The following is a 121,896-nucleotide window of genomic DNA, read 5'->3' as shown; positions in this document are numbered from 1 at the left end:
TGCCTGAATAAAAGTGTGTGTGGTAGAGCAACAGTGGCCCCCTCGCTGCTCCACCCTGCCTCCCCCACAAAAAAGGAAAGATTCTAAACACAGCATATTAACTTACAAAATGTTCCAATACAATGATTAGCTGTATCATATGTAAGCCTTTTTTCCTTTAACTTATTCTCCAAATTTGGCCAAACTAAATATTTAATACATAAATCCTGCCCCATAGCAGTGATCCCCACAGGATTGTTTCTTGTAATCCCTTTGACATTCTCTTGCCTTATCATATCACTCAAAACAATGATGGTCTAGAAAGAGGTTCTGAATATCAACTCAAGGGTTAGAGTTTAAGTAAAAGCAGTTAGAGCAAAAGGAAACAGACACACACATCCTCAAATGCACTCAATCAGGGCAACTCTCCTGACAATGGCTGAATTTCATTCCAAACAGATTAATTTAATGATAGCTTTGCTATTAAAACAATTTTCAAGTAAAATGTTCAAGCATATTTCAATATAAGGAAAAAAGGATATTTCACTAAAAGGGAAAAAGCAGCTACAATTTAAAAATTTACTCCACAATGAAATGAACATGAACTCTGAAACAAAGACATGGAGAGAGTGTTGGCCTGTGGAGACAAAGGCCTGCCACGTGGCAGGGGGAGTGACTCAGCTCTGGGACAACCTAATGGCACTTTCCTTCCTCCCACACCTGTATCTGCTTGAGAACCACAAACTTGAGTCATGGCTTAAGAATATTTGATTTCAACAATAAACTTAAGGTAGTATTATTTTCACTTTTCCTCTGAAAGATTAGTTGAGAGAGAACACAAATGACTCACACTAGAGATTTATGCTCTAGGTGTGTATATGGCCATATATATTTGTTTTAAAAAATTTGATTATGACAAGCTTCAGGTAAAAATCATTTTCAAAGGTTCAATTTTTCATTTACATATAACCAATACATCTTATTTACACATGTATGACTCCATTTTTACTCAACTTCCTTCATATAAAGTGTATATTTTAACTGGTGTGTAACTGTTATATACCGTGTTTACAGAAACACTGAACATCCTCTTATTCACTAGCAGTTTTGATGATAGTTTTGTCTCCACATTGAGAAATGAATATAGTTAAAAGCTCAATGTATAACATAAAGATGAAAACCCAGTGTTAACATCCTGTCTAGGGCCACATCAGGTATTCAAGGAGTCAACTGCCCCAATTGCATATATTATAGTTGCAACAAAACACAAAGCAAATATGATTCTGAAGGCCCTGAAAAAGAGATCTGACTTATTAGACATTAACCACTGCTTGATGGTATTGATGTTCATTCTAACCTGGGTTCATTTTTTTTTTCCCAAAAGAACACTGATTTTTTTAGTAATATTTAACCTTAAAAAGGTATCTTAGGTCTTTAACCCTCAGAGAACTGGTATATTTTGGCAGCTAATCAAAAAAATAATCAGGAACATGTATCTTTGCGCAGTCTCCAAAGGGTTAAAGTGCAGAAATTGTCACTTGTTATATAAGGCACCCTATTCCACTTTTTTCTTAAAAGAAACTTTTTCTTTGGTTTCCTGTAATTTTTCAGTGAGTCTATCCTTTGTTTCTTCCATTTTCTCTGTGAGAAGCTCCTTGGTCTCTTCCATCCTGTCCTGCAGATACTCCTTAACAGGAGGTGGTGTTGACATGTAGCCCCGACTACGCAAATACTTCACAGTAAAGGAGGTTCCTCCCAAAGTCACGGTATATCGGGCAGGTGTTGCGATCTGAGGAGAAAACACAGGCAGATCAACAGCCAATCATGATTATCGTCTTAAGCAAAAACAATTTGAAATTAAAATTATTAGTAATAGCCAAACAGCATAAATTACTTTATTGCTTAATCAGGCCAACATAGTTACAGCCCACATGGTTTACCCTCCTAACAAGGGATGCTTCTTCTGTAAATGCATTTCACAAATATCTGTCACTTAGGCACTGACCCAAAGATTACAGAATATTTTTTTTAATGTTTATTTTTTTAATTTTTGATAGACAGAGTATGAGCAGGTAAGGGGCAGAGAGAGAGAGGGAAACACAGAATCTGAAGCAGGCTCCAGGCTCTGAGCTGTCAGCACAGAGCCTGACACAAGGCTCAAGCCCACGAACCACAAGATCATGACCTGAGCCAAAGTCAGACACTTAACCAACTGAGCCACCCAGGCGCCCCAAGGATTACAGAGTATTTGCAATAGAAGCACTGGGGCCTATAACCATGTGGTAGTGAACGTGGGGACATGCTCATTGGGAAATGAGAAAGATGGCTCAGGACCACTACGAACAACAAACATGCAAATGCTTCTGTTCCTTAAAAACCCTGCCAATCTATAGACTGTGCATCTAGAACTAAACCAGAACCAAACTACTTCAAATGGGCGAGAGGCAAACATGAGCCAAATGTTTATTCTTTACTGAATTTAGTTTAGTTTCACTTCCAAATCCCTTTGACTTTTCCAGGCCTTATGCTACTTTCTCATTACAACCCACCCTGGGTCTGGAATCCCAACTGGGAACTTCCAGGAAGCCAAAAAAAAGTAGTTGGTACATATGTTGCAGACACACACAGGTTTAACTCTGACCAGAGATTTAAGGACTAAAGCTAAAAAGCAGACAAACTGGTCAAAGAGCAACACAAAAGTGGAGAGTCTATATCACATTCTGAGGCTTCCGTGTCAAAATTCAGTACCAAAACTCTTTGAAGGAGCCACCTCTGTTCTCTACCTCCAACTTCCCTCTTCATTCTCTCTTGAACTTACTCTAACCGAGCGTTCACCCTCCACCTCTCATCATAGTCACTGTAGAGGTCTGTGAACCATTAGAGCCAATGGAGATAGCCCCCTGTCCCCATCTACTCCTTGGAGCATGCCCTCAACTGGCTACCACGCCCTCACTTCCCTGGTTTCCTTCACCTTCAGAGGCTGCCACTTTCCAGTCCTACCTGTCCATTCCTCTTCCTGTTGCCTACCTCTGAGCACTATGGGGCAGCATTCAGTCCCTGCACTCCTTTTCTCTGCCTCGCTCACTCCCTTGGCAGTCTTTTCCAGTTTCATGTCTGTAGTGCCATCTATACATTAATGATTCTTAGATTTCCAGACTGAGCCTTTTCCCTAAATTCCAGTATATACAACCTCCTACTCATTTCTGCCTGCACGTCTAATAGGATGTCAAAATATCATTTATTCAAAACTGATCTCATGATGTTCAATGGTCCCACCCCAAACCTGCTCCTCTTAAAGCTGTCTGCATCTCAGGAAATGGCAACTCTATTCTTAAGTTGCTCAGGCCAAACATCTATAAGACAGCTTCGACTCCTTTCTCTTGCATAATTTACATTCAACCATTAAAAAATTCCATCAGCTCCACCTTCAAAACATATCTAGAATCCACCTACTACTTAGTGCCTTTTCTGCTACCACCTGGGTCCTAGCCTCTATCAGCTCTTACACATACCACTGCAATAAACCCTCCTTTGCTAGGTCTCTGGGCTTCTGCACTTGCCCTGCTATATATACAGAAAATACAGCAGCCAAAATGATTTTGTTAAAACACAAGTCAGATGCTCAAAATTGCCCAGTGACTTCCCATCTCCTCTGAGTAAAAGCCAGAGTGGCCTGTAAGGCCTCTGTTGCCTCTCTACTGTTCACTCATCCCAGCCACACTGGCTTCCTCCCTGTTCCCTCAAATACGCCAGGTATCCTGCAGCCTCAGGACTTTGCACTTGGCTTTCTCCTCCTTGAATGCTCTTCTCCCATACAGCTGCCTGATTAACTCCCTCATCTTCTGGCAACCATCCCTCTGAAAAAAACAAAAACAAAACCAAAAACCAGAAACAAACCCCGAACACAAACACATCCTCTCTTGCTGGTTTGTTCTCTCTTCTGAGCATTTACCATTATCTAAACACCGTGTGTGTGTGTGTGTGTGTGTGTGTGTGTGTGTGTGTGAACTTTACTTTCTTTGCTTAACTGCCTCCCACTATTAGAATGTAAGTTCCATGAGGGCATGTACTTTGTGCCATTTTATCGAATTAGTTATTCCCAGTACCTAGAATGGCACTTGGCACACAGTACAGGCTCAACAAATTTTTGTCAATTCAAACAAAGGTGCACTTTCAGGACAGTGCTAGAGGGCTGAGGAGTGTGTCACAGTCAGTACCAGAAGGTCACACACAGGTTGTTTTTCTCCTCTTTGCCACACCTCTTTTTGAAAGGGGCTTTGCCTTATTGAAGCAATAAATCTCAGTCTTTGTTACTCCACCTGAGAAACTGTGGGTTACAGAAAATACCCAGGAGAATCCCCTGCACGTTTCCCACCTCAGAGGGACAGTGAGAGGGAAGAAACACTGCTGATACTAACCTAACTACATGTACAAGTTCATGTTTCAAATCCCAACCTACAAACACGTACTGAGCACTAATGTGCCGACAAAGCACGATACCGGGCATAGCAAAAACAAAGAGAAAGAAGAAATGACTCTGAATTCCCATTTTAGGCTCTTAAAATCAAATAGAGAAACCAAACATTAAAAAAACAAAAACAAAAAAACCCTAGCACCAGACCAGGATATGAACACGCATAATATGGGAGCACAGGATAAGGAGCTATTATAATTAAGGAAATGATAATCATACCCATTATAACTAGAAACTTGATAATTTATGAATTTAATAAGTTTCAATGTTGAAAAACTCAGCAATTAAATGTTAGACCTCTGGTCAAAATTACAATAAAAAAGGAAATCTCCCAAGATTTCAGAGGATTTTAATGAAGATGACAGAACAAAACAATGATACTTATACTACTATAAAACCATAATTCTAAGCATTTTTATACAACAGAATTAAAGTAACATCTAGTTTCCAAATGTTTTCTACTTGTTTTCTTTCTTAGAATGAAGACATATAGAACTTCTTAACTGTCAACTGAGAAAAATTAGATTAATATGGCTAATTTCCACAATTCACAATGAATCTCCTTTTCTAAAATAAAGACCAATAGATATAGAAACTCTATTTATAAAGATGTCATTGTCTCAAATCCAGAGAACAGGTATTAAAAACTATAAACTTCTAAAATGAAATATATGTAATGCTACTAAGTCTAGCCCATAAGTTTTATCCCATAAAACAATTTGAACTAAACTTTATTATTTTACTTATTAAGAAGAACTATTATAAACTGTAAAAATAAATGCTAAATATCACTAAAAGTCAGGTGGCATGTGGATCTCTGAATAAGGAAAATTAATATACTGTAAGTGGGAGAAATGTCAAAAAGATGACTTCTGGAAATTTGTTTCACATTTGTGTGATCACAACAGGTTAGGAATGATCTACCTATTTTCAAGGCACTTCTTCCTAAACCATCATTTTATTTATACTTAAAATTGTTATTTTTAATTAAAAAAATGTTTTTTAATCTTTATTTATTTTTGAGAGAGACAGACAGCATGTGAGCCGGAGAAGAGCAGAGAGAGAGGTAGACACAGAATCTGAAGCAGGCTCCAGACTCTGAGCTGTCAGCACAGAGCCTGACGCAGGGCTTGAACTCACGAACTGTGAGATCATGACCTGAGCTGGTCAGACACTCAACTGACTGAGCCACCCAGGCGCCCCATACTTAAAATTTTGAAACTTAAAAAACATTTTAAACTGTAGCCATTAGACATACATGAAATTTGGTATTTTAAGTTACAAAAGAACTAATATGGAGTTTTATGAGGAACTGAGCAGGTCATTGGTTAAGTGTGAAGAGCAACTGATTTACAACTGTACTTACCTTAAACAAGGCATATGCTGTTAGGGCATTTCCACTCTGGGAATTTTTCAGAATGTTTACTACACTGTCAGGTAACCCAATGAGTTCTAGAAAAGGAACGACATTCACTCCTCTAAGAAAGAAACAAAGTAATTTAGATATATGTACACACAAACTTAAAGGGATAAATATTTTCAAAAAATTTTCTGAAAACACCAAAACCAAATTTTGTTTAAAAGTCACTTCTGCATTATCAAGCACTGTGATTTCACTCTATAAGAACATGTACAGAACATCCGTGTTGTACTGTATCTGTTTGCGGCTTCTGCTTTGCTTCTGCACATGGTCATCCCTAATTACCACATTAAAAAAAAAATAGAAGGATCTAGCTGAGTTAAATTAATTGCTTTATGTGATCTAAAAGGAAATAAAGGACCAGAATTATTTACCTGGTCTTAGTTTCCTCAATCAAATACCACTTTCTCAGAAAGCTCCAATTCGAACTTCAAGACCTAAGCTTTTCACCTCTAAAATTTTATGTCAGGTTATACTATTATTGTAAAAGCAATACTACAGTATCACTTGTGTTATTATGCAAAGAAGAAATAATTCTATGAGTATTCTAAAAGGATGCCTCTATTCTATTAGCAGGCTTAAAAGGCAGGTGAAGAAGCAATTACCATAAATTGCAACACATTTTTGGAGGGAGGGACAGAAGGCAAAGTCTCTAATATGAACTGTTAAGCTCTAATTTATTTTTAGTTTGCCTGATTATCAACATTTCGCATACTGGTGTGTGCTCTTTCACTCTCTTGCTCTATCACGGTGTGTTGTTTTACAGACATTGTGACCCTTGACTCCTAAATCAGAACAAGGTTCTTGTTCTGTGCTTTCCTACATGCACATAATTATCACATTCAGGAAATGTAACATATAACATGAGTATATAATGATACACAATATATTATTTAATATTAAAATTTCCTGAATTGTCCCAGCATGTCCTTTAAATCACTATCTTGTCATTTCTCTCTGGTCTCCTTTTCTCTAGAAGTACTCCCCAGAACTTTTTGTTGAAGACGGCAGGATAGTTTTTGACACTGAGATTTTTGAAGCATCCAGGCCTGTTGCATGGGAGAATATCCCTCAATTTGGATTTGTCTGATTTTTTCCTCTTGATCAGGTTCAGGTTAAACATTTTTCAACAGGAAAACTGCACAGTTAATTCTGTCTGTCTCAGTGCATCATAACAGAAGCCACATGATGTCACTTTGTCCCATCGCTGGTATTGTGACTCTTGGTTAAGGTAGGCTCCACAGTGTGTTCCACTGTATAGATATTCTTTCTTTTTGTAATTAAGAAAGGGAATTGCCTAGATCCATTATTATCATGGATAGCTGTATCCTGTATAATATATAATAGCTAGCAAAATCCTAATTTATTCTTAATATTAAAAAAATAATTTGGGGGCACCTGGATGGCTCAGTCGGTTAAGTGTCCAACTTCAGCTCAGGTCATGATCTCATGGTTTGTGGGTTTGAGTCCCGCATTGGGCTCTGTGCTGACAGCTCAGAGCCTGGAGCCTGCTTTGGATTCTGTGTCTTCCTCTCTCTCTCTCTGCTCCTACCCTGCTCGCATTCTGTCTCTCTGGCTCTCAAAAACGAATAAACGTTAAAAAAAATTTTTTTTAAATAATAATAATTTGGGGCATCTGGGTGGTTCAGTTGGTTAAGCATCCAACTTTGGCTCAGGTCATGATCTCGAAGTTCATGAGTTTGAGGCCCACATCAGGCTGTCTGCTGTCCGCACAGAGCCTGCTTCAGATCTTCTGTCTCCCACTTTCTCTGCCCCTTTGTTTGCACTCTCTCTCAAAAATAAATATTTAAAAAGATTAATTAATTGGGGGAAAGTTGTTATCCCTCTATGACTTCACTATAATACTACAAAATCAGGGACTACTCTCAAGAACATATGGCTGACCATCAAGGAAAATTACCTATCATCTATAAGAGGAAAGCAGATAACTGAAGGAATCTTTAAGAAGTTTTATGAAGTCGACTCTAAGTCCAATCTGGTTTCTTCTTTCTCCACCATCAGTTCCTTTTCAAATCTCTTTCTTAGATAATGACAGAATCCCATTTAAAGCAAGACTTAGTACTACAAGGACTTAGCTATTCTGTGGATCGAATCAAGTCACAATGCACCAGAATATGCTAATTATATATTCTAGAACCAATACAATTATAAAATTATTTAATTAATCATTTCCTAGCCGAGTATGTAAAATCTCCCTATTTAATAGCAACCATGAAGGGGGAAAAAAGACAAAGATTTGGCCAAAAATCAGACAAAATTGAGTGATGAAAAAAAAAAAAACCAACCTCTCATAAAGATCAAACAATAATTACCTCAGACACCTTGCACAAGTATCTTTTATAAAATTAAGAAGTAAATACTTGGTTCTATTTAATTCTAAAACATTGATTTGATGGTTTCATTATTTTAAGAATAAAAATAACTCTCATTTTCTTTGGAACTGCTGTATACGAAATACTAATGAGGGGCTGATTTAAACAGTAATATCTACTTGTCACTTTTTACTTGGAAGTTTCCATGGTCTGACAGAAATCTGTGCTTCACAAACTGCCAGCTTTATGGATGTTTCAATTGATGAAGAAATACGCAAGGGCATAAACACACTCACAGTACAGATAAAATGCAGTAAAAATTAGGCAGGATTTTGCCTCAGAATGGATCTGTAACTTTAGAGACTTAAGGCCTAAAACACGAGGCATCTCACTATGATGCCCTGTGGACAAAACCATCCTCACAAAGCTACATTTGATCAGAGAGCATTTCTGGTTGGAAGATGTAAGATCTCTGCAAGGTTTGCCAGATAGAACAGACAACAAAGCTTAAAGTAAAATCTATTAACATATACAATTTAGATCTCCCTGAAATAAAATGTTTCAAAAGTCTAAGATCTTTATCACTGAGTTAACTAAATACAGAATGGCATTTCGTTCTCTGATGTCTAGAAAAGCGGTAATAATTCTAGTTGTCAGAGTGACTAAAACAAACACTGGTCAGTAACACAGTGTGATGTCAAATGCCCATCTTCCAAGTTACAAACTATTTTTTCCCTTTCTTTTACTAGTTAAGTAGGTAATAAGCAAATAACAGAGAATTTGCCCAGCTACAACAAAAAAAATAAAGCCAATCTCGTCAGTTGAATTGAAAACCTATATTTAATACAATCAACTTCAATCTAGTAATAAAACCACATTGCAGTGAAAGATACACTGCCATTAGAACATATCCTCAATCCTTATTTTGTAAGTATTACCTGTGATAAGATCGTTACTTAGAAGAAATCAACTTTCTGAAGGCATAGGATTTAATAAAAACATTAGGAACTGTTCTGGGAAGCAACACATCCTACAAAATTGAAATTAACTGTGTGATGGTAGAACAGAACTGGACCAGTGCAGTGGTGGTGGGTCTGGCAACCACAGTCCCATGCTGACAAACAGCCAAAAGGCAAATTGTGATGGATAAAGGGACATGACTTTAAAGTGGATATTCTTACCACCATGTTTATATACAAACCATTCTGCAGAAAAAGAGGGAGAAGGATAATGCACACACAGGGAACAACAGAATGTCACCACAACCACCTGAGTGCCAGACAACATTGAAAAAGTCTTAAGCATAATTATTCACATCACTAGGTTACTTGGGGTCTGCTTTTTCAGTTATAGAACTCTTTTACTTAAGAAGGTAAGGAAAAGGAAAAGGAACAAAAGTGCTCCTTTTAACAGTCCAAATGAGACCTCATATTCAATTAATTAAAAACATAAATTGCTCCCTCCAAGGCCTCCTGGCCAAATGCTTATAAAGGGCAACCTAAGGTGGACAGAACTATCACTCATATCATTTTCCAGAGCACTGCATCAGGAAACCCTCAATAGTTCAAAAAAGAACATTTGATATGTACACATTAATTAAATACAGCTAAATCCTATAATAATTTTTATTCAAAATGGTACATGATTTAAACCAAGGGCAGTTTTGAAGACTTCCATAAATATTACACACGTTCATAAAAATGTCATTAATGAGAAAGATAATTCCATTAAGTATACATATAAGTATCTTCTATAAAGGATAATAATACATGATGAAGAAGGATATAATTGAATATTAGGAAGATAATGGAGAGAAAGATGTAAAGAGAATCAGAACAGCATCAACTACACAAGGTAAAAAACCCTTTTAGAACTTTTGTAAAGAAACACCACTAATCCTGTGTTTTCCAAAAGTAGTCTTCATTATCTTTTAGTTTGTAAAAAATAACTTTGTCCCCAAAATGACATATTTTATTAATACCTTAATATCAACCCATTAAATAAAACCAAATATTGAATATCAGTGGACTTTTAGAAAGAATAAAATAATTCTAGAGCCACAGGAGATTTTACTAAAATGTCAAAGTAGTGTACAACATCGGGCCATTTCATTGCCCTCAGCATGATGAGCTCCTTCAGCTCTTATAGCCCAGGCCACTACAAGAAAAGCCCACACAGTACGTTCAAAGAACAGGCACACACGCATCAAAATGCTTTGGTTACTAGTGGCAAAAACAAACTGGAAATCATTGAGATCTGTTTCAATGTGTGCTCCTGCTCCTAAAACACCATAAATAACTTACCTTAAAAGAAAGGAAGAATATTTATATTTAACAAGAAAAGCACATTTAGAAATTTTGTGTTTTACAATACCTACAGGCTAGGCCCACTAAATTAACTATTTTTAAAAGTTTATTTTAGTGGTGGTAAGAACACCTAACACAAGATCTACACTCTTAGTTTTAAGTATACAACAAATTAACTTCTGATTAAAACAAAAGACTTACCTTGACATTTATCAGATGGGTAACACTAAAACATAAGTCTGCAATTTGTTAATCTTTGTATCTGCAACAGGTATTAGCCATGTTTTGGCAAAAATATCATATTAACTTCCCACCAAAATCATACATAAGGCAAAATAATAGGTAATTTTTTATATTCATGAAAACTTCAAGAAATACAGAAGTATAGAACTCATGGTGCTGCCAAATTTCTGAACTCTCTTACATTGACAGATGAGCATAAGAGCATGGGCTCTGAAATAAGCCACCAAAATATTTTGGGAAAAGCTAAGTTATTTTGACTTACTATTGCTTAATTTCATTAATAAAATGGGAATAATTACACTACCTGCTTCATATAGTTATGAGAATTAAATGAGATGATACCGTTTAAAATGTTAGTATAATGCCTGTTACACACACAAAGCAAATTTAGCTAAGAAAATATCAAAAACAGCTATGACAAACAGTCATCAGTTAAAGACATTAAAGCATTAAAACTATTTAAGGCTTTCATTAGTACAATTAAGAAGATTAACATTCTGATAAAACAGGGAAAGGTGCTCAACCAAGCAAAAACTTACTTTATGGCTGCATAATAAAATGTTCCAAACCAAACACCAGAAGTTATTAGATGTACTGGAATCAAAACTTTTCCATATTGTCTAAATGTTTTCTTAAATCGCTGATAAAGACTAATAGATTTGTCTTGTAAAGGATCAGGCTCTTCCTTTCTTTCCGAAGGAGTTCCTGGGGATGTGGCATTGGATGATATTACCCTCTTGGATAAAATATCTTGCTCCCACTGTTGATGGTGAAGGACCCCCGGTTGGGGTGGATGAGCAGTAAATGGCTTCTTTTCCTTTGCAACACATTGGACAGCTGATAAGTGCAGCCATTGTTTTTGAGGGCCCTGTACCAAAACTACTCTGGATTCAGCTTTATACAAAAGTAATTGTCCCTTTATGTTTTGACAGTGTGGTTCCATGCATGTCCTATGTGCCAGTCGGAATATAGACCTTGATACATTCCATTGCATTTTGAAGAACGGTGATTAGTGGATTTCGGCTTCTACAGAGACCAGATAAAAAAAATTAAGACTATACATAGATTTCCATTTTAAACCAATCCACTTAAAAATAAATTAACTATTAGGAAATAAAGGACAGACACTGCTACCAAATCCACAGAAATTAATGTTAAGGTATGTAGTTCTAACATATCACAATTTTAAAACATTACTAAAATACATCATTTAAATAGGATATAGTAAACTAGTCCAGCAGACATCACAGAGGATGTTTTGAGGTTATCTTATTGCTACAAAAGGGATGTTTGTAGGACTTCTGTTTTTCTACAAAGAAGCTGTGAAGTATAATGGAAAAATCATAAGATCTAGAAACAAAAATCTGGGCCCTCATGTTGTGGGGACATAATTCTATACAATCGCCTTTGACATTTTAAGTCTAAATTCACTAGTAAAATGAGGATTACTTCACAGGGTTGTTATAGAAATTACATGAAATTTCTGATGTAAAAGTGCTTTTGTAAGTGAACAAGCATCATGTAAGTTATTACAACTGTTAAGGTCTGATAAATAGTTGATACAAGTACCATTTATTCTATAATCCCTTTGGACTAAATTAATTGCTTTCACCGGTGAGGAGATAGTTTCCAGATATCTAAAACTTTTTGTCAGAAAGACAGTATAATGTAATTTTAAAAGAATATAGACTTTGGAATACGATAGACACAATTGAGTTAACAGTGTTATTATTTTGAGCAAATTACTTAGCTTCTCTAGACATAGGTTCTCCCACTGGTTAAACAGAATTACAATATGCATTACTATATAGCAAATTAGTTCCCTTCCCTTAATATCAGGGAGTGTCACCTGACCACTAATCTCCACCCTGACCCCACACCAGCAATCTTACTACTTCTACTACATTGTGAAAAACTGATCTTATTTTTTAAACTGTACACTAAATAAGTCAACAGTATTTGAGTTAGCACTCCAATAAATACAGATACTCCATTTCACATGAATATCTGTTATCTGGGGTACAAAGCTGTCTATCATTATATAAAAATATCCACTAATGAATTGTCCCCATATAATCTCCTGACTCATCCCTAATTAAAAATTAACATCAGCTTCTATTAGGCTCTCGCTGATAATCCAACAACATAATGTAAATAAATTATGAAATGAAACTGCATATCTGAAAATAGGCTCCCAGGAAACCTTTAAAGGGGATACTGAAGATTACTGCAATGAAAAGCAAAGTCAATGACAAGTAACAATCTGAAGAATCAGACCAGTTAACAACAAAAAACTACAGGGATGATAAGAGGTGCTTCAAATAATGACTTAAATATTAAATGACTAAGAAAGACCACAGAGAAAAATGATTAAGTCCTTAATTACTTTTATGAAATTGACTTATTTGTTGTGAAAGTCAAGCATTAAGGATGTCTTATTGTGCTTTCTTACAGTCCATGTCCTAAGTTGTTTTGTTTTCTATAAATCTATGCTATGCCTATTCCAAAGGTGAAAAGCATCAACTGATCATTTAGTCTAAGAATTAGCTCAGGTGGAATTATAACCTAAAATTTGTCAAATATATGTATGGCTTCATTTTTCACACACAAAAAAATTCCTTTTGAATATTTTACTATGTTTTTTTGGTCTTTATTTTTGTTGGATTTGAGGATTTTCTCCAGCACCATTATCTTTGAATCATTCCTGTCTGTGGCTTTAGTGGTGTTTTCTGAACTCAAAGACTTTGTTTTGCTTTTAAATCTACTTCCTTTACAAGGCTTTTTTCCAGGAGTTCAAGTTCCCAGACTAACTTTCAGATAATCAGATTATTGTGTGTTTGTGAATAAAAGAAAAAAAAGATTAAAAAAATTTTTTTATAAAGTAGTTTTATTTTTTAAGTTTTATTTTATTTTATTTGAGAGAGACAGAGACAGTGGAGGAAGGGCAGAGAATCTCAAGCAGGCTCCATGCTACCAGCACAGAGTCCAGTGCAGGGCTCAAACTCACGAAACCGTGAGATCATGACCTGAGCCGAAACCAAGAGCCAGATGCTTAACCGACTGAGCCACCCAGGCACCCCTAAATTTTTTTTAGTGTTTATTTATTTTTGAAAGAGAGAGAGAGAGAGAGAAGCACAAGTGGGGGAGGAGCAGAGAGAGAGGGAGACACAGAATCCGACAGGCTCCAGGCTCTGGGCTGATGGCATGGGCTGTCAGCACAGAGCCCAACCCAGGACTGGACCTACAAACTGCAAGATCATGACCTGAGACAAACTCAAAGCTTAACCGACTGAGCCACCCAGGAGCCCCAAAGAAAAAAAGATTTTTAAAAAGCCTCTTTCCAAGCTTCCAGTTTGTACCCTTTTCCCTGGTTTCCCCAACTACTCCCTCCTAAAGAATATTTTTTTCCTATCCCACCTCTTATTGCCCATTAAAAAAAAACACACATCTTTATTGAGATACAATTCTCATGCTCATTTAAGGTGTAGAATTCAAGAAATTTTAGTATATTCACAATTGTGAAACCATCCTCACAATCTCAGTTTAGAACATTTTCATCACCCCAAAAAGAAACCCCATACCCACGAACAGTCACTCACCATTTCCTCCCCATCCCAGCCCCTGCAACTATTAATCTATTTTCTGTCTCTCTATATTTGTGTATTCTGGAAATTTCATATAAATGGAATTATATTATGTGGTCTCTTGTGACTGGCTTCTTTCACTTAGCATCACATTTTTAAGAGTCACCCCTGTATTGTTCCCTTAGAAGCCAACCTTTGGGCTAGTGTTTTCTAAAACTGGCTACATATTAGAATCATGGCAGGGTGGGGATACTGAAGGAAAGGAGAGGTAATCTGAAAAACCAGATTCCTGGTCTCCATCTAGACCTAACAAATCAGAATCTCCTACTGCCAGGTCACACCTGACAGTATGAATTTGGGGATCATTTCTCTAGGCCCAGCAAATGGCTTCAGTGACAGAGGCAACATGGTGGCAAAGGTATCATCCATTATTGTTGCCGTCATCATCATCATCATCATCATCAAGATATTTTTGAGCCCCTAATAGGTGGTAGGAGTTTTATAAACACTTTACATGTATTAACTCAGATTATCTTCATAACAATCCTATGAAGGAGGGACTATTGTCATCTTTTCATATTTGAGGACACTAAAGCAGAGAGGAAATATCATTCAACTGGTGGGGGAGGAGCTGGGATTCAAACTTAGTCACTAAGCTATATGGCCACTTCCAGAAGAAAGAAACAGTGCCAATTTTCAGTAAACTAAGACATGTAAGACACATGATAAAAGTGCCCTAAGGAAATATAGGGCCCAAGAAATTAACCTTTTTTAAAAAGTGTATTTATTTTTGAGAGAGAGCAGGGGAGGGGCAGAGAGACAAGGGAAGAGGGAGAGAATCCCAAGTAGGGTCCGCACAGTCAGTGCAGAGCCCAAAGTGGGGCTCAAAACCACAAACTGCAAGACTAGGATCTGAACCTAAATCAAGAGTCAGACACCTAACTGACTGAGCCACCCAGGTGCCCCCCAAGAAGTTAACTTTTACCTTAAAATTAACTTTTAAATTAAAAACAAAAATTAAAATTAATTTAAATTAAATGGCAACATATGGGTAATAGCTACCATATTTGACAGTACAGCTCTAGACTTCCAAAGTGATCACAATACTGACGACATACACAGTAAGACTCATTAGATTTCAAGGAACAAACCTACTTCAGATGAATGCAAGTAAAAGTAGAGGGCAAGTACAGACTGAGTAGTATCATACATATCCTGGAATGAACAGGCTTCAGGAACAATAAAACCAAAGCAAGGTGCTTGTCTCACAGCAAGCACCTGTGTATAAATGGCCTCAGCCCACTGGCAGTTTCCATTTCTGGATTTTATTAGTCTGTTCATCTTTTCAATTAAAGATAAAAGTTTTCGGTTATCGGTCAATGATGGAAGTGCTACTCCTCATAAACACTACTCAGATCAAATCAGTTATATCTGAACAAGTGGATGAGTGGCCTGAAGAAGCTGTGAACTAACAGGACTCTATTTCAGATACAAATGCAGAACCTGGAGTGATGAACAACTTAAATTTGAATTTCTTCCAATGAAATACAGTAATTTCAGTAATACATTTTTTAAATCATGAGACTTAGCATATAACAAAAGCTGCCTGTTATTTCCTACCCCTAGATATGAAATTCTCATATCTATAGATGAGGAAGTGTTCTAAACTGCTTATGCTTCAGTTATAGAAATAAATGATGAGGGGCGCCTGGGTGGCTCGGTCAGTTAAGCGTCTGACTTTGGCTCAGGTCATGATCTCACGGTCTGTGGGTTCGAGCCCCGCGTTGGGCTCTGTGCTGACAGCTCAGAGCCTGGAGCCTGTTTCAGATTCTGTGTCTCCCTCTCTCTCTGCCCCTCCCCTGTTCATGCTCTGTCTCTCTCTGTCTCAAAAATAAATAAACGTTAAAAAAAAAAAAATTAAAAAAAAAAAAGAAAGAAATGATGAAATGCATTACAGGACCCAAGAAAAGTGACACGATTACACTGCTTGTTATGACTATCCTTTTCCACCTTAGAATTATGTCATAAAAGCTGTTAACACTACAAGTGAATGGCATATGATTACTGGTGCCTAATTCTCAGTATACAATCCTACCCTGTATGGTAGCGATACTGATTCTGTCATGACTTAATTTTCGAGAGCAGGCAGTAGAGTTTAACAACTGAGAGTATCCAAGAGGTCAGACTGCCCAAGTTCACATCCTGAAAACACTATAACTATAAACTATCTACTAATAAACAAGTTAATTAGCCCCCTTGTGCCCTGGTTTCCAATTTGTAACATGGGGTTAATAACAGCACCTTCTTCATAAGGTTATGAGATGAAAATAAATGTAAAAATGTTCAGAAAATGACTAGCATGTAGCAAGTGCTCATAAAATGTTACAAGTTATTATTATAAGTAAACAAGATAGTCTGTTGCCCTTATTCACAGTAAAAAAACAGCCTAAGGATCAGTGCCTGAGCTGAACAGGGATTATACAGGATAAACGAAAACAGTTGCCTAGGATGGCTCTGGCACAAAACTTGAAAAACTATATGAAACTGTACTAATCAAACCAATAATATCCAGTCTCTTAGGGATAGGCCCAACACCAGGCATGAAGCAGCAGTAATATACATGTCTGAAAGTCCAGTCTCTCATGTAGCAATTCTGAGGCAAAGAGAAGATGAAGACATAGTGGTAAAGAGTAAAGCTTCCAGTTTCAGGATGAATAAATCATGGGAATAAAAGACACAGCATAAGGAATACAGTCAATGATACACTAATAGTGTTGTACGGTGACAGATGGTAGCTACACTTACGGGAGCCCAGCATAATGTATAGAATTGTCAAATCACTACCTTGTACACCTGAAACTAATGTAACATTGTATGTCAACCACGCTCAAGAAAGAAAGAAAGAAAGAACAAAAGAAAGAAAAAGAGAGAGAAAGAAAGAAAGAAAGAAAGAAAGAAAGAAAGAAAGAAAGAAAAAAAGAAAAAGAAAAAGGAGTAAAAGTATAAGGAAGCAGTGGGAACCAAAAAAAGAGAAGCCAAGTTAAAGGAAGGACAGAGAAGAAAGAATGGATTGGAACAAATGCCATTGAGAAAGCACAAATGTTAGAATGCTGTTGAAATTCTAGAGAAGCTATATCCTCAAATTCCAGTTCCATGAGGCAAATGAATTAGTTCATGAGATTCCTTTACTCCCTCTGTATCCTAACCAAACCCACACTGCTTAAGATTATATGAACATGTTTCTGTTCCTCACAACCTGGAACACTAAAACATTCAAACAGCACTAGAAATACAACTGAGTGCAAAAGAAATTAAGTGATTTATATTCCATTTTTATATACCAAATAACACGCTAACTAAAAAGACAGTTGAAAAAAATTCCAATAGCAAGATTTAGTTTTCTATTGTGTGAATTCAAAAAACTCTTGTCAAACAAAATCTTACTTGGAAGTTCAATAAAAATAAATAAGTCAAAGCAAAGTTGCTCAGGTTAAAGCAGGAGTGGGAGGAATAGTCTTCTGGCTTGTTTCAAGTCCTCCAGCCCACAGGGCACTGTCACAGATGCCTTATGAAAACAAAATCACAAAGTAGACAAATCCTCTATAAAGAATGGTTCTACTTTGGGGCACGTGGGTGGCTCAGTCAGTTAGGCATCCAACTTCAGCTCAGGTCATGATCTCATGGTTCACTGGTTCGAGCCCCGTATCGGGCTCTGTGCTGACAGCTGAGCCTGGATCCTGCTTTGGATTCTGTTTCTCTCTCTGCCCCTCCCCTGCTCACACTCTGTCTCTCTCTCAAAAATAAATAAACGTTAAAAAAAATGGTTTACTTCTTCTAACTACCATTTTCCTGCAAGTCACAACACAGCACTAATTCCTTCTGAAGTCCCTGAACCCCACAAACTACACAGAAAATTGCACTGAAAATGTAGATATTGGAATCTTCTTTTTCTCTGTGGACTTTAAGTTCCTGGAGAGTGAGGAGTTTGTCTTGATTCCCAGTAGTGAGAGGGACTAGTGCAAAACCTGGCATCCAGTGGGTGTTCAACTAATTCAATTCCATGAATGTCAACAATCTGTCAGTTTTTAAAAGACTCAATTTATCTCGAATAAATGACTTCTAAAATCAATGTAGCATCTTCAATTTGGACAGTTTTGAGCAGTTAATAACTATAATATGTTAAGAGCTTGAATGGGAAAAGTAAACAACATACAATGTAAGCAAAGTGGAAATTCAAAGCATCAAAAGGAAATGTTACAAAACAAATACACTGTAACAGAAATGAAGAATGCCTTTAATGAATTCCTGGTGGATTTATAATCCACATACCCAAGGAAAGAATCAGTGAACCTGAAGGGATGTCAATAGAAACTTGCTAAACTGAAATGCAAAGAGGGAAAAAAAAAAAAAAATGCACCCTTTTCCCCATACCAAGACACATACAAAAATACCAGAACAAAACATCCAAGCATATGGGACAACTTCAGAAGTTGTAACATACACATGGTAGGAATGCCAGAAGAACAAAGAAAGAAGTAAAAGAAATATCTGAAGTAATAATACATGAGAATTGTCCAAAATTACTAACAAACACCAAACCACAGAAGCTCTGAGAATCAAGTAGGATAAATATCTAAAATCTCTATCTGGGCAGATCATATTCCAGTTGCAGAAAATCAAAGACAAAGAGAAAACCTTGAAAGAACTGGGGGTGGGGGGTGGACCTTACCTAGAGGGGAGCAGGAATAAAGTTAGAGCCAACCTCTCATCAGAAACCAGGCACAAAAGAGAGTAAAGTGAATATTTAAAGTGCATTCAGAAAAATTATCAAAGTAGAATTCTGTATGCAGCAAAATTATCCATCAAAATGGAAAAGAAATAAATTATTTTATCAAATAAAAAAAAACGGAGGGAATTCATCGCCAATACACTTGACCTTCAAGAAGGAAACAACATGGAAATTTGGATCTACATAAAAAAAAGATTGAGAAGGAATCAACAAAGGCAAAATCTTTTTTATTATTAATTGATGTAGAAGATAACTGTTTAAAGTCATACTAGTAATATGTTAGGTGATTAATAGCACATAAGTGAAATGAAAGATAGCGTTGTCACAAGGAATTGAGAATACCCTATGATAACACTCCACAGTAAGGCACATGTAACTACACATGAAGTATTATAGTATCATTTGAATATGGACTTAGATGAGATAAAAATGTATTATGAACTCTAGAGGAAGAAAAATACTATGTGATCTCACTTATGTGTAGAATCTTAAAAGAAAAAAGAAGAAGAAATCTGAACTCATATAGAGAACAAATTAGTGGTTGCCAGAGCCTGGGAAGGAAGACATATATGGCAATGGATGTTAAACAGACTTACTGTGGTGTTCATTTTGCAATATATACAAATACTGGGTCATTATGTTGCACAACTAAAATTAATATCTTATATGCCAATTGTATGCCAATTAAAAAATAGATGTTCAACATCATTTGTCACTAGGAAGTTGCAAATTAAAACAGTAATGAGATACCACTACACACCTATTAGAATAACTAGTATTCAAAATACTAACAAACACCAAATGTTTGTGAGAATGTGGAGGGAATGTGCTGGTGGGAATGCAAAATGGCATAGGCATTTTGGAAAACAGTTTGGCAGCTTCAAAGAAAGCTAAACATAGGCTTACCGTATGATCCAGCAATAGCACTCCTAGGTACTTACCCAAATAAGTTGAGAAGTTATGTCTACAGAAAAACCTCCCACACAAACATTAATAGCAGCTTTATCAATAATTGCCCCAAACTGGAAACAACCAAGAAGTCTTTGATTAGGTGAATGGATAAGCATGCTGAGTACCTCCAAACAACAGACTATTATTTACTGATAAAAAGAAATGAGCTATGAAGCTGTGAAGCCATTAAACAACACGGAGGAATCATGTTGCCTAGTGAAAGAAGTCAGTATGAAAGGCTATATACCATATGATTCCAACTCTAACACATTCTGGAAAAGACAAAACTACAGAGACAGTAAGAACAGCAGTGGTTTCAGGGGCACCTGGGTGGCTCAGTTGGTTAAGAGTCCGATTCCTGGTTTCGGCTCAGGTTGAAACCCGTGTTTCGTTGCTGACAGCACAGAGCTTGCTTGGGATTCTCTCTCTCCCTCTCTCTGCCCCTCCCCCAATCACTCTGTCTCTCTCTCAAAAATAAATAAATAAAACTTAAAAAAAAATTAAACAAAAAAAGAACAGCAGTGGTTTCAGAGGCTGCACAGTGAGAGAGGGAAAAGATAATTAGGTGGAGCACAGGGCCCTTTTAGGCAGCAAAATATTCTATATGACCCCATAGTGGTGGATAAATGTCATTATACATTTGTCAAAACTTACATAAATAATTGTACAAGACAAAGAGTGAACCCTAATGCAAACTGTGGACTTCAGTTAGTACTTCAATTCTAACAAATGTGCCACACTACTACAAGATATAGGGGAAACTGTGGGGGTAGGGTTAGATAATATGGGAATTCTCTGTTATTATCTGTGTTCCATGTTTCTATAAACCTAAACTTCTCTAAAAAATAAAACCCATTAATTTTTTTTTTTAAAGTATACTATGTGGCCTTGCCAGATACAACTCATATTTAGTACAGCTTTAACCTGAAGAATAGGTATGAGGAAGGGATCAATTGTAGAACTCATCAAGCTGAAACATAACAAAAGGGATAGGAAAAGAATTGCCTCTAGTTATACAAACCCTCTCAATTACTATCAAACCGGAGGACACTCAAATTTGCTTCTTTCAATAGATTAATATTCTAATTTGTTCATTTCAATTCTTGTCTTAATCACACCTTAACTGATGCTTAGAAAAAGTAAAAGCATGCAAGTTTATTTGTAGTATTTTCTGGGCTATTACTCTCCTCCTCCTTAATGCATTTGATGCCTTCAATTTAATTTATATTATAAAATCCACCTCCTTCAACCTATTCTGCTTTTGAGCTTTCTAATACAAGAACTGAGCGACATATACAAGCTGTGGTAATGATGGAGCCATTGTTAAATTCTTAACCTTCAAGAAAAGTTAAATCATGCCGCCTAGTGAATTCCTAAAGAATTTCATTAATAATTGATTTCCAGAGCAGTCTTAAATGTGAAATGTATCATTTGTATAGAAAATCAGTGATTTTTTCCAAAATTACCATGTAAATATATTCATTTACATAAAATGTTTATATCTTTATGTCTTTACAGAGGATCTAAATTTCACAAGGCAAACCATGGTGATCTGTAATCCTAACACTGGTCCAGAATCCACATGGTTCCACTTCTACTCCCTTCTTTTATGGGCTGGCAGGTGTTATCCCATTGCAATGGGAAAAAAGTAGGCTTTGCAATCAGAAAGATCTGAGTTCCAACTTTTCTGGCATTACTTTACTTAGTTTTTTTCCTTATCCCTAAAATGGGGTTAATTACATTTTTATCATATGGTATTTATGACAATGAAATGAGATACAGTATGTTAAGCATCTAGCATTTAGCATGTTGTAACAATAATTAGTTCTAGTTTTCCTTCTTTACCTTCTCATCTGTCAATCCAGCCAAATCAAGTTTGTATTCTTCCTTCATCTAAACTTTTACCATTACTCCATTTGGACGACCCATGCAAAATCCCAGCTTCTTTAGCAATGCATTCCACCTTGAAATTATCTGATATTGCCCCACAACTGAAATCCTGAAACTACACTATCCCACTCTCTGCAGCCTCTACTTTGAGCCTTCACTCCCTTACCTTCTGGATTCTAGTTCCAAGGCCTTACCCCACCCTACCTCCTTTTTTTCTTTCAAATGTAAACAGCTCCTCCAGGTTTCACTCAGAAGTCTTTATCCAGCTTCAATTCTATAGTGCATTACTTGAATTACTACTCTGTCAATCTGTAATACCAGCCCACAAAATCTAATCTGGAACTAGTCCAACTATCTGTTCTTCCTACAACTACATCTCAATAGCTGAGCACTAACATAAATCACGCAACTGAGTAGATTAGGACCAGCATACACTGAGGGTAAATTACCTGATCTCAGAGAAAGGCTCTGAATGTTGTGTGACAATCCACAATGGTTCCTGATCCAATCAGCTTCCCTTTCCCTTTCCTCTCAGTGACCATTCCACACCTTTCCCAATCTCTTCAAGCCTCTTATACTTTATTTTCAGCCTCATAACATAGAAAAGATACAATCATCTCTCCTATTAAATTAAAATTCTACAATTTCTCTTACAATAAGGGCATAAGTACTTTTGCCTCACATAATCTCCTTCCTTTCCCTCTCTGAATGCATCACCCACTCTGTCTTCTCACTCTGCTCCAGCCACGGTGGCCACCCTTACAGCTCTTCCAACACGTTAAAAAGAGTATTGTAGGAATTTTGCATTGGTATTGTAGAATACCAAGAGTATTCTGCTTGGAATAGTCTTTCTCCAGATGTCTGCATGGCTAATTCCTTCACTTCTACAAGTCATTCTTTCTTTTTTTAATGTTTACTTATTTTTGAGAGACAAAACCTGCTTGCACACAAGCAGGGAGGGGCAAAAGGAGAGGGCGAGAGAGAGAGAGAGAGAGAGAGAGAGAGAGAGAGAGAATGAATCCCAAGCAGGATCCACACTGTCAGTGCAGAGCCAGGTGCTTAAATTCACAAACTGTGAGATGATGACCTGAGTCAGATGCTTAACCAACTGGGCCACCCAGGCGCACCAGTACAAGACTCTTTTCAAATGGTATCCACTTAATGAAGTCTAACCATCCTATTTAAAATTGCAACACCACTTCCAATCTTCCCCTCCTTCACAACGTCCCAATCTTCCTTATCTTGCTCTATTTGTTTCTTTTCTCACAGCACTTACCTTCTAACATCCTATATAATTTACTTATTTATTGTGTTTACTACCTAATGGTCCCACAAGAAAGACAAAACTATCCCACCTTCCCTTTAAAAACAAGCCAAAGTTATTAGGAATGAATTTTCTCAACTTCAGCCTTCCCCCTTTTAAAGTTAACTACATCAACACCCAACTCAGAATCCATTAACTTCCTCAGAAAAGGAACTATCTCAGCTCTCCACCATGTTCCAAATCTAACCTCTTCCTGTCTTTTCCAGGACTCCACTCAACCACATTTTCTTTATATTTTTTTTACTGCTATTCTCCTTCCTATGTACTTCAACCGCCATCTCCTCTGGCTTCTTTCCTTCAACATATAGATATGCCATTAAGAAAATAGGTCTCTCAGGGCACCTGGGTGGCTCAGTCAGTTGAGCGTCCGACTTCAGCTCAGGTCATGATCTCACGGTGAGTTCGAGCCCCACATCAGGCTCTGTGCTGACAGCTCGGAGCCTGGAGCCTGCTTTGGATTCTGGTCTCCCTCTCTCTCTGCCCCTCCCCTGTTCGTGCGTGTGCTCTCTCTCTCAAAAATAAACATTAAAAAAAAATTTTTTAAAAGAAAGAAAATAGGTCTCTCTGTAATATCTGCCCAATTTCCAATTATCCTCACTGTATTTAAGGATCCCTAGTTCATTGGCAGCAGTTTCTGCTAGAATTCTTGACCCACAGAGAGGAGCAATCCCACAGTTCTTCATAGATGCTGGGGTTCTCCTCACCAATTTATTTCTCACTTTCATGGTGAAAGGTATCTCCTCTAGACCCTCCCAGAGCGGGTGAGTTGTTCTTACATGATTAAGACACCTTACCATTCCAATCTCCCTAGGTCTCTGGATCCATTTCTCTGTAATATAGCAAGGCAGGTCTGGTATTTTAACTTCATTGGGGGGGGGGGGGTCACCTTTTGTCCATGCTTCAGCCAACCAACCAAACCCCTAAGGCTACAACAGTGAATCCAGAATCTTTGCTTAGTGGTCCCTATTATCAATAAATTTGGCCTTGTCCAACTTTATGTTCCTTCCACCATTATCCCCCACCTTTAATATCCATTCCCACAAAAATCCCCCAGATTTCTACATGTATACGTCAAAATAAATCATGTGGTTTTTAGAGTGCAGCACACCTCGTTCTGGGACACACTTTGTAGCTTCCCCTTGAGGGCCTGCAGGGACTTGGGAGTCTACTTATAGGTCTAGAAACAAAGAAGGGTGGTAGGGGTAGTTCCTGAGGAGAATCAGTTGTCTTGCAAGGCAATTACTTCAGGGAAGGTACCATTATAGGGACTTCCCACAAAGCAAGGTTAAATTCTTCAAAGAGGAGTGGAAGGACTGCTTCTACGGCAAAGACAATGGATTAAAATTAGGTGTTCAGTACCCCATTCCAAATTTAAGGATTACATTCCTTCTCAATCAATGCCCTCATTTTAATAGCAGATACTCTGCTATACATTGTAATTCAGCCACTTTGCAAGATGAGACTTTGGGTTTGGTTTTCAGCAATCTCAGCTCTGCAATTACAGGAGATAAGTTTCTTTAAGGCAGATATAAAAAATTTCAGGTTATTTATGTAGAGTTTGAGCTGGGAATCTGAAGACCTGAGTTCATCCTTTTCTTTTCCCTTTCCCCAGCACAGTTAGTAGCCAGCAGTCAGCAACCAGTCTCATTGTACTTGTTAATTTGACAAAAATGTTTTAAGTCATCAAATATGTGATCATCCCATCCTTATCTTGTATAAATACTTGCAAAGGATGGTGATGTTCTGGGTTTTGCATATTTCTGTTGTCACATCACACTATGGGCTATCAGTGCCCTTTTCACTTATTAGTGCCTTTAAATCTAATTAGATTAGAAATGTCATTCCAGGAACATCATAACCAATTCAGAAAACTCATCTTCAAGAATCTGCTTCTCTAGAACCACTCTCAGCACCAAAATTTGAATCAGGCAAGTTTCTCCAGAGATACAGAACCAAGAGAAAAAATTTATACATACATCTCTAGCTATCTATCTTTAGATTTATCTGTATTTAGATAGACATTTCTATTAGAATTCTATTATTATTTATCTAAATACATAAATATTTATTTTAAGATTGGTTCACAAAATTGTGGGGGCTAGCAACTCTAAAATGTGTTGGGTAGATTGGCAGGTTGGAAATTGGCAGAAATCAATGCTGTAGTCTTGAGGAAGAATTTTTTCTCCTTGAGACACTTCAGTTTAAAATTCAGGTCTTCGGGGTGCCTCGGTGGCTCAGTCGGTTAAGTGTCCGACTTCAGCTCAGGTCATGATCTCATGGTTTGTGGGTTCAGGCACCGTGTCAGGCTCTGTGCTGATAGCTTAGAGCCTGCAGCCTGCTTCAGATTCTGTGTCTCCCTCTCTCTCTACCCCTCCCCCACTCATTTTCCCTCTCTCTCTCTCTCTCTCTTTCTTCTCTCAAAAATAAATAAACGTTAAAAAAAAAGTCAGGTCTTCAATTGATTGGATGAGGCCCATCCACATTATTGAGGGTAATCTCCTTTACTTAAAGTAAATTGATTGCAGATGTTAACCAGATCTTTAAAATACCATCATAATAACACACAGATTAGTGCTCGATTAAATAACTAGGTGGTATAGCCTAGTCAAGTTGACATATAAAATTAACATCACACATAATAAACTTACATTTTTCAACCAAATCTTACTTTCAACTATACCAAAAATCTTTTGAACAAGAGTATCTTATGTGCTCCAAAAATGCAGTAAAATTTCAGCAGGAACGCTTTGGCAAGTGTACTGGAGGAACAGTCCTTCCTCCAAGACTGGAGAAACAAAACTTCCATAAACCAATTCTCTCCCACCTCAAAGAATACCATCATCTTTAGGAAGCTATAAGATTGTATCAACATTTAAAATTTTTTTATGTTTCAAAAATGTGATCTTCAACTACACAACAGAAATCACACTTTAAAATTATACTTCTGGGGCGCCTGGGTGGCGCAGTCGGTTGGGCGTCCGACTTCAGCCAGGTCACGATCTCGCGGTCCGTGAGTTCGAGCCCCGCGTCAGGCTCTGGGCTGATGGCTCAGAGCCTGGAGCCTGTTTCCGATTCTGTGTCTCCCTCTCTCTCTGCCCCTCCCCCGTTCATGATCTGTCTCTCTCTGTCCCAAAAATAAATAAACGTTGAAAAAAAAAATTTAAAATTATACTTCTGAGAGCTGTCATTTTGGAAACTAATAACTTAAAAAGAGGGATGGTATCTACTGAATCTGTTGCTTACCTTTACTTTGACCAGAAAACTTGCAAGTTACTAGTCCATTTCCTTTCACTGACAAAAGTATAATCCAAACCAGGAGAAATCCAAAGCAGGCTGGATGACTAATGAGCCAAATAATCAAAACAGTGCATAAAGAAATCTTATAAATGAATTGAAATAAATCTTGTATGTCCTTTAAAAAAAAAAAAGGATTTTTACAAAACTTTTCTTGGTAATTCACTCATTCAATCATCACCCAAGTATGCCAGGCACTGTTCAAGGCACTTAGGTTAAATCACTGAACAAAATGATGATCCTTGCCTTGTTGGGAGCTCACATTTTAGCAAGTAATGTCTTTATCGAGTTATTTTCTCTCTGAATATAATAACCCAAGCATTGGGAAGAATCAAGAAATTTTCTGAAAATCCATTATGTGCCAGCCAAGTTCTAGTTCTGAGCCTGGCCTTCTAGCAGGCAGGGTTTCATTGTTAGCACAGCTTCTGGTCTCTGGAACCAGCTTGCCTGGGTCCAAATCCTAGTTTATTACTTCCTAGCTTCATGACCTTGGCCAAGTTACTTAACCCTCATCTATAAAAAAAATAAAAAAATAATATAAATCATAGCAACTACCCCACTGGATTATGTAAGAATTAAATGAGTTCAAATATGTAAAGCACTTACTCTGGCACACAGAAAATACCAAAATATTTGCTATTATTAATTCAAATTTCAGAAAATCAGACATTACTCAGGCAATAATGGGGGAAAATAACAACAATAGTAACTTTTAAGACATTTTTGTCTGGGCCATTCACTCCTTCCACAACTACATTCAAGCGTTCTTCCTCTATTCTCAATTTACTGACTTTCAGTTAAGTTTTATAAAATTTACAAAATGTGATCTCTATATATCTCATGCATGACATCAATTCATGGTGGAGTTTGCATGCACACATATTTAAGAGGTTTTTAATCTAATGAAAAAATTTCTTAAAAAGTCAAAATTAGATTCATTTTCCCTAAAATTACAACAGCAATTATCTCAAGAAATTTTAGCATCAGAACCAGTAAATATGGCCATATGATCGCCTAGTTTTAAATTTTTTTTTTTAATGTTTTATTTATTTTTGAGACAGAGAGAGACAGAGCATGAACGGGGGAGGGGCAGAGAGAGAGGGAGACACAGAATCGGAAACAGGCTCCAGGCTCTGAGCCATCAGCCCAGAGCCGGACGCGGGGCTCAAACTCACGGACCGCGAGATCGTGACCTGGCTGAAGTCAGACGCTTAACCGACTGCGCCACCCAGGCGCCCCGATCGCCTAGTTTTAATGCATGGATATGTACATAGTACATTCAATCCCTCGGACCTATACCTTTGCAGTTCTCAACATTCAGGAACTGAAGTTAATTCTCAGAACAGCTCACTCCATACAATTAAAAATACAAGCACAGTCATCTGAAATTGAAGGCTCATTCTCATTTGTTAAAAATAGGCCTCATTCTTGGTCCAAAGTTTATAGAGGGTCAACAACCTCAAAAAAGGTTAATGCCCACAATTTACAAGTGACTGGATTGGAAAGTACATGCTGCAAATGTTGCCACCCCCAATGCAAAGTCTCAGTGTAACTACCTACTGAAAAGGCAGGCCAGTAAAATACGTTTTCAAAGTTGCTTTTAAAGGGATCAATTTTAGTAAAGAATTCAAGATGAACTGTAAATCTAATCACGTTTTTATACCCCTAAGATGGGAGTGCTGAGGCACAACGTTAAAATGTGCACGCCATCAGTAACTTTAGTTCACAGATACAGTTTTGACCCTAAGTCCCTGGTTGAAAGACCTGAACTATGGAAATCCCAAGTTTCAGTACAGTGGGTGCCTTGGGCTCTCCAGTGGAAGCGTGAGGGGATGGCCAAAGTGAGTTTTCTCCCCCAACTATCCCATACCAAAGTCCAACCAACACAGAATAATACCACAATGTTTCTCAAGAATAGGGATGGGCTGCCCCCGCTCCAGAATCTGACAGATGAGAATGGCCTCCTCAGCGGGAGGTATGGCAGGTCTTCCCAAATACAGCGGTAGGGAATGACCTGCCAGTCCCTAAGACGTTGCTCATTTTTAAAGTAACTCCAAGAGCGGCGGCTCCCAGGCCCCTCCCTCAGCCGTCTTCTGACGAAGGGAAGAACAGAGGGCAAAGGGTTAACAAAAGCACAAAGCTGAAAAACTATCCCCAAACCGGATTTGCCGAGCCAGGGGCCTAACAGAGAAGGGCGGGGGTGATCTCTTTCGGCCGCCAGGGCTTGTGGGCAGGAGAATGTGCAGGACCCCGGCCCTGCAGACGGTTTCCCGGCACGGCCCGAGGAGCGGTGGGCGCCGGGCTGGTGTTGGAGTCACGTCCCAGGTCTTTTCCCTAACATGCACCGAGTTGAAGGTGCCCTCTCGACCCCTCCCGCAGTTCCTTTCAGGTCTTGGGCCCGGGCTACCTCTTAGGACGTTGAGGCCACCGCGTTTCCCGCCGCACAGGCCGAAAGACAGCTCCTCTGACGCCACGGCGGTGTCACTCAGGAAAGTGACCTGACCAAACGTGGGTCAAGATGCCGGAACCCACCCGGGTCAGGCAGACTCTCGCCGCTCCCGCCCCGCCGCGCCCCCTCGGGGCCCGCCAGCCGCGCCCACTAACAACGTGCTCGCCACTGCCCGAGCAGCTCCGCGCGTCCCACAGCTGACCCCCACGCGCTGCACGACGGGACTCGTAGTTCCGGCGCAAAGGTCGTACGACGCTCCACTCTCCGCGGAGAGCGACGTCACGTGATCCGTCCACTCCCCGGAAATGGCGTAACAACAACGCGTGGCGCCGACGGTCGCTTCCGCAAACAGAATCGTGGATGGATGTGTAGGTGAGTGTGGCGGCTGGGACGCTGGCTCTTCTTTGAGTTTAGGCCCTCTCTGCTGCCTTCGCTCTTGAAGGAGGACTCCAACTCTTGACACGCGCTCGCTTCGCGTTAGCCCTGTTCCTTCAGTACTAGTAGCGAGGGATTTATTGTGCACTTAGCCAGGAGCTAAGTGGGCAGTACTTGTAGGAGTTGGCGGGCTCTGTTGCTTCTCCAGACCGAGCGAGCCGGGATCTGGAGAAGCCAGAATTGGAGCCTCAGGCCGCACCTCAGTGGTGCCGAGAAGGCGGGTTGGGGAGGGATTGTCAGATCCTAAGAAGCGTCTGTAATGAGCGGCGGTTTGGAAATACGGACCCGAGGTTTAGTAAGAGCTAGGCCGCGCCAATGACGGAAGAGGGTGAACTTATCTGAAGATTTCCCTTCTCGCCTCTGTTGCGTCCTCCTAGGCCCCCGAGTTGACCCCCATCTAGCTGGCGGGTCGGGGCGGAACACTTACCTGCTTGAGGTTAAGCCTGGTGGCCCTCGCGCCCTACTCGGTCGTTCTTTGGGAAACTGAAATGACGAAGACATGGCCTGCCTCAGAGGTGTGACTGGAAAGCCAGGTCGAAATGCCTATTTGGATATTTAATAAACTTCCATCTCTATGTCAGTTTACTCAGTACCCTAAGCTCCTTCCTTGAGTATTCTGAGGGGCAGCTTTCTTTAGTTTGGAGTTTATTCATGATTGCACTTTGATGCTCAGTTTCTACTCTTACCTTACCCACCTCTGCGGTTCTTTGAAATTTTATCTTGTGTATTCTGACCTATTCGATTTTTTTTTTTTTACATCCCTTTCGTAGATATAGAGTTGCCTATAAAATACAATCCACTCTTACTCCTAATACTAATTTTAGGCGCTGATTGCAGCCAGCGATGTTAAATCACATTGGTTTATTGGAATTTAAACCAATTTTTGTTTCCTTTAAAGTGGCAGGGTGGAAAAGATAGGCGTTTGATAATTTTGTGGCCAGTATTGCTACATAATGATTTTAAGTGGTTATTCTGAAAATTACATTTCTGGGTGATTTTTTTTTTTTTTCTTTGATTCAGTTCTTCCTAGTTTGGCACGTCTTGGTATTTTGTTACCTACCCCTTGGTTATTGAAAGCTAATATCCCTTGAAACTTTTCCTGGTTTATAGTGACTTGTTTTTACCTATTCCCTTAAGCAACCTCATTTCTTACTCTATTTCTTTACTCAAAAGACCTTTTCCCCCTTCTTCATAATTTTCAGGTTCTGAATTTGCTGAATTTCATGGATTTTTTGACTGTTGCTCTCCCTTATCCATTTGGTTTGAATAATACAGCCTGACATTTTAAAAGTGGTATTTAGGCTGTAAGCTTCTTGAAGACTAACCAAATAGTGCCTTATTGAGATCCTTGTAGTAGGAGTATAGTGAAATTGTCAAATGACTCAATAAATTTCTGTCCCAGGGGCGCCTGGGTGGCTCAGTCGGTTAAGTGTCTGACTTTGGCTCAGGTCATGATCTCACTGCTCATGGGTTTCAGCCCCGAGTGTGGCTCTGTGCTAACAACTCAGAGCCTGGAGCCTGCTTTAGATTCTGTGTCTCTGTCTCTGCCCCTCCCCTGCTCACACTCTGTCTCTCTTTCTCTCTCTCTCAAAAATAAATAAACATTAAAAAAACCCTCAAAAAAAAATAAATTTCTGTCCTATAGTTCACTTATTTCTGTCCCCTTTCCATTTTACACATCGGTCTGTGAACATTTGAAACGGACTTAATAGTCATTAAGTTGCAGGCTGGGTCATGAAACTTCTTGTCCAAAGCTATTTATACTGTCTTTCCTTTCCAATTCTGACACCCATTGTGAAATAAGGATTTCAGAAGTTAACTGTAGGTTCCCAGACTTCTCCTGTTCTTGGTGCCCTTAATATCTCTGATTATTTTTCTTAGTTAACCATGAAGGATTACTAATGGGATGTATACACCTGTTAGGTACTCTCAAGCTTTGAAGTCAGATTTGACATTGCCAACTTCATTTCCTGATTCACATTGATTTCCTGTGGTACCACCACAACCTCAGCTTCACAAAGTTCTGATGTCATTGAAAGGAATGTAGTGCAGTCTATTCATTTGAAACGTCTATTTGAAGCTGTATTTGTGATATCTTCCAGATGTCAGATATCATGGTTTCCCTTAAAATTTTAAAATACCCTGCTGTACCTGTACAAGTTTGCTATAGTGTCCAGCTCACAATTTGGGAACCAAGGCTATAAAGTAAAGATCAGAGTAGAAATGAAATTAGTGCTTGTATAATACCCCCACTTCATTTGTCAGTTTCAATGGCAGTAATGACTTTTATGGATAAGATTGTATAAAGTGTTTGGGGATTATAGTTAGTACTTGCATATTAGCATATTCAGAGATTCATTTGTAATATAGACTAGTTAATATTTTCAATATTCTCTCTATAATGAGATTTTTTTAACTCGTAGTTGATAACTGAGATTAAATGGCTAGCTTCTGGTTAAAATTGTTTTAAAGTTTCAGCCTTGATGTTTACGAGTAATATCAAACTTTTGCCATTCCAGTGTTAGTTCATGAAGTTTTACCATCTAAGTAATCAAAAATGGAAAATTCTGTAAAAGCAGAGTGTGAAAAGATCTCCCTTGAAGAGGCAAAAGCATCAACAGATTCGGAAACAGAGTCTTCATTCAGTATTAATGAAAACACAACCTCTCCTGGGACTGGGCCCTCTGAAAAGGCTCCGATCTGTGGACACGTAGACACACCAAAAAAGAGAAAAATGGAATTTGAAGATGATATTGTAAAGGAAAGTTCTAGTTGTGGGGAAGACACTCCAACCAAGAAAAGAAAACTTGATGCTGAAATTGTTCCAGAGGAAAAAAGTTCTGGTGATGATGAAGGCATTTCAAGGAAAAGAAGAATGGAAACTGATGATTTTCCAAAAGATGAACCTTCTACTGGAGATGGCACACAGAAAAAGAGAAAAATAGAACTTGAGGATATTCCTGAAAAGCAAAAAGTATGTTGAATGTGTTTTCTTTTACTCATAATGGAATATGTCACATTGGAAAGTGGAACAGCTGTGAGATAATACTGTTTTTTACATAATCTTAAACCTTAAGAATATAAGTTTGTAATTATTTTTTATCTATTTGTAATAGATAATGTCTTAAAAGATAGAGTAGGTTTTTAACTCTGTAATTTAGTTGATTTTATTTAGATGAAACTTCTAATTGAGGTAATTTTTGTTATTTAAGAACTCTTATTTGACTAGAAACTTGAAAACCAGTTTTTATAGTTTGCTTCTTCTCAGTGTTTTAAAAAACCAGTTGATACATTTTTTTTCCTTTTTTGTTAGGTATTCATCACTTTCTTGTGTTCTAAACAGTAGAGGTTATGACTTAAGATGATAAATTTCAGTATTACACCCAGCTTTACATTCCTTTCTTTAAAAACATTTCTTTTTAATGTGTTTATTTATTTTTGAGATAGAGAGAGACAAAGCATGAGCAGGGGAGGGGGCAGAGAGAGAGGGAGACACAGAATCTGAAGCAGGCTCCAGGCTCTGAGCTGTCAGCACAGAGCCCAACGCGGGGCTTGAACCCACGGATTGTGAGATCATGACCTGAGCTGAAGTCGGACGCTCAACCGACTGAGCCACCCAGGCACCCCTACATTCCTTTCTTAATGCGATTCTTTAAATGATATTGTTTCTAACTTCTCATTGGTGTAGTACATGCAATTTTAAGGCTGATATTTAGCATGGATATTCTAGAACAAGGAACAGCAAGTTATTTTCATCTGGGAATACCATATTATGAAGGAATCTGAGGCAGAATCTGGATTTGAATAGAAAGAGTACTTCAGTGAATGAGTAAAAATTCTGCCATCAGTCTTGAAAAGTAAGGTGTCAGATAGGCCAGGCATTTGTCGTTGGTGGAGTGTGAATTCTTATTAACAGAGGGGAGCTTGTATTATAACCACAGTTTTCAAACTTTATTAGCAGCAGAACCTTTTTTTCAAGTGGAAATCTTAAACCTGATATGTAAGATAGGTAAAAGATGAAGCACTTTGTTTGAACGGGGAAATGTGGGAATTTGAAGCCCTTTACCTACCATAGCATTTTTGCAAAATGCTTAGTATCAGGTAAGGAGCACAAACTGAAACTTTGGAGTTAGATGAAGAGAAAAAAAAAAAAAAACCACAAAAACAAAACCATTGACATGAATACAGCTTATTGAGTTCTAATTCCTTTGTATTATTTAATGCTTATGTGAGTTTTAGGATAATATAACTTATTCCTATTTTATTCTCTTATAGGAACCCCATCCACTGATGGACATTTATTGAATTGAATAAATCAGAACTCTGGAAGAGTACTGGTTTTATTAAGACATTGACATTGACACCAAAATTATACAGATGAAAGATCAAGATGAAAATTTTAAACCAAGAGATGTTTTTAAATACAGGAAACAGGGGAGAACAAATCTTACATATGATTATAATTAGTAGGATTATGTGGTCAATGTCATTGCTTTTTGAAGTTTACCAATTTTATTAGTATTTTATCCTTATATAGGTCAGATGCTCTTTTAAGGCTTATTTTTGCCATGTTCTGATCCTTAATTTTATTCCATTCTCTTATTTTCAGAACTTAGAAGAGGGACACAGTTCAGCAGTGGCTGCCCACTACAATGAACTTCAGGAAGTTGGTTTGGAGAAGCGTAGCCAAAGTCGTATTTTTTACCTCAGAAACTTTAATAATTGGATGAAAAGCGTCCTCATTGGTATATATGATTGATTTTTTATTTATAGTTTGGAATTTTTTATTTTAGCTTATGTCTCGGTTTTTGTTTTTTTTTTTCCTTTCCAAATGGTTATACATTAAACTACTTGGTCTTTCATTCCTATTCATTTAATTATCCAACCTTGGTAAAATTAGAGCAAAAATGAAAACTAGGCCTTTAAGATACATTTTTTTCATACTTACTTTTGGAGTAAATAAGATATTGCTGAGTGTTTAATTGATACTAAGTTCATAAGTTAACCAGGCTTTCAAAAGGCAGTATGCTCCTTTTATACTAAGAATTAAGGTTACCTAGTGCTATTAAGTAATTATTCTATGTTACTCTAATAGTTTTGGGGCAGTGACTCATTGTTGGATTAAGCATTCTATTAAGTCAAGAAAATGGGCATTGTCATGATTTTTCATCTCTAGGCCTTTAATGAGTTGGTAAAGATGGTGGTATCACCACATATGTGGTAATTTTTTATTGAACTTATACAGTGTCTGGGGAAAAGTAAAGTTTACTTTGAGGCTTGATAAAGACATCCAACTTTTTGGAGCCAGCCAGCATTTTGTTTATGGAAACTCATCTTTAAAATTAAAATGTGGGGTGCCTGGGTGGCTCAGTCGGTTAAGTGTCCGACTCTTGATTTTGGCTGCAGTCGTAATCTCGAAGTTCATGGGATCCAGCTCTACACCTGCTTGGGATTCTCTCTCTCTGTCTTTCTGCCCCTCCCCTGCTCACGTGCATGCTCTCTCAAAATAAAAAAAAACATTAAAAAAAATTAAAATGCAAATCATTGGAGAAATATGATTCAGAACATATTTATTGCTCTATATATTTAACATATTAAGTAGATTCTTAGGTGAGTTTAGAGAATTTTTAAAAGCCAGTGTGTTTTGAAGTTTTTCACAGTAAGATTTTGGTGTTTTTTTTTATTTATTTAAAAGCCAGCCTCAGGAAAAGTGAGAATGCTTTTGTGATGACACTGGAAAGAATGAAGTAATTATGGAGACTTTTTAGTAGTTTTGATGATAATTTACTAATTTTTATTTTACTTATTTTAAAGATTTTATTGTTTTAGTAATCTCTAAATCCAATGTGGGGCTTGAACTCACAACCCTTAGGTCAAAAGTCACATGCTTTACTGACCGAGTCAGCAACGCATCCTAGTAATTTACTAATTTTTAAAGATACCTTATTCATTCTGAATAGTTATTAGGAGTGGGAACTAGGCTCATTATTTTGAACACATATTAATATTTTCTATCTCACTTTTGTTTTTCATACTCATTTTATTACAGAAATATGACTTATTTGTCTCTGCTAGTTTTCAGCTAGGGTAATTAAATGTTGCCTCCCAATTCCTCCCCACCCCACCCCCCTTTTTAAGGTTAGTATTATGGCATTTTTAGTCTATACTTTTAAGGTAATCTTTGAACCCTAATTCTCATTTCTTTTCAGTTTTTCTTTTCCATTCCTCATCATCATCAGTAACATAGATAGCTTCTTGGGTATTTTTTCTGATGTGTCATTTGTTCTTGTATTTATTCATTGAATAAATATTTTTAAGTTCATCTGTATTTTTTACATCGTTGTATTATTTTTATAATCAGGGAAACAGGTCATTTTCAAAAAGTCATAAGTCAGATTTAACAAATTTTTTCTCCCTGCATATTCATGCTATTCTTTCTTCCTTCAGCAACTCTCACATTGGGTGCTTTGCTATCTGCACCTGTCTTTCTGATTCTTTTGCAACAGTGTGGTCTGTGCCAAGTTCTGTCTCTGGCTTTTTCCTTTCTCTTTTCAAACACCCATTCTTTGTCATTTATTTATTATGCTATTTAAGTTTTCTAGGAGAAAATTAAATATAGAACACTGTGCTTCTGTCAAAGTTACTTTAACATCCTATGGACAGTGAAAGGCAGAAATATTTACACAGAGTATTTTAGCAGTCACAGTAGTACACACATGAAATAGGAACTGTTAAATTCAGAATAATAAGGACAAGAAGAGTAGATCTAGGATTCAGCATTGTATCAGGTTTTTGAATTGCTGAATACTTCAGTTTTTTAAGAATATTAATAGGCCTTTAACTGATATTTGAACCATTTGGCTATTGATACATTGGACCATACTGATACTATTTGTTGGTTATTAATGTGATTTGGTAGATTGGGATGAAAGATTTTTTAGAGTGGTTTAAGAATTCTGATGATACTGGGGCACTGGGGTGGCTCAATTGGTTAAGTGTCCGACTTCAGCTCAGGTCATCACCTCACAGTTCGTGAGTTCGAGCCCTGTGTTGGGCTCTGTGCTGACAGCTTGAAGCCTGGAACCTGCTTCAGATTCTGTGTCTCCCTCTGTCTCTCCTCCGCTTGCACCCTGTCTCTCTCTCTTTCTCTCTCAAAAGTAAATTAAAACGTTTAAAAAAAATTTTAAAAAAAGAACTCATAGTAAAATTAAGAGGTATGTATAATTTTTGGACTTATATTTGTTATATTTGTTTTGGTGGTAAGCCTGACACCTTTTTTGAAAATCAAGCACTCTATGACCCCATAATTACTTTGATTTACGTAGGTGTATTATAAGCTAAACATTTAGCTTTCGGAAAGAGAAAACTATAAAAATTACGAGTAGGTTTTTTCCTTATCATGAGCAAGTGTTGGATTTTCTTGTATTAATTAGAATTTAAAATGTCTGCTATTCAGTGTTGAATCAAATTCTAACAGTAACCTTCTTAATTTTCTAAAATACCAGACACATACTCTTTTATCTTTAATGCTAGAGGATGAACTTAACTAACTCTTAGTCATATTTTGAAATGTTTACCAAAAGTTATGAATTATATAAATGAATGTTTAATAGTTTATAGTAAATGTCAGGCAGAAGTTAGTAGGTTTTTAGGGGTTGCAGTTGATGCTGTAGTAAAAATGGAGGAAAGATCATTTTTTATGACTTATTTCTTTTAGGGGAATTTTTAGAAAAGGTACGACAGAAAAAAAAACGTGATATCACTGTTTTGGACCTGGGATGTGGCAAAGGTGGAGATTTGCTCAAGTGGAAAAAGGGAAGAATTAATAAGCTAGTTTGTACAGGTAAGGTAAATAATGGTGTGGGGAAGAATAATTCGTGATCAGTCAGGTAAATGGAAAATAAGCAGGATCTCATTATCACATAATACATCTTATGTGATATGATATCTTATAAGAAGATATCTGAGGCTGTGTGTGAGATGGGTGTTTTTTAAAAATGAATTATGAGACTTTATTGATGGTATTATGCAGTATAGTTAATGAGCCTGGTATAACTTGTCCTCCCTAAAAGGAAGGAAGTAATCAAAGAGTCATGTCTAAAACACAAACATGAAAAGACTTCCACTGGCCAAAGATAGGACAATTTCATCATCAAAAAGAATAGTGATTACAGTAGATTGAAACATCAAATAAAGAGGAAACCCCCCCCCCCAAACCCTCAGTATTCACCCTTCGAGGTTGCTATAGGAAACTTACTCATCATTCTGAAATTCATAAATTAAGGGGTGGGGGCTGAGTATGTATCTTCCTTACCTTATGTGAACTGTATTTCAAAGTAACCAAATGGTTGACAAAGAAAATTCCTCTTAACTAAAAACTCCTAATGAATAAATGCAGGAGGAATGATGAAAATCACTATTTTCCACCCTCAATGAAATAATAGATCTAAGCAACAATCATAGAAGTTGCTAAATCTATTAGGTGAAAAGTTGATAGGAATTTAATAACTGAATGAATCAAGCTCCTGAACCCACTGGTCAGTCTTAACACTGAAGTAGGACAAGCAGATGTTATGTTCTTCCAGTGCAATGAAATGTACAGCACCATCTATATAAAGTTACCTATTTTGACACTTCCCAAATTTTTGGTTTTATGAGTGCCATACACCTTTATTTTTAAGATTGAGGATGAGAAGACTTTTGTGTATGTGCCGATATCTATTGATTATAGAAATTAAAACAGAATTTAAAGAATATTTTTCATCAATAAAAAATAAAGTTTAGTGACAAGACTAAAAATATTTTAGTCTTTAAAAATATTTTTCCAAATCCCTTTAGAGTATAGAAAAATAGGAGACAACTAGATTTTCATACCTGTTTCTGCATTGTGTTTTGATGTGTTATTTTATTTGATGAATAGTTGTAGTGAAGGAGTATTTTAACACTTTTCAGATAATTGAGCATATTCATCTTTGATATTATATCAAAACTCAACAGATAGGGGCACCTGGGTGGCTCAGCCGGTTAAGCATCTGACTTCAGCTCAGGTCACGATCTCGCAGTCCGTGAGTTCGAGCCCTGCGTCGGGCTCTGTGCTGCCAGCTCAGAGCCTGGAGCCTGTTTCAGATTCTGTGTCTCCCTCTCTCTGACCCTCCCCTGTTGATGCTCCGTCTCTCTCTGTCTCAAAAATAAATAAAAACGTTAAAAAAAAAAAATTAAAAAAAAAAACTCAAGAGATAGTAGTTCCTTACAGATAGTTATAATGTGGCATCTGAATCTGTATCAATGAACTTTTTATATTGTTACATTTAAATCCATTGGTCTGTCTTGCGCTTTGAATGGATCTTTTCCCTGTAAGATTTTGTAATATTTGGAAAATAATGTTCACTAAAGTTATGCAGATCTTCTAAATGTTGACATCAAGAAATCACATTTTTTTTAATGTTACCATCAATCAGAAAAGTTTAAGTATTGGGAAGATACCCAGCCTGTGGTGGTAGATAGAAGTGTTTCAGATTGTAATTTTCACTTGAAATCTCAAGTTTTATCATGGGTAACAAATACTGTCCTTTGTTTTCCTTGCAGTGGAGGTTCACTTTGTTCATTTTCAAAAAATGTCTGCCAGATCACCAAGTCTAAATAACCGGTTTATCTGTCACTGGTTCTTTCAAGTGAAAACAATTTTCTATGAAAAAAGTGTCCAGTACAGCTCACAACACAGTCACACTGGTCCTGTTCAAACTTTGTTAGGTAGCACAGATATTCTGTTACTTTCCATTTCATCACACAGAATATTGAAAAAGAGCTGAGCTTTATCAAGAGCATTCTTAAATGAAATTAGGTTTTGGGGTTTTTTTGTCCATGCTAGTTTGTAGTGGTGAAGAAGATACTAAGTATTACGTGTACCATTTGGTGCTGCTACCTTGTATTCATGATAAGGTGCCAGCATTTTACTTTTCATTGCTTTTGCACCATCAGTGCAAATCTCAGCATGGAAAAAGCAAATAACATTCTATTAAAAAAAGCAAACTTGATATTTTCTGAGCTGGGCACGTAGTTTAGGTTTTATAATTCAAATTGGAGTCTAAATTTTCTACTTTTAACTTGGAATAAGCATTTAAAAATAATGACGGGATGTTTCTGTTGTCAGTATCTATTGAGAAAGCTTTTAATCCTTTTAAAAAGTAATAGGATATTTGCATTTGAACAGAGACTTTCTTTTGTTTTGAAGAAAATAGAGCCTCCTTGCTTTTACTAAGGTTCAGTTTGGATTAATGTGTAGATTTGTTCCATCTTTGCATTTACATTTTATTTCTGTAGGTCTTTGCCAGTTACTAATGTCTGTCCCTTTCTGCCTTGCAGATATCGCTGATGTTTCTGTCAAACAGTGTCAGCAGCGGTATGAGGACATGAAAAATCGTTGTCGTGACAATGAATATATTTTCAACGCAGAATTTATAACTGCTGATTGTTCAAAGGTACAGAATTTTTTTAATTTGTCTATTTATTTTATGTATTTATTTTTAGAGGTGGGGGTAGTGGCAGAGGTGGAGAGAGAGAGAAAGAAAGGGAAAGGAAGGAAAGAAAGAGAGAAAGAAAAAAAGAAAGAAAGAAAGTCAGTCCCAGGCAGGCTGCATGCTGTCAGCACAAGGCCCAGTGCAGGGCTCCATCCCGCGACCTTGTGATTATGACCTGAGCCAAAATAAAGAGTCAGATGCTCAACTAGGTACCCTTGTCAATTTATGTTTTATATTTTTCCTTTGGATAAATGATGTGTTTTAAAAATCAGTTCATTCTTTTAAAATGTGCTTTGAAACATTAAAAATCTCAAGACATGCATTTTCAGTTTCAACTGGAAATTCTATTAATGGTAAATTTTCTTAAATGACCCACTGAGTATTTCTAGGAACTTTTTGCTTTTAATAATTTGAACTCTTGAAATCACTTGTTGCTTTTCCATTCAGACAAGATTTATTTTCCGGTATTTTGAAAAACAACTGAACTTATGTTTTGTTTACAGTATAATTTATTAGGGTAGTTTCCCAGCATATCAGAGTTTGGTGCTTTCCACCTTCCACATGTTTCTGAATTTCCTAACAGCTATGAAGTTTAAGAACTACAGTGGCACTTGAATAGTGAAAGTCTCACCTTGACCTTTAATGCTTTGTCTGACTCATTTGCTCCTTAAACTATTATAGCTATCTTTAATCCTATACGTTTTGTTTGCAGTTGTGAAAGTGAAGTGGAATAGTGGTAGTATACTGCTAGAATGTCAGAAACCTTTAAAAACACTGCTGCATGTTTATAAAGTATCCCAAAGTCCAGCTTTATGTTTTTTAAACATACTGTTAAAGTTACTGTTCAACATCATTTTACTTTAGCTTTTAAGTAAACCAGATAAAAGCATCAACTCTTTTAAATGTCATACTTGGTTGATAAGTTTTTAAACATGATTTCAGAATCCCTAGTTTTTAATTACTTTATTGAAGGAAAAGATCGTTTTATTGTGGGCCTTATTATACATAATGAGAGAAAAGATAGGTGGTTGGGAGGGGCATGTCTACTTTTGTTTTAAGGACCCTAATTCTGGGATGCCTGGGTGGCTCAGTCGTTAAGCGACCAACTTCACCTTGGGTCATGATCTCACGGTTGGTGAGTTCGAGCCCCCCATTGGGCTCTGGGCTGGCAGCTCAGAGCCTGGAGCCTGTTTCGGATTCTGTGTCTCCCTTCTCTCTCTGCCCCTCCCCTGCTCATGCTCTGTTTCTGTCTCAAAAATAAAAAATAAACATTAAAAAAATTTAAAAAAAAAAGGACCCCAATTCTACAAATTATGTTACTAAAAATTTTTTATGTTGCAGTTAACTTCAAAATCTTGACCCATTGTATTTTATTTATTTTTTAATATATATTTTTTTAATGTTTATTCACTTTTTGAGAGACAGAAACAGAGTGTGAGCAGGGTAAGGGCAGGGAGAGAGAGGGAGACATAGAATCCGAAGCAGGCTCTAGGCTCTGAGCTGTCAGCACAGAGCCCAACACGGGGCTTGAACTCACGAACCGTAAGACTAAGTCAGATGCTTAGCCAATTGAGCCACCCAGGTGCCCTGTTGACCTGTTTTAATTTTTAATTTGTTTCAGGAACTTCTAATTGACAAATTTCGTGACCCAGAAATGTGTTTTGATATCTGCAGTTGTCAGTTTGTCTGTCACTACTCATTTGAGTCCTATGAGCAGGCTGACATGATGCTCAGAAATGCTTGTGAGAGACTGAACCCTGGAGGCTATTTTATTGGTACCACTCCCAATAGCTTTGAACTGATGTAAGTACTTTTGATACATGGCTTATAAGCTACTCAGAGTTAAGTTTTTTTTTCCCTTAAGTTTATTTATTTTGAGAGGGGGAGAGAGAGAGAGAGAATGTGTGCACAAACAGGGAGGGGCAGAGAGAGAGAAGGAGAGCCCTACCAGGGGTCAATCTCATGATCTGTGATAAGGGCTGAGCACTTTGGTAATGTATTTGAGTAGATACTCAACATCTAAGGTCAAAAGATAGATATACAGATGGATCTTTAAAACATTTTTATGTATAAATTGGAGACTGATGCTATATCCAGCCAGAGGTTATAGTGCTAGACAAACTCCGGATCAGATAAACAAAGACTTACCCAGGAGTCATGAGTGGTGAAACCAATTTCTAGCCTAATTTTATGAGTCAAATTGTTCATTATCTTTTACTTTATTGCTTCTTAAGAGTAGCTGAAATCCAATTAAAAATCCGGTAGTTTTTTTCATATGCATAATCTGATCAAAATAAGTCTAAGCTAATAACAACTTTAATCTTTTTATTTTGTTTTGGGGATAACCTTTAACAGAAGACGCCTTGAAGTTTCAGAAACAGAATCATTTGGAAATGAGATATATACTGTGAAATTTCAGAAGAAAGGAGATTATCCTTTATTTGGCTGCAAATATGACTTCAACTTGGAAGGTGTTGTGGATGTCCCTGAATTCTTGGTCTATTTTCCATTGCTAAATGAGTAAGAATGTCATTAATCTGTTATTCTTCTCTTTTTGCCTTAAGAGTGAAAAAAAGGGGGAAAAAATCAGTCTTTCCATTCATTCCTTATTTTACATAGAACCCAAAGAAGAAGTATAGCCTTGTAAAGAAAAAGAAAAAAAAAAATAACGTCATATCCAGTTTTGTGCCATAGGTCTCTAATAGCCTTGCTTATTTAGTTTTCTTTCATCCTTAGAATTACTTTATCCTGTAGGTAAGAAAGGAACCTGTTGCCTTCAACTTGTGGCAGAAAATACCTTACGTTGCAAATAGAGAAAGATTTTAAAAAAAAAAACTATTAGTAACTTTGGTAATATAAAATGATCCTCTTTTGACAAGGATAGGTATTAAAAGTTGTTTTACATTTCACTATAGCTTTGAAATTGCCTGTGTCTCACAGGCAGTGTTGATAATAATATCCTGATTCAGGAATGTATTCACTCGTGCACCTGGACCTAAGAGTCTTGGCAAACTACAGACATAGGGAAACTTGGGCTATCCAGGCTTCAAGGCCTTATGAGACCCCTGGGTCTTGGAGGTTTCCCTGAGACGGAAAGTGGAAAAGTCAACTTAAATCTAAGGCCGTGTCACAGTTGACCAAACCTAAGTTGGATTTCGTACTTTTAAAGACAAAAGTCTTTTATTGATGAAAAGCTTTATTTGCTACTTATTTTGAGTTGGTGATTACTTGAGTTGTGCCTCAGTCAGCTTATAAAATTATAGATACAAGATTTTTAGGATTCTACAATATATAAAAATTTTATACAATAGTATGAGAAAATCAAATAGCATGGGACTGAACATGAGAAAAATGTTATGTACAATTTATATAAGCTGTAAAATTTAAAACTTTAAATCACTTTTCCCCCCCTTAACATTAGTAAACTCTTGTGAAATGTTTCTGCTCTTTCTAAAAGAAGAAATTAAATTTTTTTAGTATGTCATTTCATATATTTAGTATGTTAGCTTGGTGTTTTTAGTTAACAAAGTTGGTGATTTGAGTAGAACCAAAAAGATAAAGGCTATAATGAAACTTTTTTTTAAATGCTAAGGAAGCACTAGCAGTCTTTTGTACTTAAATTGCTTAATGGTGATACATGTGTAAAGTGTCAAGTCATCTCTATAATATCTAAAGTTTTAAAAAATTAATTACTAAAACAGCTATACATTCAGTGGGACAATCTGAAAATGCACAGGATTTTGAGATGCCCTTCTGCCATTTTGTTAAGAAACTGATCAAAAATATAATTAGCTTTTTATATGGCAAACCCATTCAGATTGGTCAAACTGAGTCTCAGTTCTTTGTAATTATGGTATTTCTCAGGCATTAAGCTTGGTTTTATTTCTAAAGCCTTATTTTGTAGATTTATGAGTTTCATGAACTGCCAAAAATAGAAGAGACTCTTTTCTTTGCTCATGTTGTCTTTCCAAGGAAGGCTAATTCAAATTATGGGGAGGCCTTACAGATGCCTCTTACATACAAATCCAGTGGCTCTCAAATGTTTCCATTCTCACTGTTCCCTCAACTGTCATCTCGCAAATCTTCTCATGGACTCTTTCAGAATTATTTTCCCTTCATCTCCTCCTTTACCTGCTGCCTGAGATCATATATGAATTTTGATATATATATAAATTATATGTATGTATATATGTGTGTGTGTGTGTGTGTATATACATATATATATATATATATATATATATATATATATATATATACATAAATAAATTTTAACAAATGCAGTGAGGAAAAAAATGAGTATAACAGGGAGACCTAATGTAATTGAGGATTTTGGAGTCCACCTAGGAAGAAGTGATGTTTAAGTCAACATCTAAAGGATGAATAGAAGTTGGCCAGTCAAAGACTGGAAGGGAGAATGTTCCAGGTATAAGTGACAATATGTATGAAGGCCCGGAAATGGGAAAGGGCTTGGCTCTTTCAAGGAGCTAAAGGAAGGCCATTGTGTGGTCATAAGGAATGAGGGCCCAAGTGGCTCAAGATAAGGAGCATTTTCCTTTTTTTTTTTTTTTTTTTTTTTAAAGTAAGCTCTACACTCAGTATGGGGCTCGAGCTCACAACCCCAAGATCAAGAGTTGTATGCTGTACCAACTGGGCCAACCAGATGCCCTAAAGCAGCATTCCTTTATAGATGAGTGCCTTAAAGGCCATGCCGAAGCCTTTTGAATTGTGTGGTGGAGATCCAGTGAAGGGCGTAAAGGGGGAAAGTGACATGTATGTATTTTTGAAAACTCAATCTGGTTGCAGTTGAAATATTCATTGAGGGAGAGTAAGAATAGAAGCATGGAACCTAGCGAAGTAGTACAGCTGAGTGGTGGTGGTGGTGGTTAAAGCAAGAGGGTAGCCAATGAAGGGGTAAGAAGACCTATTTGAAGTATATTTTATAGGTAAACAGGATGTAGTGGTGTGTTGAACACAGCAGGCATTGTAGAGAAGAGGCATGGAGAACTCTGAAGTTTCTGGCACGAATCATTAGATGGATTTACTGAAATAAAGATTGGCAGAATGGTCTAGTGGGATTCAGCCTTGGATTTGGAAAGTTAGAGAATTACTGTGACACATCCTGGTGGAGATTTCTAGGAAGCAGTGGAATAAATGAGTGACGAGAGAGCTGAACTACAGATAGCTGTTGGCATGCTGTGTAAAGTCAGGAAGAAGAAAATGAGTAAGGCTGTGGGCCAAACTCTTCAGAACATTAAAATTTACAAGTTGGGTAAAAGGCATTTGTAAAACAAACTGTGAAGAAGCAGCTACAGGTGTATTATAAAAATTAATAGTGTCTTTTGCTAGAGAATCCAAGAGATGAAAGAATATTTTAAAAAGGAATGGCAGCTGTTTTCAATGCCACTGTAAGGGAGTAAGTTAAATAAATGAAATTGATAGAAAAATGTTCCTTACAGCTTTCATCCCTGTCTCACAGCCTTTCCTTTTACTTTCATGACCCATTTATTACAGTAATAGAGTTACCTGTGGCCTATTGAGATTGAGAATGCATGTTTTCTTATAGATGTAATTATTGGTATGTTGCTCTTCACTCATTTTGTATCATCCTATTGTGAATTTATAATGATAGTTTTTTTAGTGATGCCCAGAAGTTGTCACTGTTGTGTGAAAGTAGACTATTGAGGAATTATAAATAATGTGGAAGTGTTTTAATTAAGTAATCTATTTTGGACAGAATGGCAAAGAAGTACAATATGAAACTAGTCTACAAAAAAACATTTCTGGAATTCTATGAAGAAAAGGTTAAGAACAGTGAAAATAAAATGCTGTTAAAACGAATGCAGGCCCTGGAGGTAAGTATTTAGAAATTCTAGGTCATGATAAACTTGTTTGACTGTTTCTGAGATTCCTTTCAAGACCATATAGATGCTCAATATTTATATAAATCACACAGATTATTCTTAACTGCTCTAGACCCTTCAGCACCCAGGACAGAGCTCATTACAGGAACTTTCCTTCATGGCTGCTCAGGAAATACTGGAATGAATAAATGAATGTCACTGTCATCAAATTCTGTTTTCTAGATAGACTGTTTTAAGATAGGATTTCTTAACCTCAGGATTGTTGGCATTTTGGACTGGGTAATTTCTTTGTTGTGAAGGGCTGTTCTAGTCACAGGATATTGAACATCATCTCTGGCATCTATGCACTAGATGTCAGTAGTACCCCTGCCCCCAGTTGTGAGCCAAAAATGACTCCAGATGTTACCAAATATCCCCTGGGGTGCAAAATTACATTACTTCTTCACGATAATTCCCTTTGGTTACATTAGTAATTTAAAATCTTCCTGGCCAGGATCTAAGATGAGCTCATACCATGCCTAGTTTTGTTCTTTGGTGACTATCTAGCAAGATTCTGGTCTTTTAGACTATATTGCTGCTGAGACCTGTTTTAACTCCTGGATTCATCTCTGCTTTCCCAAATTGCAGCAATGGCAGCTTCTATACAAGCATTTCAGTATTTAATGAGATCTGAAATAGTGAACATTTTTGTTATTATCAACAGGATCATATTAATCAAATGGTTATTAAACTTCTTTAGAGAGTTCATTCAATTTAGAATATTTTTTAAAGTACTGCAAGCATACTCCCTTATTTTGCTAATTACCCGCATGAAGTAGGCAAAACAGTCCCCTTCCACAGTTTAAAATGGGCCATCTTAGGTTCAGAGAGGATACATGAGTTTTTCAAGGCCACAAAGTTGTAAACCTAAGATATTCTTTAGTTTTTATAGGTGGTTTTCAAACAAATCTCCTGCTGCAATTGCATCCATACAGCTTTCCCAATTTTGAGTGGAAAGATCCTCTTTAAATCCTAAGTTATCTTTTGAAACTACTAACCACTAAAATGTTACATTCTTCATTGGTTATATTTTCTGTATTTTAGAATTAAGAATATTTGTATTTGCTTTATGTTAGCAGGAGAGGTTTGTTTTTGTTTTGAGAGAGAAAAGAAAACTAGAAAAAGTGTGTGTACACAAATCACCACACACACATGCCTGTAGTTTGTCATCCTTAACTTGGTGGTGCTTTGCATGTACGATGATAAGTTATTTATATTTTTCTCTTAGCATGTATGTAATGACTTGATATGTGTAATTTTTTCAAAATTGTATGTGGAGAGTGGGATATGGGATAGCAGGGTCCCCTTTCTTCAAGGATCTTATGGTATGTTGAGGAGATAAACATTCAAGCCAGTTATTCAGTACAATATGAGAATTGCAGTAATGAAATACTCAAAGTGCAGTGCTTATCCGAAAGGGTCTTTTGTGAAAATAGTAAACTAAGAGTGAAGGCAGAGAAGCATGAAAGAGTAGGGGATGTTTGAAGAAGTATGAAAAACTTTCTTTAGCAAAGTGGTTCTCTAGTCTTCCTTTTCCCCCAGTGTTGCCTTTGAGGATATGACTTATCCCTCTGGGAACATGCATGAATGTAATAGCATGTAATTTGAAAAAGTCCTTTGGTTTTTCCTACTTCTTCACCAAGTTACTTCTGCAAGTCTATAAAGGACTTTGAGCAGGAGACAACATGTCCCACGAGTGGGAACATGACTCAGATGGTAGTATAGAGGATGGTTTGGAGGGGTGTGAAGACCAGAGACACAGTCAGAATGCTAATTGTTTTAGTCTGTGTTAGAGTTTTAAATGGGTCTGTTTTCTGATGTTTGCTATTAAAAAAAAATCTTTTCCTAAAGCCATCAGCCTTGAGCTGGCCCAGAGGTTCAGCAATAGAACCAATAACTTTGCTCTCCTAGAACACTGTAGCAGAGGGAAGGAAGAATGAAAAGACTCAAGGCGCTATGGTTATAAAATCCTGACACCTGTTTTCTTTTCTTTCACCTGTTTTCAAAAGAATAATCAGTTTTGCAGCTTTATAGTCATATGTTGTTTGGTCTTTTAACGTGATTGAGAGGGGAGAGAGATAGATGTCTAGTGAGAGGCAGATAATCACATGGAGGAATCTTATACTTACTGATACTTTGAAGAGCATATTTACAACAGAATAGTTTGCAGTCATTCACATTGAAGTTTTGAAGCTTTATAATAGGATGAAACCACAAGATGTGGGATTAAAGTTTCAAAAACACTTAAAAGTGGTGTTTCTTATATCCCTTGTATTAAGATACCATAAAAGGTAAAGTTGCTGATTATAGCAATATGGGACTCCAAAAAGCTAAGTACTTTTTATTAAAAAAAAAAAAAAATTTTTTTTTTTTAATGTTTATTTATTTTTGAGACAGAGAGAGACAGAGCATGAATGGGGGAGGGTCAGAGAGAGGGAGACACAGAATCTGAAACGGGCTCTAGGCTCTGAGCTGTCAGCACAGAGCCCGACGCGGGGCTCGAACTCACGGACCGCGAGATTATGACCTGAGCCGAAGTCGGCCGCTTAACCGACTGAGCCACCCAGGCGCCCCAAGTACTTTTTAAATAGTAAACAACCAAATTTCTAATGTCTGAGCTTACTGTGGGATACATTTAAAGAAGGGAAAAAGGAAGATAGCAAAGTAGACATTCCTAGATCATTTTCCTTCTTTCTTTTTCTTTCTTTCTTTCTTTCTTTCTTTCTTTCTTTCTTTCTTTCTTTCTCTCTCTCTCTCTCTCTCTCTCTCTCTTTCCTTCCTTCCTTCCTTCCTTCCTTCCTTCCTTCTTCCTTCCTTCCTTCCTTCCTTTCTTTCTTTCCTTCTTCCTTCCTTCCTTCCTTCCTTCCTTCCTTCCTGTCTTTTTTCTTTTTCTTTTTCTTTTTCTTTTCTTTTCTTTTCTTTTTTCTTTTCTTTTTTCTTTTCTTTTCTCTTCTCTTCTCTTTTCTTTTCTTTTCTTTTCTTTTCTTTTCTTTTCTTTTCTTTTCTTTTCTTTATGTTTATTTAGTTTTGAGAGGGAGAGAGAGCTCATGCGTGCCAGAACTGGGGAGGGGCAGAGAGAGAGAGACAGAGGATCTGAAGCAGGCTCTGTGCTGATGGCAGAGAGCCAGATGTGGCATTCGAATTCATGAACCTTGAGATCATGACCTGAGCCGAAGTCAGATGCTTAACTGACTGAGCCATCCAGGTGCCCCTGAAACATTTTCTTAAAAATTTACTAGGAAGATCTAGGTCTGAAGTGATTCTTTGCTGGCTGGTTTGTTGTAAAAACACAAAGGAATTAGAATATATAACCTTTGTAGAGTAGATGGTTGTTAAATATTAAGTATTCTATGTAGTTCATTATGGTTTCATTTACATATATTACAAAGCAATACACTTCATAGTATAAAGGGATGTTACTTGAGATGGATTAAAAATAGCACTTGAAGTAATTTGAATAAACATTTGGCCAGCATAGCCTTAAAACAGCATTTTTGTATATGTGTAGCCCTTCTTCAAATTCTTAAATATGGAGACTGCCTGTATTTTGGAAGCTGGATTATTTTCCTTACCTTCTTGAACTCACAGGGTTCTCTGTTGATTCATTTTTCATACGTATTTTTAATTTTTTATTTTAATTACCTGGTGCTCATCAGGACAAGTGGACTCCTTAATCCCCATACCCTATTTCACCCATCTCACCCCCCCTCCCCCACCACCAACTGCCCTCTGGTAACCATCAGTTTGTTCCCTGTATTCAGTCTTTTTCTTGTTTTACTTCTTCCTTACCAATTTGGATGCCTTTTATTTCTTTCTGTTGTCTGATTGCTGTGGGTAGGACTTCTAGTACTATGCTGAATAAAAATGATGAGAGTGGACATCCTATCTTGTTCCTTGGTTTTTAGGGGAAAGGCTTTCAGTTTTCCCCATTAAGAATGATGTTAACTGGGTTTTTCATATATGGCCTTTACTCTGTTGAGGTATGTTCCCTCTAAACCCACTTTGTTGAGGGTTTTTATCATGCATGGATGTTATACTTTGTCAAATACTTTTCTGTGTCTGTTGAAATGATCATATGGTTTTTATCCTTTCTCTTATTGATGTGGTATATCACAATTGATTCATGAATATTGAACCACCCTTGCAACCCATTAATAAATCCTACTTGATTCTGGTGAATGATTTTTTTATATGTACTGTTGGACTTGGTTTACTAGTTATTTTGTTGAGGATTTTTGCATCTATGTTCATCAGAGATATTGGCCTATAGTTCTCTTCTTTTGTGATGTCTTTATCTGATGTTGGTATCAGGGCAGTGTTGGCCTCACAGAATGAATTTCGAAGTTTTCTTTTCCATTTTTTTTTTTTTTTGGAATAGTTTGAAAAGAATAGATTTTAACTCTTCTTTAAATGTCCTGCACTTTTGTTTTTTGGGAGTTTTTTGATTACTGATTCAATTTCTTTGCAGATTATCAGTCTGTTCACATATTCTATTTCTTCCTATTTCAGTTTTTGTAATTTATATGTTTCTGGAAATTTATCCATTTCTTCTAGGTTGTCACAATTTGTTTGCCTATAGTTTTCCATAAGATTCTCTTATATTTTATGTTTGTATTTCTGTGGTGTTGGTTGTTATTTCTCCTCTCTCATTTGTGTTTCTATTTATTTGGGCCCTTTCCCTTTTTTTCTTGTTGAGTCTGGCTAGAGGTTTATCAATTTCAATTATCAATTTTTTTCAAAGAACCAGCTCCTGATTTAATCTATTGTTTATTTTTTGTTTTTTGTTTTTTGGGTTTTTTTAGTTTCTATATCATTTATTTCTGCTCTAATCTTTATTATTTCCTTCCTTCTGCTGATTTTAGGTTTTGTTTGTTGTTCTTTTCCTAGGTCCTTTAGATGTAAGGTTAGGTTGTGTATTTGAGATTTTTCTTCCTTCTTGAGGTAGGCCTGTATTGCTATAAACTTCCCTGTTAGAACTGCCTTATTGCATCCCAGAAGTTTTGGATTGTTGTGTGTTAATTTTCATTTGTTTCCATGTACTGTTTAAATTTATTCTTTTATTTACTGGTTGACCCATTTATTGTTTAGTAGCATATTGTTTAACCTCCATGTATTCGTGGTCTTTCCAGATTTTTTCTTGTGCTTGACTTCTGGTTTCATAGTGTTGTGTTCAGAAAAGGTACATGGTGTGATTTCTATCTTTTTGAATTTGTTAAGCTTTGTTTTGTGGCCTAATTGTGATCTATTTTAAAAGAATATTCCATGTGTACCTGAAAAAAATGTGCATTCTGCTGTTTTAGGATGGAATGTCCTGAATATATCTGTTAAATCCATCTGGTCCAGTGTGTCATTCAAAGCCATTGTTTTCTTGTTGATTTTCTGTTTAGATGATCTGTCCATTGATATAGGTGGGATGTTAAAGTCCCCGACTATTATTGTATTATCATCAGTTCCTTTATATTTCTTATTGTTTTATATTTCTTATTGTTTATATTTCTTACTGCTTATATTTCTTATATTTCTTATTAATATTCTTAATATTCTTATTGTTTCTTATTGTTTATATATTCTTATTGTTTTACCCAAGTACTTGGGTGCTTTCATATTGGGGCCATAAATATTTACAATCATTCTATCTTCTTGATGGATTGTCCCTTTTATTATCTAGTGTCCTTCTTGACCTTTTGTCACAGTTTTTGTTTTAAAGTATATTTTGTGTGTTGTAAGTATTGCTACCCAGCAGTCTTTGACATCTATTTGCATGATGAATGTTTCTCCATCCCCTCGCTCTCAATCTTAGGTCTAAAATGAGTCTCTCGTTGTTGTTGTTGATTTTAGAGAGCGCGAGCAGGGTAGGGACAAAGGGTGAGAGAGAGAATCTCAAGCAGGCTCTCCACTCAGCATGGAGCCTGATGGTGAGGCTCAATCCTGTGACTTTGGGATCATGACTTGAAACAAAATCAGGAGTTGGACACTCAACTGACTGAGCCACCCAGGCGCTCTGGGTCTTGTTTTTTATCCATTCTCTCACCCTGTGTCTTTTGATTGGAGTGTTTAGTCCATTTACAAATGGAGTGTTTAGTCCACTTACATTCAAAGTAATTATTGATAGGTATATATTTATTGCCATTTTATTATTTGTTTTGTGGTTGTTTCTGGAGATTTTCCCTGATCTTTTCTTGTCTTTCTCTCTTTCATGGTTTACTGGTTTCCTTTAGTGATATATTTGGATTTATTTGTCTTTATTCTTTGCTTATTTATTAGTGGTTTTGGATTTGTGGTTACCATTAGGTTTTTATAGAACATCTTCTGTATGCAGCAGTCTGTATTAACTTGATGGTCATTTGAGTTTGAACCCATTCTTTATTTTTCTCCTCTCCACGTTTTAGGTATATATCTTTACATCTTTTTATTTTGTGAATTCTTTGAGTTTTTATAGAAATACTCATTTTTACTGCTTTTGTGTTTCCTACCTTCATACTGTCATTTTTGGTCTTTCCATTTAGGACAGTCCTCTTCAATATCTCTTGCAGAGCTGGTTTAGTGGTCACAGAGTCCTTTAGTTTTTGTTTGTCTGGGACACTTTTTATCTCTCCTTCTATTCTGAATGATAGCTTTGCTGGATAGAGTATTCTTGGCTGCGTATTTTTCCCATTCAGCACTTTCACTATGTCATTCTACTCCCTTCTGGCTTGCACAGTTTGTTTTGAAAAATCTCTTGCTAGCCTCATGGGTTTTCCCTTGTAAGTTAATGACTTCTTTTGCCTTGCTGCCTTTAATGTTTTTTCTTTATCACTATATTTTGCCATTTTAATAACAGCATGTTTTGATGTGGATCTGCTTTTGTTGATTTTCATGGGGGTTCTCTGCTTCCTGGATCTGGATATTCACTTTCTTCCTCAGAGTAGGGAAGCTTTCAGCTAATATTTCTTCAAATAAATTATCTGCCCCTTTTTCTCTTTCTTCTTCTGGGACTCCTGTAATACGAATGTTACTGCATTTGATGGAGTCACTGAGTTCCCTAAGTTTATTCTCGTTTTACATAATTCTTTTTTCTCTCTTTTGTTCAGCTTGATTACTTTCCATTACTCTGTTTTCCAGGTCATTAATTTGTTCCTCTGCTTCTTCCACCCTGCCGCTGTTCATTCCGTTGGGTGTGTTTCTCATTTCATTTATTGAGCCCTTTATCTCTGCTGTGTTATTCCTTATCTGCATTAATGGCCTCACTGATGATGTCCTTCATTTTTTCCTCAAGTCCAGTGGGTATCTGTATGATCATTGCTCTAAATTGTCCATCAGGCATATACTTCTATGTATTTCACTTAGGTCTCTGATCGTGGCCTTGTAGTGTTCTTCATTTGGGACAAATTCCTCTGTCTTCTCATTTTGTCTAAGTCTCTGTGTATTAGGAAAGTCAACTATATTTCCTGTTCTTGAGCATAATGGCTTTATGAAGAACAAGTCCCATAGTACTGCGCTGTGCAGTGTTCCCTGGCCCCTAGGGCCTGGCATTTCCAGGAGTATCTCCGTTGTGTGCTGTGTATGCTCTACTAATGTGTCCTGGTCTTTTTATCCTTCACGCCAGTCGTTTGCAGAGGTTTTTTTTTTTTTTTTTTTTTTTTTTGCCTGTTGTGAGCAGGGTTTGTTCCCTAACCTGAATGTGGGACATTTTACCTAGGTGCGCTGTGGTCTGCTTGTGAAATGGGACCTCTTGCCACTGCCCCTGGAACTAAGGCCCTGTAAAACACCGGCTAGGGAGATGAATTGTGGGCAGGGGGTTGGGCTGGTCTTCTGCTAAAGGGGGCCCATCTCGCTGGGACTAAGGCAAGCATGACTGGGAAGGGCGGTTCCACTAGAGTATAGGCAGGGCAAGGCTTGGTGTAAGAAGTTAGTGAGTGTTGGAGTGCATTGGTTCCTGCACATGGCTCTATGTTTATGCTGAGGGGTGGGGGAAGGAAATGGTGCCAGCCAGTTCCCTTGTTCCCTTAGGGGTCTCTTTGTGAACATAGTCTCTCTGGGACACATTTAACCTCCCCGCTGTGTGGTCCAGGCAATTTTCAGATGACTGTTTCCACACTGTATGTCTGCAGGCTGTTTGCCCTGCCTTTTCTCCAATAGCAGGTTCAATGCCCTCTGAGCTCTCCCAGAGCCAAGCATGCTGACCTTTAAAACTCCACGCTTTAAGCCCCACTGGTTGCAGGAACTCATAAAATTCAGGCCTTCTCTATTTCCAAGCCAATGGCTATGGGAATTTGTTCTCCCTGTGCATTCCCCTATGTGTTGGTCTGTCTCTTGCCCTTTTCTGCGACTGCAGCTTTCTCCCCACCAGAGTGGCCACTATTGGTTTCTGTCCTGAACCATGTCTCTGCCTTTCTTACCTTCACTGTAACCCTTTCTCTACTTTTAAGTTGTGGAGTTTGTTTTGCCAGTCTTCAGATCAATTTCTGGGGTATTTAGGATGATTTGATAGTTACTTAGTTGTATTCATGGGACAAGGCAAGCCTAGGGGCCTATCTCCCCACCAGCATCATTCCTCTCGGCATTTCAAGTTTTTCATCTGTATTCTAATTTCTGTTCATGCTTCTGATGGCTAGTATATCACCATAATGTTTAAATTAATATTTAGCTCTTTTTTTTTTTTTAATTTTTTTAATGTTTTTATTTATCTGAGAGACAGAGCATGAGCAGGGGAGGGGCAGAGAGACAGGGAGACACAGAATCCGAAGCAGGCTCCAGGCTCTGAGCTGGCAGCACAGAGCCCAACGTGGGGCTCGAACTCATGGACCGTGAGATCATGACCCGAGCTGAAGTTGGACTATTAACCGACTGAGCCACCCAGGCGCCCCAATATTTAGCTCTTTTGATAATAACTTCCTTCAGTTTTGTGTTATAACAGAAAAACTTTCACTGGGAGTCAGGGAGATGCAAATGTTTGCTGCTAAGTGGACCAGTTTTGTCCAACTGTAAATATCCTATGATTATCATCAAAGTTGACCATAACAACTGCTTTGTTAGGAGAGGATTCTCTTCACCCATTTTTTTCACATTTCAAAAGTATGTGTAGTTTGTATTCCTGAAATAATACTTAAGGATTTTCTTAAGTATTTTATTTTTGTGATTTAGTATTTTTAATTCCAAACTGTAAGTTTCATTTAATTGCCTAACTAGGAATTTCCCTTGTTTCCCTAGCCATATCCTGCAAACGAGAATTCCAAACTTGCTTCTGAGAAGGTGGATGACTATGAACATGCAGCAGATTACATGAAAAACAGTCAAGTAAGGTTACCTTTGGTAAGTTTTCATTTGTAGCATGTTTTATAGAAAATGAAAAAAAAAAAGCATAGTGTATATGGAGACTTACGAAATTATTTCACTGGTTTACAAATCAGATACATGTTAGTCTGTTTCCCCTTTTTATAGGCATAGAATATAAAATAAAATGTATTTCAGTACTGAGAACTGAGTCCTATTTCTGAGGCAGTAAGGATGGGGAGAAAGTTGTAAGCTTGGTTGGAGAGTTCCTTACTGTATCATTATATCTTAACCTGGGCACTGCTGACTCACTGTGTTCCAGAGGTAAAATTCAGGGGCTCATGAACTTTGATGGAGAAAAATTACATCTCCATTTTCAATGACTTCTGCATGCAAGCTCACATTCCTTTAATTAAGAATGTAACAGTACCACAGTGGTATTGATATAGCTGTGATTGTCATCAATAGAAATTACAGATATTTTCATAACACGTTTCTGCTGAAATCTTAGACTGTTGTTTACGTTTATCACTTCTTCAAAATCACATTAATTACTGGAATGGCTACTCTATCTTGTTAGTCTAAGGACATGGACAAAGTAGCACATATATTACTATATCAATGTGTTTTTTAGTATTTTAGTAACTAAAATATAATTTATTTCTTTTGTATGATATGTATGTTGTGATTCCTTTGTAAAAACACAAAAATCTTATTTCTTCCTACAATGCTATTGGATGTTCAAGAGAGGCTTTTTAATGTTTTCATTTTCCACGTTAAAAATATAAAATTGATGCTTTTTCCAATTATACACACACAAGAATACCCTCTTTACACAGATTCACCCTTTGGTTGAGAATCGGTAGTTTAGAGAATTAGGCAGGAGAGCACAATTGAGAGGATAACATTAAAGTCTCATTGACTTTTTTGATATATTTAGATCACAGTAATATTAACAGTAAATTATGTATACAGTTGACCCTTGAACAATGTGAGGGTTGGGTTGCTGACTCCCCATGCAGTCAGAAGTAAGCCTATAACTTTTGATTCCCCAAAATGTAACTAACAATAGCCCAACTGTTGACCAGAAGCCTTACCAGTAACATGATCAGTTAATACGTATTTTGTATATGTATTGTATACTATATTCTTATAGTAATGTAAGCTAGAGAAAAAATGTTATTTAAAAATCATAAGGAAAACATGTTTACAGTATGGCATTTATTGAAAAAATCCACATATAAGTATATCTGCACAGTTCAAGCTTGTGTCGTTCAAGGGTCAACTTATATTTATAGCAAACTAGGGTTGTTTGGGCACTTCTGTCCATTGTTGAAAAATATGTGTTTATGTACTTCCATATTCAATCTAAAATGTTCTTCCTTTTTTTTTTTTTTTTTTAATTTTAGGGAACCTTAAGTAAGTCAGAGTGGGAAGCCACAAGTGAGTATATCATCAGTGTAGATTTACAAAGATTGTTTCAGAGTGATTGTTAAAATTTGAAAACTTTGGAATTTTTTGATATATGTTAGTATGTGTGTGTGTTTTATGTTTACACAGAATCCCTATATGTGTCTAACTCACTTTTTCTTGCACAGCTATTTAGTGCCAAGAGAAAATATATGCAGGGTGTTCCTTAACATAAACTTTCATGAGCATTATTTTTTTTTTTTTTTAAGTTTATTTTATTTATTATGAGAGAGACAGCATGAGTGAGGAAGGGGCAGAGAAAGAGGAGAGAGAGAATCCCAATCAGGCTGTGTGCTGAAAGCCTGGTGCAGGGCTTCAACCTGCAAAGCCATGAGATCATGACCTGAACTAAAACCAAGAGTCAGTCGCTTAACCGACTGACCACCCAGGCACCCTTAACATTCTTAAACATTTTCATTACCTAATTGTTACTACATAGGCATCTGTATTTGCTGTTTTTACCTCAGATTTCTTTGGAAATTTTGGCTTATGGAACACTTCCATGTATTTTGTTTCTAGCCACTCTGATGTTGACTACAAAGGCATAATTAATAAGTACTAGAACATTTAGTGAAGCAGCAATGAGCAGGTTATTTTAGAGGGATGTGTGATTGGGAAGGGCCTGGTACAAAGACATTCTGAAGTGAGATACCTGTCTTTGGAAGAGAAGTCAGAGGCCTGGCAAATCTGTGAAGTCCGTGGTTCTTCAGCAAATGGATGCTGAGAAAGCATCACGCAGGGCCTCTGTGTTAAGATGATAATACCCTCGGGGCGCCTGGGTGGCGCAGTCGGTTAAGCGTCCGACTTCAGCCAGGTCACGATCTCGCGGTCCGTGAGTTCGAGCCCCGCGTCAGGCTCTGGGCTGATGGCTCGGAGCCTGGAGCCTGTTTCCGATTCTGTGTCTCCCTCTCTCTCTGCCCTTCCCCCGTTCATGCTCTGTCTCTCTCTGTCCCAAAAATAAATAAATGTTGAAAAAAAAAAAAAATTAAAAAAAAAAAAGATGATAATACCCTCATGTGGCTGCCCTGAGGACATAAAAGGTAGTCCCCACTGTTCATTTAAGTATTTGTTGATTATGTTGAAGGCATAAGTGGTAATCAGAGACAATCTATTTGATAAATGTTGAGTATTAACTTACATAAAGTTCTGTGAAAGGGCTTTGGGGGATAAACAAAGTAAACAGTTGCAGTCTCTACTTCCCAGATGTTTACAATCTAATGGAAGAAACAGACACAAATAAATGCAGTGCTAGGCAAACTGTTTTAAGTGCTGAAGTTTCTATAATAGGGAAAATAGCTGTAGGAGAGCCTAAGGAAAAGTAGTAAAATCTGGGAAGTAATAATAGTTGGTATAATTGAATATTTAACATGCGCTCAAGCATGACTGGAGCCTTTTCATATGTTGTAACTTATTTAATCCTCACAACTTTAAGGGTAAACTAGTCTCACTAATATCTCCTTTTCACAGATAAGAAAGCACTTAAATAACTTACCTGAGGTCACAGAGCTAACCCAACTGATTCATACTTGTACCCATGGCCTCATGGAAGCCTGTGTGAAGGGATTTTTCTTAGGACTTGCTGAATTGGAGAGAGAGGAAAAGGAAAAAATATAAATAGAGCCAACATGTTGAGCCTGTTTGTCCCAGAATATTGGTGCCCTTAGTGGAAATGGGATTAGAGGACCATCAGACTGAGAAATGTGTGCCTAAACCTGTACATTTCATTACTTTTCCCAAAGTGGAGACTTAGGTATCTTAGACATCCTGCCAGTCCTAAAGTATGATGTAAGGAAAACTTTGGTCAAATGTCGTGATGGTGGTACTAGGTATAGTTTAGAACTGTATTTCTGTACCTCAGTGTGGACTTTAGTGATAGCATGCAGATGAAGAATTAGATGCCCCCAGACAGTGGAGGGAGAGATAGGTTAGAGATGTGAAAAGCAGTAGGAAAGGAGCAGTGGCCACATTGCAGCCAAACTCTAGCATGTCAGGATCAGTGTGGTCTTTCATGAATTACACTATTCTAAACTGGAGGATTTGTGGGCTGGAGTCACAGTCTGATAAGTAGAAGCTGTGCTTCAAACTCCTACTCATCTAATTAAACTCCTATTACCAGAACCTGTTGCTCCTCTAGAAGATTCTTTAAATGTGAAAATAAAGTAGAGAATTGTTGCTTAATTGCTTTTATAAGTGGTTCAGGATTTATTTCTTTAAATTCCAAGTGAAATGCCTACACAGAAGGCATTTTAGAGAGGAAAGAAAGTTATTAATTGTCGATCTGAAGTCAGACACTGCATCTGAGTGATTTTAAATGACCTTAGATTTAGGGAAGATCAGGATTGCTGGATTGTCTGCCGTAGGTACCAGTGTGTTTGGGGTGGGTAGGACTGGAGACAGATCACTTGGAGTGTGGGACAAGCTAAATAACACTGCCTGCTCCTAAGTCCTGTGATGTACTTACAGATATCTTAGACTGCTTTGCTTCCTTGTCTTCTGGAGGAATCTGATGTGTTGCTATGACCCTGACTATTCTCTGTCTGTCTATATACTGTGTTGCCAGCAGTATTTAATTTCTTTCTAAGTTTATTTATTTTGAAAGAGAGAATGAGCAGAGGAGGGGCAGGGGGCGGGGGACAGAGGATCCAAAGTGGGCTCTGTGTTGATAGCCGATGTGGGGCTTGAATTCACAAGCCGTGAGATGATGACCTGGGCTGAAGCCAGATGCTTAACTGACTGAGCCACCTAGGTGCCCCAATATTTCATTTCTCCTAAAAGAAATTAGGAACTAGTAGGTAAGAAACAGAGAATAGTATTGCCAAAGTAGCACTTGGAAGGACTGGTGTAGTACTCCTGGACAGCTTGAGTAAAAAGCTAGAGGATCAGGAGGTTTTTACATGGTCTGTAGTCATTCATCTGTACCCTGTTCAGAAGTTAACTCATGAAGGGAGGACACCAAGGTACATGGCCTACTATCTTGACTTGCTGGCTGAGTGTCCCAGTGTATGCCCTGAGCATCCTTGTGATGTTTTGAGGATTTTTCTTCTTTTAGATGTTTGCTCACCATAAAATCTACTGGTATCTTAGAAGATATAACAGATTTGAACTTCACTGTGATCCAGAATGAGGAACCGTAGATGCACTTAGGTGTCTTTGAGTAAACACGTGCCAAAGCAGGAAACCATATTTAGAGGAGAGTATTCTTGGGGCTGGACTATCACTGTTGGGCCAGATAAATATCTCTAAGCTTCAGTTATCAATATCTTAATTATCAGTTATGTACCAAAAGCTACATAGCTTTTGGCTCACTTTCCTTATCAGGCCCTACAACACAATAATTGGGTAGATGGATGAATTTTAACATGCACGTCATGTATGTTCCTTATAGTATGTTCCTTATAATTCTTACTAGTGTTTTTTTGAATAGAAAACCTAGAGTCACTGCCAGAAGTCCTCGAGGTAGTGCAGCTATCCTACCCATCTCGTTCCAGATAGAAAGAATTAAGTTATAAGATTTTTTAATTTTAATTTTCTTGGTTTTATACTTTTAATTTTTCTTATCTCAAACTGTTTTTAGAGGTGTTTAGAACTGTTGAATTGGTTTTCTCAAGAGATGTAATGTCACTATTATAGTAAGTGGATATATGTTTTCAGGTAAACAGATGTAATCCCATAGCTACTTACATATGATTCAAAATAATTGAGGACCCTTAGAAATAATGGGATTTTTCCCTTCAGAAGCTTGAGAATTTTCCCCAAATTATGAACAGGACTAAAATTGTATTGTTTAGCATGACGATATGAGAAACCAAACTCTAATTTCTGTTACTTTCTTTTTAGGTATTTACTTGGTCTTTGCATTTGAGAAGCAGCAGTGAGCACATATACAGTAGCCCCAGGACAGCTGTGGCTGTCTTGTACAGATTTGCGTGATCCATCCTAGATTTGACAACTTCCTGTTTGTTTGTTTTAATTAGTCTAAATGTGCAGGACGCTGCCGGAAACTCCAGTGTATAAATTCAACATTTGCTGTCTGTGACAGATGAACTTTTGTGTGTGTATATAAGAATGAGTTGGGACCTTTGTCTTTAAAAGTCTATTTTTAAGTAATGTTCTAAGAATTCCATTTGCCTCTCTACTCTCTTAGCGCATAAAAATTATAATATGACTTGTTAAAACTGCTGGACCCTTTCCACAGTGCTCTGATTTGTTTAATGTTTGTTTATAGTACTAAATTTATTGTAGTTGTAGAATTGATGAGGGAGCATACTGGTTTGCCGGGAGTGTGTGCTCATTTCTGTTTTGATGTATAGTGTTTTTCAAGATTAAATGGATTGTGTTCTGTACAACTGAATATGTTCAGTATACATCGCTAAAGTTACAAGTTTAAAACAAAATTGTAGATGCTCATAAAGTTATTTACCTAGAATTGTAGCCAGTTATTACATTTCACTGTAAATACTAACTGTTTGCTAATACGATCTAATTCTGGAACTGGTTGGAACATTTTAGACGCCAGCATAAAATTGTTTTGGACTTTAGGGGCTTTATCTTAAGAATTTCCTTCCATAACAATTAATGCTTCTTGTTATCAAGAATGTATTTAGACACATTTCCCTTTCTTCATTTAACAAAAATGCCATAGCTGTTTTTCTCAAAATTTAATGAACCTGTCCCATGTGAACCTGTTGCACATTTTCCTCAGACTTACGTATGAAACTGCAATAGGAGGATGTGACTAAAGGGAACTGACAAGCAGACTTCAGATTAATTCTCCCTGATGCCAGAGAGGATACAGAACAATGCTGTATAGATTTGTTACTCCCCTTCAGCCCAGAGAGAAGCAGTACCGGTTCTTCTATTACAACGTTGTACTTTGCACAGTAGGGTCCAGCATCTCATCACCATTCAGAATTTGCATTTGCCGTTTCAGAACCGTTACTATTCTCAGCCCTGGCTTCTTGCTTGACTCCTCTTCCAACAGACACCTAGGTGAACTGTTGTCTTTACTTTACATCACTGTTTAAAAAACTTGCCAGTGTTTAGATGTAGTGAAAAACTCACAGAGAACAAAGCAGAGCAATTGCGTATTCTTTTAAAAATCATTTATTTTAATGCATAGGTCTAAAGACATTACTTTCTATAACTATCCAGAGTACTTGTTTAAAAGGTAAAGTTTCTTAATTTGTTTATATATGTAGATTATTCATGGTGTTGGAGTAACAGACCTTTTAACAAGAGAACACGGGTTACCTAATTTCTGTTTCCTTGTGCAATCTGTCAACCTCCAAACTGTTACCGGTTTACAAAAATGAAGTCTTTTTGCCTTATGTGGTGGTTTGCCATAAGTCATTTGGAGAAATAAATAATAGTACTTCTGACTGTGGTGGCTGCCATTAACTAACAAAGTTTTGGTAATGGTGCTGGGGAGGTAGGGATGGTGAGCTCTTAGTGTACATATCCAGGTTCATTTTAATTCTGGGGCAGGTACCAGAAAATGTTTTGATAGTTTGATAGAGGATGTAAAGCTTCTTTATCATTTCCTATCATCATTTTCATTTAATGGTCTTAGTTAATTCTAAGCAAGTAATAAGACGTTTTTAGCCTCCTGCTCTTTAGGATCCCACTGAAGGTTGGAGTGTTTGATGGTGATACAAAGCAGAAAAGGAAGGTGGAGTCTTCACTGAAGGGGTAGAAAGGAGCAAAGAAAACACGAGTGTATTGAGCAGATCTCTTCAGTCTGAGCAAGTAAGCTGTTGTGTGTGCAGGAGGCTTGCAGAGCCATACCAGGAGGATGCAGAGTTCTAGTGTTTCCCTTGCCCCTGAGCTCTGTTGGTCTCATGGCTGCCTCTGCTCTTCCCCCCATTCCCTGATGCGTTCCTGCTGCAGCTAAGTGTCTGGGCAGTGACTCAGGGATAACTGTTAAGAAAAGGTGGATCCTGCCCATCATCTCCCATCACCACGGTAAAAGCTGGGAGGACTTAGCACCCCTCCCCCCCACCCCCACATACCCACAGTCTGAAAGTTTGGGGATTTTCCATTCAAGACTTGTAACTTATGAAGAGGACATGGCTCTTCACTGTCAGGTCAGTGATGTGTGAGTAGTTGTGGGAGTGACTACAGGCACTCCAATTTGTCCTCCAAGGATGAAAGTGAAATGATCAAACCAGCCATTTGTGAGAGGACACAACCTAAGGATTGGGAGGATTGGTCAGGGAACATGGCTGGATTTTGGCATAACAAGAATACTCAGGTTGAAGTCTTTGGGCCTAGAATACACTAAAGGAGAGGTACTGTGTAGCCACAGTGTTCAGGGAGACAAACCGACCATTTCCAGCTGCATCCAACGCAAAGGGGTCCTAACCTGTACACTATAGCCATCTGTGGGTAATGATTGCTCTTCCAGTTCCCACCAAGCCTCTGGTTCCAGTGTTACTCCCCACAGAAATTTAACTTCTGTTAAGTAGTATGCATGATGACTCTGAAAGGTAGATTACCAGTACAGAGTTTCCTAGCCTCCCTGGTCCCCAAACTTGGAAATTGAGGAAATGTGATTGCTATTTAAATTATGATAGCATTGATAGGCATCAGAGCAGAGGTGTACCAAGTGACGGGCTATGAGACGGTGCAATGCTGGTCAGCAGTGGAGATGCAGAAAAAGCATTGTCCACTATCGGAGATCCAGATTTCCAGTCTCATTAGTTCTTCTGGGGATGTGTTCTTTGGCCTGTTTATTGCAACTAAGTTATTTTTTGGTAGATCTTCAAGTATCCTTCTACTGAAGATTTGGCTTCTTCTGTAGGTCTGCCTAAGAGGAAATGCCAGTGTGAATATTCTACCTACTGATTATTATTTTGCATTGTGATAAACTGACTTTTTGTTGTCTACCTCAGGCTTTGTATGTATTGTGAGCCAGTCACTGCCAACACTTCTGCATCTTCAAAGTAAAGGCCAGATCCAGAACCCAGGGCCCTAAATAAAAGTTGTACTAAAATGCCTGTGGTGTTTACTGGCCCTTTAGTCAAATAGGAAGTAGAGGTATATGGAATCACCACCTCCCTAGATGCTGTTATGTCAGAACTACACACCTCATTTCTCACCCTCTGACAGAGCAACATTCCTGATTCCTTGAAGGCAGTCAGTGGCAGAAGCTCCTACACTTATTTATTTATAGATATACGTGACTAGGCTGGGGGGACAGCCAGCTCTTCACCTTCTCAATTTCTCCTCTGCTCCCATGTAGCCCTGAAGCATGGGTACCTGCTCCTCACTGCAGTACTAAGCAAGTGTGGGATGCCCAAGGAATGCCCTCCTCAGTTTGGGGAGATTTTTGGGTTAACCCCAAAGCCCTCAGCTCTAGATTCATCCCAAGCCATGCTTGGGGACAGCATACCTTGGATAAAGCCAGGTTGACAACTAACATTTATTGGGTCAGTTATTTTTCTAAATCTTTTATATGTGTTAATTCATTTTGATTCTAATAATGATTTGAAGTAAGCACTAATCCCTATTTTAATAATGAAACTGAGGCACAGAGAAGGTACAAATTTGCCCAAGGCAGAGCCAAGATTTGAACACCCATATTCCTCAAGTCCAGTCTGCACCCCAATCTCCAGGGGTGTTAACAAAGACCCAGATGACTTCTCACCCGTGCACTACCCACAACTTGAAATGTTAACTGGTTGGTGCTCCAACCTTTTGGTTCAAACCTTTGATATTTAAATGTTCCCTGAGAGGAGCATTTATCTGAGTAAGAGGATTTGGGGCAGAGAGAGCAGAAGAGCATTTGAGTGTCCTAGGGGAGGAGGGTAAAAAGTGAGTAATCAACAGGCAGGAGGGCAAAGATCAACTTGGACTTCATATTTTGGTAGACTTGCTCCTTTAGCAACCAGCCCTGTAGCAAATCTAGTTTAGTCTGCATGTTAGGGAATGGGGGATGGTTCTTTTCCCACCCTCATCATTTGGAAGTGGCAGGAGGTGGTAGCATAAGTGTGAGAGAGTGTAGCCAAAGGGAGAGGTCAAGAGAAAGAATCACTTCAGTCTGAGTTGATTAAGTAGAGGCAAATCATTTTGTTTTAAAATTTTTAAGTGAAATGTAACATATACCAGTCGATTTTTCACAAATGGAACACAAATACAGTCATCACTTAAATCAACAAACTGTTACCACCAACCCAGATGGCCCCTCATGTTCCCTTCCAGGTACTACCTCCCCAAGCATAACCACTATCTGACTTCTAAGAACATAGAGTAGATTCGTCTGTTTTTGGACATCATATAAATGGAATCAAATAGTATGTATTCTCTTATATCTGGCTTATTTGCTCTACATTATGTTTGTAAGATTTTTGTTGCATGTATTTATATGTGGTTCCTTCTGTCTGTATAGTACTCCATTGTGTAAATAAACCACATATTTATCCAATGGATGTTTGGTTCATTCCTAGGTTCAGAACTATTATTGATAGTACTGCCTCAAATATTCTAGTACATGAATTTTGGTACACATAGGTACTCATTTCTGCCTAGCATTGTAATTACAGGGTCCCATTATGTACATTATATTCAGTTTACTGGATACGGCCAGTTTTCAAAAGTTCCAATTGCCCCACACTTGGTAGTGTCAATCTTTGTCATTTTATTCTGGCAGGCATGTGGTGGTATCTCACTGTGGCTTTAGTTTTCACTGATTATTAATCAGATTTCATTTCACTTTTCATATAATTCTTGCCTTTTGATTATCCTCTTGTTAAATATCTGTTCAGGTTCTTGCCCACTTTTCTGTTCGATGGACTATCTTTTGTATTGTCTTGTGGTTTTCAAAAATATATCAATTTCGGATACATGTCATTTGTTGAATGTATTATGTTGTGAGACTATATGAAATATACATATAATACATATGAAAATAAGCTGTTAATTTTAATACAGTATACCAGTGTTCTCTTTCATAGTTGGCATATTTTGCTTAAGAAATATTTGTCTATTCTAAGATCATGAATGAGTCCTATGTTTTCTTCAAAATCTTTTTTGTTTTACCTTTTACTTTTAAATCTGAATCATACTGATTTTTTTGTTAATAATGTGAGGTAGGGTTTAAGGTAGAAGTTTTCCTTTATGGATTTTTAGCTCTCCCAGCACCACTTCTTGATAAAAACCATCTTGTTTCCCCTATACCACTGTTGTTTTTTTTTTTTTTTTTTTACCTTTTTGATGTATAAGGTGATCATACATGTGTGGGTTTGTTTCTGAACTCTGTTCTGTTCCATAGGTCAGCTTATTTATCCATGCACCAATATCACACTATCTTAATTATGTCTTTGTAATAGGTCTTGATATCAATAAAAGGATACAAAGGTAGTTTTAGCTTGTTAATGAAGTTGAGCAAAGTGAAGAGTGTTACATGATGAATGCATAGAGATAGGCAAGGGTGGAAAGAAACCTAGATATTCTAAAATCAGGGGAGGAAGATGGCGGCGTAGGAGGACGCTGGGCTCACCAGGCGTCCTGCTGATCACTTAGATTCCACCTACACCTGCCTAAATAACCCAGAAAACCGCCAGAGGATTAGCAGAACGGAGTCGCCGGAGCCAAGCACAGACGAGAGGCCCACGGAAGAGGGTAGGAAGGGTGGCAAGGCGGTGCGCGCTCCACGGACTGGCGGGAGGGAGCCTAGGCGGAGGGGCGGCTCGCCGGCCAAGCAGAGCCCCCGAGTCTGGCGGGCAAAAGCGGAGGGGCCTGACGGACTGTGTTCCGACAGCAAGCGTGATTTAGCCTCTGGGAGGTCATAAGTTGACAGTTCTGCTCGGAAAGCGGGAAGGCTGGAGGACAAAGGGAGGGAGAACTGCTGAGCCCCCGGACGACAGAGCTCAGCTTGGTGGGGAACAAAGGCGCTAGCCAGCACCATCTCCCCCGCCCATCCCCCAGCCAAAATCCCAAAGAGAACCAGTTCCTGCCAGGGAACTTGCTCGCTCCGCGCAAACACCCAACTCTGCTTCTGCGGAGGAGCCAAACCTCCGGCAGCGGATCTGACTCCCTCCCGCTGCCACAGGGCCCCTCCTGAAGTGGATCACCTAAGGAGAAGCGAGCTAAGCCTGCCCCTCCTGCCCTTGTGCACCTTGCCTACTCACCCCAGCTAATACGCCAGATCCCCAGCATCACAAGCCTGGCAGTGTGCAAGTAGCCCAGACGGGCCACGCCACCCCACAGTGAATCCCGCCCCTAGGAGAGGGGAAGAGAAGGCACACACCAGTCTGACTGTGGCCCCAGCGGTGGGCTGGGGGCAGACATCAGGTCGGACTGCGGCCCTGCCCACCAACTCCAGTTATACACCACAGCACAGGGGAAGTGCTCAGCAGGTCCTCACCACGCCAGGAACTATCCAAAATGACCAAGCAGAAGAATTCCCCTCAGAAGAATCTCCAGGAAATAACAACAGCTAATGAGCTGATCAAAAAGGATTTAAATAATATAACAGAAAGTGAATTTAGAATAATAATCATAAAATTAATCACTGGGCTTGAAAACAGTATAGAGGACAGCAGAGAATCTCTTGCTACAGAGATCAAGGGACTAAGGAACAGTCACGAGGAGCTGAAAAACACTTTAAATGAAATGCAAAACAAAATGGAAACCACCACGGCTCGGATTGAAGAGGCAGAGGAGAGAATAGGTGAACTAGAAGATAAAGTTATGGAAAAAGAGGAAGCTGAGAAAAAGAGAGATAAAAAAATCCAGGAGTATGAGGGGAAAATTAGAGAACTAAGTGATACACTAAAAAGAAATAATATACACATAATTGGTATCCCAGAGGAGGAAGAGAGAGGGAAAGGTGCTGAAGGGGTACTTGAAGAAATAATAGCTGAGAACTTCCCTGAACTGGGGAAGGAAAAAGGCATTGAAATCCAAGAGGCACAGAGAACTCCCTTCAGACGGAACTTGAATCGATCTTCTGCACGACATATCATAGTGAAACTGGCAAAATACAAGGATAAAGAGAAAATTCTGAAAGCAGCAAGGGGTAAACGTGCCCTCACATATAAAGGGAGACCTATAAGACTCGTGACTGATCTCTCTTTTGAAACTTGGCCAGAAAGAATTGGCACGAGATTTTCAGTGTGCTAGACAGAAAAAATATGCAGCCGAGAATCCTTTATCCAGCAAGTCTGTCATTTAGAATAGAAGGAGAGATAAAGGTCTTCCCAAACAAACAAAAACTGAAGGAATTTGTCACCACTAAACCAGCCCTACAAGAGATCCTAAGGGGGACCCTGTGAGACAAAGTACCAGAGACAACACTACAAGCATAAAACATACAGACATCACAATGACTCTAAACCCGTATCTTTCTATAATAACACTGAATGTAAATGGATTAAATGCGCCAACCAAAAGACATAGGGTATCAAAATGGATAAAAAAACAAGACCCATCTATTTGCTGTCTACAAGAGACTCATTTTAGACCTGAGGACACCTTTAGATTGAGAGTGAGGGGATGGAGAACTATTTATCATGCTACTGGAAGCCAAAAGAAAGCTGGAGTAGCCATACTTATTCAGACAAACTAGACTTTAAATTAAAGGCTGTAACAAGGATGAAGAAGGACATTATATAATAGTTACAGGGTCTATTCATCAGGAAGAGCTAACAATTATAAATGTCTATGCGCCGAATACCGGAGCCCCCAAATATATAAAACAACTACTCATAAACATAAGCAACCTTATTGATAAGAATGTGGTAATTACAGGGGACTTTAACACCCCACTTACAGAAATGGATAGATCATCTAGACACACGGTCAATAAAGAAACAAGGGCCCTGAATGAGACATTGGAACAGATGGACTTGACAGATATATTTAGAACTCTGCATCCCAAAGCAACAGAATATACTTTCTTCTCGAGTGCACATGGAACATTCTCCAAGATAGATCATATACTGGGTCACAAAACAGCCCTTCATAAGTTTACCAGAATTGAAATTATACCATGCATACTTTCAGACCACAATGCTATGAAGCTTGAAATCAACCACAGGAAAAAGTCTGGAAAACCTCCAAAAGCATGGAGGTTAAAGAACACCCTACTAACGAATGAGTGGGTCAACCAGGCAATTAGAGAAGAAATTAAAAAATATATGGAAACAAACGAAAATGAAAATACAACAATCCAAACGCTTTGGGATGCAGCGAAGGCAGTCCTGAGAGGAAAATACATTGCAATCCAGGCCTATCTCAAGAAACAAGAAAAATCCCAAATACAAAATCTAACAGTACACCTAAAGGAAATAGAAGCAGAACAGCAAAGGCAGCCTAAACCCAGCAGAAGAAGAGAAATAATAAAGATCAGAGCAGAAATAAACAATATAGAGTCTAAAAAAACTGTAGAGCAGATCAACGAAACCAAGAGTTGGTTTTTTGAAAAAATAAACAAAATTGACAAACCTCTAGCCAGGCTTCTCAAAAAGAAAAGGGAGATGACCCAAATAGATAAAATCATGAATGAAAATGGAATTATTACAACCAATCCCTCAGAGATACAAACAACACTCAGGAAATACTATGAAAAATTATATGCCAACAAATTGGACAACCTGGAAGAAATGGACAAATTCCTCAACACCCACACTCTTCCAAAACTCAATCAGGAGGAAATAGAAAGCTTGAACAGACCCATAACCAGCGAAGAAATTGAATTGGTTATCAAAAATCTCCCAAGAAATAAGAGTCCAGGACCAGATGGCTTCCCAGGGGAGTTCTACCAGACGTTTAAAGCAGAGATAATACCTATCCTTCTCAAGCTATTCCAAGAAATAGAAAGGGAAGGAAAACTTCCAGACTCATTCTATGAAGCCAGTATTACTTTGATTCCTAAACCAGACAGAGACCCAGTAAAAAAAGAGAACTCCAGGCCAATATCCCTGATGAATATGGATGCAAAAATTCTCAATAAGATACTAGCAAATCGAATTCAACGGCATATAAAAAGAATTTTTCACCATGATCAAGTGGGATTCATTCCTGGGATGCAGGGCTGGTTCAACATTTGCAAATCAATCAACGTGATACATCACATTAACAAAAAAAAAAGAGAAGAACCATATGATCCTGTCAATCGACACAGAAAAGGCCTTTGACAAAATCCAGCACCCTTTCTTAATAAAAACCCTTGAGAAAGTCGGGATAGAAGGAACATACTTAAAGATCATAAAAGCCATTTATGAAAAGCCCACAGCTAACATCATCCTCAACGGGGAAAAACTGAGAGCTTTTTCCCTGAGATCAGGAACACGACAGGGATGCCCACTCTCACCGCTGTTGTTTAACATAGTGCTGGAAGTTCTAGCATCAGCAATCAGACAACAAAAGGAAATCAAAGGCATCAAAATTGGCAAAGATGAAATCAAGCTTTCGCTTTTTGCAGATGACATGATATTGTACATAGAAAATCCAATAGACTCCACCAAAAGTCTGTTAGAAATGATACATGAATTCAGCAAAGTTGCAGGATACAAAATCAATGTACAGAAATCAGTTGCATTCTTATACACTAACAATGAAGCAACAGAAAGACAAATAAAGAAACTGATCCCATTCACAATTACACCAAGAAGCATAAAATACCTAGGAATAAATCTAACCAAAGATGTAAAGGATCTGTATGCTGAAAACTATAGAAAGCTTATGAAGGTAATTGAAGATGATTTAAAGAAATGGAAAGACATTCCCTGCTCATGGATTGGAAAAATAAATATTGTCAAAATGTCAATACTACCCAAAGCTATCTACACATTCAATGCAATCCCAATCAAAATTGCACCAGCATTCTTCTCGAAACTAGAACAAGCAATCCTAAAATTCATATGGAACCACAAAAGGCCCCGAATAGCCAAAGGAATTTTGAAGAAGAAGACCAAAGCAGGAGGCATCACAATCCCAGCCTTTAGCCTCTACTACAAAGCTGTCATCATCAAGACAGCATGGTATTGGCACAAAAACAGACACATAGACCAATGGAATAGAATAGAAACCCCAGAACTAGACCCACAAACGTATGGCCAACTCATCTTTGACAAAGCAGGAAAGAACATCCAATGGAAAAAAGACAGCCTCTTTAACAAATGGTGCTGGGAGAACTGGACAGCAACATGCAGAAGGTTGAAACTAGACCACTTTCTCACACCATTCACAAAAATAAACTCAAAATGGATAAAGGACCTGAATGTGAGACAGGAAACCATCAAAACCTTAGAGGAGAAAGCAGGAAAAGACCTCTCTGACCTCAGCCGTAGCAATCTCTTACTCGACACATCTCCAAAGGCAAGGGAATTAAAAGCAAAAGTGAATTACTGGGACCTTATGAAGATAAAAAGCTTCTGCACAGCAAAGGAAACAACCAACAAAACTAAAAGGCAACCAACGGAATGGGAAAAGATATTTGCAAATGACATATCGGACAAAGGGCTAGTATCCAAAATCTATAAAGAGCTCACCAAACTCCACACCCGAAAAACAAATAACCCAGTGAAGAAATGGGCAGAAAACATGAATAGACACTTCTCTCAAGAAGACATATGGATGGCCAACAGGCATATGAAAAGATGTTCAGCGTCACTCCTTATCAGGGAAATACAAATCAAAACCACACTCAGATACCACCTCACGCCAGTCAGAGTGGCCAAAATGAACAAATCAGGAGACTATAGATGCTGGAGAGGATGTGGAGAAACGGGAACCCTCTTGCACTTTTGGTGGGAATGTAAACTGGTGCAGCCACTCTGGGAAACAGTGTGGAGGTTCCTCAGAAAATTAAAAATAGACCTACCCTATGACCCAGCAATAGCACTGCTAGGAATTTATCCAAGGGATACAGGAGTACTGATGCATAGGGGCACTTGTACCCCAAAGTTCATAGCAGCACTCTCAACAATAGCCAAATTGTGGAAAGAGCCTAAATGTCCATCAACTGATGAATGGATAAAGAAATTGTGGTTTATATACACAATGGAATACTACGTGGCAATGAGAAAAAATGAAATATGGCCTTTTGTAGCAACGTGGATGGAACTGGAGAGTGTGATGCTAAGTGAAATAAGCCATACAGAGAAAGACAGATACCATATGGTTTCACTCTTATGTGGATCCTGAGAAACTTAACAGGAACCCATGGGGGAGGGGAAAGAAAAAAGAAAAAAAAAAAAAAAAAAGAGGTTAGAGTGGGAGAGAGCCAAAGCATAAGAGACTGTTAAAAACTGAGAACAAACTGAGGGTTGATGAGGGGTGGGAGGGAGGAGAGGGTGGGTGATGGGTATTGAGGAGGGCACCTTTTGGGATGAGCACTGGGTGTTGTATGGAAACCAATTTGACAATAAATTTCATATAATAAAAAAAAATTTAAAAAAATAAAAAAAATAAAAAAAAATAAATAAAAAATAAAATCAGTGGAAAGCCACAAGAGGATTATATCAGTGTGACAATCTTTTAAAAGATAGCCCTGATCAATAAAGATAGAAAAGATCTAAACAACCTTATCAATGTCATATATATTATATTATTATATATTATATTAATATAAATTAATATATTTATATAAATGTCATATATTATATAAATGTCATCTCTAGAACACTTAAACAATAACAAAATAGACATTGTTTTTAGGCATAAATGAAATATTATTCAGGGTAGACCATAGAACAAATGTCCATAAAATTAAAAGGATTAAAATCATACAAAACATTTTTCCTACCACAATAGAATAAGAAATCAATGGCAGAAGGAAATTTGAGAAATCTACAAATACTTGGAATTAAACCAAAGGACTTTCTAAATAGCCCATGGGTCAAAAAAGAAATGACAAGGAAAATCAATATATTTTGAGCTAAATGAAAATAAAAACACATCAGGATGTGTGGGATGAAGCGAAAGCAGTACTTAGAGGGAAATGTATAGCTATAAAAACCTATATTGGGAAAGAAAAAATAAAAAGGAGATCTCTAGTCAATAACCTAAGATTCCACTTAAGAAACTAGAGGGGCATAGGCACTGGGGAAGAATAAGCATATTAAACCCAAAGCAAAAAGAAAGAAGGAAATAAGAATGAAAAAGAAGACAGAAACAATAGAGAAAATCAAAATAAAAAATTGATTCTTTGAAAAGATCAACAAAATTGACAAACTGTTAGCTAGATGATGAAAAAAAGATAACTTAGCAAAATGAAGAATGAAAGACGAACTCATTATCCAAAAAAAAAAAAAAAAAAGGATTGTAAAGGAATAATATGAACAATTTTTTGTTAAGGAACAATTTGTATTCAGACAAAAAGGACCCAAAATACTGAAACTGACTTAAAAAAATAGGGAATCTGAATAGTAAAAAAAATCAAATAAGTACTTAAAAATCTGTCCACAAAGAGAAACTCAGGCCCAGATGGCTTTACTGGTGATTTCTGTGAAAAATATTTAAGGAAGAAACAATACCAATCCTTCATAAACTCTTCTACAAAGTAGAGAAGGAGGGAGTATTTCCCATCTCCTTCTATGAGACTCTGATACCAAAGCCAGGAAAAGACATCACAAGTAAAGAAAACCAGTATCTCATGAATATAATTCCAAAAATCTCCAACAAAACACTAGCCAACAGAATCCAGCAGCATATAAAAAAGATTATATACCACAATTAGGTAGGATTTATTCCAGTAATGCAAAGGTGGTTTAACACCTGAAAATAAAATTAATATCACTCACCATATTAATAAAAGGAAAAACCACATGATCACTGCAATAGACAAAGTGTTTTATAAAAATCTGACATCTCTCATGATAAAACTCAATAAACCTGGAATAAAAGGGAACCTCTTCAGCCTGATCAAACGCATCTGCAAAAACCAACAGCTAACATCATACTTAATGAAGACAGATAAAATCAGGAATAAGACAAAGATATTCACTCTCACCACTTCTATTTAATGTTATACTGGAGGTTGTAACCAGTGTAATCAAGGAAAAGAAGTGAAAGACACACATTGAAAAAGAATGAGTGAGGGGCGCCTGGGTGGCGCAGTCGGTTAAGCGTCCGACTTCAGCCAGGTCACGATCTCGCAGCCCGTGAGTTCGAGCCCCGCGTCAGGCTCTGGGCTGATGGCTCAGAGCCTGGAGCCTGTTTCCAATTCTGTGTCTCCCTCTCTCTCTGCCCCTCCCCCGTTCATGCTCTGTCTCTCTCTGTCCCAAAAATAAATAAACGTTGAAAAAAAAAAAATTAAAAAAAAAAAAAAAAAGAATGAGTGAAACAGTCTTTTATTTGCACACAACTATATATAGAAAATTCTAAAATATTCACACCCATAAAAAATTGTAAGTTCAGCAGTTACATGATACAAGATCAATATACAAAAAGTAGGTTGTCTTCCTATGTACTATCAATGAACAATTCAAAAATGGGATTAAGAAAAAATTCAGTTCACAAATAAAATACTTAGGAATAAGTTTAGCAAACAAAAACTCTAAGGTTTGTACATTGAAAATTTCAAGATATTGCTGAGAAAAATTAAAGACCTAAGGAAAGAGGCATTTCAAGTTCATATATTGAGATACTCAATATTGTTAGGATCACAACTTACCCCCAAATGGTCTATAGAGTCAATGCAATCCCCATAGAAATTTCAGTAAGCTTTCTTCGCAGAAATTGACAAACTGATCCTAAAATTTATATATTACTGTAAAGGACCCAGCAGCAAATTTTTAAAAGAACAAAGTGAGAGGACTTAACACTTCTTGATTTCAAAATTTGCTATAAATATATAGTAATTAAGACAGTGTGGCATGAGCATAGACATACAGATCAATGGGAGAGAATGTAGAGTACAAAAATAAACTCATATTTAAGTCCATTGATTTTCAAGAGAAATGCCACAATATATAGGGAAAGGGTAGTCTTCTTGACAAATGGTGATGGTGCAATTTTGACCCTTATCTTACACCATATGCAAAAATTAACTCAAAATGGATTCAAGACCTAATTTAAGAACTGAAACTATAACACTTTTAGAAGAAAACATAGGGAAAAGTCCTCATGACCCTGGGTTAGTCAGAGATTTCTTAGATATGATACCAAACTCATTCATCCAGTAAAACATGATTGATAAATTGGACTTTATCAAAATTTAAAATTTTGTGCATTAAAAGACACTGGTTAAAGAAATTAATAGTCTACAGAATGGGAAAAATATTTGCAAATCATATTTGTGGCAAATGACTTGTATCCAGAATATACAAAGAACTCTTAAAACTCAATGAGGCAAACAATCCAGTTTACAAATCGGCAAAGTATTTGAACAGAGGTTTACAAAAGAAGACATACAAATGGCTAAAAAGCACAGGAAAAAAATCATCATCATTAGTCATTCGGAAATCCAGTTTAAAACCATAACACAGTACCACTTTTCATCCTCTAGAATGGCATAACCAAAATGAACAGACAAGTGTTGGGGAGGACATGGTGAAGAGGGAGCCCTTCTTCATATGTTGCTCCTGAGAATGCAAAGCAGCATAGCCACTTTGGAAAGCAGCTTGACATTTTCGTAAAATGTTAGACATAAATTTACCATATGACCCATAAAATCTACTCCTAGGGGTCTACCCAAGAAAAATGAAAACATATGTCCACACGTAAGATTTGTATGTCAGTGTTCACAGCATTATTCATAGCAGCTCAAATGTGGAAGCAATCCACATATCTATCAACTGTGAACAGATAAACAAAATGTGGTGTATCCTTACAATGGAATATTCAGCAATAAAAAGGAATGAACTTCTTATACATGATACAATATGAATGAACCTCAAAAACTGTATGCTGAATGAAAGAGGTCAGATTCAGAAGAGTATATATTGTGTGATTCCATGCATATGAAATGGCCTTTGAAAAGGCAAGTGCATGGACAGAGGTCAGCAAAAATTTTCTGTAAAGGGCAATGCAGTAAATATTTTAGGCTTTGTCAGCCATACAGTCTCTCTTTTAACGAAGCTCTGCAGTTGTTGGGAGAAAGCTGTGGTATACTGTAATGTAAATGAATGGGCACGGTTTGTGTTTCCAAGAAACTATTTACAAAAACAGGCCACAGGCTAGATCTGGCCCATGATAGTTTGTAGACCCCTACTATGGAGGCAGGAAGTAGATTAATGTTTGGGGCTGGGAGATGAAATCTGTGAGTAACTGAAAAGGGGCAAGAGGGGTATTTGGGATAAGATAGGGATCTGCAAACTACTGTTAAAAATTTTTAAAGGAATATGCAGCACAGACCGTATGGGCCCATAAAGCCTAAAATATTTACAACAGCCTGGACAATGTGGAGTGATTGGTTGTATGACTAGATTACTCTGGAAGTAAAAGACTTGGTTCCTGTTAATAAGAAGTTTATAATGTGTACTAGAAAATGTAAAAAAAAAAAAAATATGAAGGTAAAATTTCCGGAAATCTAGAAGTATACCTCTAACCACAGAGATTTGAGTGGATAAGGTTGTATATTGTTCTGACATCAAACCTAGAAGATGACCAACAAAGTCATTTTTGTGAGAGTTCTTTGCAAACACTGCTAGAACAGAAAGCACTCCTATTCTTCTCTGCCTCACCTTTACTCCAACTGCTCTATGAAAACAACCAATCCACACAAAACTGAAGTTGCTCTTCCTGCTTGTGAGATTGAGGAAAATAAAAGTACATTTTAACGACTTTTAACAGTGATTTCCTACCACAGATTGTTGCAATTTCTTTAATTATCCAGGGCTAAACTGGCATGCTAACAGGAGATATTTCCTATAACATTTACCTTTGTGTTATTAATGCAACAAATGGTCTTCGTTAGCAATTGTCTGAAGCTTTAAATTTCCTTATATTTCATCCATAAACGTTGGCAGTGAATCCCCACACTTAAAATGAACAGAAGCATTAGCAGGAGACCGAAACCCCTTCTCTTTGGGTTTCTAGTGGCTGAGGTTCCTTAGCTGGGAATTCCTTCCAATTCTCCAGCAGGGTATAATCCAGACTTGTCTACACCCTATGGGTGCCCAATAAGTAATGTAGACATGTAAACTTATTGTATCCTGTGGCAGCCTTTTCCTGCATCTTCCTCCTCATCCTGCACTCCATTTACTTGTCTTCCTTCCAACAAAAAACTACTTTTGGGACATCCCTTTCAAGCAGATACAGAGCAAAATTTTGTGGTTTAGCGGATAACTATGCATTGTCTATATAGCACACTCTTCTAGGTTATTAGATCCTAACTCCATTCATTGTAACTCTATAATGATGGTAACTGAAGGATATGCACATTATGCCTTGTTTGGTGAAGACCACCTTTCTGCTCCCTTTCCCCCCACCTCACACATACAGTGTAAAAACCATTTTTGGTCCCTACCTGCAGATTGGATTGGATCATGTCACCTTGTCCAAATTGTTAATCATTATCCAGTTTTTAATTCTTCCAGTTTCTGTCAGTATCTGGCTACAACCCTCCAAATAAATCATTGGTTCCAACTTTCCTCCTTCCCTCCTGAATCTGACTGCCCAGCTCCTAGGCCACCTCATAATCCTTACGCCAGGATCTGGGGGCCCCTGTGAGTTTAAGGAATGCAAAATTCTGTGACAATAGGCAGCTGAGATGAGAGGCAACAGTGAGAAGTAAACCCTGAGAGGCTGAACATACAATAGACAGCAGACCATAGATGACCACAGAACTCTGACCCACTCCCTCTGCAGTAGCCAGCCCTTTAAGCCATGACCTCTACAGCCATGGCTCAGAACAGCCAGGACTTGGTCAGTGGCTCTCAGCTTCCCTATCTTTGTTCCTACCTCCATTTATGACCAACCAGAGAAAGACAAATATGCTCCCCCAACCAATCATGATTGGCCTGCTTCCAACAGGCTGCTCCAGCTTCCCAACACCACCAACTTCCAAACTGGATTATCCTTTTTTTTTTTTAACTTTCTCCCTCCTCTGGCTGCTCATGAGTGTGTCAGAGGCCCGTAGTGGTGCTGACTCCCTTGCTCCAGCAAGTTCTGAGTAGATAGCTTCTACTTATTCTTGTGACGGGGGCTTTCATTTATTTCCATAGATCCCAGAGAACAACTATGAACTGGAAGGGAAGTTACTAACTTCACACATTATTTGAGATGTCTCTTGAACCATACTTGTTCAAAGGCTGAAGAAAAGGTTTCAGCTCCAACGTGTGAAGAACTTGGACCCTCCTGCTTTACTCTTTAAGAACTTTTGTGATTATATAGAGCCCACTGGATAATAAGGATAATCTTCCCACCTCCAGATCCTTAATCACATCTGCCAAGCACCTTGCCACAGGTTCTGGAGATGAGGATGTAGACATCTTTGGGGGCAGGTGGCATTAGTTATTCTGTCCACCACAGACATGTGACCCAATGTTGGTTGATGAAATACAGGGGAGTCTATTTAGGGGTTTCTGAGAAAGGTTTTAGTTCCTAATAAAAAGTCATAAGACTGTCCCTTGTCTCTGACATTTTGGAACAAACTGATGTGATACCCATCTTGCAACCATGAGGGAACAAGCCTAAGCACAAAAACAGAAGACAAAAGGAGCCTGGATCCATGAAAACAATTTTGAGTAGCTCAGTTAACCTTGACTGGAACCAGCTACCACAGGACATCTTGTTTTATGAGTTCTCTTATGGGATGGGGACAAGATTGAAATTTTATATAGGAGTAGACACTATTAATATATATTGAGTCTTAATATACATGGAGTCAAGATATATCCCTCTTTAAATATAAAAAAGGGCAGTGAGAAAGTTTTTAAATTTGGTGTGAGGTATGAGTCAGTGAAAGAGCCTAAAATTAAGAGAGATTAAGACCCAGGGCAAGATAGAGACCTATTGAGAGGTCTATTTGCCAGACTGGATTTACAGAGGAGTTGTTCAAGAAGACCAGTATGTCTCCTAATTTAACTCGTGATCTGGGACCTATTAGGAACATGAAAGTTCTAGTGAAGGCCTTTTCAAAGAGCACAGCATTGTTTTTGAGAAGTGAAATGTGTGTCTTGGTTACTATTAGTAATGTCTGTAACTCTGAAAGGAATAAGGAGTGTCCTGGCAAAGCTTAGTATTGTGGCCTTAGTACATGTAAAGACATATGCCATTTTGATTTATAATTTTGTGTATCTGTGAGGTAAGAGATTCCCAGGGTTCTTTACCCTGAAGGGGACAACTTTTAGGTAATGACCCAGCAGTTTATAATAAATGTGAAGATGGGGACACTTGTTGGCTGGGGCATCTGGTACTAAGATGACTGCCTGAAGTTTGGTCTAGTGTGTTGTTTTGGAGTCCTGTCCTTATTATGGACATCCTGGCTGAGGGGAACGTAGCACATTCCGCTGGTGGTTAGCACTGTCACTTGTATGGTTCATGAACTCCCATTGTTGTTCACTCAGTTAATCCCAAGGGATGCCCTAGGTAGCTGAGGAGTCTGGGGAATGGGTGACTCCTCTAGAAAGACACTGAGGACAGGGAAGACCACCCCCTCCTGCACATGGAATATGCCAGAGGGGCCATGTTTAGCTCCATCCTATCTCAAGGAGACCTCAGTTGCTGTGCTGTTTCCATGACCCAAAGCACAATGGGCAACAGAAAATGGAGAGTCACAGGCTCAGGGTCTATGAGAGTCCCTATTTTCAGGAAAGTCCAGTATGTAGATATTTGTAGTTTTAAGGGTAGAACATGAGGTCAAGAGGGGCAGTTTCTTGAATTAAATGCCCTTGGACAATTTTGGCCATTTAAGTGAACTTGAGACTCCAGGAGACTGGAAAAGAAGTTGCCAGAGCCTCAAGAGTGAAGGGTTTTCAGCAATAGCACTGCTATGAATTTATCCAAGGGATACAGGAGTACTGATGCATAGGGGCACTTGTACCCCAATGTTCATAGCAGCACTCTCAACAATAGCCAAATTATGGAAAGAGCCTAAATGCCCATCAACTGATGAATGGATAAAGAAATTGTGGTTTATATACACAATGGAATACTACGTGGCAATGAGAAAAAAATGAAATATGGCCCTTTGTAGCAACGTGGATGGAACTGGAGAGTGTGATGCTAAGTGAAATAAGCCATACAGAGAAAGACAGATACCATATGGTTTCACTCTTATGTGGATCCTGAGAAACTTAACAGGAACCCATGGGGGAGGGGGAGGAAAAAAGAAAAAAAAAAAAGAGGTTAGAGTGGGAGAGAGCCAAAGCATAAGAGACTGTTAAAAACTGAGAACAAACGGAGGGTTGATGGGGGGTGGGAGGGAGGAGAGGGTGGGTGATGGGTATTGAGGAGGGCACCTTTTGGGATGAGCACTGGGTGTTGTATGGAAACCAATTGGACAATAAATTTCATATAATAATAAAAAAAAAGAGTGAAGGGTTTTGAGGGCACTAATAGGAGTGTCTGTTGATTTTAATTTGAAGTAAAATTTGTAAATGAGGAAGTGTTGACACCAGAACCCCAAAGAATGAATGAATATTAGAGTTGTGCAACTGTAATGAGTGTGTCAAATGGTCTTGGAGGAGGACGTCCTCAATGTAATGTCATACCTGTGCTCCTGGAGAAAGGCACATGCAATGAATACCTTGTCTGTGAAGATTGTGTGCAGTGGTGGAGACACTAAGGTGTCCCATGGGTAGAGAAAGGTGTATTGTATCCCTTCAGAGACAAAGACAAATTGCAGCTAAGAGGCTGTTGAAACAGGTATTGAACACAATATATTAACCAAATCCATAAGAGCAAAATATTGATAGGTTGTTGATTGGACAAAATCAGTAATTTTAATAATATTGGCTATTGGGAATGGGGCTTTAAGAACTGGGAACCACAGCATTCAGGTTGTAGTTGTCCCATAAGCCACAATTTATTTTTTCTAGGTTTAACAATAGGCACAGGGTGCCTGGGTGGCTCAGTCAGTTAAGCCTTCAACTTTTGATTTCCACACAGGTCATGATCTCACAAGATTGTGAGAGAGAGCCCTCATCGGGCTTTGCGCTGACAGCTCAGAAACTGCTTGGGTTCTCTCCCTGTCTCTATGCCCCTCCCCTTCTCATGCTTTCTCTCTCAAAATGAATAAATAAACATTTAAAACAAACCAAAAGAAAAAAAAAACAACAGGCACAATTGGGCTGTCACACAGAGAAGTGGTGGAGATGATCACCCCTTTATTAATGATTAAGGATCAAGGATTAAATGTTAGTATTTGAAGGCCTTGTTTTCTCAAACAATTCCTTTACGTTGGGTCATATTAACTATTTTAACTTAAGGGGAGCGGTAATCCATTCTATAAATGTGGGAAATTTAGGCAAGGCTGTTAAGTGAGGTATACCTATTTTTTCTCTATTTTGCATTGGCTACTTTCCTAAGATTATATGTGATACAAAATTTAAATTTTGTGGGATTCACAGGTGTAATTTGAGCCCCAGGATTGATTGAGTTTGTGAGGTTACGTCAACTGGTGCACTGTAGCAAATGTTAAATTTAATTTAGAACCTATGTTGTAGAGGCACAATCAGTGCCTTTTAATCTTTTGTGTAAATTATTTTAGTATACAAATTCTAGATTTCAGTTGAGTCAAATTATGCATCTTTGTTTTAATCATTTTATTGTATTTGTATTTATATATAATTTATTTAATTCGCTCTTCCCTGCCATATTTAGGATTTGTGTGTGTGTGTGTGTTTTAGGATGTTAGCCACCTGAAGCCTCAGGTTCTGTCTGTCTCTGGCTGTCTCTAGCTGATAGGAAGAAAAGGGGTTGTCTCTAGGCAGCAGGCTCTCCCCAGTAGAGAGAGGTCCCTGTCTTAGAATAATTATTTCATTCTCTTTAGTCCTTCTCCTTCCTTCTAATCAAATCTTTTAGAATGGTTTATTCTAAGTGGTAAAAATTTTCCTTTTCTTCCCTTTATTTTTTGCCTCCTGTCTGTCCCTAAACATTTCATCTCCTTTTCTTCCTTATTGGTGTTTATAGGATGAGCTCCTGGTGGTCCTGAGTGACCTCTTTTGTGAGCAGCAACTTCCATTTTTAGGGCGTCTCACTCAACCTGGGCTTTATCCAAGACAGCAGTGGTGGTGTAAGCTTTAGCATTCAAATATTTTGTTTTGAACATGAGACCATTTGCTATTGATAAGCAGCAGCTCTCAAGAGAGCCCATTACACTGATTTAGGTGTTTTGCAATCTTTTATTAATTGGACCACCTCTCCAGGGGCTTTTTGGAGAGCTGAATCCTGATACTCTTTTCCCTTCCCCTTTCTCATTAAACATTGAGCCACTGGTCTTCACGGGTGAGACCTCTTGTATCCCACTGGATCAGGGAAGAAATCTCCATGGCAGCAGGCAAACAATAGCAGAGAAGTTTGTGACCTGAACGAACATTTGTAGGGCGTCATGAGGAGGCCTCACACTGACCCCATGGGTGTCTAAGACACATGAATGAGCATTCAGGTGAGCACTCTCCCACTATTCTGCAAATAGGCCAAATTTATGGCTCAGCAAACTCAGAGGGAAAGATGGAAGTGGTTTATTGAGTGCCCCTAGATATGTCAACATAAAATGTCTTGGATACTAGAGAGTCTCATCTGAATGACTCAGAGGTCTCACTGCTCATCAGTACCCTGTCAGCGGATCAGACTTGCCCCGTGGCACTAGGGGAGTACTCTTCATCCCCTTTAGACAAACCTATTTCAGAAATGGATGTTGCCAATTACCTTATACACACCAGATGGACCCTGAGTGCTCTACCAACATGGAGAAAAATGGAGAAATGTGTTGAGTGACCCCTGAGTACTCAGTCCCAGATACCTGACACTCCAGCTTGTGTGACAGCTAGAGGAGGATTCAACTTTTGGAACTCCTCAATTTAGGATCAGGAATTTATGGCAAATCTGAAAATAAACCCCAGTACAATGCAGTGGGTGTTTTTTCAGGTACATGGATGTTTATGAGTGTTTGTGCATGTTTTTTAACACTGGTTTTAACAAATTTGTGACGTTTTCTTGTTTCTTGTTCTTGGAGTTCATTGAGCCTCTTGTGTGTGTGAGTTTATTATCTTACCAAATTTAGAAATCTTTCATCTATTATTTCTTCGAAAGGTTTTTCAGTCTCCCCAGTCTCATCCCCTTTGGAGGCCCAAAATATACATATGACCTGATATTGTCCTATAGTTCACTGAAGTTCTGTTCATTGATTTTAACTCTTTTCTTTTTCTTCATTCCATTTTGGATAGTTTCTATAGCTATATCTTCAAGTTTACTAATTTCTGTTCTGTAATGTCTAATTTGCCATTAATTTCATCTAGTACATACTTCAGCGATTCTGTGGGTTCAGATCCAGACTACTGAAATAAATAAATAAATAAATAAATAAATAAATAGTGAATATCACAATGAAGTGAGTCAAATGAATTATTTGGTTTCCCTGTATTTAAAAAAATTATACATACATTGTACACTATAGTATAGTATAGTAAGTGTACGGTAGCATTATGTCTAGAAAAACAATATACATACCCCAATTAAAAAATACTTTATTGATAAAAGTGCTAACCATCATGTGAGCTTTCAGCAAGCCTAACCCTTTTGCTGCTTGAGGGTCTTGCCTCAATGTTGATGGTGGCTGACTTATCAGGGTGGTGGTTGCTGAAGGTCAGGGTGGCTGTGGCAATTTCTTAAGACAACCAAGAAGATTACCTCATTGAGCAACTCCTTTCACAGCTGATTTCTCTGTAGCATGTAATGCTGTATGATAGCATTTTACCCACAGTAGAACTTTTTTCCAAATTGAAATCAGTTTTCTCAAATCCCATCAATACCTTATCAACTAAGCTTATGGAATATTCTAAATCCTTTGCTGTTGTTCCAACAATCTTCACCAGGAATAGATTCCATCTCAAGAAACCACTTTCTTTGCTCATCCATAAGAACCAACTCCTCATCTGTTCAAGTTTGATCATGGGATCACAGCAATTCAGTCATATCTTAGCCTACTTTCCTTTCCATATGAATTTGGGAACTCTTTTTCATATACTGCTATGCCACATCTCTGAGGCCTGGCCAGAATACTGATAGATAAAATATTGTGGCTGGGTTTTTCCCTTCCACCTGTCTCATGATGGGGTCCTGACCCACTTACCCAAGGAGCTGCACATGGTTCAGAGATTTTTCGAGAACCAAGCTGCTAGCTATTTCAGACTCATGTCTTACAAACTGATGAAATACCGTTAATACACATTTTCAAAACATGTCTTCTATTTGCTTTTCCTACAATCTAGTCTTTGGTCTTCTAGCAAAGAGCTCATGGCTCCCTCACTCCCTTCCTCACTGGATACTCTAGCCTGAACCTGAAATGTCTTTCTTTCTTTTTTCTTTTTTTTAAAGTTTGATGCTATTATATTTTAAGTTTATTTATTTATTTAGAGAGAGAGATGCAGAGAGAGGGAAAAAAGAGAGAATCTCAAGAAGGCTCTGCACCATCAGTGCAGAGCCCAATGTGGGGCTTGAACTCAACTGAGTCATGAGATCAATACCTAAGCTGAAACCAAGAGTCGGACACTTAATGGACTGAGCAACCCAGGAGCCCCTGAAAGGTATTTCTTAAGTGGGAAGACTTGAAAGTCAAAATTACTCCTTGATCCATGAGCTGCAGAATGGATGTGTGTTTGCAGGCATAGAAATGACATTAATCTTGTTCATCTCCATCAGAGCTCTTGAATGACCAGGTGCATCGTCAATGAGCAGTAATATTTTGAAATAAAGCTTTTTTTTTTTTTTTTTCGTGAACAGTAGGTCACAGTAGTGGGCTCAAAATATTCAGTCAACCATGTTGTAAACAGATGTGCTGTCATTTCAGCTTTGTTTTTCCATTTATAGAGCACAGGCAGAGTAGATTTAGCATAATTCTTAAGGGCCCTAGGATTTTCAGAATGGCAAATGAGCACTGGCTTCAATTTAAAATCACCAACTGCATCAGTTCTAACATGGAAAGTCAGCCTAAACTTTGAAGCTTTGAAGTCAGGCATTGACTTCTCTCTAGCTCTGAAAGTCCAAAATAGCATCTTCATCCAATAAAAGGCTCTCCTTTCATCTATACTGAAAATCTGTTGTTTTGTATAGCCATCTTCATGGATTATCTTAACTAGATTTTCTGGATAAATTGTTGCAGCATCCACATCAGCACTTGCTCCTTCACCTTTTACTTTTACGTTATGAAGATGGCTTCTTTTCTTAAACCTCACAAACCAGCCTCCGCTTGTTTCAAACTTGTTTTCTGAAGCTTCTTCACCTCTCTCAGCTTCATAAAATTGAAGCGAGGAAGGGCTTTGCTCTGGATTAGATTCAGTTTGCTAATATTTTGTTTAGGATTTTTGCATCTTTGTTCATGCATGAGATTGATTTGTAATTTTCCTTTCTTATGACACCTATCAGGTTTGGTATCAAGGTTATACTGGCCTTAAAAAGCTCACAGAGAAGTTTTCTTTCTCTTTATATTTGGTAGAAGGTTTTGTGAGAGATTGGCATTATATCTTTTTTAAATGTGTGACAGAATTTGCTGGAAGCCATCTAGGCTTGGGATGTGTGTGCGTGTGTGTGTGTGTGTGTGCATGTGCGTGCATCTGTGTGTGTGCACGTGTGCCCGCATGTGTAAGTACATGCACATTTTGAATTGTTATATATTTTCCATGAATTGAAAGTTTATAAAATAAATAACTCTAGTAATAATTTTTGCCTTAAATTATTCTTTGTTTGAAATGAAATATAGTTACTGTAGACAAGCTCTTTTAGTTTGTGTTTACATGGTATAATTTGTTTCTTTCTTTTACTTTCAACCTTCCTGTGTCCTTACATTTAGGATATGTCTCTTCTAAGCAGTATATCATATTTTTAAAATGTTGTCTGACAATCTTAGCTTTTAACTGGAGCATTTGCTCTATTTACATTTAACATATTTCCTGTGTAAGTCTATGTCTGATAACTCCACTACTGGATCCCATCTGACTGTGTCTATTATGTGCTGATTATTTGTGATTGAGTGCTGGACATTTTGTATGAAAATTATAGAGATAATTCAAGGCACCTGCCGATGTTACCTTCCTCCAAGGGGGATTTATTTTTACTTCTGGTAGTCGGTTTCACTAGAGGCAGTAAGTATTCAAAATCATCCTTATTTGATTAGGATTTGAGATAATTCAGGTCTGAGTTTAAGATCCTGTTGGTCTATTTCTTTCTAGTTTACCCTTATTCCTAGGATATACCTCTTCAGGATCCTAATACAAATGGAGAGTAATTGGTTACCTAACCCTCATTTTTGGCTAGCCCTAAACTCCAGTTTCCTCCAAGCCCTGTGACACTTTGAAAGTTCTACTCACATTTACAGCCTCTCAGCAGCCTATTCCAGAATCACCAAGTGCTCTGGGGTAAAAGCTATTCCAAATGCAGGGTTTACTTCTCAGAGTTTTCTTCTTCTCTCATAACTTTCCTATGACTTCATAAAAAATATTTTGTCTAGCTTTTCTAGTTCTCTGTAGGTAAATTGTTCTGAATCTCTTAGTCTAGCATGGTATACATAGAACTCTTCCCATATATTTTATGTGAGATAACAAATCCCTTATTGTTTATATTTCTTTGGCTTGTCTGTTACTTGCTACCAAACACATCCCAGTAAGTACCAATGCCCTGTGAAGAAAGTATTTTCAGTCTAGTAAGTCTGAAAAACACCATGTAGTAAATTCTCCACTTAGAAATTCATAGTATACATCACATTAAATATCAATGAAATATTACATAAAGAAAGTTTGTTTAATCTTCTGCCTAAAGACATTACATGAAGAAACAATCCTTTTAAATAAAATCACCTATTAAACCCTATGGAATTAGGATTGTCTTCTGTTGGCTTGTCAACTACCTTTTTTTTTTTTTTCTGAGCATGAAAGTTAACTCTTCTTGGGGAATTAATCTGACTTCCCATTCAGAGACTAAACTCCATCTTAGTACTCCTGAAACTACATATAATTTTTTGTGTTTGTGTTTGTGTTTTGTGTTTGTTTGTTTACTTGTTTGTCTTTCTCATTAGACTGTGTGCCCTTGAGGTAGTTGGTGGGGTGCACCTTTATTTAGTGTGACTCCAGTGCCTGGCATTTTAATTTAACATTTAATAATTCTTTTTTTTAAGTTTATTTATTTATTTTTAATGTTTATTTATTTTTGAGAGAGAGACAGAGTGTGAGTGGATGAGGGGCAGAGAGAGAGAGGGGGACAGAGGAACCAAAGCAGGGCTTTGGGGCTCAAACTCATGAACCATGAGATCATGATCTGAGCTGAAGTTGAACGCTCAACCAACGGAGCCACCCAGGCACTCCTAAGTCTCTTTCTTTCTTTATTTTGAAAGAGAGAGAGAGAGAGGAAGAGAGAGCACTAGAAAGGGAGGGGTAGAGAGAGAGGAAGAGAGAGAATTCAAGCTCCATGCTTAGCATGAAGCCCCAGACAGGGCTCAATCCCACAAACTGTGGGATCATGACCTGAGTCAAAATCAAGAGTCAGGCGCTTCACTGACTGAGCCACCCATAACTATTCTTATTCAATCATTTGTCAAGAATTATTAAATGTTAGAGTGCCTGGGTGGCTTAGTCAGTTAAGCACTAACTCTTGATTTTGGCTTAAGTCATGATCCCACAATTCATGGAATCGAGTCCTGCCTCAGGCTCTGCACTGACAGTTTGGGATTCTCTCTCTCTCTCTCTGTCCCTCCCCTCATCTCTGTCTCAAAATAAATAAATAAACATTAAAAAAAAAAAGAACAGTTATGGGACACAATAGCTCTTTGGAGAGATGAACTACAAGGAAATATTTGGGGTCAATACAAAAGAGAGGTTCTTTTTTTTAAACCAGAAACAAATTTTTATTACCCAAGTGTTATCATGTAATTGAATATTTCTCTACTTTGTACACAATTATTGTTATTTTCCACAGAAAGGCTGTTTCTTAGCTTCTCATCTGATGATGGCAAGTATTAAAATCCTGATTTTAACAGAATAGTTAAATGTGGTAAAAATGCCTCAGTGATTTAAGCTGAAAGCAGTACATTGGAACACAGCTCTTGTACTCAGTTATCAGGAATGTACAAATGTCTTTTTATTAGTGATTTTCTTAAACATCAGCCATCTTTTTCTTTAGTCATTTCCTTCAATTGACTTCTCTGAAGTTATTGTTGAGGAGCACTATCTTGAGCTTCACTACTTCGTTACTAATGGTAAAGCACTATTCTAGGAATTAGAACATTCCACCTGCCATTCCACCCATTCTGCCTATTACAGAATCCTCTTCCAAAGAGAGTTTCTTAACCTGTGAATCCATGGAGAGGCTTCCCCATAGTCTGTGAGCCTCCTCAAATTGCAAGCAGAATTTCTTGTGAATAGGCTAATTCGTCTGCAGGACTCTTACTCTTCCACATGGCTTTTCCTTACTTTTTTCATTCAGACTTCTATAAAGTGGAACCTACCTCCACTCTCCAGCCCCATTATCCTGCTCCTGCTTCAGCTTTTTTTCTCAGATTTATCACCATATGGCATTGATAATGGTCTTCTCACCAGCATGAGAGTTTCACAGGGATGGAAACTCTTATTTATTTTACTGCTATGCCTATAGCAATGTCCTGAATGTTCTAGTGCTTAGAACAATACCTATGTGGTCAACATATTTGATGTGTATAATCATACGCTATTTTCTTCCCAAAGGAGAGGACTGCCTGGATCTGACCTTATGCTGAATTTACTATGCAGACCTGAACAGATAGTAGAAATGAATTACTCTGGAAAATGACAGGTGGGTGTGGGGAGAGAAGTGTGCTTTTCTATGTCAAATTTTTAACCAATTCTATGGAGACTTCTAAGCTGTATAAGTCTATTTATTTCCATTTTGAATGTAAAAAGATCTTTAGAATGTTTGAACAGAGAAGACTTGCTACACACATGTTTTTAAAGGACTTTTGGAAATTTCTGCCTACAACAGAAGAGATAAGTATTTTATATGTAGTCAAATGAAAAATAAATATGAACTATCCAGGTGTCTCTTTCCTGCCCAAGTTCTCTCTGACCTTCACGGAATACTCTAGTCAGCATGCAGCTTATTGAGTCTTTGGAGGGCAGGAAATACTCTACATATTTAAGCCACTACACATGTCCAAAAGGAGGCGAATGGGGGATATTTACATCAGTTACTTGGATACAGTCCAATTAACTAGCAGAAACTGCATTTTGAAGCACTATTCCCTTGAAGCTGCATAAATGTGTTTTTAATAATATAGAGAGGCAAGCAGATAGTATCAGAGTTGCAGATAGGAGAATTTTAGTCTTTTTGCAGTGATTTATTTTGAAAGAGTCAGGGGACCACAAAGGACAGGGAAGATATTTCCCCACACAGGAAAGGGGGTTCTATCAGCACATCAGACAATGGCCAGAGATGAGGAACCTGTCCTTTTCCAGTCACAAAACACACATACTCTTATGGAAGCAGAGCTATGGTCTGGGGCCAATGAAGTAGGGGGAAAAGTGTGAGTGATACAAACCCAGGATTCTTGAGTCCACAGGGGATTCACCAAGGAGCTCTGGAAATAGACAGGCACAGCAAGGGGTCACAAAAGTATTTAGCTAAAAATGTTCTGAGAGCATTGCATCCATAAAGGGGCTCTTTGGTGGCAAAAGGTGTTTTATTCATTGGTAGCATGATTCATCTTATTTTCAGGAAAAAGAAAGTCATTTACACCAGGCTGGTAGAATACACACCTAGCATTTGTTATTTTTCCAAATAGGTTTTAGTAGGTAAGGGTGTCAACCTTAATTCCTCAAGTCTCCTCCACCCCAAAACAATGAGCCCAAACAGACAATCTCTTGTCACTGTGCCCTCACTGCAGCAATTCATCTAGGCCACACATACCTACCTTGCTCCCACTCAGTTGCTTTCCTTTATCACCAAGGTTGTTGGATAGACCTGTGCTGCATGAATAAAATAAGGGTTCTGATAATAAAGAAGAAACAAAAAGCAAGTGTGGAATTTGGCCACTTTCAGGGTCTGCCATACTTCTGTCCACTTCTCAGCCACAGCAATATGGCTTCCACCACACATGACACAGAAACTTCTCTGTCAAACCTACCAGTGCTTTCTTTGTTGCATCTCGCTTAACTTTTTTTGGGCACTGGTCTATTGAGCCTTCCCTCCTCCATGACACCTCCTTTTCCCTTGGCTATTGTGGGGCCACTTTCTCCTAATTTCTCTTTTCTGTTTCCTCCACACACACAGTAAATTTCAGCATTCCTGAGGTGCTGGCCTAAGGTTTCTGCTCTTCCTCAGGATACCTCTTCCAAGTTACTTCATCCAAGCCTTTGGCTTTAAGGGCCACCTCCTGCTGATACTCTCCCTCCATCCTTCATCTCTTTGTTCAGACCTCTATGCCCAGTGCCCTTCTGGACATCCCCACAGTAATGGCTCACAAGCACCTCAGACTTAACACATACAAAACAAGTTCCTCACTTTTTATGGTAAGCTTGCAATTCCATCTATGGTTCTTCTTTGAGAAATGGATCCATCATCTCACACATTTCCCAGGTAGGAAACCAGGGCACCATTCCTTTCACTTAACCTCACATCCCCTGTAAGAGATGCTATTATGTCCGCACTATGGGGCTGGCACACCTGTTAATCAGCTGCTTGCTGCAGAGATTGATTGCTGGTGATCCCCACACTTTCACTCTTTTCTGGAGGACAACTCTTGGCTGAGCTGTCAACTGTAAGGTTCCTAGGGGATTACATTTCCTCACCCCTGCATGGCCTGAAGCCAATACTGACTGAGGTAGAAGGTATGGCAGCCAAGCCCTCTCACCCCTGGACAGGACAACTTCTGGTGCAACTTGACTCCACATCTACCCTGAGAGCAGGCTGAAACCAGACTTACCATGAAACCACATTTGTGCCCAGGTTCTTCTGCCCTCACTTGCTTTCCTCACTTCTGCATGGATTGTTCTGAGACTCCCCCATAAATTGATTGTGTAAGGATCCCCATCTCAGGTTCTGCCTGAGGTACCCTGGCCAAAGGCCTCAGATTCCATTTCCAGGTTCCGTACATCTGTGCACCTGTCATCTGTCTGTCACTATCTTAGTCATACTGCACTGGTTTCCACCTAGCCCAATGCCACCAATAGAAACAGAAAGCGAGCCAATGCAGCATTTAACTTTTTCTAGCAACCACATTCAAAAAGCCAGAAGAGTGGGGTGAATTTAATTTTGGAAATATATTTTATTGAAACCAGTATACCCAAATTAGTATCATTTTAACATGTAATCAATGTAGACATTAAATAAAAATTATTAATGAAGTAGTTCAAACTCTTTTATTTATTGAAGTTTTCAAAATCTAGCATATGTTTTACTCTTACAAGCACAATTCATATGCTAAATTTTCAAAGAAAATACTTAATCTTTAGATTTAATAAAATTCAGCTGGAAAAAGATTCACATACCCAAATTGTTTTCAAGCATATATCAGTCTTCCAATCACTGAGTTGTGTATCAATTTTAAAAACTTAAGTTAATTAAGATGAGATGATATTAAGAATTCAAGTGCTAAGTAGCCAGTGGCTACTGTATGGGGCAGCACAGGCCTGGACCTTCAAACCTGCATTCCTTAACTTCCTTGCTCCGGATACCAATCTGTCTTCTACAGTCACTGTGCTATTTTAACTATGCAACTTACAAAGGAAAGATCAGTAGCACTTATCCTGCCTTTATTCAAATATTGATAATTTATTCGTAGTGTACTTTTGGCATTAATTTTGATTTTTTAAAATAGTGCATTACCATATTAAGTTATCTTGATTACAAGGGTTTGGCACTCAAATTTTGTGTCTGAGTGAATGCCTCATTTGCCTGTCTCTAGTCCTGGCCTTGCATAATGTGATTCCTGCTTATGTCCTTTCAAAGTCTCCCCATGGAGACTTTCAGGATCAAGCCCATGATGGACAAAATATCTCCTGTGGGGGGCCTTCCTTCCTGCTCCCTTACAGACACTTTTCACTAATGGTGGGTGAAAACTGAACTGGAGCATGTCACCTTCCTACCATCATTCACCCTGTTTACTTTTCTCAGAGACTCACTTTTCTGTTTTCTTTATCTAATTCCAACTCAGTCTTCAAACCTCCTCCCTGGGAACAGGTTGGGGACTGTGCTGCAGTAAATTCCCCCACAGTCTCCGCCTTCTAGGCTGCACTGGGTAGTCTACACATGCCTGCCCTCACAGATCCCTCTTCCTGGAGGGACTCCTGGGAAGGAGCTGGCAGGAGTTGAGATGGGAAGAGAGAGTGGCTGCCTGGATCCCAGCTCTCTCCCTGGGTTCTGACAGAGACCACACCCAGCCCCAGCTCCTGCTGGCCTGGGTGCTTGCCTCTCCCTGGGCTCAGATCACCCTCCCCTGCCCCACAGACCCTCATGGCCTCCCCCCTGTAAGTGGTCCCTCCTGACTGTCACCCACCCTAGTCTAACCATCTTCACAGAACTCCAGATTCTGCTGGGATTTTGCTAAGACCTTAGACACATGCCTGTTTCCCCCCACCCCTCAACTCCTATAATTGTTAGTTCTTCTGATTTTCCCTGTCCTCCTCCTTTTTTTTCCCCTCCTCCTCCTTTTCCTCTCCTTCTCCTTCTTTCCTCCTTTCTTTCTTCTTCTCCTTTCTCCTTCTAGTTCTCCTCCTTCTTCTTCTTTCTTCCTCCTTCTGCCTTCCCCCTTTTTCCTTCTTCCCTCTCCTTTTTTTCTTCCTTCTTACATCCTGGGTTATATAATCATCACTCCAGACTTATCTCTTTCTGCTTCACTTGAGTATAACCTCCCTGAGCATGAAACGGGACTTCCTGATCCTGATATCGCTCATGAAACCCAGCACTGAGCCATTTGGCAGGGGCTCTGGCCTTCGTAAAGAAAGGGCAAACATTGAGTTGTTTAATTCATAGATGTTTGTATTTTTAAATAGATCGTCCATGAGACCAATACTCAAATTATTCTCAAAGGGGTTTTAATATAAGACAATGCTTTCTGGATATTACTTCTTTTTTCTTTTGTCTGGAAATAGCCTCTTCTTGATATATATTTTCTGAAAATAGAAATTCATGTCAAGATACTACATTACTCAACTGATCTATCATTTCATTCCACAAAAGCCTTGTAACTTCAATTGGAGATGGGCATGCCATTTGAACTCCTGTCCACATGGATTAGAACCTATTTATACATGGATATGGCTGCTGTTGCTTCTTAGAGTCATACAGTGTTTCATTTAAAAACAGATCGTTCCAGGTAACATAAAATGAAAAGATGAATGGTGAAAAGGAAAGTGTTTTTAGAGTTCCAACTCATCCCTTTTAATGTTTCTTTATTAGAAATTTGTTTTTACATAAGCCACATTGGAGTTAGGCTTGTAAAATCCTAGTGCCACCACTTTCTAACTGTGTGGCCTTGAGCATATTAATCATATTGGACTTCAGCTTCAGTATCTGTAAAATGGGGATAGCCCCTTCTTTGTATATGTACAAATGTATGTATATGATGCATATGCCATATAGCATATACACAATATACAGTTATTCTCAAATTTTACTGTGTCTAAGATAAGGAGCTAATTAAAGCCACAGAATCCTAGGCAAGTCTCCCAGAGTTTCTGATTCAGAGGCCTGAAAGATCCTCTGAAATCTGTATTTGTAATAAACTTCTCAGGTAAATCTAATGCAGATGGTTCATGGTCTGCACTTTAAGAAATGCTGCCATAGATCCTAAGTTCCTTGGATGATAAACATATTTCTAGGAGTTTTGTACTTCCCATGACCTGCTCATGACATGTGTGCTGTAATACAGCCTTGTGACATCAAAGGTCATGCTCATCCTTTCCATGCTGCTTTGTGATCTAGCTACCTTGACATTCATGCCTCTCTGGGCTGTACAAGCATGGTTGGCAGCTGAACACTAGGACTCCAGGTCCGTGTAGACTCCAGTCAGATTCAAAGCCCTAGAGAGAGAATCCATTGGCCATCTTATGTCATGAGCTGACCTCCATGAAGAGAAGGAAGGTCTAGATTGCAGGTGGGAATTTCTTCTCTTTTCACTCATATAAATTTGCTTATTCTTCACATTCCCCATTATGAAAATAAAACCTTGGGCAGTAGAGCACCAATTCAGGGAATTGGAAGGAAGGGTAGAGCCCGTGTCTCACAGGTAATGGAAACCTTAGAAAATACATTCTGAACACCTTATGTTTGGCATATTGTTACTCTCCAAATCTCCAACCCCTTTTCTTCCTTAGTTGGCCAACTTTTCTGCCCACTTCCCTCACCACATCATATTTCTAAGGATTATTTCTTTATATATAATGTTTTTTTTTCCATTTCCCTCCCTATACCCTAAACTAGATTCTTTGAGTTTAGAAAGGGGTAAAGAAGAAATGTCAGGGTGGTGTCTCCAGTATTTAGATTATAAAGAAGAGGAAGATTTGACTTCTTGCAATTGGCAGTTGAAATTGGATACAGTTATGCCTGATTTTCTCAAACTCTTGAGTTTTCTGAGAAAGGATTTACAGTATGGCTAAAATTTCTATGAATCATTTAAAAAATTCATTTTTTTAATGTGTGACTGAGCTGGAATATAGAGTACCCATGGCCTAGAGGGTCTCAATTGCCCAGGTACTTTCGTCTAACTGCTCATCTCATACCCAAACACACATATAGAAAGAGAGAGAAAATCTTGATTATTTCTCTTCTCCCTACCAAGTGACCAGTATGTAAGTCAATTTTGGAAAGAATGTTTTGATAGTTGTCTCTGAGGTATTGGCAACCAGGAAAGATAGTCAATTGTTAATAGACTCTCAACAAGACTTTTCTTTCTCCTCCCCCCCACCCCCCCGCCCCAAGATTACACAGAATGGAATATTGAAAGAACTGACTTTGGTTTCCAGTTCAACATGCAAAACTTTAGAAGTTGTCACTCTCATCCTTACAACAAGAAAAAAGCTGAATAACACCAATTCATGATAAAAACTATCAGAGGGGCGCCTGGGTGGCGCAGTCGGTTAAGCGTCCGACTTCAGCCAGGTCACGATCTCGCGGTCCGTGAGTTCGAGCCCCGCGTCGGGCTCTGGGCTGATGGCTCAGAGCCTGGAGCCTGTTTCCGATTCTGTGTCTCCCTCTCTCTCTGCCCCTCCCCCGTTCATGCTCTGTCTCTCTCTGTCCCAAAAATAAATAAACGTTGAAAAAAAAACTATCAGAAAACTAGGAATAGACCATGTTATGCTATATGTTAGCTAATTAAAATTTAAATAAAAATTGAAAAAAGAGAAAACTAGGAATGGAGGGCAACTTCCTCAGTTTGATAAAGAACATCTACAAAAAACGTACTGCTTACATTATATATAATGGTGAGAGACTGGATACTTTTCTGTTAAGATTGGGAGAAAGACAAGGATATTCCTTCTCATCACTCTTATTAAACAACATACTGAAAGTCGTAGCTGATGAAATAAGACAGAAAAGGAAATATAAGGTATAGAGATTGGGAAGGAAGAAATAAAACTATCCTTTTCCTCAAGTGACATGATTGTCTGTGTAGAAAATCCCAAAGATTTGCAAAAATACTCCTGGAACTGATAAACAATTGTAGTAAAATAATGTGAGGTTAATATACAAAAATAAATCACTTTCCTATATACTAGCAATGAACAACTGGAATTTGAAATGAGAAACACAACGCCATTTACATTAGCACCAGGGAAAAGCACAAATCTAACAAAATATGTATACTATGAATTGAGTTATATCTTCCCAAAATTCATGTTGAAGCCCTACCCCCTCAATGTGACTGTATTTGGAGATAGGTCTTCAGGAGCTAATTAAGGTTAAAAAAGATCATAAAGATGGGGCTCTAATGCACAAAGGATAGGACTGTGGCCTTAAAGAAGAGGAAGAGAGAAATGTCTGTGTCTCACCACTGTGTAAGGACACAGCAAGAAGGTAGCTGTCTACAAGGCACGAAGAGGATTCTCACCAGAAACCAAATCAGCCAGAACCTTGACCTTGGACTTCTAGCCTTCAGAACTTTAAGAAATAAATTTTGTGTTGTCTAAGCCACTCAGAGTGTCATATTTTGTTATTGCAACCTGAGCAGACTAGGACAATGTACAAGATCTATATGAGGAAAACTACAGAACTTTGATGATGGAAGTCAAAGATGATTTAAATAAGTTGGAGAGATGTTCTATTTTCATTAATATTGTTTAGATGCCAGGTCTTCCCAATTTGATCTATAGATTTAACACAATTCCAATCAACATCTTAACAACTTATTTTGTAGATCTCACCAAATTGATTCTAAAGCCTTTACAGAAAGGTAATATGCCCAGAATAGCCAACACACTACTGAAGAAGAACAAAGTCAGAAGACTGATTTTACCTGACCTCAAAACTTAACTTTATAGTTAAGTGATCACATTGCGGTGTTGGTGAAAGAATAGATGTATTTGTCAGGGTTCTCCAAAGAAACAGAACCAAGAAATAAACCTACAGAAAATATACTCAACTGATCTTTGACAACAGAGGAAAGGCAGGTCAATGAAGAAAGGATTATCTTTTCTTTAAAAAAATTTTTTTAACGTTTTATTTATTTTTGAGACAGAGACAGAGCATGAGCAGGGGACAGTCAGAGAGAGAGGGAGACACAGAATCCGAAGCAGGCTCCAGGCTCTGAGCTGTCAGCACAGAGCCCAATGTGGGGCTTAACTCACGAACTGTGAGATCATGACCTGAGCTGAAGTCGGACGCTTAACCAACTGAGCCACCCAGGCGCCCCAGGATCATCTTTGCAACTTTTCAAAGGATAGTGCTGGAACAACTGGATATCCATATGCAAAAAATGAATCAATATATATATATATATATATTCATATAAAATGAATCATATATATATATAAAACTATATATAACTATATATAGTTAATTATATCATATATATAGATGGTTATATGTATATATATACAGTTATGTATATATAATACATATATATATGGTTTTGTTTATACAGATATAGATATTATGGAGGATGAGAAATCCCATGATCTACCATTTTCAAAGAGGTGGCTCAGGGAAGCCAGGGTGCAGTTGCAGTCCAAACCCAAGAACCTGAGAACCAGGGGAGCCAAGGTGTAAATCCCAATCTGAGTCTGAAGGCCCAAGAACTAAGAGTGTTGATGTTCAAGGGTAGGAGGAAATTGATGTTCCAATTCATAGAAAGCAAATACACCCTTCCTCTGCATTTTTTGTTCTGTTCAGGGCCTCAGTGAATGGATCATGCCCACCAGCATTGGTGAGAGTGGATTTTCTTTACTTAGTCTAGGATTCAATGCTAATCTCTTACACATCCAGAAATAATGTTATACCAGCTATCTTGGCATCCCTTAAATTGACACATAAAATTAATCATCACAATAGACAAATAGATCAATGTATTCAGTGTATTCAATCACAGAGAAAAGGGGCCAGAAATAAACCCACACAATATATACTCAACTGATCTTTGACAACAGAGGAAGGACAAGTCAATGTAGAAAGGATTATCTTTTCAACTTTTCAAAGGACATCCATATGCAAAAAAAAAAAAGGAAAAAAAATCAAGATATTGAGTCTACACCTTTAAAAATCAACTCTAAAAGTATAGGTCCAAAGGTAAAATGATACAACTTATAGGAGATAATATAGGAGATGATCTAGATGACTTGGGGTTAGCAATAAGTTTATAGATATATACCAAAAGCATGACCCATGAAGGAAAAAAAATTGATAAGCTGATCTTCATTAAAATTAAAAACTTCTGCTCTGCAAATGACACTGTTAAAGAATAAAAAGACAAGCCACAGGCTGGTAGGAAATATTTGCAAAACTTGTATCTGATAAAGGACTTGTATCCGAAGTATCTGACACATACAAAGAACTTTGCATAAAAAATATACAAAGAACTCTCAAATTTCAACAGTAAAACAAACATCCCAACTACACAATGGGCAAAATGTCTGAACAGACATTTTACCAAAGAAGATATACAGATATCAAAGTATATAAAAAAGATGCTCAACATCATATTTTATGACATATGCAATTAGGGAATTACAAATTAAGACAACAATAAGATGCTACTACATACCTATTAGAGTGACTAAAATCCAAAATACCAACAACAAATGCTGATGAGGATGCGAAGCAACAGGAGCTCTCATTTATTTCTGGTGGGAATGCAAAATAGTGCAGCCACTTTAGAAGACAGTTTGATGGCTTCTTACAAAATTAAGCATACTCTTACAAAAGAATCCATCGATAACACTCCTAGGTGTTTACCCAAATGAATGGAAAACTTATTTCCACACAAAAACCTGCACAAACCACAATTTTTTTTTATTTTTAAGTTTTTATTTAAATTCTAGTTAACATACCATGTAATATTAGTTTCAGGTGTACAATATAGTGATTCAACACTTCCATACAACACCAGATGCTCATCACAACAACGCACATAAATGTTTATAACAGCTTTATTCAGAGTTGACAAAATCTGGAAGCAACCAAGATGTCCTGCAATAGGTGAATGGATAAACAATTGTGGCATATCTATACAATGAAATATTATTTAGTGATAAAAAAGAAATGAGCTATTAAGCCATGAAGAGACATGGAGGAAACAAATGCATATTCCTAGTGAAAGGAGCCAATCTGAAAAGACTCTGTACTGTATGATTACAACTCTATGACATTCTGGAAAAAGCAAAAGTATAGAGATAATAAAAAGATCAGTAGTTACTAGAGGTGTAGGAGTGGGGAATGAGGAATACATGGAACACAGGACATTTATAAGGCAGTAAAACTATTCTGTATGGTACTGTAATGGAGGGTAAATGGCATCTTACATTTGTCAAAACTCACAGAATGTACAACATCAAGAGTTAGGCAGTGGTGGGAGCCCAATAAGTTCTCTGTTCCTCTAGTGGGCCCCTTTTAAGGCATTGACAACAAATAAGTAAATGAATTTCTGCTAGATTTAGAGGGTGCACATCCATAGTTCTGTGCTTCAAAGACACGCTTGGATGAGCAAGTCATTGACACATAAGCTATCTGCCACCTGGGATTTGGATCACATAGGCCTTGGGATTTCAATTGCAATAGCAGGAACCTATCTAGGTTCAGTTCCATAATACTTAATAATGACATTTTTTTTTGTCACGAACGATTAAGCGGCAGGTGCTATTAGACCAGTGTCTAGAATTTGTTAATGTGTGTTGGACATTCAATCAAAAAATGTCTGATGAGTAATATGTAGAAACAACATCTATTTGTACTTGGCACATCAAACTTGGTTCTGTCCCAACCTGAGCTCTTCTAAAAGAAATAAACTTTTTCCAATTCCTCCAATAAAAAGAACCCAAAGAAGCTCTATCTGGTACCATGTTCCTCCATTCGCCAAATTGCCACTCCCTTTATCAATTTGGTATCCCATCCATTTTCTAGCCAGGAGGACCTAAGGTCAATTGTTAGACTTTTCCTGGATTCCTGGTGTTTGAATCCTTGTGCTAAATATTCAATTACTTGACATACTTTAGACAATTTCTTGTAACAAAAAACAGCTTATCAGAGAGCATCTATGACAAACATTACACCGCACAAGGACCCAGTCAAGAAAGTAAATGGGAGGGGCGCCTGGGTGGCGCAGTCGGTTAAGCGTCCGACTTCAGCCAGGTCACGATCTCGCGGTCCGTGAGTTCGAGCCCCGCGTCGGGCTCTGGGCTGATGGCTCAGAGCCTGGAGCCTGTTTCCGATTCTGTGTCTCCCTCTCTCTGCCCCTCCCCCGTTCATGCTCTGTCTCTCTCTGTCCCCGAAATAAATAAACGTTGAAAAAAAAAAAAATTAAAAAAAAAAAAAAAAAAAAAGAAAGTAGATGGGAGTTGAAGTCAGTCTGCTTCTCAGGCTGTCCATCAGTGTTGGTAGGGGTGAGGGGCTATCTTCCTGGAAGGAGGTATGGCTTTTTCTGATTTCCACAAAGCCATTGTTCAATAACCAAGCTATGTGTCAGTGTGGCTGTCTGCCCAGAGGAGACCCCTTTTCCTAATTTGTATCACACCATCATATAAACTAGCTATGATTTAGTGACATATTTAAGGATGGGAAATTTGATATGGTACCCTGTTCAATATATTACAAAATTCTGACTCAGTATGTATGTATCTTTATTAGATTGCACTATCTTTTCAGCTTTTGTTTGAAAATATCAGGCTATGAAGTAAGTCTTCCCCCAAGTTCTTCAATGGGATGAAAGAGAAAGAAAACCATTATTAGAAGCTACAATGGTTAATCTCTGAACTGAAAATGACTGACATAGATGTAGTTCTAGTAGGATTGGACCCAGGAGTGTTGTTGAGCCATATACTCAGAAATTTCTCCCTCTGAAGCAGTCTTGTATTTCAGAGACTTCAGAAGATTCCAGAAGTTGGAACAGTTTCCTGGGATTTTTAATGGCTCCCACCACAGATAACTGCAGAGGATGCTTTTTCCTAGCTTTATAGGTAAGCGCAAACTTTGAAGCACTGAACAAAAGTAACAGCCTATGGGTGCTGTGGATGCTGACTAAGATAGTAGGAATCAGCTCTTCCCAGGGGCTTTTTTGCATGGCAGCTTTTTTGTGAATGATTGTCTTTGCTCATTCACAACATAGTCATGCACTGCCACAATGGTAAAAATCATGCACATCTTGAAGAACACAGGAACATTAGCAACTTGGGAAGAGAGCTATGCCATTTACAATGAATTCCACTGCAAGCCAAAGGAACCTTGGCTCAGGCTAGCTTAAGAACAAGAAATTAATGATCTCCTATACAAGTTGTCCAGTAGTGGAATGGGTTTAGAGTTGGTTGACTCAGAGGCTAATCAAATTCCCAGGTTGTTTCTTTCTCTCTCTTCTACCATACACAACGAAGACCTCACCTTCATGCTTACTAGAAGTTGCTTCAGCAGTCCCAGAGTTTCATGCACACTTGATGCTGCCTCCCAAAGAAAGAAGAACCCTGTTTTGTTTTGTTGCTGTTGTTGTTTTGTAGCTCTCTTAGAAGCCCTTCAGCAGATTCTCCTCCTATTTTATTGACTAGAATTAGCAAAACCATGAGGCCCACTCCTGGGACTGGGTATGGTAGGGAGACAGCTTCCTCTGAGGAATGTGGTAGGCAGTGGGTGGGGGGAATGGATCCCCGAACACAGTCCAGAATCTATAGGGAAGGATAAAGGATGAAAACCCCCAAACTCCTAGCAACAAAATTTAAGTGCTGCTGTGGAAGATTCCTATACCAAAGCTAATGCATCAGTGGATTTGATTTCCATCTCATTCTCCAGCCTTTAAGAACCACACTGGAAAAGACTGGACAAGATAGCACCTGTGAGAGCTTAAGATCTCCTAGTGTCACACATTCAGAGTTTTAAAAATAGTTCCTGAGCTTTACTTTCAGTAGACTCTGCACTTAACATTCTTACATCTGCAGATAGACTTCAAGTATTTAGATTTCAGGGTTAGGACAGAGACTATGAAATCCATATCTGATTCAATTTGTGAAATTTCACTCTTAGAACAATTATTGGGTCCTGAAAGTTGCACTTCCACTAATCCCTAAAGTTCTGAATGTACCAGTCTTAGGTGAAATAGTGATGAATAATAATTTTATTAGGGAAAATTAGACTCCCAACTTGCCAAGAATGCAACATGCTTTTTGTTCAGCTACTTTGTTATCTCCTTTGTTTAAAATAGAATAGAAGGTTCTCAGAAAATGAATGCTAGAACTCTTCTTCCTAACTTCCAGGTTTTGTCTGAATATTTGGGAGATTTAGACTTTCATGGGGCTGCCTAAATAGTGCCATCTGTGATCAGGAGAGGGCAGCAAAGAGTCATCTGAGTCAGGCCTCTGAGGGCCAGTCTGCCAGTCTGCCTAGGAATCAATTAAGGAACCAAGGGAAAATCCCAGCCTCAGTTGATACCTGCAGAAATCAGGGAAGATTTAGAGCTAAAGCAGAGTCCAAAGCATGTGTATTGCAACAGGGTTGAGGTTAAATGGTGCTAGAATCCAGGAGGAATAATCGCATCAGGAGGGGCTTATATTTCCAAAACAAAAACTGGTGTTAGCAAAGTGAAAACTGGCAAATTTGAGTCAGATATAAGTCAGGCCAGAGGGATTGGGTTGGATCAGAGAGTTATAAAAGGTTAATTATATTGATGGTTTGAGGTGAGATGAGTATTTTATTTTAAAAATACTGGGGTGCCTGGATGACTCAGTGGGTTAAGGGTCTGACTCTTAAATTTGGCTCAGGTCATGATCCCAGGGTTGTGGGACCCAGCTCCACGTTGGGCTCTGCATTGAGCATGGAGCCTGCTTAAGATTCTCTCTTTCCTCCCCTCTGCCCCATTCCCCTGCTCACACACTCACTCTCTCTCTAAAATAAAAAAATAAATAAAAATAACATTTGTAGTTTATAATTACAAATATAAAATACCTTCACTATAGAAAATCTGGAAACTAGAGAAAAAGACACAGAAGAAAATAAAACTCATTTGGAATTGTTAACTCATCAGAGATAACAGTGCTGGTATATATTCAATCAGTTAATCATGTATTTGCCCAAATAAAATTGAGATCATGCATTTAACCATATACTATCAACATTTCTCTTTGCTATTAAATATTTTTCCAAATCATTTTAAAAACTGTCTTCATAACATTCCACCATATGGATGTGTCATGAAGCGTTTAGTATGTGCTGTCTAGTACTCTGGAGGTCATCCTGGAACTGCTTTGCACTGATTGATGTCAAATCTCATCAGATGCTCCAGATCAGGCATGATAAAATCAACACATTCAAAGCTTGGGAAATTAAGAAAAAACCAAATCATTGCTGAGCCCAGTACCCTAGTCCATTTTTATTTTTGTATATTTCTTCCTAGTCTTTGTCCAAATGCATAAATATTTTAACATGATTACAATCATTATGTACCTTTGAATCTTATTATATCATAAACATTTTAAAGCTGATTAATGATTCTCTAAATTTTTAATGAAGGGGTAATATTTCTGTCAGTAGACACACAATGATTCAATTAGTCATTATCCTATTGCTTCTTTTTGGTATTATGAATAATTCTTCAATGAACATCTTTATGATATTGCCCTTATCTTTTATTATTTGGAACATATCCTTAAGCAAAGTCTTTCAAGGGGGTGATAGAATCTGCTTAAACTCTAGTAGTAATGTAAAATTTCTTGACTTAGACATTGAGAGTGGATCAAAAAAGGTTTTTGACAGTGGATTTGGATTGATTTTGTTACTCAATTATTTTTTAAATTGATTTCATTTTTATTCCTAGAAAACATGTCAATTGGATAGAGGCACAATTTAGAAAAGAAAAAAGCTGATTTTAAGTGAGATGAGACAGTGATTGATTTTTTTTTTTTCAAAGTTTATTGTTTTGGGGACAGAGAGAGACAGAGCATGAATGGGGGAGGGGCAGAGAGAGAGACAGAGACACAGAATCCCAAGCAGGCTTCAGTCTCTGAGCTGTCAGCACAGAGCCCCACGTGGGGCCCAAACCCATGAGCCGTGAGATCATGACCTGAACCAAAGTCGGTCGCTTAACTGACTGAGCCACCCAGGCACCCCTCCCTTATGTGTAAATTTTTTAATTTATGTGTAAGTTTTTTAAAGGCCAAGACCAGTTTTATGTGTGTACTAGATTATGTGTGATAAATAAGGAAATTCAAGAAGTAAATGGAAAACTATGAAAACTCTTCCTTAGTTTTATATATCTCTCCTTGAACTAATTTATGTTCTGTACAGTATTTAGTAAATGATGTTTGATAGGATGGGTCCAAAAGCTAAGATCCTAACAAACTTTTTTCCATAAGAGTTCCCACAAAAATGGAAAGCACAAGCCACAGAATGGATCCAGAATGCTTTCGGCTCATTGTCATTGCTCACATTATCTATTGCAATAGCAATTGTAAGAGAGTTCATGGCTAAAACTTATCAAATTAATAAACATAGTTTCTAAAAACTTATGAAATATATAACAACAAAAACCAACAGGTAAAATATATATATATATATATTTTTTTTTTTGACGTTTATTTATTTTTGAGACAGAGAGAGACAGAGCATGAACGGGGGAGGGGCAGAGAGAGAGGGAGACACAGAATCGGAAACAGGCTCCAGGCTCTGAGCCATCAGCCCAGAGCCTGACGCAGGGCTCGAACTCACGGACTGTGAGATCGTAAACTGAGCTGAAGTTGGACGCTCAACCGACTGAGCCACCCAGGCGCCCCAAATATATATTTTTCTAATTTTAATTTATTTTGAGAGAGAGAATATGTGAATGGAGGAGTGGCAGAGGGAGAGGGAGAGAAAGAATCCCAAGCAGACTCCATGCCCAGTATGGAGCCCTATGTGAGATAATGACCTTAGCTGAAATCAAGAGTTTGATACCTAATTGGTTGAGCCACCCAGGTGCCCCACTGAGAAGTAAAATCTTAACAATGACCACCTTGCTGTAAAAACTGAGGAAAGATATTCTTAGCATCACATCCTGATTTTTCTCTCTCTTATCACTTACCTCCTCTTCACATCTTTCCATGCTCAGAGTAGGAAAGCTGATGTTAAATTTGTCTTATGTTTTTAGATTTATATTAATTTTCTATTATTCATTCATGAAACCATTGATTTCTTAGAAATTAAACATATTTTCAAACATAATTATTTCAACTGTTCTCCAGGTTACAGCCAAAGTAATACTGCCACACGCACTGAAACTTCAATGTGTGGCTTTCAAAGGTCAAAACCTTTCCCTCCTTTTCAGATGTGACCAAAAGTGTGAATGAAACACTTCATGGCATTGCCTAGAGTATATCCTCTTTCTGAGTACTGCATGCCCCCTCCAGTCCTAGTGGGAAGGTGTAGGGCCCTACTGCCAAGCTTGTATCAAGGGAAGACCTACCTGGCCAAGGCTGATTGGCCCATAGCTAGACCAATGATCTATGTGCTGGGCCAATCTTATAAGGTTTTGAATTTGAGTACAGAGGCTTGTTATGACATTCTACATCACTGTTCAGCAAATATTTACTCCATTTCTCTTTCCCCTACATTCTGATGCTGAGCGTGACCATGCAATTTGCTTTGGCAAATGGAATATTAGCAGATGGGTTACAATCATAGGCATTAATTATGTTTGCATGTCTTGACTTGTTAATGTTTGCATGTTTTGACTTGTTTCTTACACTCTCTGGTGGTAGGAGGCCATGCCCAGGTCACCACTGTGCCTTCATCTTGACCTCAGGATGAGGTAGGGAGATACTCATGATAGCCAGTGGAGCAAGGACTGAGCAGAACTGAAAAACCCTCTAGTCTGAAGTCTTGGAGCCTGATGTCTGGTGTAGCCTGGTGGGGTTGCAATTGAAGTGAGCATGAGAATAGGTTATTTTTATTTTAAGCCTCTGTATTTTAGTGTGCTTTATTATGTAGCATTATTGAGACAATAACTGACTCATAAACTAGGAATTATTTTATTGTGTTTCTTGGAGATGACATGTCATTCAGCCTGGGCTTGAAGTGGCCATTTTGGGACACTGTAAGCTAGTGAACAAGTACAGAGAACTGCAGCTATCTCTTGTTCCTTTCTCCATTGGAATGTATTCCTTGTTTCTTGAGGACTGATTTTTAAGTGGTAGAGAAATAGAACTGACTCTTAGTCAAATGTATGATGTGCATTTTTCCCCAATGTCTTTTAGACATTATTTTTCCATTAGACTGGAATTTTGTAATGCAGAAGACCAGTATCTTGGGTACACTTTGTTGGTAAAGGTAGGGAAGGACTATATAGTGATTTAATGGAAAGTGGTACTGGATTTAAATGTCATAATAAATTCAAATTGGTTTCCTTTCAAAGTAGTCACCTTGTAAAATGAGAACAAAGTGAAAGCTATTCAACCTGAAAGCTATTGAAGTTGTTAAATGCTCAGAGAACATTGTAAAAAATGCACGTTCCTGCTTGCAGATGTACAAAAGGACTTCCTGGAGATTCATGAAAACATAACAGTCTACATTGATCAGTGGGCTTATTGGTTAGTTGAAATCATAGTCAATAAGCTAGATGGAATCCCAGTCTTCTTGATGTGAGAAAAAGATTTTTTCCATAAATGAGTTTGTATCACTGTATTTATGAAACTATCAGTGTACTTATACCTTTTATAAAATGTCAAAACAGAAAAATCCTTGAGGTGCTATGTAAGAATTCAGATGTTCTGTGCTACTGTAGGATAGTCAAGACAAAAGAGAGTGTGCAATAGAATTTTAAGGATGGTAGGATCCTTTTAGTTGCAAATGTAAGAAAGCCAAATCAAATTTATCTAAATAATGAAGATAATGTATTAAGTCATGTAACTGAAAGTCCTGAAAATGTTGGTCTTGAAGAAGGGCTGGACCTGGTCAGTCAACATCAATCAGATCCTGTTTTGGCTCCTATCGTTAGGCTCAGTCCTAAGGCTGGCTGTCCTTGGGTTGGCTGTCCTATTAGTTAACTATTAATAGGACTACATAGGGCTTTAAATCATACTTAGCAGGGGAGATAGAGTGCACCTTTTGTGGTAGCTGCCACCAATAGAAAATAAAATTCCTTCTCAGAAGTCCCTGAGAAATGTCTGTTTTCCTCTTGTTTTCTTGAATTGGGTCACATGGTTAGTCTCCAAAGAATCCTGTGGCTAATGGTTAATCAAGGCCACACTGAGTTCACCTGAATGGGAAGAAGAAAGGGACATGTCAGGCTAATGCTGATTATGGGGCCACGGAGGAGAGTCCTGCAACCAGGAAGTCTATAGTCTGCTAGGGAAGATGTCAGACAGATAATTATAATACAGGGAGATCAGAAGGGGGCAGCCACTTGCATTGTAAGGATATCTTCGCAAAGACTCTCAGCAGGAGGTACTGGTCTGGATCTAAAAGAATGAATACGAATTTAGTGGACAAAGGAGGAGAGAAAGAAAGAATTTTGGGTAGAGGGAGCATCATGTTATAAAACAAAACAAAACCAAAACAAAACAAAACAGTTTTATTGGGAAGCCTGAAGTATAGAAGAAACTTCTTGAATAAAAATTGGCAAGGTAGCCACAAGAACAGTAAGAAAAGATTTAAAAAGTGGCAGAGGCCTTCCTCTCAGATCTTGTGGTTAACTTCCTAATGATTATCTGAATGTTGACCTAAGAAATCTCTATATGCCCCTCCAGTGAGCAATACAATATCTTACACACACATTGAGTGAGTTGTTTGTTCATGAGGATTTATATGTTTCTAAAAGGGGAGAACTTTCTCCATTCAGTTTTTTCTCTAAGATCCTTAGCTTTGTACCAAATACAAAGATGGTTATTAAATCTGGTTTAAGGTTGAGACGTACATAGGATTTTAAAACTTACCCTCCTCAAGGACTTACAGAATCTTGACTTACATAGCTTGATGTGACACGGCATTACAGAGACCATGTCTTTCTGGTGGTCAGAACAAAACAAACTTGAAAACAGTAAAAACAAACAAAATTTAAAAGCCCCAAACTCCATGTCCTCCCTTTCTTACCTGAGAAGGAACGTGGTAGTGTTGGTGTGATGATAAGCATTGTACTGTCCAGTGTCTCTTTGTTCAGGGCCATCTTTGGTTTTCAGTCTTGGTGTGCAGGTGGGTCTACAGGATGACTTTATAATTTTGCTGCTACTGCAAAGAGTTTGGTCCAAGCAGAATCAGCCCAATCACAGGATACTGGGTGGATATAGAGACACAGCCCAGGGACCTATCTGTCTTATTGTGAGGCATTGCCACTGACTTGCAGCCTTCTTCACTCCTGAGCTCCTCTGGTTCCATCTTATGACTGTATTGATGTGCTTAGGACTTTGCAAGGCTTCCTGTTGCTCTTAGAATGAGGTCCTAAGCTTTCACCACAACCTACAAAATAATGCATGGTCTGGTTCTGCTTCCTCCCCAGCACCTCAGGCTCCAGTCACCTGGAATTCCCCCCAATCCTCAAAGAAATCAATTCCTCCAATCTCAGTGCATTCATGCCCCCTGAAGTGCTTCCTTGCACACTATGCTCCCACCTATGGCTGTCCTTACCTACCTACCTCTGCCCATTTGCCTCTCACCCACTTTGCTCAAGTCCTCCCTCTTCTCTTCTCTGGCTGGCTTCTGGAGCCCTGAATTTCCTACTCTATAGCATGTGACTGAGTCACAAGATTGAAGACACTAGACTCTGTGTTAAGCATAGTTGTGGTTAAAAACTGGATTCAGGTCCTGATTTTATCATCAGTTGAAGAGTCAGTCACACAACTGCTCTGAGCTTCAGTTTCCTCATCTGTAAGATGGTGCTAAGTATATTGACTCCCAGGTTTCTGGGAGAATTTGCTGAGAATCTGGACATGCAGAACATGGTAGGCTTTCAATGAATGTTTCAATAAATGTAGGAAATCTGGTGCATATTTAGGACTCCACTGTCTATTGTTCATACATGAACAGGGGAATATGTGTATATGCAGGCATGAGCTTGGGAGCAAGAAGACCTGGCCTCAACAGCTGGTACCACCACTTATTAGCCATGTGATGTCAGAAAATTCATTTAGCTTTTCTGAACCCCAAAGTCCCCAACTATGAAAATGGCAATAACATTAATAACTCCCAGGGTTGCTATGAGGATCAAGTGAGTTAATACAGGAAAATGTTTTATAAACCTTGAAGTTAAAAATACTGTAATCTACATTTCTGTAATTATTCTTTGTTCTATCAGTGTTTAATCAGGTAAGTTTTGTCTCTGTAGCAGGACTCTAAGTCCCTTTGGCTGGACCCATGATGGCATTTAACATGGACCTCAGCACAGCGATCATATACAATAAGAGTTTGCTGAAAATCTAACCCACAATGAGATATCATCTCATGCCTGTTAGGATGACTATTGTCAAAAAGACAAGAGTTAGTAAGTGTCAGCAAGGATGTGGAGAAAAGGGACCCCTTGTGCACTGTTGGTGGGAATGTAAATTGGTGCAGCCCCTCTGGAAAACAGTGGGAAAAACTGTCTCCTAGTTTATTTAACAAAGCCAAGGTAACTTAAATAGCAAAATCTGATAAAGACAAGAAAAAGAAAAAAAAACCTGCAAAGCAAATCCAACAGCATTTTAAAAGATTAAGCCTGGAGAGGGGCCAACATGGAGGAGAAGTAGGGGGATCCATACTTCCAGTGTCTCTCAAACAAAGAAGGGCTGAAGCCAAAGGACTTTGAATCTCAAGAGTCTGGGAGCAAAAGAGACAGAGTCTACCAGGGAGAAACTGGGACAACCTGATGGGCCAGAGGTGGGTGATTGTGAACTGGGGGGGGGGGGGGATAAAATGGACTGCATAGGCACAGAGGGGAGGGATCCCCTTCTGCGGAGAGACAAAGGGAAGAAAAGAGTGGCTGGGGAAGCGTAGGACTATATCTTGACAAGAGAAAAAATCTCAGACTGGGACAGAGAGGGATCCCATCTCTTACTGCAGGGCTTTCTTTGGACTGAGGCCAGCTGCCCTATTCACACACCTGGGAATGAGGGGAGCCACCTCTGGGTTTGGTGGTAGGTCAGTGGTGCAGTCCACAGCAGAAGAGACAAGTCTCCTCCCCTGAAGTGTTGTGGCACAGAACAAAACCAGCTAGGACCACATATCCAACAGCATCAAGAGGCACTTCCCCAGTACTGGGGCGCACAGAGCAGGAGTTTAAGTCTCAGCCAACGCTGGGGCACAGGAGTCTCGTCTGCTCCCGAGGCACAGTGATGATGGCTCCAAAGGAGTGATTTGGGACACTGGGTTGTGGAGAAGGGACTGGGGGGTTGCCATTTTGCTCCCCATCACCACCAAGGCGGGGCATCAGAGATCAGTCCGATGGACCCACAATGGAGGCGGGACCAGCCTGCATCAAACCACACCCCTCCATGCCAGTGTATCTACTGGAACAGGATAGGCGCTGTGGAACCAGATGGACCTCTCCTCCAGACCAGCGCTGCTGCATTGCCTGGATCAACTCTAGAACAATTCTTCTTATATAGATATAGTCTCCTTTCCATTTCTCCTTCTTATCTCTTTCCTCCTCTAGGCTGGGTACTCTGGTTATTGGTTTGTTTAAACAGACACATTTAATCCATTCTCTTGATACATGTTCCACTCCTCCTTCTTTACTTTCCTTTCTCTCTCTGGAATAATCAAGCCATATAATTTGTCTGGGTAACTTTATCTCCCCCGCCTCCTTCCTTATTTTCCTTTCTCTCTCTCTGAATTAACCCTTTTAGTCTCTCTGCCTGGTTAATGTTTATTTTTTCTTTTTCCCTGCCCCTGTCATTTCTCTCTTTGTATGTACTCTTCCATCAGCACCGCCTCCACCCTGTTCTTGTAGCTGTTGTTTCTGGTTTTTTGCTTTTGTTTTTAGTTTTTTAGTTTTTGTTTGTTTTATTTGTTTGTGTGTGTGTTTGTTTGTTTGTAGTGTGTTTTTGTTTCCTGTTTGTCTGTCTGTTTGTTTTCCTTTCCAGGGCTACTTCAAGGAACAAATCAAAGCATACCTTGTGAAGGGTCCAAAACATCACTACGAGCCGGGAAATAAAAAACTAAAGTCACAACAACGGAGAGCAAGTAACACTCTCCAAAAAACACCTCCTGAAGGGCTAGGCCCTGGACAGTGTATGAACACCCTTTAATATGGCACTACTTGCAAGTGAAGAACACATAACAAGCTTTTAAAACTCATAAAGGACAGAAAACTAGCCAAAATGACAAAACAGAAGAATTCCCCTTAAAAGAAATTCAAGGAAGAAGTGACGGTTGAAGAATTGATCAAAACAGGTATAAACAACATAACTTAACAAGAATTTAGAATAATAGCCATAAAATTAATCAATGGGTGTTGTAGACCCTAAGTCTAAAGTTCTCTTTTGGCAGCAAAAGAGTGGACATAGGATTAAAGCAAGACATGGCTAATGTCTGGGAAAAGACAAGAGTCCCGAATAAGAGTCCTTTGCCCGTATTTATTAAGATCAGAAGGTTTACAAATGTGATGAGTGTGTACAAAGAGACAAAGAAACTGGGAACTTAACTTGGGGACATGAAGGAAAAGGGGAGTTTTGAAGATGTATGGTGTTTGGGGTTTGGGTCAATGTAAAACAAAATCCTGGCGCTGGGCAGATGGGCAGATGGCTATTAATGGCAGACAGGAGGCGCTCTGTCTATTTAACTTAGCTATCCTAGGGGATGAGACAGATAGGGGGAATAAACTCAGGGTTAACAAGACACCTTTTGTTAACCATTTCTGCTCTGGGCTGCTTCACATCCAGTGCAGTGGTCTATAGTCCAATTCACCAGTTTATGTAACTTGGCACTTTCCTCCTGTGAGAGCAGATTTTCTGCTATAGTACTAAATTGGGGGGCATTTTCGCCCTGCATGCCTGATCTTGCTTACCTCAATATATCTTTGTATTGGGAGCCTTTGCTCCCATTCCTATTTTGGGCCTTTGCCCCTCCCTTTCTATCCTGGGGTCTCTGCAACCCCTTTATATGTTGGAGTGCTAATCAGGTTTACCCAAACTTGGGTGTGAGCATTCTATGGCTTTGTATTTCTTTATGCCTTGTTAACCCATTGTTTTATGCCCAGGGGATTACTAAGCTTATCACCAACAGCTGGGCTTGAAAAAAAAAACCTAGAAGATAGCAGAGAATCTATTGTTGTAGAGATAAAGGGACTAAAAAATCATCAAGATGAATTTAAAAATGCTATAAATGAGGTGCAAAATAAAATGGAGGCAGCAACAGCGCAGATTGAAGAGGCAGAAGGAAGAATAGGTGAATTAGAAGATAAAATTATGGAAAAACATGAAGCTGAGAAAAATAGAGATAAAAAAAATCCAGGATCACAAGGGGAGAATTAGAGAACTAAGTGATTCAATCAAACAGAACAATATCCGTATCATAGGAATTCCAGAAGAAGAAGAAGAGAAAGGGGCTGAAGGTGTACTTCATAGCTGAGAGGTTATGAAGAGGTGTACTTCATAGCTGAAGGTGTACTTCATAGCTGAGAGGTTTCCTCCCTTCATCTGGGAGGAAACAGACATTGAAATCCAAGAGGCACAGAGAACTCCCTTCAGACATAACTTGAATCCATCTTCTGCAAGACATATCGTAGTGAAACTGGCAAGATACAAAGATAAAGAGGAAAATCTGAAAGCAGCTAGGGATAAACAGGCTCTAACTTACAAAGGTAGACATATAAGAGTAGCAGCAGACCTATCTACTGAAACTTGGCAGCCCATAAAGGAATGGCAGGAAATCTTCAATGTGATGAACAGAAAAAAATATACAGCCAAGAATCCTTTATCCAGTAAACCTGTCATTAAGAATAGAAGGAGAGATAAAGGTTTTCCCAAACAGACAAAAACTGAAGGAATTCATCACCACTAAACCAGCCCTACAAGAGATCCTAATGGGGACCCTGTGAGTGAAATGTTTCAAGGACCACACAGTACCAGAGACATCACTACAAGCACGAAACCTATAGATAACACAATGACTCTAAACCCATATCTTTCCATAATAACACTGAATGTAAATGGACTAAATGCTCCAATCAAAAGACATACGGTATCAGAATGGATAAAAAAAAAGAGACCCATCTATTTGCTGTCTATAAGAGATCCATTTTAGACCTGAGGACACCTTCAGATTGAAAGGAGGGGATGGAGAAATACCTACCATGCTACTGGAAATCAAAAGAAAGCTGCAGTAGCCATACTCATATCAGACAAACTAGACTTTAAATTAAAGGCTGTAACAAGAGATGAAGAAGGGCATTATATAATAATTACATGGTCTATGCATCAGGAGGAGCTAACAATTATAAATGTCTATGTGCCAAATACAGGAGCCCCCAAATATATAAAACAATTAATTGCAAATATAAGCAATCTTATTGGTAAGAATGTGGTAATTGCAGGGGACTTTAATACTCCACTTACAACAATGAAAAGATCATCTAAACAGAAAATCAGTAAAGAAACAATGGCCCTGAATGATACACTGGGCCAGATGGGCTTGACAGATATTTAGAACTCTACACCCCGAAGCAGCAGAATACACTTTCTTCTCGAGTGCACATGAAACATTCTCCAAGATAGATCACATACTGGGTCACAAAACAGTCCTCAATAAATACAAAAGAATCGGGATCATACCATGCACATTTTCAGATCATAATGCTATGAAACTTGTAATTAACCACAGGAAAAATTCTGGAAAACCTCCAAAAGCATGGGGGTTAAAGAACATCCTAAAGAATGAATGGGTAAACCAAGCAATTAGAGAAGAAATTTTTAAAAAATATGGAAACAAATGAAAATGAAAATACATTGCAATCTATTAGATTAGGCCTAACTCAAGAAACAAGAAAAATACCAAAACCAAAATCTAACAGCACACCTAAAGGAACTAGAAGCAGAATAGCAAAGAAACCCCAAACCCAGCAGAAGAAGAGAAATAATAAAGATCAGAGCAGAAATAAACAACACATAATCCAAACAAACAAACAAACAAACAAACACTAGCACAGATCAATGAAACCAAGAGTTGGTTTTTTGAAAAAATAACCAAAAATGTAGAAACCTGTAGCCAGGCTTCTCGAAAAGAAAAGAAAGAGGACCAAAGTAGATAAAATCATGAATGTAAATGGATTTATTACAACCAATCCCTCAGAAATATAAGCAAGGAGTAATTATCAGAATTATCAGAAATATTATCAAGGAGTACTATGAAAAATTGTATTCCAACAAACTGGATAAGCTGGACGAAATGGACAAATTCCTAAGCACCCACACACTACCAAAACTCAAATGGGAAGAAATAGAAAATTTGAACATTCCCATAACTAGTGAAGAAATTGAATCAGTTATCAAAAATCTCCCAACAATAAGAGTCCAGGACCAGATGGCTCCCCTGGGGAATTCTACCAGACATTTAAAGCAGAGTTAATGCCTATCCTTCTCAAGCTGTTCCAACAAATAGAAAGGGGAGGAAAACTTCTGGACTCATTCTATGAAGCCAGCATTACTTTGATTCCCAAACCAGACAGAGACCCAGAAAAAAAAAGGGAACTACAGGTCAATATCCCTGATGAATATGGACGCAAAAATTCTCAATAAGATACTAGCGAATTGAATTCAACAGCATATAAAAAGAATTATTCACCATGATCAAGTGGGATTCATTCCTGGACTGCAGGGTTGGTTCAATGTTTGCAAATCAATCAATGTGATAGATCACATTAAAAAAAGAAAAGATGAGAACCTTATGATCCTGTCAATAGATGCAGAAAAATACAACATTGACAAAATACAGCATCCTTTCTTAATAAAAACCCTCAAGAAAGTCGCGATAGAAGGAACATAACTAAACATCATAAAATCCATTTTGAAAAGCCCACAGCTAATATCATCCTCAATAGGGAAAACCTGAGAGCTTTCCTCCTGAGATCAGGAACACGACAGGGATGTCCACTCTCACCACTGTTGTTAAACATAGTGTTGGAAGTCCTAGCATCAGCAATCAGACAACAAAATGAAATAAAAGACATCAAAATTAGCAAAGATAAAGTCACACTTTCACTTTTCTCAGAGGACAGGATACTCTACGTGGGAAAACTGAAAGACTCCACTGAAAGGCTGCTAGAACTGATACATGAATTCAGCAAAGTTGCAGGGTATAAAATCAACGTACAGAAATCGGGTGCATTCCTATAGACCAATAATGAAGCAACAGAAAGGGAAATGAAGAAACTGATCCTATTCACAACTGCACTAAGAACCATAAAATACCTAAGAATTAACTTAACCAAATATATAAAAGATTGGTATGCTGAAAACTATAGAAAGCTTATGAAGGAAATTGAAGAAGACACAATGAAAGGGAAAAACATCCCATGCCCATGGATTGGAAGAAAAAATATTGTTAAAATGTCAATACTACCCAAAGCAATCTACACATTTAATGCAACCCAATCAAAATTGCACCAGCATTCTTCTCAAAGCTAGAACAAACAATCCTGAAATTTTTATGGCACCACAGAAAACCCAAATAGGCAAAGTAATATTGAAGATGAAAATCAAAGCAGGAAGCATCACAATCCCAGACTTTAGCCTCTACTACAAACTGTAATCATCAAGGCAGTATGGTACTGGCACAAAGACAGACACATAGACCAATGGAATAGAATAGAGACCCCAGAATTGGACCCACAAATGTATGGCCAACTAATCTTTGACAAAGCAGGAAAGAGTATCCAATGGAAAAAAAGACAGTCTCTTTAACAAATGGTGCTGGGAGAACTAGACAGCAACATGCAGAAGAATGAAACTAGACCACTTTCTTACACCATACACAAAAATAAACTCAAAATGGATGAAGGACCTGAAGGACCTGAAGGACCTGAATGTGAGACAGGAAACCATCAAAACCCTAGAGGAGAAAGCAGGCCTCAGCCACAGCAATTTCTTAGTTGACACACCTCCAAAAGCAAGGGAATTAAAAGCAAAAATGAACTATTGGGACCTCATCAAGATACAAAGCTTCTGCACTGCAAAGGAAACAATCAACAAAACTAAAAGGCAATCGACAGAATGGGGAAAGATATTTGCAAATGATATATTGGATAAAAGACTAGTATCCAAAAATCTATAAAGAACTCACCGAACTCCACACCAGAAAAACAAATAATCCAGTGAAGAAATGGGCAGAAGACATGAATAGACACTTTTCCAAAGAAGACATCCAGATGGCCAATAGGCACATGAAGATATGCTCAGCGTCACTCATCATCAGGGAAATACAAATCAAAACCACACTCAGATACCACCTCACGCTGGTCAGAGTGGCTAACAGAATAAATCAGGAAACTATAGAGGCTGGCCAGGATGTGAAGAAACGGGAACCCTCTTGCACTGCTGGTGGGAATGCAAACTGGTGTAGCCGCTCTTGAAAACAGTGTGGAGTTTCCTCAAAAAATTAAAAATAGAACTACCCTATGACCCAGCAATAGCACTGCTAGGAATTTACCCAAGGGATACAGGAGTGCTGATACATAGGGGCACTTGTACTCCAATGTTTATAGCAGCACTTTCAACAATGGCCAAATTATGGAAAAAGCCTAACTTTCCATCAACTGACGAATGGATAAAGAGATGTGGTTTATACATAAATGGAATACTACTTGGTAATGAAAAAGAGTGAAATCTGGCCATTTGCAGCAATGTGGATGGAAGTGGATGGTATTATGCTAATGGAAATAAGCCAGGCAGAGAAAGACAGATACCATATGTTTTCACTCACATGTGGATCTTGAGAAACTTAACAGAAGACCATGAGGGAGGGAAAGGGGGAAAGAAGTTACAGGGAGAGAGGGTGGCAAACCATAAGAGACTCTTAAATACTGAGAACAAACTGAGGATTGGTGGGGGGTGAGGGAGAGGGGAAAGTGAGTGATGGGCATGGAGGAGGGCTCTTGTTGGGATGAGCACTGGGTGTTGTATGGAAACCAATTTGGCAATAAATTATATTTCAAAAAATAAAAAATATAAAGAATAGTAGTTGAACAACACACAGAAAAACTTGTTTACAATAAAAAGTTTTTTCCACAAAAAAATAAATAAATAAAAATAAAAGATTAAGTCTGGTAATAACCGGGGTTCCTTGCACTGGGCATCAAGCTGGGGAATTGCTTGGACTCTGGACTCAGACTGCCAGGGTTCTTGCCTAACTGTGCTTCCTGCCAGTGTCAGGAACTTGAGTTTGCCATGTCACCTCTCTATGCATTGTGAAACAAGACTGGTAATAGGACCGACTTCCTAGTAAAGATTAAGGTAATTCATGTACTGAGTATCTGTGCGTAGGCTTAGAGATACCATATGACCATCATCAAAGACAGCCATGCCATGTAGTCCAGACAATTATCTTTAATAGAAACCTCTAGTTTTACTATTTTGTTGGGAAACCAGGATCTTTTGAACAGCCTTCTGTGATCTAGAATATGAGGGACAAATAGAGAATGCTTGAATCTTATGTTTTGTCATCCATTCCCTTTGTGGAAACAAGCACTACTATTCTCAGTGAAAGAAATCTCTTCACAAAATTCCATCCTATGGCTTTCAAAATGGCACTAAGACACTAGTGTCACTGGACCACTTAGTTTGTGGCCTTGTGTTCCCTGTTGGAAAGGTTGTCTGATGAAGTGTGAAGCTCTAGTCACATTTCTGGTAATAAAGCAGCCCTGAACATTTCAGCCCTGGGCTTGTCCTGGCAGTACTTGTGCATCTTTCTCTTGGGTTGTGTGATAAAGATCCTTTTGAGAGAAGAGGTCAGTGTTTTAGGTAGCAGAGGTCTTGAAACCATTGCCAAAAGCCAGGATATTTGGCCAGAGGAATGTCTATTTTCTTCTTTTTCTAGTGGCAGACAGTCTTGAGCCAACAAAGGGGTGTGTAATCAGAGTCACAATTGAGGGCTTCCTAGACTCTGGTTTCTCAGTGATAAGGGAGCCTCAGGTCGGCTGAGGACAAAGTGCAAGCTAGGGCAACCTCCTCCCACCCCCTGCTGCTAGGTGAGATGTCTGTGATATTCCTCAGGCACTCTTGGTTGCCCAAGGCCAAAGAAAGGAAAGAAAACAAATGGCGAACTGACAGAGATCACAGTCATACAGGACATGGGTCTCCATCAGTTTACAAATATCTTAGTAAATTACAAGAAAAAGGCAATCTTATCAATAGCTTAATCTCCAGAAACCTATAAACTCAGTTTCCTGGAGTCCCAACATCACCCCTCCATGATATGGGGAACAAAGGCAAGAAGGAAATGACAGGTAAAATTAAGTTTCCTCATAACCTGCAGCCCATTGGTAGATACTTGAGGCTGGCAGAGTAAAAAGTTTCTCCAGGAACTCCCTACTGTCTTAATTTAATGTTTTGCTACAGGGAAAAACAACCTTAGCTTGACAATAGCTAGGACTCCAGTATCTTGTGAATCTTCCTTAGCATATGAAAATCCCATTGAAAACTTCCCCTTGACTTTACCTCCCCCAACTCCCAAATATATAACCACAGGGTCCGATGCAGCTCTTTCTGCCCGCAGGTCCTGTCCCATGCCTTAATAAAATACATTTTTGCACCAAAGACGTCTTCAAGTATTCTTTCTTGGTCCATTGGCTCCTGATCCCCCACTATCACTGCAAAAATCTCATCACCCGGGACTGGCTGTCCTGGATAGAAGGACTTAACAGGGATGGGAGAAGCTGAGCTGTCACACTTTCTGACAGCATTTGCATCAGTGCATAAGAGAAAAAGAAAAAGAAGCAATGTCAAAAAGATCAACTAGCTAGAAAATACATCTGAACGCACTTTTGGGGAAAGATTATCCACAAATAGGAGAACACTGTTCTATGCAAGTGTCACCAGAGCTCCAAAGGCCAATGGCCAGAGCTACCAGGAGGGGCATGCTCTGTCTCTGACCACTAGGTGGTAGCTCAGCCCCTGACTGAGAAGAGAGAAGGCACAGACTCCCATCTAGAGGAGGCGGCGACAGAGAGGCGGGCCTGCTAGGCTGCATAAAGGCAAGGGAACTGTGACTGAGGCTCAAGCTGCCTTAGCACTTTGTTCAGAAGATCCTATCCTAGGGTGATGGCATTTAGCCTGTGGATGCCAGGTACCCAGGCTGAGCTAGCATCCTCAGTGAAGAGCCCAAGGGCTGCTGTGCAAGAAAAGAAGCACGAGGGACCACTGGTAAATAGCCAAACTTTCTCTTAAAATTGCCTTGAAAGGAATGCAAAATCATGTCTAACCTACATGTAGGAGGCAGGTAACTGGTTATTTAAACAATCTGATATGATGTTTAACATAATAATACAATTGGTCATTATCTCTGAGATAGAATTAGACATAAATAACAAATGATTACTGTTCAATGCCTACTTTGTATCGATGATGAGAATGAGAATGCTGACAGAAATTCTAACTCTCTCCCTAGATGTGGTCTGAGTTTGGAGGACAAAGGCATTTGTGAATATAAATCATGGGAGAGAAACTGAGCAATAAAAGAGTGAAACGTCTTGCTCTAGGATTTCGCAAATTTAAATCCCTTGTTTCTTTGTACTGTGTTTCTGGGAATTTTAAATCTGTTAATCACACTTTGTGGAATTTCAAATGCAGAAGTCAGGGAAAATATTTATAAAGTTAAAAACAGCATTCTGTGAGCTCCAATTTTAACACATGTGCAATCTAAATTTACGTATTGAAGACAGTAACTTTTTACATGTAATTATGCTCAGATTAACAGATCACAGTAGTCTTAGTTACAACTAGGGAGACTGAGTCCTAGCAGGTTTTAGAAGTGTGTGAGGACAAATGTTGACAAGACACCTGTCTTTTCTCTCTTAAGAGAACGTGGGCCTGTATATCATTTAGAAATCTGTGCTCGCTTGAGAAAAATGCAGTCCATAGCCTCAGAAATGTAAAAATCAGACTGGAAGGGACTTTGTAGGTTATGAGTTTGGTACAGTTTTAAGAGCAAACTTGGGTGCCAGGACAACAAGCATAAAAAGTGAAACCATTCTGGGCACACTGAGATGTCTGGTCATTCCAGTAAGAGGTATGTGAAAGAATGGAAACTCAAAGGCAGAGGAGGATGGTGAAAATTCTAAGCCTGTGTGCATGTTGGAGAGACACTATTCCAGGGTTCCAGGCAGACTGGGACACACTAGCCTCATGCTAATGTGTTGAGCCTATTCAACCTCATTCTTAGGGTGTGCTAGCTTTTGGCATGCTGTTGTACTTCTGTGGTAGACTGTTGACTTCTCAGAATCATGGATTAAAACCCGTTTTACAGGGGCACCTGTGGCTCAGTCGGTTAAGTGTCTGACTTCTGCTCAGGTCATGATCTCGCAGTGAGTTGGAGCCCTGAGTCAGGCTCTGTGCTGACAGTTCAGAGCCTGGAGCCTGCTTGATTCTGTGTCTCCCTCTCTCTCTGCCCCTCCCCCACTTACTCTCTGTCTCTCAAAAATGAATAAATGTTAAAAAATTTAAAAAAACCTGTTTTACAGTAAATTTGTTGCCAAGAAGAGGAGCAATGAATTCCTCATTTCACGTGCTTTTCTTGGATCTCAACCTGAATGCCACAGAAGGCAACTTTTCAGGACCAAATGTCAAGAACAAATCTTCCCCATGTGAAGAGATGGGCATCGCTGTGGAAGTGTTTCTGACTCTGGGTCTCATCAGCCTCTTGGAGAACATCTTGGTCATAGGTGCCATAGTGAAGAACAAGAACTTGCACTCCCCCATGTATTTCTTTGTGTGCAGTTTAGCAGTAGCTGACATGCTGGTGAGCATGTCTAACACCTGGGAGACCATTACCATATATTTAATAAATAATAAGCACCTGGTGATAGCAGATGCCTTTGTGCGTCACATCGACAATGTGTTTGACTCCATGATCTGCATTTCTGTGGTGGCCTCCATGTGCAGTTTGCTGGCCATTGCAGTGGATAGGTATGTCACCATCTTCTATGCTCTGCGCTACCACCACATCATGACAGTGAAGCGTTCTGGGGTAATTATTGCGTGTATCTGGACCTTTTGCACAGGCTGTGGCATTGTTTTCATCATTTACTATGAATCCACTTATGTCATCATTTGCCTCATCTCCATGTTCTTTACCATGTTGTTCCTCATGGCGTCTCTATATATACACATGTTCCTCCTGGCAAGGGCTCATGTCAAGCGGATAGCAGCTCTTCGTGGATACAGCTCCGTGCGGCAAATGACCAGCATGAAAGGAGCTGTCACCCTGACCATGCTGCTGGGCATTTTTATCGTGTGCTGGGCTCCGTTCTTTCTCCATCTTATTTTGATGATTTCTTGCCCCCAGAACCTCTACTGTTCTTGCTTTATGTCTTACTTCAATATGTACCTTATACTCATCATGTGTAATTCTGTGATTGATCCTCTGATATATGCCTTCCGCAGCCAGGAGATGAGGAAGTCCTTTAAAGAGATTATTTGTTGCCATACCTTCAGAATACCCTGTAGGTTCCTTGGCAGGTATTAAACAAAAAGTTTTTCTCCCTGTGGCTCTCTTTTATCCTTCATTTACCTTATGACAAAATCAGTTGGTACAGCCAAGGAGTAAGCCAGAAAACTAGAAATCAAAAATGTGTAGAACTGTTTCTCTTTTTTCTGTTGAATTTGTGCTTCACTTTTTCCCCCTGTGGCAGTTGTTAGGTCAGACATGCATATGTTGCTTTTAAAATTTGGGAATGCGGCGTGACAATTTTTTACTGTCCTGTTTTCCTCTTACTTTTTCTTCTGCTCCCACCCATTTCTGGTAGTCCAATCTATCCTCCATCTAGTAAGTGTGTGCTCAGGGAAGATAAAACATCTTGGGTGCAGGTCTCAGTGTGAGGAATAGCTATAACTGAAACTATAATTATAACTGAAAGAAAGGCTGTGTGATTGCTTTCTTTCCATGGAAGCAGTTTCATAATTTTGCTTGATGCTCGTGGGAGTCATGCATGCTTTTCAAGGCAGAATTGAGTGGTCAAATTCTTTGCGTTTGAAATTTCCATTTCCATTTCCATTTCATTTGTTATAGGATGACTCTACAGCTCTCTTTTTCTGAACTTTTGATTTTATGGCTTATGTTCATAATTGTCCAAGAATGGAATTTCCTTACCTACACTCTGTCAATCATGTTTTTGCACTTACCTGGACATAAACCTTCATGCTACAAACCTTGCTTCATGTAATGTGAAAGTCTCTGTGACCCTTTCTTAATTGTCTTATTCTGATTCACTCCAGGGTTTCCAAATGAGTGTTTTGGGGTCATGTCAGGGACTCTAGGTGCCCCCATCCTGCATGTAGCACATGCCCATAGCCAAGTTATCTTTGAACTTCTCAGAATCTGTCATGGAGTCTGAAACCCCCTCACCATATTCTTTTCACATTGCAATCTAACTCCAGCAGCCGGGGGTCAGGTGCCTATCTTTAACACAGGGAGTCTTGTTTTTTCCAATGTAGAATGGAGGGG

At 38.4% G+C, this 121,896-nt stretch overlaps 3 protein-coding genes across 8 annotated transcripts in view; 2 read left to right on the top strand and 1 right to left on the bottom strand.

Annotated features, from left to right (window-relative positions):
• Window positions 1–423: 423 nt before the first annotated feature.
• Window positions 424–29,258, bottom strand: FAM210A (family with sequence similarity 210 member A). Of its 6 annotated transcripts, XM_045459343.1 has the most exons (6): window positions 28,995–29,185; window positions 26,537–26,634; window positions 24,537–24,612; window positions 11,295–11,781; window positions 5,820–5,931; window positions 424–1,768 (listed from the first exon to the last, which is right to left on the bottom strand). In XM_045459343.1, the coding sequence occupies exons 4-6, from the start codon at window positions 11,747–11,749 to the stop codon at window positions 1,535–1,537; spliced, it is 801 nt and encodes a 266-aa protein (XP_045315299.1). In that variant the 5' UTR covers window positions 11,750–11,781; window positions 24,537–24,612; window positions 26,537–26,634; window positions 28,995–29,185; the 3' UTR covers window positions 424–1,534. The 6 variants fall into 6 exon arrangements, with proteins under 6 accessions (XP_045315299.1, XP_045315304.1, XP_045315302.1 ...); XM_045459348.1 differs by lacking the exon at window positions 24,537–24,612 and having other exon boundaries at window positions 28,995–29,224; XM_045459346.1 differs by lacking the exon at window positions 26,537–26,634.
• Window positions 29,259–29,325: 67 nt separating this feature from the next.
• Window positions 29,326–65,032, top strand: RNMT (RNA guanine-7 methyltransferase). The gene is made up of 11 exons (XM_045459342.1): window positions 29,326–29,408; window positions 31,991–32,445; window positions 34,081–34,216; window positions 37,189–37,314; window positions 39,834–39,949; window positions 41,610–41,791; window positions 42,344–42,508; window positions 45,723–45,840; window positions 55,078–55,179; window positions 56,550–56,583; window positions 60,448–65,032. The coding sequence occupies exons 2-11, from the start codon at window positions 32,029–32,031 to the stop codon at window positions 60,483–60,485; spliced, it is 1,434 nt and encodes a 477-aa protein (XP_045315298.1). The 5' UTR covers window positions 29,326–29,408; window positions 31,991–32,028; the 3' UTR covers window positions 60,486–65,032.
• A 53,441-nt stretch (window positions 65,033–118,473) lies between these two features.
• The window catches only part of MC5R (melanocortin 5 receptor), a 4,740-nt gene continuing 1,317 nt past the window's right edge, over window positions 118,474–121,896 (top strand). The window contains exons 1-2 of the mRNA XM_045457142.1: window positions 118,474–118,598; window positions 119,915–121,896. The exon at window positions 119,915–121,896 is cut by the window's right edge and continues 1,317 nt beyond it. Of these exons, the coding sequence (XP_045313098.1) occupies window positions 119,941–120,918 (978 nt within the window). The 5' untranslated portion in view covers window positions 118,474–118,598; window positions 119,915–119,940 and the 3' untranslated portion in view covers window positions 120,919–121,896. The remainder of the gene's footprint in view (window positions 118,599–119,914) is intronic.

The sequence above is a fragment of the Leopardus geoffroyi genome, chromosome D3 (genome assembly GCF_018350155.1).
Source record: "Leopardus geoffroyi isolate Oge1 chromosome D3, O.geoffroyi_Oge1_pat1.0, whole genome shotgun sequence".
In the NCBI taxonomy this organism is placed as follows: Eukaryota; Metazoa; Chordata; class Mammalia; order Carnivora; family Felidae; genus Leopardus; species Leopardus geoffroyi.
Note: the sequence above shows the minus strand (reverse complement) of the source record. Positions and strands in the feature narration are given on the sequence as shown.

What these genes read in the sequence shown, in the direction of transcription:
- FAM210A (XM_045459349.1), bottom strand. Translation starts at nt 11,749, where the DNA reads ATGCAATGGAATGTATCAAGGTCTATATTCCGACTGGCACATAGGACA. An exon ending in TTTTATTATGCAGCCATAAA is followed by an intron (nt 5,932 to 11,294) that starts GTAAGTTTTTGC and finishes TTTCTTTCTTAG; the next exon opens with AGGAGTGAATGTCGTTCCTT. An exon ending in CAGCATATGCCTTGTTTAAG is followed by an intron (nt 1,769 to 5,819) that starts GTAAGTACAGTT and finishes TTTTCTCCTCAG; the next exon opens with ATCGCAACACCTGCCCGATA.
- RNMT (XM_045459342.1), top strand. Translation starts at nt 32,029, where the DNA reads ATGGAAAATTCTGTAAAAGCAGAGTGTGAAAAGATCTCCCTTGAAGAG. An exon ending in ATATTCCTGAAAAGCAAAAA is followed by an intron (nt 32,446 to 34,080) that starts GTATGTTGAATG and finishes TCTTATTTTCAG; the next exon opens with AACTTAGAAGAGGGACACAG. An exon ending in GTCAGAGTGGGAAGCCACAA is followed by an intron (nt 56,584 to 60,447) that starts GTGAGTATATCA and finishes CTTTCTTTTTAG; the next exon opens with GTATTTACTTGGTCTTTGCA.